Source organism: Loxodonta africana, chromosome 27, assembly GCF_030014295.1.
Source record: "Loxodonta africana isolate mLoxAfr1 chromosome 27, mLoxAfr1.hap2, whole genome shotgun sequence".
NCBI lineage: Eukaryota > Metazoa > Chordata > Mammalia > Proboscidea > Elephantidae > Loxodonta > Loxodonta africana.
In genome coordinates this window covers 17,242,220-17,386,398 of record NC_087368.1, presented here as the reverse complement: position 1 = coordinate 17,386,398, position 144,179 = coordinate 17,242,220, and the positions used below count along the sequence as shown (strand labels likewise).

At 39.0% G+C, this 144,179-nt stretch overlaps 1 pseudogene; it reads left to right on the top strand.

Moving 5' to 3' along the window:
* Window positions 1-86,843: 86,843 nt before the first annotated feature.
* On the top strand, window positions 86,844-87,441 carry LOC100672255 (WASH complex subunit 3-like; annotated as a pseudogene).
* The last annotated feature ends 56,738 nt before the right edge of the window (window positions 87,442-144,179 follow it).

Sequence of the window (144,179 nt, the reverse complement as noted above, 5' to 3'; positions counted from 1 at the left end):
GGCTTATTCAACATCATGATATCCTGTTGAGAAAACGGTACAAACAGAAGCTTCCCTTTTTACCTTAGACCAAAAAAAAAAAAAAAAAAAAGAGCTATAGAGGTCTAAATTACTAACCTGGGGATATATATCGAATGAGCGATGCCTAGACACCTAGATCCTTGTTGAAGGACATTAGCCAAATCAACGCCTGTCTAAATGGAGGTGAATGCAAGTTGTTAAGAAGTTCTGTGCTTTGGACCAATAAGACTAGTACTGAGAAACTACATCAGGAAAGTTTTGAGGAAAAAGTTTGTGTTATTTCAAAATATTCTAAAATATAAGTTATTGACAATTTCTGCAGTATACCAGAACTCACAAGAAACAGAACTTCCCTAGTGAAAGAAGGGTATTATCCTTAGTCCTTTAATTTTGATTCTGAAACTATACAAAATACCTGATCTGCTTGCCAGAATAGTTCAATGAAATCCCACTATATTCTAAAAGAATGTATTCTTGGCATCACATGTAATTCCTTAAGAAATATTCTACCATCTAATAAGCCATAATTATTTAATGAGTAATCTATTACTAATGTCATGGTACTGCCCCCTAAATCTTACGGGTTAAGGATTACTTCTGCTTGTAAAAAAGGAAAAATTATCCTTTTCTTCATTCCCTAGAGAGCATCTGATATTCCCAAGGGAAGTCTGTATTTCAACTTAAGACTTGATCATATGCAGTGCCAATATAACCAAGGGACTCATTGGTTTATATATACAAATGAATTTTCAAGAACCCAAAGTTCTTGTTCTTGCCCCATCTTTGCCCAAACTAAAATCTGTTTCCATTTTCATAAATTCCTCTAAATATTTCCAGGAATCCTCAAAGTACTGATCTTTAGCTGGCCTAATTGGCTGGTGTCTTGCTGTACCAGTAACTGTTGTTGTTGTTTGGTACCATCGAGTCGGTTCTGACTCACAGCGACCCTATGCACAACAGAACGAAACACTGCCCGGTCCTGTGCCATCCTCACAATCGTTGTTAAGCTTGAGTTCATTGTTGCAGCCACTGTGTCAGTTGAGGGTCTTCCTCTTTTCCCATTAGTACCTGTAACCAGTTGCAGTAACATTGATTCTGACTCATGCCAACCCTTGTGTCAGCGTAGAACTTTGCTCCAATGGGTCTTCATGGTTGATTTTTTGGAAGTAGGTCACCAGGCCTTTCTCCCATGGTGCTTCTGGATGGGTGCCAACCTTCAGTCTTTCCATTAGCAACCGAGCATGTTAACCATTTGCATTACCCAGGGGCTTGGATATCATGATGTACAGGTTGTGAAATATTTTACAAATCACCCCTGTATGTGCTGACAAAGTAGGCTAGGTGCTGTGGACAACTATTGTCCTCTGTTCCTTCTCCTACATACTTCCTATTGGGATCTGTCTGTCACTCAAAAAGCTACTCTCAAATTTCACTCATACTGTTGTCATTGGAGCTCATTGTGAAAAAGTCTACCTCCTCTGCTCCCAAAACTGCCAGTCTTTGACGGGTTATGGTGCATTGTGCAAGAGAAGGGAGAATGACTCTTCCTACCTCCATGCCACATTTTGTCATCTTGAACCTGAAGCAGACTTGTTTGGGCTCAGAGCCTGAAAAAACCCTTAATGAAAGTATTTTGTCAGATTGCGGTCCTCATACACCTAATTTGTTCTTGTTAGGTGCCATTGAGTCAGTTCCAACTCATACTGACCCTACGTACAACAGGGGACACACTGCCCGGTCCTGTACAACCCTCACAATCGTTGTTATGCTTGAGCCCATTGTTGCAGCCACTGTGTCAATCCATCTCGTTAAGGGTCTTCCTCTTCTTCTCTGATCCTCTTCTTTACCAAGCATGATGTCCTTCTGCAGGGACTGATCCCTCCAGATAACATGTCTAAAGTATGTGAGACGTAGTCTTGACATCCTTGTTTCCAAGGAGCACTTTGGTTGTACTTCTTCCAAGACAGATTTGTTCATTCTTTTGACAGTCCATGGTATATTCAATATTCTTTGCCAGCAGCACAATTCAAAGGTATCAATTCTTCTTTGGCCTTATTTATTCTCCAACTTTCACATGCATATAACCAAAAAAACTAAGCCCATTGCCTTAGAGTCCATTCTGATTCATAGCGACCCTTTAGGACAGAGCAGAACTGCTCCATAGGGTTTCCAAGGAGTGCCTGGTGGATTCAAACTGCCAACCTTTTGGTTAGCAGCTGAGCTCTTTAACCACTGTGCCACCAGAGTTTCCTCACATGCATATGAGGGGATTGAAAACATCATGGCTTGGGTCAGGTGCACTTTAGTCCTCAAGGTGACATCTTTGCTTTACAATGCTTTAAAGAGGTCTTATGCAGCCAATTTGCCCAATGCAATGCATTGTTTGACTTCTTGATTGCTGCTTCCATAGGCAGATGGATCCAAACCAGGCTAAAGAGCTATGCAAATTCTAGATGCTTCATCATCTGTTCCAGGGTTTTCATTTCCTCTCCACAGTTTGTGAACTCTGCCTCCAACAAATTTCTTCCCTTCTCATCTAGTCACAAAATGGAAGCTCTTGTGCACACCAGTGAAGGCCCCTGATAGTGGCGGTGGGTTAGGAGTGACTGTTCTCACCAGTTGCCACCTGGATTCCAAGTCAAATAAGAAAAATACCCTTTTCCATTTATTACCAAGCATCTTCCCTTGGAGGGATAAAAGTGCACATTAGTATATATAAAAAGACTTGCATAAGTAACAAGGGAGAGTGTGGAGAGGTGGGAAAGCTGAGATGCAGCCATCTGGAGCATTTATATTGAAATAGCTGCTTCTTGGATATTTATTGAAAGCATTGCCTGTTGACAACATAGGTCTTCTATACCTACCAAGAAATGACTTCCTTTTTAATGACTTCTCCTTCTTAATTCCACATAGAAAAAAAATGCACTGGTGTTTTTTATCTTCTTATCTTTAAGTGACAGGAATTTAAATTATAAATGTTCAGATATTCAGAGTAGAGTTACACAAATATCTAACCTTTGATGTTTCCAGTTTTAAAACATGGATTCTGTAAAAGAATGGAAACACAGATGATTGAGCAGCCCCGGTCAGGTGAAAACTTTAATGATGCCAGTCAAATTCTATTCCAAAAAATTCTTTTAAATGATCAAATATGATGTAGTCTTTCAAATCAGTTATGAAACCTCCATCAGTAGAGCTGGAATAGTTCCAAGATTTGAAAATGGTAATAATCTCAAGTTGATTTCACATATTGAATCAATGTATCAACAAAACCGTGTCACCTAATATGACTTTTGCTCTGGTTTTCTGAAGTTAGCATGCTAAAGGAAATAATCAAAAAGTTAAAACATGGCCGTGTAATACAGTAAGTAACCTTGGATTGAGAATTTTCTTCAATATGAACTCATATTGTGATTGCAGCTACAAAATGTATTGTTTTGCAAGCATCAATAATCTTTGGTGTGATTTAAAAATACTAACTTCAATAGTTGCATCTTTAATTACAGTACAATAAAGGTATGGTTCCTCAAAACTTCTCAGTTTTGGATTGAAGACAGACAGTGGTATGGCTTTCACATGTCATTCATCAACTAATTCAAACCTTCCAACAATTGGGCGAGGCAGGTGTTACTTTACAGATAAGAAAATAAAAGATTAAAGAATATATAGGACTCAGGGTCACACAGCCAGGATTAGAACCCAAACCATTTAACTCTAAGTTCAGTTCTCCCCACCATACCATATTTCCCACTGTATCTGAGCAGACCAGGAAGATCTAAGTAGGACAAGGTAGTGAAATTGGTCACCATGCTCTACCTACATTTCAACTATTGAATTAAAAGAGTCAAGGAAGAAGTCACAATGTAAGCATCCTAAACTACTTGCCGGTTGGTGTTAAGTCAGTTCCTACTCACGGTGACTCCATGTGTGTCAGAGTAGAACTGTGCTCCATAGGGTTTCAATGGATGATTTTTTTGGAAGTAGATCATCTACCAGGCCTTTCTTTCGAGACACCTCTGGGTGGACTTGAACTGCCAACCTTCTGGTTAGCAGTCAATCTTGTAAACCTTTTGCACCACCCAAGGATTCCATAAGCATCCTGGTAAGCACTTCTTTTTTTTTTTTTAATTGTCCTTTAGGTGAAGGTTTACAGAAAAAAACTAGCTTCTCATTAAACAATTAGTACACATATTGTTTTGGGACATTGGTTACCAATCGCATGACAATGTCAACACTACCCCCTTCTCGACTTTGGGTTCCCTATTACCAGCTTTCCTGTCTGCTCCTGCCTTCTAGTCCTTGCGCCTGGGCTGGTGTGCCCCTTTAGTCTCATTTTGTTTTATGGGCCTGTCTAATCTTTGGCTGAAGGGTGAACCTCAGTAGTATTATTTTAATGAGTTAAAAGGGTGTCCAGGGGCCATACTCTTGGGGTTTCTCCAGTCTCTGTCAGACCAGTAAATCTGGACATTTTTTGTGAGTTAGAATGTCGTTCTCCATTTTTCTCCAGCTCTGTCCTGAACCCCCTATTGTGGTCCCTATCAGAGCAGTCAGTGGTGGTAGCCGGGCACCAACTAGTTGTACTGGACTCAGTCTGGTGGAGGCCATGGTAGGTCCATTAGTCCTTTGGACTAATCTTTCCCTTGTATCTTTAGTTTTCTTCATTCTTCCTTGTTCCCAAAGGAGTGAAACCAGTGGACTATCTTAGATGGCTGCTCACAGGCTTTTAAGACCCCAGGGGCTACTCACCAAGGTAGAATGTAGAACTTTTTCTTTATGAAATATTTTATGCCAATTGAGCTAGATGTTCCCCAAGACCTGGTCCCTACAGCCTTCAGCCCAGCAATTTGGTCCCTCAGGGAGTTTGGATGTGTCTGTGGTGCTTTCATGACCTTGCCTTGTACAAGCCGTGCTGGCTTCCCCAGTATTGTGTACTGTCTTACCCTTCACCAAAGTTACCACTTATCTATTGTCTATTTAGTGTTTTTTCATCCCCATCCCTCCCCTCCCTCATAACAATCAAATATTGTTTCTTTTTGTATGTAAACTTTTTCATGAGTTTTTACAATAATGGCTTCACAGAATATTTGTCCTATTTTGATTGACTTATTTCACTCAGCATAATGCCCTCCAGATTCACCCATATTATGAGATGCTTCACAGATTCATCATTATTTTTTTATCATTTCTTAATACTCCATTGTGTGTATGTACCATGGTTTGTTTATCCATTCATCTATAGATGGGCATCTAGGTTATTTCTGTCTTCTTGCTATTGTGAACAATGCTGCAGTGAACATGTGTATACATATGTCTATTGGTGTAACAACTCTTATTTCTCCAGGATATATTCCTAGGAGTGGGATTGCTGGATCTTATGGTATTTCTATTTCTAGCTTTCTAAGGAAGTGTCATATTGCTTTCCAAAATGGTTGTATCATTTTGCATTCCCACCAACACTGCATAAGAGTTCCAATCTCCCCCACAGCCTCTCCAACATTTGTTATTTCCTGTTTTTTTGATTCATGCCAGTAATCTTGGGGTGATACGGTAACTCACTGTGGTTTTGATTTGCATTTCTGTAATGGCTAGTGATCACAATTATTTCCTCATGTGTCTATTAGCCACTTGAGTATCTTCTCTGGTGAAGTGTCTGTTCATATGCTTTGCCCATTTTTTAATTAGATTATTTGTCTTTTTGTTGTAGATGTGCTGGATTTTCCTCTACATTTTTAGAGATTAGAACTTTGTCAGATTTGTCATAGACAAAAATTTTTTTCCATCTGTAGGTTGTCTTTTTACTCTTTTGGTGAAGTCTTTTGATGAGCATAAACATTTAATTTTTAGAAGATCCCAGTTATCTAGTTTATCTTCTGGAGTTTGTGTGTTGTTTTTTATGGTTTGTATCCTGTTAATGCCATGTATTAGGGCCTCTAGGGTTGATTCTATTTTTTCTTCTATGAACTTTATAGTTTTGCTTTTATTTATATTTAGGTCGTTGATCCATTTTGAATTAGTTTTTGTATATGATGTGAGGTATGGGTCCTGTTTCATTTTTTTGCAGATGGACATCCAGTTTTGCCAGCACCATTTGTTAAAAGACTGTCTTTTCCCCATTTGATGGACTTTGGGCCCTTGTTAAAGATCAGGGGACCATAGGTGGATGGATTTACATCTAGGTTCTCAATGCTGTTCCATTGGTCAGTGTATCTGTTGTTGTACCAGTACCAGGCTGTTTTGACTACTGTAGCTGTATAGTAGGTTCTGAGGTCAGGTAGTGTGAGTCCTCCTACTTTACTCTTCTTTTTCAATGGTGCTTTACTTATCTGGGGCCTCTTGCCTTTCCATATAAAGTTAATGATTAGTTTTTCCATTTCTTTAAAGAATGCTGTTGGTATTTGGGTCAGGGTTGCATTGTATTTGTAGATTGTTTTGGGTAGAATTGGTGTTTTTACAACATTGAGTCTACCTATCCATGAGGATGGTATGTTTTTCCATTTATGTGGGTCTCTTTTGTTTCTTTCAGTAGTGTTTTGTAGTTTTCTTTGTATAGGTCTTTTACATCCCTGGTTAGATTTTTTCCTAAGTATTTTATTTTTTTAGTGGCTATTGTAAATGGTATTGTTTTTCTGATTTTCTTTTCATTGTTCCCTTTATTGGCGTATAGGTATCCAACTGATTTTTGTATGTTTATCTTATATCCTGCCACTCGGCTGAATCTTTTTATTCATTCCAGTAGTTTTCTCATGGAGTGTTTTGGGTGTTCTATGTAAAGTATCATGTTGTTGTTCTACAGTGCTGTTGAGTTGGTTCTGACTCATAGCAGAACTCAGCAGAACGAAACACTGCCCAGTCCAGCATCATCCTCACAATTGTTGCTATGCTTGAGCCCATTGTTGCAGACACTGCGTCAATCTATTTCACGAGGGTCTTCTTCTTTTTCACTGACCCTCTACTTTACCAAGCATGATATCCTTCTCCAGGGAGTGGAGCTTCCTGATAACATGTCTAAAGTATGTGAGAAGTAGTCTCCCCATCCTTGCTTCTAAGAAGCATTCTGACTGTACTTCTTTCAAGACACATTTGTTCATTCTTTTGGCAGTCCATGGTATATTCAATATTCTTCACCAACACCACTATTCAAAGGCATCGATTCTCTTCAGTCTTCCTTATTCATTGTCCAGCCTTCACATGTGTATGATGCAATTGAAAACACCATGGCCTGGGCCAGGCACACCTTAGTCCTTGAGGTGATATCTTTGTTTTTCAACACTTTAAAGAGATCTTTTGCAGCAGATTTGTCCAGTGCATCTTTTGATTTCTTGACTGTTGCTTCCATGGGTGCTGATTGTAAAAAAATTGTGGATCCTAGTAAAATGAAATCCTTGACACCTTCAATCTTTTCTCCGTTTAACATGATGTTGCTTATTTGTCCAATTGTGAGGACGTTTATTTTCTTTATGCTGAGGTGTAATCCATACTGAAGGCTGTGGTCTTTTATCTTCATTAGTAATTGCTTCAAGTACTCTTCACTTTTACCAAGGAAGATGGTGTCATCTGCATAATGCAGTTTGTTAATGAGTCTTCCTCCAATCCTGATGTCCTGTGCTCCTTCATATAGTCCAGCTTCTCAGGTTATTTGCTCAGCATACAGATTGAGTAGGTATGGTGAAATGAAACAATCCTGACACACACTTTTCCTGACTTTAAACCATGCAGTGTTCCCTTGTTCTGTTTGAATGACTGCCTCTTGATCTACTTACAGATTCCTCATGAGCACAATTAAGTGTTCTGCAATTCCCATTCTCTGCAATGTTATGCATGATTTGTTATGATCGACACAGTCAAATGCTTTTGCACAGTCAATAAAACTTTTATGATGTTCAGAAACATATTCCTCAGCTTTCCCCCACATTATGCTCCTTTTCTTTTGTTCCCTACCTTGGTAAATGGCATTACAACCCACCCTGCTTTCAAGGAAATGCACACACACAAAAAAAAAATAAAAAAAGGAATTACCTTAACTTTATTTCCCTTCATCATCTTCCATATCCATTCAGTCGGTAAGTCTTATTGGCTATGCTCCTGAGATATTTCCTGAACCCATAACTTGCTCTTTATGCACACTACTTCTGATTTACTCAAAGCTTTTGTCATCTGCACAAACATTTCTGCAATCAGGTAAACATCTTTCTGTTAGTCTCTGCTTTCAGCCAGGATCCATCTGACAACAGATGGAGCCCTGGAGGTGCAGCGGTTAAGAGCTATGGTGTGCTATGGCTGCTAACCAAAAGGTCTGCAGTTTGAATCCACTGCAGCTCCTTGAAAACCCTGTGGGGCAGTTTTACTGTGTCCTGTGGGGTCACTATGAGTCGGAATTGACTTAACAGCAGTGGGTACAGTATCATATCATCTGCAGAGTGGGACAGCTTTACTTCTTCATTAACAATTTGGGAGCCCTTTATTTCTTTTTCTTGCCTTATTGATCTAGCTAGGCCTTCCAGCACAATGTTCAATAAGAGTAGTGATAAAGTGATATCCTTGTCTTGATCCCATTCTCAGGGGAGATGTTTTCAGCCTCTCTCCATTAAGAATGATGTTGGGTATTGGTTTTGTATACAAGTGTGAGCACTTATTTTTATATAAATATTTCACAGGGGATTTTTTTTTTTTTTAGTGAATAGATTTATGCTCAGATGAAACTATGATTTTGGGGTAGTAGCTCTCTGAACACTGCTATGAGAAAATTTCTGGGACTGGGAGCAAGCTCAGTGCTGTCTGCAGTGAACCACAGAGAAGGCAAGACAGTATCACTGCTAACTATTTTTGGTACTTGGATTAAATTCTCACTTGATGTGACAGAGACTGTTTACCAAAATCTCCATTCTTTTCTTCTTGGACACACAATTATGTTGTATTTCCCAGATTCCTTTGTAGCTAGGTGTGGACACCTGACCATTCCTAGCCATTAGAATGTGAGTAAAAACCCATATGTGCCAATGTCGGGCCAAAGCTTTTAAAAAATGACTACATTTCTTCCATATTTTCATTGCCTTCCTACAGGCTGAGTGCAGATAATGACAAGATGCTCTTTGTGCTAAAAGATCTCATAGTCTAGGGGACACAGAAAACCTGTAAACAAACAATTACAACACAATGAGATGCAATAATAGAGATCTGTGCTGGATGTTGTAGAAACAAAAAGGGCTCTAACACAGATCTGTGGTAGGGTCTGGAATATATATATATATATATATATAAAATATATATATATATTATATATAATATATATGTAATAAAAATTATGTATGTAATAAAAATTTGACTTTTTTGCATGTAAAATTCAGTGACTTGTTATACTGTCATGTAAAGGCTGTGGAGTTATAGAAGAGTTTTTTTTCTAGTTGTGGTAAGTACGTTTGTAGCAAAACATTTGCCTTTTTTGGCATCCTTCACACGTAAAATTCACTGACATTAATTATGCTCATTTTGTTGTGCAACCATCATTACTATCTGTTTCCAAATTTTTCCATCAGCCTTAACAGTCTGGAAGAGTTTTAAAGGATGAAATAATACAACAAACTTGTGTTTAGAAAAGTTGATCCAGCGACATTGTAGAGGATCGATGGAAGGGCCTTCAAGGAGATGATTGCAGAAGTGTTTGTACAGATGACAAAGGCTTTGAGTAAAGCAGAAGTAGTGTGGATAAAGAGCAAGTTATGGGTTCAGGAAATACCTCCAGAGCAGAGTTGATGAAACTTAGTGATTGAATGGATATGGATAATGATGAAGAGAAATAAATTTAAGATAATTCCTGTTTTGTGTGTGTGTGTGTTTTTCCTTGAAAGCACGGTGGGTTGTAATGCCATTTACCAAGGTAGGGAACAAAAGAAAAGGAGCATAATGTGGGGGAGAGTTGAGGAACATGTTTCTGGACGTCATAATTTAAGATGTTGCAGTTAGAGGCAGTAAAATATATGTATCCAGACTGCAAGAGAAGTCAGAAAAGTGATGGAGATTTGGGGGCCATCATCAGAATTAGAAGTTGAAAGACTGAACATGAATATGGGAATGTATTGCCGAAGAAAAGGCTTGAGAGAAGAGCCTTGATGAACTCAGAGATTTTAGAATCAGGGAGAGTGATACCAATGGTTAAGCACCCAAACTACCCAGAGATGCTACAGAACACAGGCCTGGCAATCTGCTTCTGAAAAGTCACAGCCTACAAAACCCTATGGAGGAGTTCTGCTGTGCACACATGGGGTCACCATGAATCAGAATCAACTCAAAAGCAACTAACAAAGACAATAACAATGGAAACAATGATGTGATGGAAGTTGAGAGAGAATTTCCAGAGAAGAGCAGACATTGCTGTTTTGATTGTCAGGCATCCAATTCTCCTTGGCCCTTTCCTCCATCTGAGAGTGCTGGTGAGAGGTATTGCTTACTTTTCGTGATGAAAGCCAACTGATCTCTCCTCTTTCTGCCCTGGACAGACACAGATCTAGGCTGGGACAATGGGAACACTCAAGTCTATGACTTTCAAATTGAGTATAAACAGCAAGAAGATGGAGAACGGTTAGTGTTAACTCATCACAGTGGCAGTGTGGACAAGACTGGACCCTGAGTGTGAACATAGTGGTCGTTCTTTTATGCAGTTTACCCGAGCTTCCATATCCCACCTGATATTTAGTTTCTTATTCGTTCTTCCAATAAATTTAGTTTTATTGTAGATAGTCAAAAATAGAGTGAAATATGTTATATGTAGAAGGACACACCATTCCCGATATTAATTCTCCCCTTCTCTTTCATGGTAAAAGGACTCCCCCTGACCCTATAATTTTAGCTGGGCACATGGCCACCCAAAATAAATCTTCTTTTGCAGTATTCCTTGCAGCTAAGCCTGACCAATGGGATGTGAGAAGTTGTGAACTTGTCCACCCTCCATATTATGCCCTTGAAAAGAAGGAACATGCCTTTCTTTCCCTTTTTCCCACTGAAATAAATATGAACCATGGTCCATGCTGCTGAAGGCAATAGCTAGGAATAAAGGCAGAATGTGATTGAAGAAGACCCTGACAATTTCATGAATCAGAGCTTAGACTATTATAAGATTAAAAAAAAAAAAAAAAACTCCTGTACTATTAAGTCACTTATTTGGGGTGTTTCTGTTATGAAAGTTGAAACAGCTTCAGCTGATACAACCAGACTGAACCATATTTTCCTTCCTTTTCTCAAGCACCACAAGAAAAATGAAAAGGATTTAAGTTGTTTCCGTCTTCTAAAATGCTGGATAGGCTGAGACTCACATTTAATATCCTCGAACCCCAAATGCAATAAGAATGACATTTAATTTAGCTGGTTAGCAAGGTCAAATTGATGGAGACACACATGTATATAATGCTTCAATTTAGTGGATTGGAGGAAAGCTGGGAGGAAATCTATTTTGGGCAATGTGTTCAAAGTGAGACCTTTATAGTAAAACAGCTTACCAAATAAATAAAGGGGAAAAAATAACCATCTTCTTTTTTATTCAGATTTATTTCTGGAAGGTAAGTGTGTGCAGGTGGGGCAGGGGATGAGCAACAAGAATACTGCACAAACATTTTAACGTATTCTCACAAGTATGAAAACTAGGAATATTCACTCAGGAGCTGGTAGTTCCACCAGGTGGTAAAACGCTGGGTAAAGAATTCAGGAAAGAATTTTTAAGTTTTGTACTTAGCAAACCTTGGAAAACACTATAAACGTTATTCATTCTAATACATGAAAGTCTATAATTCTTCTGAAACACTCAGTTTATGTAAAGATGAATTATAATTCTGTAAGCTTTTCTTTTGGAGGCTGCTTGGTTGGACAATCAATCATGCACTACTTTAAATAAGGACAACGAAGATACTTGATTTTTCCCTAGTTATGGTCCCTCAGTATTTTCAATATAGATGCGCAGTGCCATAAAATCACTTGTCTAAAAATTATACACACTTGGGTATAAATACTGCCTCAGTCATTTGACAGTGTATGAGTTGGGGAAAGTCACCTTTCTGAGTCTCAGTTTCATCACCAGAAATTGAAGATGATCATATTTGATCATATATGATGATTAGAGACTATAATTGTGAAAAGTGCTTAGTACATTAACTAAAAAAAAAAAAAGTACTCAATAAATGGTACGTACTGCTATTTTTTATTATTTTAATTACTAATATTGCTAATGATAGTTTATTTCATTTGTTCAAATTAGTTTTTAATCTCTGGGGTTGTGATGGTGGAATTATGTATGATTCATTTATTCCTGAATTACTTATTAAAAATACTCATGAAAACCCACTCTCCCTGCAAAAAAATTAATAAATCATGATCAGAGTTTTGACTGCATTAAAACCGGGAATTTTGATGAAAGATCTGCAGATGGTGGGAGAAATTTCCAATATTGAAAACTTGGATGCAGTTCTGAGATAGAACGATGAGGCTACTTATGAGAAATCACAATCGTGGGTTTTTATCCACTCATTCCTACCATGTATCCCTACCTCATTGCCATACGGCTTTTGCTGATGAGGGAAGAAAGAAAACCATTCCTCTGTTGTGCACCAGCTGCTTTTTAACATGGCTACTTCAAAATATGTTCATCACAGAATTACAGCTTCCTCAAGCAACCTGTATTGACTGAAGGAAAAAGTGAATCTGGGATGGTATGTTAAATAAGAAATAAGTTGCAAAGTTGACATTGAACAAGATTCATCTAGAAGATCAATGTGATCTGAGAACCACACATTCTGGGAATTATAGTTTCTGATTCACTATTTTACAAAGAAAGAATTACAAATTGCTTTAGATTATTCAGAAATAATTTATAATTAAAACAGTAAGAATAAAACCTCTTCGCAGGTCAGCAGAAAAACACTTAATAAAAGAGTATAAAACAATTAAAATGTGATTAGGGACTCTACATATCAACAAATGAGTAATTTATTAGAAGATAACTCCAACAAACAAATTTGAATAGTATCGGTTTGGATAGGCTTAGTTAGAATTTTATGCCTTTATAGAAAATTATGCCTGTCTTGCAGGTTTTCAAACGTATCTTTTCCCTGATAACTAATGAGGTTGAGTAAATTTTACTACATGTATAGGCTATTTGTATTTCCTCTGTTATTGGAATTTCTGTTTACTTCTTTCCCCAGTTTTCTTTTGGTTCCTTTTTGGCATTTTATGGATTCATAGGAGCTTTTTATATATTCTAGATACCAAGAATTTGTTAGTCAAGGTGTTGAAAGTATTGTATCCAGCTGGTAGCTTATTTTTTAAATCTCTTTAAAAACATACAATTTTAGGTATCTTATCATGTCACCCCTAAGAAAACTTTCCCTTCAACTGATTGGCTGATCTTATCAGATCACATAGTGGCAGGTGATTACACTACTTTACATTGTGGAAGAGCAGTCAGTCCAGTATCTGCTGAACCACTGAGAATCACAGTATCAATGTTTAATATTACATACTATTATTTTTAACAGCTGGTTTTGGCTAATTTCAAATGTTTATTTTATTTTTTGGTTTCTTTTATGGTTATAACTTTGATGTCTTATGTAAGAAATCTTTTCCTACCCTGCAATTGTCTTCCAAAAGACTCAAAGATTTGCCTTTTATGTTTAAGACTTCGATCCATGTGAAATTTATTCTTCCATATCTTATGAGGTAGGAAACAAATCGCAGGGCTTTTTTTTCCATATGTGTACTACTGTCTTAGCATTGTTTATTAAATATTTCATCCTTTTCCACTCATCTACAGTGCCACTCTGTCATCAATCAAGGTTTTATATACTTTTAGATATAGTTGTATATACTTATATTTTTCTGGACTTCCAATTCAGCTCGATTGGCTTATTTGGTTACTCTTGCAGCAATACCACGTTATCTTAATTAGTATAGGTTTATAATGGAGCCCTGGTGGTGCATTTATTAAGTGCTTGGCTGTTAACAAAAAGATCTGCTGTTTGAGTTCATCAGTTGCTCCTTGGAAACCGCACGGGGCTGTTCTACTCTGACCTATTAGAGTCGCTGTGAGTCAAAATTGACTTCGAGGCAACAAGTTTTTTTTTTTTTTTTAATTTATAATTTCATAATAAACTTTGATATCTGTGAGTCCCCTCCTCTCATACTTCTTCTTGGATTTCCTTGACCTTGGTCATTTCACATAAGTTTTTCAATATGAATATTAAATTTCAGTTAAAAATTTAAAAGGTAAACTCTACCTGAATTAGAATAAGGATGAATACTTTCTTTAAAAAGCATATTAAAAATAAATAAATTAAAAATTAAAGCTATAGTAGGCAAATCTCTCTTGGAAGAAGTACAGGCAGAATACTCCTTATAAGCAAGGGTGACGAGACTTCCTGTCATGTATTTTGGACATGTTATTAGGAGGGACCAGTCCCTGGAGAAGGACATATGCCTGGTAAAGTAGAGGGTCATTGAAAAAGAGGAAGACCCTCAACAAGATGGATTGACACATTGGCTGCAACAATGGGCTCAAACATAACAAAAATTGTGAGGATGGTGCAGGACCAGACAGTGTTTTGTTCTGTTATACCTAGGGTTGCTATGAGTCAGAACCAACTCCCTGGCACCTAACAACAACAACGTAACAGGCAAACATGTACAGAAAGGTGTAGAAAATCACAGTATTAATAACAGAGTAGAATTTAAACTAAAAATCATTTTTAACACAAAGAGAAAGATATAAAAAGTGTAAATGCTGATGTGCTATACTGGGAAGTTTAATAGCACAACGGGTAAGTTCATGACTCTTACAGCCAGACTATGTTTGAAGTGCATATCTAACTACTTACTAGTTATGTGAGACTAAAGAAATTATTTAGCCTTTGTAAGTCTTAATCTGTAAAATGGAAAAAAATTTTTTTTTTACTTCCACTTAATTGTAAGAATTAAATAAAATAATGTATGTCAAACCTAATGCCTAGTATTTAGTCAGTATTTAACAAATATTAGGTATCACTAGTGTGAAGTATTACTATTGAAAAACTTTTGCATCAACATACATAGAGCAAAACCTTTTGGAAATACAAGAAATAATACACAAAAGAGTATTTTACTGAATTATTTAATCCACTCAGTCTTTAACAGGTAATATGGATAAATAAGTGTATAGAATCTAATGAATATAAATTCTATATTTGAATAGAGTTAATGTGATATATATGTATCAATTTTTGTGACCTTTCAGAAAATAAATCTGTTTTAAGCAGCTATAGAACGTGTACAAAATTTATATGTCAAAAAGGTTCTCCTCTACTTCTCAAAAGCTAGATTTGTACAGGCTCTGAACTTAAATGCAGAGAAAATGCAAATTAATACTTTAAGCTAAAATTTAAAGGTTTGACTACTCAACAAAATTGAAAAACTCTTAACTGTTGTACCAAAGAAGAAATTAAAACTATAATTACAAAAATATTTAGAAAATAATTGATGACAATGCTATGCAATAAAAACTATGAATTGTGTCCAAAGGTATACTCAGAGGAAAATTCATATACTTTCATTTTTGGATAAGAAAGAATTTTAAATGGCAAAGCAGATGTTTAACTCAGGGCTTGGGTGATTGATGATTTGCCTATAGGAATCAGAGACCCTAAATAGTTTTAATCAGAAAGTATTCACTTTGTGTCCTGTAACAGTTTAGTTTAAGATACATTCAGGTAACGAATGACTCAAAAATAATACTGATTTATAATAACAAAGATTTATTTTGAAATCATTTTATATGCTCATCATGAGTTGGCTGCCTTTCCTCCAGTATTCGGGCTGATGGAGTTGGCCTTTGGGGGCTCACTCAGGGCACAAGGAAAAGAGAGCATGGCAGAACCATAAAATTGTTCTTAAAAATTCCTCTCAGTAGTGACACATGTCTTCTGCTCACATGTTATGACCCAAGCTCAATTCAATAGAGTGAGAATGTATAATTCAACCACAGAGAAGAATAATAAGTATCTTGAATGATACAATCTTACTGCAGTACTGCATCTTGGTCACAAATATTTTCTTTCTTTCCTTTTATATGCAAAATATACTCAGTCCGTCCCTAAAGGAGACAACGCAAAAGTTTGCTCCAATTATGCCATCAGGTTCTAAGAGCTGGAGTTCTTGTGATAATCACTACATCAGGCTTACATGTGGCTCTTTTTGATCTGGAGATGTATGAAATAAAAAGGGATCCATGACAGAATAACCACAACACACACCCTAAGCGGCAAAAGTGTTTAACAAGTTCGGCTGTTAACTGAAAGATTGAAGGTTTGAGTCCACCCAGAGGCACCTCAGAAGAAAGGTCTGATGAGTTACTTTAGGAAAATCAGCCAGTGAAAATCCTATGGAACACAGTTCTACTCTGACACATATGGGATCGCCATAAGCTGGAGTCAAGTCGATGACAACTATTTTTTTTTTTAATCTATTTATTGTGCTGTACTTGAAAGTTCACAGCTCAAGCTAATTTCGCATATAAAAATTCAGATATACATTATTATGTGACCCTAGTTGCAATCCCTGTAACGTGACAGCACATGCCCCCTTTCCACCCCAGGCTTCCTGTGTCCATTCAACCAGATCCTATACCTTTCTGCCTTCTCATCCTGCCTCTGGACAGGAGCTGCCCATTTAGTCTTGTGTATCTACTTGAACTAAGAAGCACACTCTTCATGAGTACTATTTTATGTCTTCTGAGGTTCCTCTAGTCTCACTTAAACCATTAAGTCTGGTCTTTTTATTTGAATTTGAGTTCTGCACCACACTTTTCTACTGCTCCTTCAGGGACTCTCTGTTGTGTTCCCTGTCAGGGTCGTCTTTATGGTAGCCAGGCACCATCTAGTTCTTCTGGTCTCAGGCTGATGGAGTCTCTGGTTCATGTGGCCCTTTTGTCTCTAGGCTCATATTTTCCTTGAGTCTTTGGTGTTCTTCATTCTCCTTTGCTCCAGATTGTTTGGAATGAATTGATGCATCTTAGATGGCCACTTAAGGGCTGATGGCAGCTATTTTTTAAACTAGGTTTTGGAAAGAGAAAAAGTGGGAGGTCCAGAGCAGTCACTGATCTATAACGATGCTGAAAGCTCGCTAGACAGACATGGTCTGAACCATGGCACTCCAAAACATTGCTTGAGTAGATGCTGGTCTGCCCCTGCATGGCTACCCAGTTTGTTATTCTCCACAGCCCTTGGTTACATGCCTGGGAGTTCCTTCCTTTTCCATTCTCCCCACTGTCAGAGATACCTTGTGCAACATATCCTTCTTGGGAATTGAACAGCTTTCTTGAACATCTGTTCCTAGAAAGACGGAGGCCTGATATTAACAAAGTAGGAGTGTATAATCTTCCTGGGGTGGGAATAAAGGAGACAGAAAATACTTTGCACAATAATACAATTTACCACACATAATTTATTTTTATTATTTATTTATTTTTAATTAATTTTTATTAAGCTTCAAGTGAACATTTACCATTCCAATCAGTCTGTCACATGTAGGTTTACATACATCTTACTCCCTTCTCCCACTTGCTCTCCCCCTATTGAGTCAGCCCTTTCAGTCTCTCATTTTGTGCCAATTTTGCCATCTTCCCTCTCTATCTTCCCATCCCCCCTCCAGTCAAGAGTTGCCAACACACTCTCCAGTGTCCACCTAATTTAATTGGCTCACTCTTCATCAGCATCTCTCTCCCCCCCGCTGACCAGTCCTTTTTCATGCCTGATGAGTTGTCTTCGGGGATGGTTCCTGTCCTGTGCCATCAGAAGTTCTGGGGAGCATTGTCTCTGGGATTCCTCTAGTCGCATTCATATCATTAGGTATGGTCTTTTTATGAGAATTTGGGGTCTGTATCCTATTGGCCTCCTGCTCCCTCAGGAGTTGTCTGTTGTGCTCCCTAGCAGGGCAGACATGGATTGTGGCCGGGCACCAACTAGTTCTTCTGGTCCCAGGATAATGTAGGTCTCCGGTTCATGTGGCCCTTTCTGTCTCTTGGGTTCTTAGTTGTCGTGTGACCTTGGTGTTCTTCCTTTGCCTTTGCTCCAGGTGGGTTGAGACCAACTGATGTATCTTAGATGGCCGCTTGTTGGCATTTAGGACCCCAGGCGCCACAATTCAAAGTGGAATGCAGAATGTTTTCATAATAGAATTATTTTGCCCGTTGACTTAGAAGTCTCCTCAAACCATGTTCCCCAGACCCCAGCCCCTGCTCCGCTGACCTTTGAAGCTTTCATTTTATCCCGGAAACCTCTTTGCTTTTAGCCCAGTCCAATTAGGCTGACCTTCCTTGTATTGTGTGTTGTCTTTCCCTTCACCCAAAGTAGTTCTTATCTACTGATTGATCAATAAAAAACCCTCTCCTTCCCTCCCTCCCTCCCCTCTTTGTAACCACAAAAGTGTGTGTTCTTCTCCGTTTTTTCTATTTCTCAAGATCTTATAATAGTGGTCTTATACAATATTTGTCCTTTTGCCTCTGACTCATTTCGCTCAGCATAATGTCTTCCAGATTCCTCCATGTTATGAAATGTTTCAGAGATTCGTCACTGTTCTTTATCGATGCGTAGTATTCCATTGTGTGAATATACCACAATTTATTTACCCATTCATCCGTTGACGGACATCTTGGTTGCTTCCAGCTTTTTGCTATTGTAAACAGAGCTGCAATAAACATGGGTGTGCATATGTCTGTTTGTGTGACGGCTCTTGTATCTCTAGGGTATATTCCGAGGAGTGGGATTTCTGGGTTGTATGGTAGTTCTATTTCTAACTGTTTAAGATAACGCCAGATGGATTTCCAAAGTGGTTGTACCATTTTACAATCCCACCAGCAGTGTATGAGAGTTCCAATCTCTCCGCAGCCTGTCCAACATTTATTATTTTGTGTTTTTTGGATTAATGCCAGTCTAGTTGGTGTGAGATGGAATCTCATCGTAGTTTTAATTTGCATTTCTCTAATGGCTAATGATCGGGAGCATTTTCTCATGTATCTGTTGGCTGCCTGAATATCTTCTTTAGTGAAATGTGTGTTCATATCCTTTGCCCACTTCTTGATTAGGTTGCTTGTCTTTTTGTGGTTGAGTTTTGACAGAATCATGTAGATTTTAGAGATCAGGCGCTGGTCTGAGATGTCATAGCTGAATATTCTTTCCCAGTCTGTAGGTGGTCTTTTTACTCTTTTGGTGAAGTCTTTAGATGAGCATAGGTGTTTGATTTTTAGGAGCTCCCAGTTATCTGGTTTCTCTTCATCATTTTTGGTAATGTTTTGTATTCTGTTTATGCCTTGTATTAGGGCTCCGAGGGTTTTCCCAATTTTTTCTTCCATGATCTTTATCGTTTTAGTCTTTATGTTTAGGTCTTTGATCCACTTGGAGTTAGTTTTTGTGCATGGTGTGAGGTATGGGTCCTGTTTCATTCTTTTGCAAATGGATATCCAGTTATGCCAGCACCATTTGTTAAAAAGGCTATCATTTCCCCAATTGACTGACACTGGTCCTTTGTCAAATATCAGCTGCTCATACGTGGATGGATTTATATCTGGGTTCTCAATTCTGTTCCTTTGGTCTATGTGCCTGTTGTTGTACCAGTACCAGGCTGTTTTGACTACTGTAGCTGTATAATAGGTTCTGAAATCAGGTAGAGTGAGACCTCCCACTTTCTTCTTCTTTTTCAGTAATGCTTTGCTTATCCGGGGGTTCTTTCCCTTCCATATGAAATTAGTGATTTGTTTCTCTATCCCCTTAAAATATGACATTGGTATTTGGATTGGAAGTGCGTTATATGTATAGATGGCTTTTGGTAGAATAGACATTTTTACTATGTGAAGTCTTCCTATCCATGAGCAGGGTATGTTCTTCCACTTAAGTATGTCCTTTTGAATTTCTTGTAGCAGAGTTTTATAGTTTTCTTTGTATAGGTCTTTTACAACCTTGCTAAGATTTATTCCTAAGTATTTTATCTTCTTGGGGGCTACTGTGAATGGTATTGATTTGGTTATTTCCTCTTCGGTGTTCTTTTTGTTGATGTAGAGGAATCCAAGTGATTTTTGTATGTTTATTTTATAACCTGAGACTCTTCCAAACTCTTCTATTAGTTTCAGTAGTTTTCTGGAGGATTCCTTAGGGTTTTCCATGTATACGATCATGTCATCTGCAAATAGTGATAGCTTTACTTCCTCCTTGCCAATCTGGATACCTTTTATTTCTTTGTCTAGCCTAATTGCCCTGGCTAGGACTTCAAGTACGATGTTGAATAAGAGTGGTGATAAAGCACATCCTTGTCTGGTTCCCGTTCTCAAGGGAAATGCTTTCAGGTTCTCTCCATTTAGAGTGATATTGGCTGTTGGCTTTGCATAGATGCCCTTTATTATGTTGAGGAATTTCCTTCAATTCCTATTTTGGTAAGAGTTTTTATCATAAATGGGTGTTGAACTTTGTCAAATGCCTTTTCTGCATCTATTGATAAGATCATGTGGTTTTTATCTTTTGTTTTATTTATGTGATGGATTACATTCATGGTTTTTCTAATTTATTTTTATTTTTATTGAAACCTTTCTGGAAAACCAATCCTACAGACTGGGGATCATATTGGATTTCCCTCAGAACATGTGTTTAAGTTTTATGTTGTTTTTTTTTTTTTCCTTGAGGTCATGGTTGATTTAGAGAAAGGACCTTTGAGTTAACCAGCTTATTCTTTGGTGTGTCCACATGCTTATGGTGGCTTGGAGCTATTAGATCTCAACTGGGCCAGTAGCTCCAAAGAGACCTGGTGGTGCAGTGGCTAAAGCACTTGACTGCTAGCTGAAAAGTTGGCAGTTTGAATCCACCAGCCGCCATTTGGGAGAAAGATGTGGCAGTCTGCTTTGGTAAAAATTTACAGCCTTGGAAACCCTATGGGGTCACTGTGAATCAGAATCAATTCGTCAGCAGCGGTTTTTTTTTTCCCCCCTTTGGCGTGTCAGTAGCTCCTAGGAAATTATTCCCTATCTCTGCATCTACCTCCTAGGCCAGAGGAAAATAATTCAAAATTTGCGTCCTGCTTTCAAATAGAAAATAGAAGCAACTGGATGCCATAATACCAGTGTGGGCACCCATGTATGCAGCAGACCATCTCCAGGCAGCATTGCCTGTATAACCAACAAGTCCAGTTTATCGCCAGCTTATCAACGTTCAGAGGGTTTGCTTTCTTAATACGGGACAGAGACTCGTGCAATATTCTGGGTAAGACCTACCTCATTTCTTTTCCCTGTGAACCTTATTCTCCAGAGCCTAGACTGCAACTGGGTTTTTATGTTTGCTGATAAAACGTCTCCACTCAGTGCTCAATCTTTGAATGACTTAGTCTTTTATTTTCTTTAGTCTAAGTGTTTTCATGAGCTTCTCAATGATTTTACTTCATAGTTATTATCTGCAGATAATTTTCCTTCTTTTTCTGTTTTCACCATTTGTATGTTCATCTTTTATGTTTAAATTTTTCTAAAGTTTTTGTCTAGCATTTCTTACATGTATTTTTTCCTGTACTTCTATGTTTAACCTTACAACTTTGTGTCACTTGGTTTTTGATTTATATCATTGTCCACATAGCATTGGATTTTGCTTTTGACCCAGTATAATCCTTGGCTTATTTAAAAAAAAAAAAAACCAAACCCACTGCCATGGAGTCAATTCTGACTCATAGCAACCCTATAGGACAGAGTAGAACTGCCCCATAGAGTTTCCAAGGAGCGCCTGGTGGATTCAAACTGCTGACCTCTTGGTTAGCAGCCATAGCACTTAACCACTACCCCACAAGGGTTTCCCGGCTTTTAATATAGATTAATTCACATATATTTTTTATTACAATTTAATTCTTTATTTTTTAAATATATCATTTTATCCTGTGCATTCTATGTTATGCTTCCTCAATTTTTTACATTTTTCTGACATTTGCAATAAAAACTATGATTTCATATTTCATCATCTCCAGGGCATAAGAAGATAGATCCTGATTTTAATATAGCCATTGATTATATTTAACAATTTCAAAATAAATCTTTAGTCTACATTTCTCTGATTTTCAACAACCTAACTGAAACAGAAAACCCTGGTGGCATAGTGGTTAAGTGCTACAGCTGCTAACCAAAGGGTCGGCAGTTCGAATCTACCAGGCGCGCCTTGAAAACTCTATGGGGCAGTTCTACTCTGTCCTATAGCATCTCTATGAGTTGGAATCAACTCGACGGCACTGGGTTTGGTTTGGTTTTTTTAACTGAAACAGAAAATTTTGAGTTCCAGTCTCACATAAGTAAAAAGTTCAGTATGCTTTCTACCCTCTATATCACCTCTCAATTTTTCTTAATATAATCTGGAGCTTTAGAAGTGCATTTTATAGTTACTTTTTTTTTTTTTTTTTTACAATTGTATGTCTTTGATTTTGAAACCAGTTCTTTACAATTATAATCATCTACAACTAATTTTGTAATAATATTATAATGCTGTATACTTATTAGTACAGCTAATTGGCAATGTTTAATGCATTTTATAAGGATTCTAGGAGCCCTGGTAGAGCAGTGGTTAAGCACTTGGCTGCTAACCGAAAGGTCAGTGGTTTGAACCCACCAGTCGTACCATAGGAGGAAGATGTGCCAGTCTGCTTCTGTAAAGATCACAGCGTTGGAAGCTCTGTGGGGCAGTTCTACTCTGTCATATAGTGTCGCTATCACCAGAATCAACTTGACAACAACGGCTTTGGTTTTGTTTAAAAGGAGCCCTCGTGGTGCAATGGCAAGCACTAGGCTTTTAACCAGAAGGCCAGTGGTTCAAATCCACCAGCTGCTCCGCAGGAGAAAAGAACTGGTGATCTGCTCCTGTAACGACTGCAGCCTAGGAAACCCTATGGGGCTGTTCTACTCTGTCATCTAGGGTCACTACGAGTCAGAATAGACAATACGACACACAACTAACAACAATGCACTTTATATCCTTTCCTCCTTATTTCTGAGCTTATTTCTCTAATAATTTATTTGGACAATACCATCACTTTGTCCCAAGAAGGTCATGTATGCTATATATTTTAATAATCCTTGAATATCTGAAAATGTCTTAGCTCTGTATAAAATTGAGTCAGAATATTTTCTCAGAATTCTAATAGCTATTCCTCTACCTATATCTGGCATTTAATATTGTAAAAGAGAAGTCTGAGGTTATTTTTATTCTCAATTTATATTTTAGGTACGATGCCTATCATCATCATAAAACAATTTTTGTTATTTTTTCATATAATAATTTTTGCATTTTTTTAAATAAATTTTATAACTCAAAAATGGTGCCAGGGTATATTAGTTATCTCTTGCTGTATAAAATACTACCCCCAAATTTAGCAGCTTAATACAACAAACATTTATTATTATACCATTATTTCCATGACTTAGGAATTCAGTAGAGGTTTAAAAAAACCCACTTGGTTAAGTAATTATGGGTCAGGGTCTCTCAAGAGACTGCAAATAAGTGATGGGTTAGGGCTGCAGTTATCTGAAGGCTTTGCTAGGGCTGGAGGATCTGCTTCTAAAATGATTCAGTCACATGGCTATTGGCTGGAAGTCTCATTTCCTTGCTACTGGTCCTCAAGGTGCTTCAGTTCCTCATCACTTGGACCTCTGCATTGGGCTGCTCCGTTGAATTGCCCCAAAGCAACTGATCCATGAAGGAAAAAGAGAGAGTAAGACAGAAGCAGCAGTGCCCTTTATGTTCCTAAATTATACAGTCATTTTCACCTTATTTTATTGTTAACAGCAAGTTATTAATGCGGCCTGCAATCAAGGTGAGGAGAAATAAGATCCATCTCTTGAAGGAAAGAAGATTAAAAAAAAACAAAAAACAAAAAACTGTGGTCATCTTTTTAAACCACTCAGAATAAGTTCACTTTTGAGTAGATTTCTCTGATTTTTTCCCCTGCAAATTATTAGCTTATTAAATCTGAACTTTCTTTAGTTCAGAAAATTCCTTTTAACATCTTTGATATTTTCTTCTGTTGTATTTATTTTAGCTTTTCCTCATGAATTCCAATTATTCTACATCATATGTTTTAGATATCTGTTCTCCATAGCTTTAATATCTCTCTCATAAGTTTCCTATCTTCGCTGTTTTTACTTTGCAATCTTACAAGGGATCTTGGCTTGTCCTCTACATCTATTTCTCTGACCTTCAATATCATTCTAAATGCTGCTATTACATTGTTAATTTACCTGCATCCTTCCACATCTCATCCACCTCTGTTTTTACCTTACTCTGTTACCTTTTCATGACAACTTGTTGGCTTTCCTTCCTGAATTATTCTCACCATATACGTTTCAGCTCCTTTTCATTGAAGTAACTTTCTCTTGTATCAAAGGAAAATGCCGAAGAGTTTCTTGTAATTTTTTTTTTCTTAACTAGGAGTTGTCAGTTTTCATAGTTAGACTCCCTGTCTGAACGAGATTAGCATTATTTTCTCATAGGTCCACTGGTGCTTTCCTTTCACTTTTGTTATAAATTCAGCATATTCCTATAAACAAGGTGCTTAGGTTCCCCTTGGTTCTGTCTGCTTGTATGGTAGTAAAATTCCTTACTTAGCTTGACAACTAGAGGGCAGGTTGATGAGTTCACTCCAAGTTGATACTCACGTTCTAGAAGACATTCTTCTATTGCAGCTATGCTTTATTGAGATGACACCTTCTACGTCTACTCTCTGGCTTTATGATGAGGTGAAGAGGTGGAATACCTGGAGCACACCACACTTTTTTTTTTTTTTTAATAATTTTTATTGTGCTTTAAGTGAAAGTTTACAAATCAAGTCAGTCTCTCACATAAAAACTTACATACACCTTGCTACATACTCACAGTTGCTCTCCCCCTAATGAGACAGCCTGCTCTCTCCCTCCACTCTCTCTTTTCGTGTCCATTTTGCCAGCTTCTAACCCCCTCCACCCTACCATCTACCCTCCAGGCAGGAGATGCCAAAGTAGTCTCATGTGTCCACCTGATCCAAGAAACCCACTCCTCACCAGCATCCCTCTCCAACCCATTGTCCAGTCCAATCCATGTCTGAAGAGTTGGCTTCGGAAATGCTTCCTGTCCTGGGCCAACAGAAGGTCTGGGGGCCATGATCACTGGGGTCCTTCTAGTCTCAGTCAGACCATTAAGTCTGGTCTTTTTATGAGAATTTGGGGTCTGCATCCCACTGCTCTCCTGCTCCCTCAGTGGTTTTCTGTTGTATTCCCTGTCAGGGCAGTCATCGGTTGTAGCCGGGCACCATCTAGTGCTTCTGGTCTCAGGATGATGTAGTCGCTGGTTCATGTGGCCCTTTCTGTCTCTTGGGCTCATAATTACCTTGTGTCCTTGGTGTTCTTCATTCTCCTTTGATCCAGGTGAGCTGAGACCAATTGATGCATCTTAGATGGCTGGTTGCTAGCGTTTAAGACCCCAGAGGCCACTCTTCCAAGTGGGATGCAGAATGTTTTCTTAATAGATTTTATTATGCCAATTGACTTAGATGTCCCCTGAAGTCATGGTGCCCAAACCCCTGCCCCTGCTACACTGGCCTTCGAAGCATTCAGGAACCAAAAGCAGTTTGTTCAGGAAACTGCTTTTGGTTTAATCCAGTTGTGCTGACCTCCCCTGTATTGAACACACCACACTTTGATACAGGTTTCCCACCATTGTTCCTATTCCTGCCTCTGACAGATTTTGTTTATGGGGCTACAGCTCCTAGGGTGGAAGGTGTCATTTTTTAAAATCAGTTTATAATGACAAGTTAATTGATTTGGAAAAATGCTATCTACTCTGAGTGTTAATATTATATACATTATATATATGGGGTGGGAAGGGACATGAATTTTCAAGTATAAGAGAAATTCCTATGTCTCAATAAGAGCAAAGACATGTGAGAAGCACAGTGTTCTACATTTAATGTAATGCGAGTTAGATATGGATTTACAGCCCTACAAAATAATCAACATATAAATATTATATGTGTGCACACGCAAGCTGTGTGTGTTTATATATTTTTAAAATTCTATAGCTCAGTGGTTCTCAGAGTATGGTCTTGGGACCAGCAGCATTTACATCTCTTGGGAACATGCTAGAAATGCAAACTCTTAAGCCCACCCAGGCTTACCAACTCTCTGTCATCACTTCGCCCTGTGGAAGAGTGCCAGTGCCACTGAACCCTGTCTAACATCATTTGTTGGACCCAGTGCTTGGGAATGAAGATCTTGTGGTAAAGATTGAAGGTACTAGAGCTCAGAGACCCTGAGGCAGGCTAGCTCTTCCTAGTTTCTTTTTCTTCTAGTATGTGGTTGACATGCTAGGAGATGCCTTAGGTCATCTTCCATTTGGGTGGAGGCATCTTCCCAGGGAAGCTGAGGCTGAGCAGATTAGACATATTTGCTGCAGACTTCCTTATGTATGTTTTCCTAGCTAGTGAGCTAGGAATGATGCACATGACTGAGATGAGGGTGTGGGTTTGTATGAAAGGAGCCAACAATGGTTACTTGCCTTAGGCTCCCAGGTTCTGGGAGTCCTTTTCTCCTTAGGTTGCCAGATTTAGTAAAAAGAACACAAGATGAAAATAAAAACAACAATAATAACAATAATAAAAAAAAAACCCAGAGCCCAATTAAAATTGAATTTCAGATAAACAACAAATAAATAACAAGTGCAATATTTGGGACTTACTCAAAAACTCTATGGAGGGCAATTCTACCCGGTAACACATACGGTCATCACAAGTCAAAATCGACTCAACAGCAGCTGGTTATATAGTGTAAGTATATAGTACAAGTTACTTTAGAATAAAACATACAAAATGTTTTATATATAGTATATATTATTTAAGGAGCCCTGGTGTCACAATGATTAAGCACTTGGCTGTTAACCAAAATGTTGGCAGTTTGAACCCAGCCAGTGGCTCCCAGGAAAAAAGACCCAGTGATCTACTCCCATAAAGATTAAACCTGCTCCATCGAGTGGATTCTGACTCAGATTACTGCCTAGAAAACCCTATGGGGTATTTCTATTGTTACAAGAGGTCATGATGAGTCGGAATTGACTTGACATCACCTAACAACAACATACATTATTTTAGTATAATTAAAATTTTATCATAGTTATATGTCTACCTATTGTTCCTCACTAGATTGAAGTTGGGCGGGGGAAGGACATGGTTTATACCTTATACTTCTAGCATACAATATTTGGTACACATTTATACTAAAAAATTATTTGTTGTTTATCTGAAATTTAAATTTAACTGGGTGTCCTGTATTTTATCTGGCAACCCTACTAAGCAAACTTAGTTTACTAGGTGCCTCCATTAGAATTTGTAAGGAACAAAAGCTTTACAATAAAAAGAAGTCTTACAATAAAAAAGAAGGATTTTTCCAGAATGTTCATCCTCCTTCAGGAATCTGGCCTGGTAATAGGTGGCTGGCCAAGAATTTGGGTGTTCGGTGTTCTTGCATGTCAGCGAGCCAAAGACTGTCTCAATAGGACTGACAAAGAGCAGTTACACACGTGTCCAGCTACATGTTGAAGTCACTTTTCCCTTAAATAATTGCTATATCTCTCAAGGATGTAAATGAAGAAGAAGGGGGGTAGAATCTTGCTTCTTTTGTATGACTCATGACAAATATCTTTTCAGAAATATATTTTCCCGGTTCACTAAAGGCAGGAAACCCAATCTTGGTTCTTCTGTACACGATTTCAAAATAGAAGTAAGAGTGTTACTGAATAATGAGTCTATGTCTAGGATGAGCAGCCAAAAGTCAGCCAGGAGCTCAGAAAAGCAGTTGTCAGGGATACTTGATTTTGTACAATTCCTGCCTCAGTGGCAGTTTAGGGAACCAATTTCATTAACGAAAAAAGCATTTTCAATAAAGGGAAAGGGTCATTAAAAAAAAAATCAAACCTAAAGCTCATCAAAAAAGGCTAAAGGAATTTACTTCATGTTTCCCAACATGGCCTATTTGTCAGTCTGGGAGCACATTTCTGTGCGGAGTCTTTGTGTACTGCTGCCTTTCAGCTGGGGAAGATGGGCATGAGCTATCGCGCCTCTCCCAGGTGAGAACAGGTGTACGCCACTTTAAATTTCCCGTGGATCTGATTGCATCATTTATTATATTAGCCAACACAATGACATGAAATACGTAAATAATAAAATGCCAGTTGCCTGCTGAAAATTTAAAGTGGCAGATCCTCTTTCTTCCGTTGGAGAAGCTACTAGCTGTTGATGGAGCTTTCACCGCTGAAAAATGACGGCCAAGCTGAAGGGAGCCACAGGGGAAAACGAACTCCTCTGGCTGATAAAGTGAACACCAAAAGGAACAGCAGGATGTTGCCCCATCCTTGCTCTACACAGTTGCTGTATCTCTCTGCCACCATCATATGCTTGACAAAACAGGTTACATTTAAAGTATGCACTTAAATCACAAGCTGAGGAAGGGAGCCTGGGCAAAGGTCAAAGGCTCTGCTCTGAGGAGAGTGAAAGAAGGGGCAGCATTTTCCACGGTCCTTTTGGTTTTTTAAATATTTATAGTCACTTTTGATTGTTTATTCAAGTGTCAACTTGATAGACAAGTGTTCGTATTGGGTAAATCCACAGCACTAGGAAGGGTACAAACACAGAATAAGTGATTAAAGGATTTCTCATGGATGTGGGACTCAAAGCAAAACTCTTCCAAACTGATTCCATGTCTACTTGTCTTGCCACCTAAGTTCTTTAAAAGCCAAGAAATTTTCTCTAAACTCAGATAACACTGTCAGTGGATTTCTGTTTGCAGCATAAACAATGCGAACCACCATTTTTTAAATTTACGTGGATTCAAAACAGATTTACTAAGTACCCATTCCGGAAGATTTATGTAAAGTACGAGGAATACTGTAGTGAGTAAAAGTCAGTGTCTGCTCCGAAAAGGCTTATGGTCTTGTGGATCATTTTAACACAATTAAGAGTTTCAAGCCTATGATATTCACAATCAAGAGATGAAACACAACAAACTCTACATGAGATGAAAACGCTTCACCTATAAATTTCTTTTTAAGAAAACTGATAGACATCTCATTTAGTATTCTTTAACTGTTAGTACAGAAATGACAATTGAAGACTTAACTCAGCAAATGTCTCTAGATGGTAATACCAGGGCAAGAGTTGAAAGGGATAAATATGCATATGGAATATGTCATTGATTGAATTGTGTTCCTCTGAGACTATGTGTCAACTTGACTAGGCCATGATTCTCAGTGGTTTGGCAGTTATATAATGATGTAATTTGGCAATTAATGTAATGATGTAATCATCTTCCATGATGTGATCTGATGTGATCAGCCAATCAGTTGTAAGAGGATTAGGGTGGGATACAACACTGTTACTCAGGTCGAAGCCCTGATCTGTTGTAAGCGGAGTTTCCCTGGGGTGTGGTTTTCATCACCTTTTGTCTTACAAGAGATGAAAGTAGAGAGAAACCAGCAGGGAGGGAGGGACCTCATTATTATCAAGAAAAAAAGAGCTGGGAGTGAAATGCGTCCTTTGGGTCCAGGGTCCCTACTTTGAGAAACTACTAGACCCAGGGGAAAATTGATGACAAAGACCTTCCCCCCAGAGCTGACAGAAAGAGAAAGACTTCCCCTGGATCTAGAGCCCTGAATTCGGACTTCTAGCCTCCCAAACCGTAAGAGAATAAATTTCTGTTTATTCAAGCCATCCACTTGAGGTATTTTTTATAGTAACACTAGAACTAAGACAGAATATGAGAATAAATCACAATTATCAAATTATCTAAGGAGCCCTGGTAGTTCAAAGCTTAAACACTTGGCTGCTAACTGAAAAGTCAGCAGTCTGAACCCATCCAGCAGCTCCACGTGAGAAAGACCTGGGGATCTCCTCCTTAAAGCATACGACCAAGAAAACTCTATGGGGCAGTTCTACTATGTCATGTGGGGTTGCTATGAGTCAAAAATGGATTTGACAGGAACTCACAGCAACAACGACATCAAGTTCTCTGATGTCCTTCCTAACCAATGTTGTTGGGCTTCTAGTCTTTGGACTGCCAAAGACAAGATAACCCAAATACATTGTGGGAACTCTAGATGAGACATAATCAGTGTGGTGAAGGACTTAACAGGGGATAGACTATGGTGTGTTGGATAAGGGATGGATGCCAGCACTGTACACAGCAATGGGACTTGTCAGCTCAAAGCATTATCTGATAACGAATTAAGAATGCCTTTTGATGGCTAATTTGCCTAGAGGAATGAGAGGGAGAGCTACAGGAATAGAAAATCTCAAGCTGGCGCGACCCTGATGACCTCAATTACATGTCAGTTGTGGTTGTATACGGAGGTGGGAGGAGGAAACGTTATGTATTTATACTGTTACCATTTGGGGCAATGTTTTGGATGGTGTACCATCTGACTAACTCTTCTGACTTAGAACTTGTCATTTGCAGCAAAAGTGAAAATGAGCTTTTGAGATATTTATTCAGAACTATCATGGTGTCTCATGTCTGATTTTTCTGCATATGCATTAGCTTCCCTTCTGGGCTCTGTCTGTACCTTTCCCTTCTCTGTGCTTTCAACTTACTTCCTCTTAGACATGAGAGTGAAAATGCACTGCAGACTAACGTGGTTTTAAACTCTATGTCTGGATTTAATGAAATGTAAATCGTATTTCTCCTAAAAGTGAATAGTTACACAAAGTTCCATTTTAGTAACATGTGTACATATCTTAACTCACTCACTAGATTGGATAGTCTTTGAGGACACGTATTATACTTTACATCTCTATTAAACCCCCATAGTGCCCTGAACACAATAGATGCTCAACAAGCCTTTATTGGCTAAATGAGTGAATGAATACAGCCTAGAAAAACGGGAGAGAATCATTCACAGACCTGTCGCAAGGTGATACATAATATCACGTTTCTCCTACGGATTGGAGATAGGAAAATTAAGGACTAGAGGTATCAATATTTGTGTGCCCATAACAGATAGCACTTCCTCGTTCTAAGTCCGTATAATTTATCATTATTATTACTTTAACATCTCGATCTTGTCACTAACATGGTAGAACATCAAGCCAAATTCATAGAGCATTTTCCTCAAACCCTCATTTCACTTGATTTTGGTCCTTACATTCAAAGTTCACTTCCATGGTATATAACTAGAGATCTGTAAAACTAGTTCTAATATGCTTGACTGTTACAGACCAGATAGAAAATAAAATAGCTAAGCCATGGTATCTGGAGTTAGACGGTCATAGGTTTGTATCTCAGCTCTACTACTTGCCAGAAACTTGGCTTCAGCTCTCACTTCCCTCTTTTGTACAATGAAAGAAACTAGCTGTGAGAATTAAACTAGATAAATGCATATAAACCACGTGGCTTGTGAGTGATAAAGTTATAGAGTACTGGAGAAGATTGTGATCATTCTTTCTGGTAAAAGCTGGAAGTAAATTTTGAGCTAGGTCTGAAAGATGAACAAGGTTTTGTTTTTTAGGCACAGAAACAAGGGAATGACATTCCAGACAGAGACAACAGCATGAGCAAAGGCCACAAAATCAAATCCATTGCCATGGAGTCGGTTCCGACTCATAGTGGCCGTATAGGACAGAGTAGAACTGCCTCATAGGGTTTCCAAGGCTGTAAGGTGAAGCAAACTACCACATCTTTCTCCTGTGGAATGGCTAGTGGGTTTGAACCACTGACCTTTCGGTTCACAGCCGAGCACTTAACCACTGTGCCACTAGGGCTCCTTTGAGCAAAGTCACTGGGGCCATGAAATATATGCTATGTTGAGGGATCACATATGGTCCACAGAGCAAGGGGAAAGGAACACAGAGGACCAGCAGGAGGACAGCCAAAGCCACCATTTTGTTTATAGCACAGGTGATGCTAGAATCAATCTCTTGGCTCTCCGTGAATGAGTTCTCTAACAAATACCAATCATCCTGAAACTAAAATTTCAGCACTTTTTAGTATTTCCAAGGAAGTTTAAATGTAATCTATACAGATTGCTGGGTAGAGGATCTTTATTCCACCCCCTGTAAGCCAAGAGCCTACCTGTTCTGGGTGAATATTAAAGCCTTCTCAGCATGTGTCGACAATGAGGGCAGATGTTGCTGCCAATATTTTTAGACAGAATTCAGAGACCTGCTAAGAATTCTGAGCAGCTGAGCATTTCACTCTCCATATAGGCTATTAGTCATCCTGCAGACATATCTTTAAATGCCTTAGTATGGAGTACGCTCATCTAGATCATGCAATTCCAACATCAGCTGTTTGTGGATGGTTATTTAGTAATTGGGATTTAAAGAAGTGCAATGAGGTCCATTTAGTGTGGACCAAGCTATTTATAGACAGGAAGACCAAAATTACTGTCATGCTTTAGGAAAATTATGGTTCTACTTATAATAATGACTTCTTGCTTTCCATTACATTTGGCTAGGGGGAAATAACTCTAAGTTTTTAACTTTTTTTTTTTTTAATTCACTACATAGGATTGGTAGCGCAGTGGTTAAGTGCTTGGCCGCTAACCAAAAAAGGTTGGCAGTTTGTACCCACCATCCGCTCTGCAGGGGAAAGATGTGGCAGTCTGCTTCCATAAAGATTACAGCTATGGGAAACCCTATGGGGCAGTTCTACTCTGTCCTATAGAGTCGCTATGAGTCGGAATCAACTGGATGGCAAAGGGTCTTTTGTGGCTTACTGTCTAATCTGATTTTTTTTCTTCTACATGATGTTTGCGCCTTTTATATATATATATTTTTTAATAATTTTTATTGTGCTTTAAGTGAAAGTTTACAAATCAAGTCAGTCTCTCACATAAAAACCCATATACACCTTGCTACACACTCCCAGTTACTCTCCCCCTAATGAGACAGCCTGCTGTCTCCCTCCACTCTCTTTTCGTGTCCTCTTCACCAGCTCCTAACCCCCTCCACCCTCTCATCTCCCCTCCAGGCAGGAGATGCCAACATAGTCTCAAGTGTCCACCTGATCCAAGAAACTCACTCCTCACCAGCATCCCTCTCCAACCCATTGTCCAGTCCAATCCATGTCTGAAGAGTTGGCTTCGGAAATGCTTCCTGTCCTGGGCCAACAGAAGGTCTGGGGGCCATGACCCTGGGGTCCTTCCAGTCTCAGTCAGACCATTAAGTCTGGTCTTATGAGAATTTGGGATCTGCATCCCACTGCTCTCCTGCTCCCTCACGGGTTCTCTGTTATGTTCCCTGTCAGGGCAGTCATCGGTTGTAGCTGGGCACCATCTAGTTCTTCTGGTCTCAGGATGATGTAGTCGCTGGTTCATGTGGCCCTTTCTGTCTCTTGGGCTCGTAATTATCTTGTGTTCTTGGTGTTCTTCATTCTCCTTTGATCCAGGTGGGTTGAGACCAATTGATGCATCTTAGATGGCTGCTTGCTAGCATTTAAGACCCCAGAGGCCACCCTTCAAAGTGGGATGCAGAATGTTTTGTTAATAGATTTTATTACGCCAATTGACTTAGATGTCCCCTGAAACCATGGTCCCCAGACCCTTGCCCCTGCTACTCTGGACTTTGAAGCATTCAGTTTATTCAGGAAACTTCTTTGCTTTTGGTTTAGTCCAATTGTGCTGACCTCCCCTGTACTGTGTGCTGTCTTTCCCTTCACCTAAAGTAGTTCTTATCTACTATCTAATTAGTGGATGCCCCCTCCCACTCCCCCTCCCTCCCCCTCTCGTAACCACAAAAGAATGTTTTCTTCTCAGTTTAAACTATTTCTCAAGTGCTTATAATAGTGGTCTTATACAATATTCGTCCTTTTGCAACAGACTAATTTCACTCAGCATAATGCCTTCCGGGTTCCTCCATGTTATGAAATGTTTCACAGATTCCTCACTGTTCTTTATCGATGTGTAGTATTCCATTGTGTGAATATACCATAATTTATTTATCCATTCATCTATTGATGGGCACCTTGGTTGCTTCCATGTTTTTGCTATTGTAAACAGTGCTGCAATAAACATGGGTGTGCATATATCTGTTCGTGTAAAGGCTCTTATTTCTCTAGGATATATTCCAAGAAGTGGGATTGCTGGATCATATGGTAGTTCTATTTCTAGCTTTTTAAGGAAGCGCCAAATCGATTTCCAACGTGGTTGTACCATTTGACATTCCTACCAGCAATGTAGAAGTGTTCCAATCTCCCCACAGCCTCTCCAACATTTATTATTTTGTGTTTTTTGGATTAATGCCAGCCTTGTTGGAGTGAGATGAAATCTCATTAGAGTTTTGATCTGCATTTCTCTAATGGCTAATGATCGTGAACATTTCCTCATATATCTGCTAGCTACCTGAATGTCTTCTTTGGTGAAGTGTCTATTCATATCTTTTGCCCATTTTTTAATTGGGTTATTTGTCTTTTTGCAGATGAGTTTTTGCAGTATTATGTAGATTTTAGAGATCAGGCACTGATTAGAAATGTCATAGCTAAAAACTTTTTCCCAGTCTGTAGGTAGTCCTTTTACTCTTTTGATGAAGTCTTTGGATAAGCATAAGTGTTTGATTTTTAGAAGCTCCCAGTTACCTAGTTTTTCTTCTATTTTCTTTATAATGTTTTCTATACTGTTTATGCCATGTATTAGGGCTCCTAACTTTGTCCCTATTTTTTCTTCCATGATCTTTATCGTTTTAGATTTTATATTTAGGCCTTTGATCCATTTTGAGTTAGTTTTTGTGCATAGAGTGAAATATGGGTCTTGTTTCATTTTTTTGCGATGGATATCCGGTTATGCCAGCACCATTTGTTAAAAAGACTGTCTTTTCCCCATTTAACTGTCTTGGGGCCTTTGTCAAATATCAGCTGCTCCTATGTGGATGGATTTATGTCTGGATTCTCAATTCTGTTCCATTGGTCCATGTATCTGTTGTTGTACCAGTACCAGGCTGTTTTGACTACGTGGTGGTATAATAGGTTCTAAAATCAGGTAAAGTAAGGCCTCCTACTTTGTTCTTCTTTTTCAGTAATGCCTTATTTATCCAGGGCCTCTTTCCCTTCCATATGAAATTGGTGATTTGTTTCTCCATCTCATTAAAGAATGTCGTTGGGATTTGGATCAGAATTGCATTAAATGTATAGATCACTTTTGGTAGAATAGACATTTTTACAATGTTAAGTCTTCCTATCCATGAGCAAGGTATGTTCTTCCATTTATGTAAGTCTCTTTTGGTTTCTTGCAGAAGTGTACTGTAGTTTTCTTTGTATAAGTCTTTTACATCTCTGGTAAGATTTATTCCTAAGTATTTTATCTTCTTGGGGGCTACAGTAAATGGCATTGATTTGGTGATTTTCTCTTCGATGTTCTTTTTGTTGGTGTAGAGGAATCCAACTGATTTTTGTATGTTTATGTTGTATCCCTATACTCTGCTGAACTCTTCTATTAGTTTCAGTAGTTTTCTGGAGGATTTCCTAGGGTTTTCTGTGTATAATATCATGCCATCTGCAAATAGAGATACTTTGACTTCTTCCTTGCCAATCTGGATGCCCTTTATTTCTTTATCTAGCGTAATTGCTCTGGCTAGGACTTCGAGCACAATGTTCAATAAGAGTGGTGATAAAGGGCATCCTTGTCTGGTTCCCGATCTCAATGAGAATGTTTTCAGGCTCTCTCCATTTAGGGTGATGATGGCTGTTGGCTTTGTATAAATGCCCTTCATTATGTTGAGAAATTTTCCTTCTATTCCTATTTTGCTGAGAGTTTTTATCATGAATGAGTGTTGAACTTTGTCAAATGCCTTTTCTGCATTAATTGATAAAATCGTGTGATTCTTGTCTTTTGTTTTATTTATGTGGTGGATTACATTAATTGTTTTTCTAATTTTGAACCATCCCTGCATACCTGGTATGAATCCCACTTGGTCATGGTGAATGACTTTTTTGATATGTTGTTGAATTATATTAGCTAGAATTTTGTTGAGGATTTTCGCATCTACATTCATGAGGGATATAGGTCTATAATTTTCTTTTCTTGTAGTGTCTTTAGCTGGTTTTGGTATCAGGGATATGGTGGCTTCATAGAATGAATTTGGTAGTATTCCATCCTTTTGTGTGCTCTGAAATACCTTTAGCAGTAGTGGTGTTAACTCTTCTCTGAAAGATAGGTAGAACTCTGCAGTGAAGCCATCCAGGCTAGGGCTTTTTTTTTTGTTGTTGGAAGTTTTTTGATTGCCTTTTCAATCTCTTCTTTTGTTATGGGTCTATTTATTTGTTCTACCTCTGTTTGTGTTTGTTTAGGTAGGTAGTGTGTTTCTAGGAATGCATCCATTTCTTCTAGGTTTTCAAATTTGAGTATAGTTTTTCATATTAATCTGATAGGATTCTTTTAATTTCAGTTGGGTCTGTTGTAATATTGCCCATCTCATTTCTTATTTGGGTTATTTGCTTCCTCTCCTGTTTTTCTTTTGTCAGTTTGGCCAATGGTTTATCAATTTTATTGAGTTTTTCAAAAAACCAGCTTTGGGTTTTGTTAATTCTTTCAATTGTTTCTGTTTTCTGCTTCATTTAGTTCAGCTCTAAGTTTTATTATTTGTTTTCTTCTGGTGCCTGTGGGTTTCTTTTTTTGCTTTCTATTTGTTCAAGTTGTAGGGATAGTTCTTTGACTTTGGCCCTTTCTTCTTTTTCATTGTGTACATTTATTGATATAAATTGGGCTCTGAGCACTGCTTTTGCTGTGTCCCAAAGGTTCTCATAGGAAGTGTTTTCATTCTCATTGGATTCTATGAATATCTTTATTCCCTCCTTAATGTCTTCTATAATCCAGTTGTTTTTGAGCAGGGTATTGTTCAGTTTCCAAGCATTTGATTTCTTTTCCCTGCTTTTCCTCTTATTGATTTCTACTTTTATGGCCTTATGGTCAGAGAAGATGCTTTGTAATATTTCAATGTTTTGGATTCTGCTAAGGCTTGCTTTATGACCTAATATGTGGTCTATTCTAGAGAATGTTCCGTGTGCACTAGAAAAGAAAGTACAGTTGGTTGCTGTTGGGTGGAGTGTTCTGTATATGTCCACGAGGTCAAGTTGGTTGATTGTGGCATTTAGATCTTCCATGTCTTTATTGAGCTTCTTTATGGATGTCCTGTCCTTCACTGAAAGTGGTGTGTTGAAGTCTTCTACTATTATTGTGGAGCTGTCTATCTCACTTTTCAATGCTGATAGAGTTTGTTTTATGTATCTTGCAGCCCTGTCATTGGGTGCATAAATATTTAATATGGTTATATCTTCTTGGTGTATTGTCCGTTTAATCATTATATAGTGTCCTTCCTTATCCTTTCTGATGGATTTAACTTTAAAGTCTATTTTGTTAGAAATTAATATTGCCACTCCTGCTCTGTTTTGATTGTTGTTTGCTTGATATATTTTTTTCCATCCTTTGAGTTTTAGTTTGTTCGTGTCTCTAAGTCTAAGGTGTGTCTCTTATAGGCAGCATATAGATGGATCTTGTTTTTAAATCCATTCTACCACTCTATGTCTCTTTATTGGTGCATTTAGTCCATTTACATTCAGGGTAATTATGGATAGGTATGAATTTAGTGCTATCATTTTGATGTCTTTTTTTTGTGTGTTGACAGCTTCTTTTTCCCACTTGATTTTACGTGCTGAGTAGATTTTCTTTATATATTGTCCTTTCCTCATATTTGTTGTTGTTGATTTTGTTTCTGCTGAGTCTGTAAATTTTCCTTGTATTTTATTTTGATGAGTAGAATAGTTTGTCTCCTTTGTGGTTACCTTATTATTTACCCTTATTTTTCTAAATTTGTAACTAACTTTTATTTCTTTGTATCGCCGTATCTTCCTCTCCATGTGGAAGGTGTATGATTACATCTCTTAGTCCCTTGTTATTATTTTAATGTTGTCTTCTTTTATATAATAACATCGCCATTATTCTGTGTTGGGCTTTTTTTTTTTTTTTTTTTTTCTGGATTTCCCTGTCTGGGTTGACTTCTGGTTGCTCTGCCCAGTGTTCGAGTCTTGGGTCGATACCTGATATTGTTGATTTTCTACCAAAGAACTCCCTTCAGTATTTCTTGTAATTTTGGTTTCATTTTTACGAATTCCCTCAACTTGTGTTTATCTGGAAATGTCTTAATTTCACCTTCATATTTAAGAGACAGTTTTGATGGATATATGATTCTTGGCAGGCATTTTTTTTTCCTTCAATTTTTTTAAATATGTCATCCCATTGCCTTCTTGCCTGCATGGTTTCTGCCAAGTAGTCCAAGCTTATTCTTATTGGCTCTCCCTTGTAGGTGACTTTTCTTTTATCCCTCGCTGCTCTTCTAATTGTCTCTTTATCTTTGGTTTTGGCAAGCATGATTATAATATTTCTTGGTGACTTTTAAGATCTACCTTATGCGGAGTTCAATGAGCATCTTGGATAGATATCTTCTCATCTTTCACAATATCAGGGAAGTTTTCTGCTAACAAATCGTCAACAATTTTCTCTGTATTTCCTGTTATTCCCTTCCTGTTCTGGTACTCTAATCAGTTGTAGGTTATTTTTCTTGATACAGTCCCACATGATTCTTAAGGTTTCTTCATTTTTTAAAATTCTTTTATCTGATTTTTCTTCAAATGTATTAGTGCCAAGTGATTTATCTTCGAGTTCAGAAATTCTAGCTTCTACTTGCTCAATTCTGCTCCTCTGACTTTCTGTTGAGTTGTTTAATTCTGTCATTTTATTGTTAATCTTCTGAATTTCTGATTGCTGTCTGTGTAGGGATTTTTCTAGCTTATTAAACTTTTCATTATGTTCCTGAATAATCTTTCTGATTTCTTCAGTTGCTTTATCTGTGTGTTCCTTGGCTTGTTCTGCATATTGCATCATTTCCTTCCTGATGTCTTGAAGAGTTCTGTATATTAAACTTTTGTATTCTGCATCTGGTAATTCCAGGAATGCACTTTCATCTAAAAGATCCCTGGATTCTTCGTTTTGAGAGACTGTTCAGGTGAACATGGCCTGTTTCTTTATGTGACTTGATATTGACTGTTGTCTCCGAGCCATCTATAAGTTATTGTATTAGTTTATGCTTGCTTACTGTGTTGTAGCTGCTTGCTTTGTTTTGTTTTGGTATACCCCTATGGGTTGCTTGAGTAAGCTAGCTTGATTATTTTCGCCTTTGGAGCTCTGGTGTCCTGTCCCCAGCTGGCTAGAGCTGTTATCAGGTATATCTGTCTAGGAGTCCATTCAGTTTTCCTGTATGAATTCAGCTCAGGTTTCCAGGTAGCTGATACCAAATGTGTGGTACAGGCTCTGTCCTACAGTCTTAGAGGGGCAGAGGTGATTGGCGTATATACCCGTATCTGATTGCAGCAGGGGGTCATGCTCTAGACAAGGCAGGGGCCTGAGTACCGACCCCCAAGTGTCTCTGAGGAAAACGTGTCTCTGTTCCCTAGAGCGTGCTGCTGGGTGGGCTCTGCAGAGGGACCATGGGCACCCAAAGATTTTGTTGTAAGGACTGGGAGGTACCAGTTATCCCTGGGCCCCTGTCACAGGTGGCTGGGTGACCCAAGTGGAGCTACCAGTCCTTAGGTCCCTGTTGTGGGTAGGTGAGGACCTTGTTTAAAAGGCAAAGCAATGTCAAACGTCAAACACCTACCTCTCCACCGCACCACTGAAATGGTTGGAGTTTGCCAGCAAGGGTTTATTCTCCCTAAATAGGCCCACACAGGTCCATGCAGAAGGGAAAAGTGCTCAAGGTTTATGCCTGGACAGGAGTCGCTTCTGTCCTGAGCTCCCCCAGTTTATGGAGCTAGCAAATTATCTTTTTGCCTGAGTTGGAAATTTTTTCCTTCCCCAAGTCTGGGAGGATGGCTCTAGGTGCTCACCAGGGTCTATCTCAGGCCCAGGGATTCAGCGACTGAAGCCAGCTTGGGGTTGGCGGGTGGGGGGGGGGGTGGGCTCCATAAAATACACTCAAGTACTTAGCTTTTGCCGAGAGCCCCCTTCTGCTCGGTTCCGGAGGTGTCAATAGGCTGTGTGGCTGGCTGCTTCTCCCTGAGGAAACTGTGACCAGCCAGCCACCGCCGCCACCGCTCAGGGAATGGTGCCTGAGGGCTCCCTGTGATTCAGGTCCAGTAACTCCTCTCCACTTCTGAATGGCCTCTTCCTCCCCCCGCCCCTCAGTTTGTTGTCTAAGCTTGCCTTTGATGCTCAGGGCTTCCAGCTGGTCACAAATATTCTCGTTTCACTTGTTTTTTCGGGTCTTTGTTGTAAAGAGGGCTCGACGGAAGTGCCTGTCTATTCCATCATCTTTGTTCCACCTCCCTCTTATATATTTTTCTAGTATTGAGTCATTTTTTGTTCTGATCTCACCCTCTCTTGCCTGGGAGTCCTGAGAGGCAGGGACTATGCCTTATTCATTTTTGCTTTCTTTAAGCACCTAGCACAATGCCATGCATAATGGAATCCTTTCTTTATAATCCCAGTGTTATTTGTTTAACAGTCACCCTGGAATAATGGTTCCCCCCTAATTTGTGGGCTTAATAAAGTGTAGTTGCTGCAGCAGCCAACTTACTTTATCTCTCCCTCACTCACTGTGTTCTAGTCATGCTGCTGCCTATTGAGTTCCCCCAAAATGCCAGGTTTGTACTGGCTTCTGGGACCATAAATATGTGTATGTATATATATATAATTTTTTAATTTTTTTTTTTTTTTCTGGGACCATGTCCTGTCTGGAATCATTTTTCCTGAGCTCCTCATTCAGGTCTCAGTACCAGAGTCACCATCTCAGAGAGTAATTTCCTGCCCCATCCCCCTGTAAGTTACCCACTTATCCAACATTGGCCCCCATTATAACACCACTGCATGAGATGATCATAGTTTTTACACTTGTTTTGTTTGTCTTTCCCACTACAATAAAAGATCCATGAACACACAGAGCATGTCTGTTATGTTTTCCATTCTATTGCCAATGGCTGGAATAGTGCCTGGCTTGCAGTAGTTGCTCGTTAAATATTCGTGGAATAGCTGAAGTGCCTGCCCCCTCACTCTTCATTGGCAGCCAATGCCCTTGCCAGCCCCCTGTCACCTGCTGCTTCTTCCCCTTGGCCTCCTCCACTGTCTCCTCCTTTATCTCTGGCACACCTTGGCCACTGACCATCACTTAGCCTGGTCATTAAATACCATTTACTGCAATGTCTTTGTGCTATGTTTATCAAAATCAACCAGAAAATTCCTTCTATCTCCCCCATTTTATGACTAAAAATAGAAATTGTAATCTGTAAACAAGAAAGATTTTATTCTCTCAGGGAAGAGAGAAAAATTCTTTAAAATTTTAATGTGATGTTATTGCTAGACGTTACATGATTATAATAATGGGATAGAGTTGAAGGCGTACCGGAAACTTGCCAGTTTATGGAATAAGAGCATGCTAATAATAATTGTTATTATAAGACTTCATTAGCACTGATATTATCTTGGGTTCTATATATAGAAGAAAGAAAAATAAATAGCTCATCATAAGGCGAGGCAAATAAACTAATTTTTAAGAAATAACTATAATCTGATGACATAAGAGAATGGTTTGTGTGTATTATCAGAACAGCTTTTCGTACAATAAGAGACCTTACAGAACTATTGCCCATAGAAAACCCTATTAAATAACTTATATGCAGAAGAATAAGGGAAAGCATATTTAGACATAATTCACCTCTAATTCCAAACTTTTCCTTCAGTTGCCATTGTAGTCATCTGCCTGTTTTCTCTCCAATCCATTTGCCGTCCTTCCCTGCTCTGCTATGTATCACAAGGGGCTGGACAGTCTATCTCCAAGGCTCCTTTGCTAACTGGCTAGGTAGACTCTGCCAATGGAAAGTTCTGGCATGAAATTGGGTGTAGAAGGAGGGGAAAAAGTCAGTGTATTTCTCCCCCTGTTTCTTGCTATTGGCCATGTCGCCAGCAATGACTGCATCTTCTTGGTTCCAACTCTCTGGAAGGAAACTCTGGTTACGTCACGTCTTCTGTTTGTCCCTCTAGCCCGAGAGAAGAGAGAGACTTTCTGCTATTGCAGATATCTGGGCTACCTCACCATCTCCTATTTCTCCTTTTGTTCTTTCAACACCTTTGTAATTATTTCCTAATATAAACTTCCCTCTATTAAAAAATCTGGGGTGAGTTCTCTTGTCTCAGCAGATCATGATTGTTACCGTACCCTAGTAGTCATCAGTTTTGGAAATTTTTATTTCAATTTCTGAACCCGTGGTCTTTCATCTGCCTTAAGAAAGAGAAAATCCATTTCCACTGACTTGGACCACATTCTTTTCAAGCGCTCAGAGCCGTGCTTAATCTCTGCTGAAAAAAGTAATTGAAGTTTAAGAATGATGGATAATTCCTACATAATAATAATAAAACCGTGATTTAAATATAATAATGGGAAACTTCGTTTTTAAAAGACCCATTTACGTATCTAATTAATAAAGGAACAGGGAAGGGTAACGGAAGGCTTTTCAGTACAAAGTGATTCAACCCAGAGCACAAACAAAAATAGCTTTCCTAGAAACCAAGAATGTTTGCCTATTCAAAGAGCATGGACATCTCAAAACTCATTTTACTGATCCATGAGAATAGGCTAAATTCAAAGTCAAATGACAGACAACAAAACATTTTTAGAGAGTTATGTAACTCCAAACAATACGCAGGGAAGATAAGCAAGAAGGGACTCAAAAAGCTGCACTAATGACAAAAACTAGAAGAGTTCCTCACAATACGGAGTAGCAGGGCTGTGTGTTCTGATAGTGGACACAAGCTACAATGGCAGAGAGGAGGGACAATATCGTTAAAAAACTGGAAAGAACCTAGGCAACTCATTCTTTTAAAGTCTAATATGTCCAGACTGAATAGCATAAAACACAGACCTGCATCCCTTTCACAAAGATATGGTCACCTGGGGAGTTTTGACGTAACGTAACCATGGTATTCTCTGCTTCTCAGGCTATGCTATGTCTAGACATGACCAGAATGAATATGCCTCAAACTGAAGTTGATATAAGAAGAGTTTAACCTGGGAAACTCAGCTCTGCATATTTATTCTTCTCCTTTTAGCCCTCCCACTCTTTTAAGTCTTCTTTTTCTTCTCTGGCTTCTGCAGTATAATGCCTGAGATTCATGGTAATGCTTTCTTTTAAGTGACTTCTTTTCTCCTCTCATACCTTTCCATGTCCTCATGGTCTAAACACTTGTCATTAATAGAGGATCCATGGCAAATATGTGTTGAGGAATATGTGCTTGTTAACAGTTCAAAATATCAACTGTTTTGAGGAGAGACTTTAAAGGTATGAAGTATTAAAAAACAAAAAAACACTGATTTTATTTCTAGCTTCAACATTTACCTGTGTGGTATTAGACAAATAACTATTATGTGCCTCAATTTATTTTGCTATTATTAAAAGAAGAATAATACTGATACTATTGTACTGGTCAGGTTTCTTAGTTGCAAATAACAGAATCTACTCTGGCTATTTTAAGGTGAAATGAAATTTATTAAAGGATATTAAGCATTTCATGGAATCATTAGGAGCACTGAAGTAAGAGGCTCAATTCTAAAGCTTTAGGAACAACGAGCAATGCCCTAAGCCATGATGAAGATCTGGAGGAGGAAGCCACCACTGACTACAGCTGCCTCCTGAATCCCTGTTCACAGGAAGTCTACTGCATTCGCCACTGCCGTTCATCTCTGCTGCTAGCAAAATGAAAACCCCTCTTACCTTTCAGATACTCACTTCTGAATGAAGTCTTACACGGCATGGATGGGTCAGTTAGGTTGACTTTATGACACATCTCCACAAAATTTGTTTTTTTTTTTCTCCACCTAGTTGCAAGGGAGCCTGGGCCAAGTGAATGTTTGTGGGTATCTTAAAAAAGGAATTATCAAAACAACTAATGTTCACTGAAGGTACTTACCTCACAGCCTTGGGGGTGCAGCGGTTAAGAGCTCAGGCTGCTAGCCAAAAGGTCAGCAGTTCAAATTCACCAGCTGCTCTTTGGAAACCCTATGGGGCCGTTTTACTCTGTGCTCTAGAGTCACTATGAATCAGAATCGATTTGATGGTGATGGGTTTAGTTTGGAATGCTTAGTAGGTGCTAAAAATTTTTAGTAGCTGTCTGAGCCTGGGTTGTCCAGAGGAGCATAACCTGCAGGTTAGGCGGCAGGCTGAAGTCTTCTGTGATGGGAAGAGAGCAGGGTCAAGAGAGAGTAAGCTTTTCCAGAACATCCATTTATATTCTGGAGGCAGGCCATATCCCCAAGGAAACTCCTCTTTCGACTGATTGGCTGCTCAGATCACATCATGGAAGGCAATTATATTACATTGTGAAGAGCAACCAGTACAGTGTCTGCCAAACCACTGAGAATCACAGCCCAGCCAAGTCGACACATAATATTAACTGTAATAATAGGTGCTCAGCCAATGATACACTCCAAAAAAAGGATAGGTTTTATTAATAGTTGTCATATGAAGCAGCTGGGTATGACCTGGATAACCAAACTGAGTACTAACTAATGGTTTGTCTAAGGAACTTGGTCAACCCCTAAGAGCTGTCATTGACTAACACATTATTTGCTTCAATGTGATCAAGAGCCAGGATTTGACCAGTGAAGATGGAGACCAGAAGCCTAGACAAGGACTTGGAGAGCAGGTGCAGGGACTGCCAATTCATATGACTAGATAAAGGGAGCCCTGAGAAATAGAAGTTTGATCATCTCTGAAGGAACACACATGAGAGAAATTATGAGAGATCTGCTCATAAATAAATCTCAATTTATCAAAGAATTCTTTGTCTTTCGTGACTCTGTTCTGTCTACTTACTTCTAGATGAAAGGTGTTTGTGTTTGTTCTTTGAAAGGTACTTATGTAAAGAGGATATTGGTTTTTAATGGCATTTGTTGGAATATAAAATATAAAGTGTGTAACTAAAGAAACTTAGAAGCCTTATACTACTTTTCCTACCTTGTGCAAACTCTATTTAGAATTATACACCATTGTCTAATAGGGAAAATGTTATTTTTCCACCATAAAATGAGGCAAGTGATGGTTTGCAGGAAAGCTTGGTTGTTGCACAACCGTCCATTTTCCTTAGCTCCTAGAAAAAGTGCTTATATCCTGCTTCCCTTTAGCATGTGACGCACCTTCAGTTTAAAATGCAGATGTTCTTGGTTACAGTTGCTATGTGAAATGTTATGAGATAGAAATTACTGTCATAATTAATAATAGGTAAAGGTTTTACCTTTGATGTGCTGCATTCTACATTTAATTGAGTCTTTTTGATTGTATTTATTGTACATCTCTATCATCCCACTGGTTTTCTGGCTGTTTGTGTGTTTAGCTTGATGTCTGTTTCTATTTAGTCAAGGCTGTTAATGTCTTTCAGACTTATTTTCAACTGCTCTGTAAATCCATATGGTTTAAGTTTAAAGGGATATTTACACCATTACACTTTTGAATATTAAAACCCACTTATGTCTGTCTTCATTTTGCTGTTCTGAAAGACATGCTGTGATTTATTGAGTAGGTGTATATAATTTTGTACTCACGGTAGCCAAAATAAAGAACAAAGACCATCCGGAAACTAGGGTCTACCAAAGCTAAAAATTTTAGTAAAATAAAAATCCCAAATACGTGTTAAAAAAAAAAAAGAACCATTGCTATTGAGTCAATTCTGACTCACAGTGACCCTATAGGACAGAGTAGAACTGCCCCACGGGGTTTCCAAGGAGTGGCTGGTGGATACAAACCACTGACTTTTTGGTTAGCAGCAGAGCTCTTAACCACTACACCGACAGGGCTCCAATACTTAAAAAGTTGTTACAATTTATAAAACCATTTACATACACTAGTGAGCCATTTAATGTAACAGTGATTGGAATAGACACTGGACTTGTCCAGACCTTCTTCCCCTTTCCTCTGGAAATAGCATCCTAATTTTGCTTTGGAAAATACCTCCTCCCCAACTGACTATGCTATTGGTGAGATTGTTAATCAAAGTGACGTGACTTCTCCAGGCAAATGGGTGGGCACACGATTAAGGAGACATTAGCCACCTTCTTCCTGGAATGTGAATGTTGAGTAAATTTCTCAAAGACCAAAAATAGCTGCAGGTCATTCATTCTGACCACGTACTACTGAAGAGATTATCTAGTAATTTCTGCTACCTAGCTATCAAGAACTTTTGTGGTTCTAGTACTTTCCAATGCTTGCTTTTTAACTTTTCCTTCAATTCTACGGTCGATTAATCTCTATTTAGTAAGACTACACATTTTTATTCTGAGGATCTTTTTCTTGCAACCAAAGGACGCTGACATAAAAATTGGAACATGGAATGAGGGGCAGCTACCCCTTAAGGAAAATGGGGGAATAACTGGAATTGTTAATTAGGCAGAAGCACTGAGAAACAGTCGCAGAAAAAATTAATCAAATTATTGCCTCTGGATACCAGGCATTATATTGCCCATTGCGGGGGTGGGGGTGGGGGGGAATTTGGAGTACATGTTTCCACAGAACAGTTTAAGAGGCATGAGAAGTTCTGGGGATGAGGTGAAGTTAGCATCAGCCATCTTTAAGGGGAAGGGATGACAAATTGGAATACTTCAATTCTTGCCTCAGGGCTTCAAATGAATTCAGAGACTGTCCTGACTGTGCTGAAAGATTCTCTTGCCTCATGAAACAAAACCAAAATAAAAAAAAAACATTGCCATTCCAACTCACGGTGGCCCCATGTGTTACAGAGTAAGCACTTTGCTCCACAGGGTTTTCTTGGCTGTAATCTTCACTAAAACAGGTCGACAGCCTTTTTTTTCCCCCCACATTGCTACTGGATGGGTTTGAACACCAGCTTTTAGGCTAGTACTAAAGCACAAACCTTTTGTGCCACCCAGAGACTCTTCTCCCCCAACCTAAGGACCCAAAATTTGAAGGGCCAAGATCACCAAAAAATAAAGCTCAGAGTAAGATTCCCAAGGTTGCTGAATTATACAACAAAAGGTACTGATCTGATTCCTGGCAATAGGAATGGTGACACCTGGGGAGAACTCAGAATGCTTGAAATACCCGGAACCTGCCAGCACCTTCTGAAAAATTCCCATGAAATACGCTTACTTCATAAAATACTTCCTCCATTGCCTTGCAGAAGGAGGCTAATAATAGCTAACCGCTTCATTGTTATAGGTCAATATCCAGAATCTGATCTTAATATGACTGGGATGATAAACTCTTAGTCAACGCAAAGAAAAGAATTGCAGAAATTTGCTAATATATATCATAGAAATATGACTTATTTAGGGCAATGGACTTTGAGAGTACTTGACCAAAAAAAGGATGGGTTGGTTTGAATTATTAATGTTAACGTACCATTTGAATGTTTGCCCTCAGCTGTGGGGACCATGGTCTCAGAGAACATCTAGTTCAATTGGCATAACATAGTTTATAAAGAAAATGTTGTACATTCCACTTTGGTGAGTAGCATCTTGGGTCTTAAAAGCCTGTGAGTGGACACCTAAGATACTCCACTGGTCTCATCCCTTTGGGAGCAAGGGAGAATGAAGAAAACTAAAGACACAAGGGAAAGATTAGTCCAAAAGACTAATGGACCACAACTACCATGGCCTCCACCAGACTGAGTCCAGTACAACTAGTTGGTGCCCGGCTACCACCACTGACTACTCTGACAGGGTTCACAATAGAGGTCCTGGACAGAGCTGGAGAAAAATGTAGAACAAAGTTCTAACTCACAAAAAAAGACCAGACTTACTGGCCTGACAGAAACTGGAGAAACCCTGAGCGTACGGCCCTGGACCCCCTTTAGGTCAATAATGAAGTCACTCCTGAGGTTCACCCTTTAGCCAAAGATTAGACAGGCCTATAAAACAAAATGAGACTAAAGGGGCACACCAGCCCAGGGACAAGGACTAGAAGGCAGGAGGAGACAGGAAAGCTGGTAATAGGGAACCCAAGATTGAGAAGGGAGAGTGCTGACACGTTGTGGGGTTGGGAAAAAAAAAAAAGAATATCTACCGTCAATGTATTAGCTACGACAGTTGCCTGTGGTTCTAAAAACTTTCTAGGCTGGATAATGCGAATGTGGATCTAATGCTTTCCTCACTGCATTAATTTGAAAGACCAGAAATCCTACGGCATAATGGAGAACTGTGGTTTTCGAAGGGTGGTTCCTGGGCCAGCAAATTCAATCTCACCTGGGAACTTGTTAGAAATGGAGACTCCTGCATTACACCCTAGACCTGCTCAGTCAGAAACGTTTTGGGGTGGGACGCAGGAATCTGTGTTTTAGCAAGCCTTCCAGGTGATTCTGATGCATGTTCAAGTTTGAGACCCACAAATGTAGAGGGACAAATTAAAAGACTGGGAGACTGAGATGCTGGTTTGTTTCTATTAGGTACCACATACTCCCTTCTAGAGGGCCCAGAAGATTAACTCCTTCAGGACCATAGAAAGGACTCTCATGGCTATTCTCTCCAAGATGGGAACACATGTGGAAAGCACTATAATAGACTTTAGTGGCTGTAATCTCAAGTGTCAAGAGAGACCAGATGTAAAGGACAGTATGACAGTCATAATAGGCATCAAAGTAGGTGAGATAACCAAATTTTTGAGGCTACTCTGACTCACAGATACCTCTGGTTGTGTTTAATTAAGCATGGGCTTGCAAGGATTAAAATTAATAAGAAATTTCCTCAATTCTTTCTTCATTCACTTAATAAACAAACAAACCTCTCCAGATCTGGTGAATAAAGGTCCAACTTGAGTCATCACATTAGAGGCCCACAACCCCTTACTAGATGCCAGACCTAGTTTATAGACTCAGGATTCCAAGAATCAAAGAAAAGTAGAACCCCTGAAAGAGCAAACATACTGCTACATTAGTGGTGCTTATTATATTCCTTCTATTGCAGCTCTACACAAAAGTGACCTGCAAACATGTATCGAGGTAACTGTGCACTGGGGAAAGGAACAATTCAGGGAAAGTTTGATTCTAATCCACCTTTTTTTTTTATGGCAGATCCAATAAGATCTTGAATAGATCCAAGAATGATTTACCTGGACTTTTAATATACAAGTAGAATAGATGTCTCACAACTCGGAATTTCTTCTAGAACTGATGCTGTTCCCGCTTCATATCAAAGTAGCAAATCGAAAGCAAATGAGCATCTCTGAAGGAAGTGTAGCAATCTGAGGATCTGTAAAAGGCTAGATAGATGAAGGAAGAGTGTACCATTCACTTACCATCCACTAAAACTAAATGTTGGATTAGAGTGTTGATGCTGAATGAGGTCCATCCTCACATATTTTGGCATTAGCATAGTGGTCAAGAGCATGGACCCTGGCACCAGACTGCCTGGGATTGATCCTGGCTCTGCCACTTGCTAGCTTTGTGACCTTAAAAACCCAAAAAGCAAACCCTCTGCCGTCAAGTCGATTCTGACTCATAGAGACTCTATAGGACAGAGTAGAACTGCCCCATAGAGTTTCCAAGGAGCATCTGGCAGATTTGAACTGCTGACCTCTTGGTTAGTAGCCATAGCACTTAACCACTATGCCACCAGGGTTTCCTTTGTGACCATAGGTGTCACTTAATTTCTCTGTGTCTAAATGTTCCCCTGTGTAAAATGGGCATGATAATAATAATACTTAATGAATAGGATTCTTAAGAGGACTGAATAAGTTAACATTTGCAAAGCACTTATATCAGTATCTAGCACAGAGTAAATGCTATATATATAAAATCAGAGAAATTAAAAATCTATACCTAGTTAACTTTTGTTATTCATACTCAAAAGCTTTATTTGGCCTGTAGGCCATTGTGTCAAGGGTTTAAGTTGGTTCAAATCAAGTATATTTGTTTGTTTTTTCTTTTAACTGTACTTTAGATGAAGGTTTATAGAAGAAACAAGCTTCTCATTAAACAATTAGTACACATATTGTTTTGTGGCATTGGTTGCCAATTCCACAACCTGTCAAAATTCTCGCCTTCTTGGCCTTGGTTTCCCTATTACCACTTTCTTGTCCCCTCCTGCCTACTCATCCTTTCCCTCTGGGCTGGTGTGCTCATTTAGTCTAGTTTTGTTTTATGGGCGAACCTCAGGAGTGACTTCATTACTGAGTTAAAAGGGTGTCCAGGAGCCATGCTGTCAGGGTTTCTTCAGTCTCTGTCAGACCAGTAAGTCTGGTTTTTTTTTTTTTTTTTTAAATGTGAGTTAGAATTTTGCTCTACATTTTCCTCCAGCTTTATCTGGGACCTGCTGTTGTGATCCCTGTCAGAACAGTTGGTGGTTGTAGCCAGTTGCCATCTAGTTGTGCTGGACTCAGTCTGGTGGAGGCTGTAGTACTTGTGGTCCATCAGTCATTTGGACTAGTCTTTCCCTTGTATCTTTTGTTTTCTTCATTCTCCCTTGCTCCAGGTGGGGTGAGACCAGTGGAGTATCCACCAGATGGCCACTCACAAGTGTTTAACACCCCAGATGCTACTCACCAAAGTAGAATGTAAAACATTTTCTTTATAATCTGTGTTATGCCCTGTCATGGATTGAATTATGTCCCCCAAAAATGAGTGTATCAACTTGGTTAGGCCATGGTTCCCAGTATTCTGTGGTGGTCCTCCATTTTGTGATTGTAATTTAATGTTAGAAGGATTAGGGTGGGATTGTAACACCCTCACCAGGTCACATCCCTGATTCAGTGTAAAGGGAATTTCCCTGGGGTGTGGCCTGTACCACCTTTTATCTCTCGAGAGATAAAAAGAAAGGGAAGCAAGCAGAGAGTTGGGGACCTCATACCACCAAGAACTCAGCACCGGGAGCAGAGTGCATCCTTTGGACCTGAGGTTCCTGTGCTGAGATGCTCTCAGACCAAGGGAAGACTGATGACAAGGACATTCCTCCGGAGCTGACAGAGAGAGAAAGCCTTCCCCTGGAGCTGACACCCTGAATTTGGACTTGTAACCTACTAGACTGTGAGAGAATAAACTTCTCTTTGTTAAAGCCATCCATTTGTGGTGCTTCTGTTATAGCAGCACTAGATGACTAAGACATGCCCATTGAGCTAGATGTACCCCAAGACCATGGTCCCTACAACCCTTAGCCCAGTAATATGGTCCCTCAAGGAGTTTGGATGTGTCTATGGAACTTTAATGACCTTACCTTGGTTAAGTTTTCCTGGTTTCCCCAGTATTGTGTACTGTCTTACCCTTCACCAAAGTTACCACTTATCTATTGCCTATTTAGTGTTTTTCCATCCACACACTTCCCCTCCCTTGTAACCATCAAAGATTATTTCTTTTTGTGTGTAAACATTTTCATGAGCTTTTATAGTAGCGGTCTCATACAATGTTTGTCCTTTTGTGATTGACTTACTTTACTCAGCATAATGCCCCCCAGATTCACCCATGCTGTGAGATGCTTCGAAGATTCATCATTGTTCTTCATCCTTGTGTAATACTCCATTGTGTGTATGTACCATAGTTTATCAGTTCATCTGTTGGTGGGCACTGAGGTTGTTTATACCTTTTTGCTACTGTGAATAAGGCTGCAATGAACATGGGTGTGCATATGTGTATTCATGTGACAGCTATATTCCTAGGAGTAGAATTGCTGGATCATATGGTAATTCTAGCTTTTTTAAGGAAACACCATGTCATTTCCCAAAATGGATGTACCATTTTGCATTCCCACCAGCAGTGCGTAAGAGTCCCAGTCTCCCAACAGCTTCTCCAACATTTGTTATTTTCTGGTTTTTTGATTTATGCCAGTAATGTTGGGGTGAGATGGTGTCTCATTGTGGTTTTGTTTTGCATTTCTTTAATGGCTAGTGATCACGATTATTTCCTCATGTGTCTATGAGCAACTTGTTCATTTCTTTTACCAATTTTTTAATTGGATTGTTTGTCTTTTTTTTTTTTTTTTTGTAGAGGTGTTGGATTTTCTTGTAGATTTTAGAGATTAGACCTTTGTCTGATTTGCCATAGCCAAAAATGTTTTCCCAGTCTGTAGATTCTCTTTTTACTCTTTGGCGAAGTCTTCTGATTAGCATAAGTGTTTAATTTTTAGAAGATCCCAGTTATCTAGCTTATCTTCTGGAGTCTGTGTGTTGTTAGTTATGATTTGTATTCTGTTAATGCCGTGTTTCAGGGCCTTTAGCATTGATCCTATTTTTTCTTCTATGATCTTGATAGTTTTTGGTTTTATATTTAGGTCTTTGATCCATTTTAAATTAGTTTTTGTGTATGGTGTGAGGTGTAGGTCCTGTTTCATCTTTCTGCAGATGGACACTCAGTTTTGCCAGCATCATTAAGTCAAATATATTTGATATGTTTATCTGGACAATGGATGGCCTGTACAGTGCATTTCGAAGTAAACTTTAATGCTATAGATAGGTCTGTGTTCTTCATTTTGCCAAAGATCTTACCACTCTGTATTGCCCTACGTCTAACTTCTGGCTTGCTTTATTCATTACAGACCTGTTTTCCCTGCGATCGAGACTGTGAATATTAATTGATAATTGGATCAGAAAAAGAGAAACAATTTTATAAAAATGTCATACTCAAACCTATAACATATTCCACATGCCTAGAAACTGCCATGTGTCTATGTGTGAATGCCATAGAGAATACTAGGGTTTGAATTTTAATTTAAAAACAAACCAACAAAACACAAGCTTTGGAGTCAGATTTGTCTGGGGTCAGGTTCTTGCTGTATTACTCACAGATTTTGAGTCTAAGCTCAGCTTGTTTCATCATCTATAAAATGAGTTTCGTCACATAGAATTGATCTGGCAATTACATAGAATCAAATGTGAAGCGGCTAGTATAGTTCCTGGAACATAGTTCCTGGAACATAGTAGGCTCTCAAAAAATGGTAGCTGAGGAGCCGTAGCTGTAGTAAGACTCTTAGTAGTAATATTGCTGTTGTTGTTAGGTGCCATCCAGTAGGTTCCGACACATAGCGACCCTGCGTACAACAGAATGAACACGGCCAGGTCCTGTGCCATCCTTACAATTGTTCGTATGCTTGAACCCATTGTTGCAGCCACTATGTGGCTGTTATTCTTAAGTTATTTATATCAATTTGGGCAAGGATGTTCTTTAGTCATGTATTCAGCTTTTCTTTTATAACATTTATTGCTCGCATAAACTTATTCATCTTTTTTACTGATTGCATATTTAATTTGACATTGTTTTCTAGGAAAGCAAAGCCTTCGTGCTTATGTGTCCTTACACCATAGGCTCTTGCCTGCTCTTGGCACAGATTGACCCTGCCTTTATCCAGCGACACTAGTGTATCATTTGAAAATTAATCCCATGTATTTTTTATATTCAACCACAGCTTCTGTATGCTCTTCGCATTCAGATTTCATGTATCCTTGGGTTGTGTTTGCATTATTTGCTCACCCCTAGAGGAGAAAGCCAAAGAAAGATTAATTCATAAAAAATGAATGGTTGTTGAAACTCTTCAAAGCCTTGATTTACTGCATAATTAGTAGACAACACTAGGAAACAGAATATCTTTCTCTCTGTGAATTAAGTAAATTGATTAATTCATTAATTACGTATGATAACTCCATAGATAGCAAAACCATAATTGTATCACTGGTTAACAAAACACAGCAAAAGAATTAAGCATGTTTTCAACATGGTCAAAAATTTAATTTACAATATTGGGCTCCTCTCTTAGAATCCTAATTAAAGATCTCAGGAAAGCCAAATGCAGTCCAAACACATGTCTGGAAGGCAGGTTGTATTACCTATAATGCAAACCACAATAAGCATGAATCCTTCCCCCCCCCCCAGAATTTTATCTCAAAGAAAAATCACTCATTCATTCATTTATTCATTAAATAAATATTGCAAAGCATCTTCCATATTTCAGGCACTTTTTAGGCATTGGAGATACCGCAGATAAATTAGACAAAGATTCCTGTCCTTGTGGAACATACATTCAAGAACTGTTCTGTTCATTACAGTAGCCACATATGGCTATGTACAGATTATTCAGTTCCCCCATCACATTAACCACATTTCAAATGACCAATTACCATATGTAATTACCATATTGGACAGTTGTAGAAGAAGATTTTCAACACCACAGAAAGTTCTCTTAGTACTTATTCTAGAGAGTAGAGACAGAAAACAATGAAAAATTAAATACGGAACGTACTTAGAGGTTCTGATTAAAAAAAACTCTGAGGGAAATAAACAGGGGAATATACTAGAGGCCATTTTGGGACTGGGACAGCCACGTTCTACAATGTGGTCTGGACAGACATCCCTGATGAGAACAGCCTTAAAGAATTCAGCTGTGTGAAAAGGTGTCAAAGCAGGGGGATTAGCCATGTGTGTAGGTCCTAAGTTGTGAATGAACTAGGTGCCTGTGAGGAAAATAAAAGAAGTCAGTTGAACTGAAGCATTGTGAGAGAGGAGGTAAAGGTCACAAAATGGGGTAGGGGAGGAAACCACAGTAAGGAGTAGAATTTTATACTAAGTTTCATGGGAAGTCACTGAGACATTCGCCCTCAAGTTGACGCTCACTTAGGGTGACCCCTTATGTGTCAGAGTTGAACTGTATTCTATTAGGTTTTCAAACGTTAATTTTCTTTAGAGGAGCCTCTGAATGGACTCAAACTTCCAGCCTTTCAGTTAGCAGTTAAGTGCATTAATCATTTGTACCACCCAAGGGCTCCGGGAAGTCACTTAAAGAATTTAAGAGAAGTGACATGTTCTGATTAATGTTTTTAAAATACAGGCTGCTGGGTGGAGAATAGATTGAATGGGGGCAAGAGTGGCAGGTGAGATGCCTGTTCAAAGGAAAGATATTGAAGTAAAGAAAACTAGAATTGTGACAATGGAATTGGTAATTAGGATGAAATTGAAATACAATTTGGAGGTAGACATGACTAGGCTTGCTATTATTGGGGTTGAGAAAAAATGGAAGAATCAATGATGACTCCTGAATTTCTGCACTGAGCAGCTTGATGGGGATGGTGGTACCATCTACTGAGACTGGGAAGATTACTAAAGGGTTACTTTGAGATAAATATACAAGATTTTTATTTTGGCCATGTTAAGTTTAAAATGCCAGTTAGATCCCTGAATTGAGATATTGAGTAGGCAGTTGGGTAAAAAAATCTGGAGCCTATAGAAAAATTAAGGTCAGATATATGAATTTGAGGGTGATGGTCAAATAGGTGGCATTTAATGCCATAAGACTGGATGAAATCATCAAAGATGAATAGGTAGAGAGAAAATAAAAGAGGGCCTGGGACCAATCCCTGGGACGTTCCAACATTTAAAAGTGGGATAGCAGGAGAGGAGGTAGCAGAGGGGACTGAGAAGGAGCAGTCAGGGAGAAAGGAGGAAAAGCAAGACAGTGTGGCAGCATGGAAGCAAATTAAGGAGTAGAAAAGCTGTTGAGCAGTAAAGTAGGATGTGAGCAGGTAGAATTCCCTGGGAGCTACCTACAGGAGGTCACTGTGGAACTTGTCAAAATAGTTGCATTTGAATCGTGGGGGCATAACCAGAATGGAATTGGTAGAATCATAAATGAGAACTGAAGCAATGCAGTTGATGGAGTGCAGAATCTTCTCCGAAATGGGGCAGAGACTGCAATGGGAAATTGTCTCAAGAGAGGACCTCTTTTGGAATGGGAGGAAGTGGAGCATGCTTGCATGCCTTGGAAGCTGATGTGGGAGAGATGAAAAAAGTGATGGAGCTATTAAAGAGATCCAAATTTTGGAATAGGCACATTTATGGATCTCGTCCCGTAGGTTGGCAAGGTAGCTATCTTCTGAATTTGTTGGCATAGACGAGTGAACACTTCCAGCCATGCATCTATTTGTTCTAACATCTCAGTTGGTATTCTATTAATTCCTGGAGCCTTGTTTTTCACCAATACCTTCAGTGCAGCTTAGTCATCTTCCTTTACTACCACCAGTTTGATCATACGCTACCTCCTAAATGGTTGAACGTCAACCAATTCTTTTTGATACTGTGATTCTGTATATTCTTTTCATCTTCTTTTCATCTTTCCAGCATCGTTCAATATTTTGCCCATAGAATACTTCAATATTGCAACTCCGCACTTGAATTTCTTCAGTTCTTTCAGCTTGAGAAATGCTGAACTTGTTCTTTCCTTTTGGTTTTCTAACTCCAGATTTTTATACATTTCATTATAATACTTTACTCTGTCTTCCTGAGCTGCCCTTTGAAATGATCTCTTCAGTTCTTTTACTTTATCATTTCTTCCATTTGCTTTAGCTACTCTTTGTTCAAGAGCAAGTTTCAGAGTCTCTTCTGACATTCATTTGGTCTTTTCTTTTTAATGACCTTTTGCTTTCTTTATGTATGATGTCCTTGGTGTCATCCCACTTCTAGCCTGGTCTTCGGTTGTTAGTGTTTAATGTTTCAAATCTATTCTTGAGATGGTCTCAAAATTCAGGTAGGATATACTCAAGGTTGTACTTTGGCTCTTGTGGGCTTGTTTTAATTTTCTTCAGCTTCAACTTGAACTTGCATATGAGCAAATGATGCTCTGTTCCATAGTCGGCCCCTGGCTGTGTTCTGACTGACACTATTGAGCTTCTCTGTTGCCTCTTTCCACGGATGTAGTCAGTTCGATTCCTGTGTATTCCATCTTGTGAGACCCACGTGTGTAGTTGCCATTTGTGTTGTTGAAAAAAGGTATTTTCAATGGCTTCATCTCGGTTACTTTGCACATATTATCAGAAAGGACCAATCCCTGGAGAAGGACATCATGCTTGGTAGAGAGTCAGGGAGAAAGAGGAAGGCCCTCAATAAGATGGATTCACACAGTGGCTGCAGCGATGAGTTCAAACATAGCAACGATTGTGAGGATAATGTAGGACCGGGCAGTGTTTCATTCTGTTGTACGTAGGGTCACTATGAGTTGGAACTGACTCAAAGGCACCTAAGAACAACAGGAGAAGACTTTAAGAAGGTAACACAAGAGGAACACAGAGCATAAACAGGGGAGTTTGTTTTAGTAGGAGGAAAAGCAGAAAATATGGGTAGAGATACAGACAAATTTGTAGATTAAGTGGCTGAGTGTATTTTTCATCACACTGGTCTGTGAGAAAAAAACAAAACAAAATATTTGAATCCTCTGGTGTCATTATCTGAAGACTATACAGGACAGGGCTTTGATGGTAGACTTGCTATCAAAACCTGGCTCCATCAGTTCTGAGCTAGGTGACTTTGAGCAAGTTGTTTAAATTCTCTGAGCCTCTGCCTCTTTATCTGTAAAATGGCAATTACCACACACTTTGCCTATTAAGGTCCTGGATAATATATACACAGCATATATACATACGAAGTATTTTTTAAAAACAAGCCAAGGAAACATAAAAGCAGCAATCAGAGATTGCAATCAGAGAGAAGAACAAGAGGGGCATAGTAGCGTGAATGCCAAGGGAGGAGAGAATTACAAGAATTAGAAGTGGGCCACAGACTCACAGGATACAGAAAGATGAAAGGAGATAAGAACTGAGAGAAGGTCACTGGATTTGCTCATGAAAAAGCCACTGGTGATTTTCAACCTTCAACATTGTGCTTTCTATGAAATGGTAAGCCCCCAAATCAGAATGAATCAGATATAAGGGAGCACAGAGGAAACAAAGGCAGGTGTTGTGTAGTAATTTTTCATGAGTTTCAGCTATTAAGTAAGGAGAAATAAATACTAGTAATAAAAAAGTATAGTTGGAGCAAGAGCAGGCCCTTTTAGCATGAGGGAAATAGAGTTATGTTGCAGGCAGATGGGAAAGAATTATGCCGTGGGAGAGAAGATACAGGAAAGAGTACCTGAGCAAACGAGCAAAATACAACCACGCCTAGGTGGAGCTGGAATTTTGGGAATAACAGAGAAATTTCTGTGTTTATAAACAGGAGGAGAGGAGGGAATGGAAGCTGAAAAAACCGGTCGGTGGGTGGTGTGACTCCTAAGAAAAGAAGAAGCAGAGGAGTGAATGTCAACCGTGAATCAGAGCTACTAGGAAATCTGAGAAATTGAGAAATGGAACCAGCATGTTTGATAACATCAGACTTGAGCAGACCAAGAAGTCTTCAAAATTATGATGTACCTATCTAGAAGATGGATTTTTCCAATGGCCTAATGGCGGTTGTCCTTCTTGGCTTCCAAGAAACAGAAATGCCAACTTACGGTTCTTTGGATATCTTTTTTCCCATTATATAGTCTCCAAACATGACACAGTATGCCGGATCAGATTTCTCCTTCCTAGACTACAAATGAATTTGTGATCCATTTTTCTGCGATGTCTCCCAAGTTCCTCTAATTGAGATTTCTTTAGGTATTCACAAACCGTGAGTCACAAACTTGTAGATATTCCTGTAGTCAGTAATCCAATCTACGGGGTGTGGAATTTGTTCACTTAATTCTTAGCAGAAGACCTTAGCTCCCTTATATATGGGTTCTTGGGTAGCACTTCAATGTTGCCTCCAGGAAGACCAGAAACGGGATGTAGCTAAAACTCAGCCAATTCAGACCAATTAACAGGTGTTTATGCTGGAATCAGCTGCCCATCAGAGTCAGAGTCAGTTTATCTCTCTCTCTTTCTCTACTGTTTGGATCCACAGAAGGCCTGAGCTGCAGAATGGAAATTATCATAAGTCAAGTTACCTCCATCACAGCCTCCAAGACCATACACCACTTCATTAATCAGCTGGCACTGCCCAAACCTCCAGGTTGTAAAAAGAGTCTATTTATGAAATATCTGGCTATGGTGTATAATAAACAATGCCAGAGTGAACTAAAAACAGACTAATTTAATAAGCAATTCCCTTCTCCTACACTGTTTAAATTTACATAATCAACTGGCTATAATATTTAGCATACTTTTAATGTTTCTCATCTGTTTACACCACAATTCTATGCTTTAGACTTCTCCATTCACCAAAATATTGATTGGCCTACAAAGGGTACAAAACAGCAAACATGCCATTGGCAATCGTTACATGAATGTGGAGGATCTATCATATTTTTCTTGTTAATTACAAACCCAATTTTTGATTAAAATATATGAGATGACAAAAATCTCAACAAACTCTTTGAAGTTATTACTAGCAGATAAAGTATTCTACCAAAGTATTAATACTAATATTAAAAAACCTAGTGCTGTTGAGTTTCCAAGGAGCAGCAGGTGGATTCGAACTGCCGACCCTTTGGTTAGCAGCTGTAGGACTTAACCGCTACACCACCAGGGTTTCCAGTATTAATATTAGCATCATTAAAACGGTTTTATCATGTGCACATTTATCTCCAGATTGGAAACAATAGCAGCCCGAAGGAGAGAAAAGCCCTTGAGTATTGTGGTATGAAAACCGTCAGCCGTTTTAGAGCCGCATAAAGTCTTCTTGTGGCTTCACAACTAAAAGGGGGGGGGGAGGACATTCTCGAAGCCACGGCTCTAAGACGTAATAGAGGAAATGAGTCTATTTTTCATCACCCTGGGCTCTGAGAAGAAAACATCTCAGAGTTATCTTGATAAGGAAAGAGCTCAGATATTAAAATGCATTAACTTTACTTTAATTGATTTAAACAGATCCAGAGCTTTCGAAAATGCACATAATGTTATTTCTGCATTAATGGACAAAATAGATCTGCTTTAGATTGCAACGCTACATCTCTGTACCTCTGTCTTGTATGAAGAGAAAAACCTTTTCATTTCTCAGTCTCTCTTAAAAAAGAAGAAGAAAAAAAACCAGGAAGCCATATACATTTGCATGCACTAGCTAAATAATTTCTTTCTTTATCCTTCCCTCACAATGTCTCAGAATGTTATCCTCAGGAAACAATGACAACAGTAACATTGATTGAATTTTTACTCTGTGCTAAGCACTGTAGCCAGTGCTGTGTATTTGTTACTTAGTTTAATCCTCAAATGATCCATTTATACAGATGGGCAAACTGAGGCACAGAGAGTTTGAGCAACTTGCCCAGCCAGTAAGATGGTGCGACATCTTAGGAAGCCAGCAGTCAGGCTCTGGGCCACTTGTTCTTTACCAACCTCCTATGAGGTGAAAAAAAAAAAAAATTTTTTTTTTTTTTATGAGGTAGCCTCTCAAGAAGACGAAGTTAAATTGAAAGCTACAGTCAAATTTTATTCTCTTTACCATAAAAATAAAAGCTTTATATCAACCTCTCCAAATCTCCAACCTTAAATGGTTACCTTCAGCAGTTTTCTCTTCTCTGTCATTCTTGCTTGTTTTTGTAGCGTGCTAAAAAAAATCAGAGATGAACCAGGTATGAATCACCAAAAGGTAGAAACAGAAAGGCTCACCAGACATCCCAGCCCATCTCCCAGTCACAGATGAGGAAACTGAAGCTCAAAGAGGGGAAGTAACTTATCACAGAACTTGTATCTAGATCTCCTTTATGCTATTAGCAACACTCCTACGGTGTCCAAGAGGGGAAAAAAAAAAAAGATTGCAAAGCCTAAATATAGGCTTCCATTTCAACGAACTCTTTTTTAATTTAGAATATTTCAGTTTTTCTTCAAAACCCTGCAATGAACCCCTGTTCTGATATGAGAAGAATGGGGGAATTTTATAGATGTTTCTTTGGCCTTTGAATTCAATGATGAAGCTTCCTTTTTGTCTCTTGGTTTGTATAAAACCTTTTCTACTAAGCATATTGGAGGCCTGCTTTTAATCTTAGGTTCAATAAGCACCAGTTAAGACCATAAAAAATGTTAAAAACACATGCTGATTCTCAGGAAGGTGACGTCCAACATGATGAAGAAATATGTTGCTGTCACCCCTACTTTTGAGGCATCACTCCACATGCGGGGATCAGCGAATGAAAGAATCCATGTTAGCAAACAGTGTGGAAGCCAAAACTCTGCATTTCTTTAATAATCCTAAAACAAATGCGACTGAGTGGACCACTTTAAGTACTTTGTTTATTTTAGGGAAATATTTCCAAAGGAAGCTTTCCTATGTGGGGCCTTGAAAAGCCTTTTATAAAAGGATATTAATTATATGTTGAAAGTTACAAGTATCATTGAGCGAGAATACTGCCGGATAAAATACCAATATACCATCTCACAGATCTACTAATTTAGGCTAGTCCTGATCCTAGATTTCCCGCTGAGAACTGGAATTATTTAGCAATTATTTAGCTGAGCATAAATATTTAGAGACAGTTTTTGCTAACAAATCTTGCCTCTAGGAGCCAGGCCCATAACAATATTCTTGGCGCTGCTTTTCCGTACATAAATCAAGCATCTAACTTCACACCTTCTCTATTTCATTTTTACTATTTTGTATGATACCATTGCTCCTTTTTATTCCTGGCCTCTTTTCGCACCACGCTGTGAAATGGAAAACTGGCCAACCTCTCCTGACTCTACTGAGAGTTTGACAAAGTGCTCAAGACAAACAGGTTAAGTTAGTCTTGAGTATTCCATTTTGGATATGTAAAGTTTATGAGAGTCTGGGATTTTCCAGGCCTGGGATATTGCTTTTATCAAACGTGCTTCCGGTTAAACGTTCTTTCTTTCTCTGGTTTTGTGTATGTGCACATGTGCACACATGTGTGCATGCCTGACCTGTAACGTGGAAAAAAAAAAAAACTAGTTTTAACGTGAAAGACTACCAAAAACCCTAGGATATTTCTCAGCCAGCAAGAGGCCCTCTTTTTGAAAAACTGAGCAATTGCGATTATGAAATAAAGCATTGAATGCAAAGCAATATGTATCTTTTGGTGGAGTGGGGTTGACTTTACTGTATCTTGTGGGTTTTGAGCCCCATGACACCTGTTAACTTTTATCCTTTGAAAATGCACTGCCTCTCAGGAGAGTTCACTGATTTTCCAACCCTCTGCGAACATTTCAGTAGAAGCGTCCTAGACAACAGCACTCCAGCTGAGTTCTCTATAGATGGTAAATAAATCATGTGAACAACAGTCCCAATTTCACATTAATTGTTTGGAAATCTCCACAACATCAAACATTTTGTTAAAAGTCTAGAAAAAAATAAGTGTAGCTCTTTGTTATTGTTGTCGTTGTTTTGCTTCAGAGTGATTTGTTCTAAATACAGCTTAACAGGCAGATGACTGGTTTGTGACTAGAGTATCTTTTCTGAGATGAAAAAGCAATACAAATGCTTCCCCCAAAGGATGCCAACCAGGCACAAAACAACATGGGGACCATGGAATGGATGCACCTGGGAAAATCCTTATCACAAACTGGATTGACAGGGAGGGCTCTGTGTCTTCCCCAGCACACATGCCGCTGAAAAGCTGAAAGGGAATCACAATGCTTTAGGAAAGAGATCTGGGAATTGCCTAAATATGAGAGTTGCAAATTGCTCAGGCATTAAGAGAATAAAAACATGAATGCAAATATTGCAGGAATAAAGGGGGAGAAGATATGGCACACAACTCATAATCATTGAGAGATGGAAGCAGATTCGGAGCCATGCACTGAGATTGGATTTGGGGATGCTACTGGTTTCTTATGGCAGGCACCTCAATTTCATCCCTCCCCTTCACAGCTGACTTCTGTCCATCACACCTGGACAGAAATGGAAGACAGGGGTTCCTTCAGAACTCAGCTGAGCATGCAGAGGAAAAATCTGTTTAGATCCTTGTTGGGCAGGATCTTCCCCCTGGTGAAAAAAATGGCCGAACTAAAGAGATAAGTAAAAATTAGGCTATATTTGTCTGCAAGAATCACTGTAATGGTTAGAAATTAAGAGCTTTATGGTTTTTTTTTTTTTTTCATGAGTTGCCCTCTTGGTCTCCTAGAAATTTAAGATGCCAGCATCTCTATTACCACAAGGGTTTAAGCAGCATGAAGATAAAACAATGAGCTTCATTCCATAAAACTCACCCAGAAACATGGTCTGAATTCTTTAGGGTTCTCTTGTGTTGAGTTTCCAACTCAGACTCTTCCTTGGAGGTAAGATCATGGCAAATTATACTCATGTTTTTTTTATTTTTATAAGATGGACTCCAAAAGCCATGCCTTAAATGGTTTCCATTCAATCAACCCCCCTAATAAAATAATCATTTTTATCATTTTTATGATGAGCTCACTCTTCCAAGGTATGAGCATGTGCACTAAGTTGTTGATTTTCAAAGTTATATGAACGCTTAGGTATTAGCTCATTGGTAGTTCGGTGGTAGAACTCTGACTTCCATGCAGACCTGGGTCTAATTCCCAGCCAATGCTCCTTAGGAGGAGCCACTATCCATCTGTCAGTGAAGGCTAGGGTGTTGCTATGATGATGAATAGGCTTCAGGGGAGTTCCCAGACTAGCAGAGAGTAGGAAGAAAGGCCTGATGATTAACTTCTGAAAAGCAGTTAATGAAGACCCTAAGGATCACAACAGTCAGATCCGTAACCCATTGTGGGGATGGAGCAGGACCGGACAGTGCTTCACTTCATGTGCAAGTGATAGCCATGAGTTGGGTCTGACTCAAAGGCAACTAGCAAGAACAACAGATATTATTTCACACAAAGACGTCTGAAGATGAGAACAGTGAGCTCCACTGAGGTGCAGGCACTGACTAAAAACTCTATGGCAGCGCTAAGCGACAGAAACAGAAGCCTGGATTGTTTCTATGTTACTTGCTCCGCTCCATTCTCTTAGGGATGAAGAAGACCTGGGATATTTGCATAAATAAGTCTCAACGGAAGCTTAACTTTGGGGTATCAAGGTCAAAGAAATCAGTCATGTTGATTCTTCTCAAAAGAAAACAAGAGGAGCTTGTTCACAAAATGAACAATGTAAGATCATGGGCTTTCTCCCTGAAATATTAGTGCCTATATTTTCTCTTTCTCCCTTCTAGATAACATATTAAATATTCTTCAGCAGAGGCAAAGTGTTCCTTTCACAGACTTGTGATTGATTCACAGATTAGCACAAGATAGTGGGAGGCAGGAGAACCGGATCAGGACGTTAAACTCTGCCCATGGCTCTTCAGACCCACGGGCTGCCTCATTACCCTTCATCAAGATCCAGATCACTGCTTTCTACAGGGAGAGCAAGCTCACCCACTGTACTGCTGACATGACTTCCCACAGAACTCTCATGAAGGGGCTCTTTATGTACATAATGTATACAGTGTCTTCTGGACTAACATGCTACGTAGAAAAAAGGAAGTATACTGTTCTTATTCAGAGGGAGGTTTCGGCACTAGTTAGACCTGAGTCAGATCTTGAGCACGTTGATGAAACTCTCTAAGCCTCGGTTTCCTCATCTGTAACACAGACATAACACTGGTCTCTCAAGAGTAATTAGGAATATTGAATAAGAGAGTGTGTATAGCATAAACAGCAAAATTCTGGCACATAGTAAACATACACTAACATTTGCTTTGGGTATCATTATTCTTCAAAGTTGTGTAAAAATATTTCTGGAATAGGTACATGACTAGGCAAAGGCCTTTGCCCTCAAAACTGAAGTGCTTTTCTTTAAAAGGTTGACCCACATTTCCCTCTGTGGTTCCGTAAACATTTGTGTATCCCCTAGGGTTCTAATGTTCTACATGCAGCTGGCCCTGAAGTGAGATGGGCTGTTACCCTGGAATTCTTTGTCTTTTTTTTTCCCCAGAAGCTAAAAACGAAAAGGCTCAGCTATGCTAGTGATCTCTGGAAGAGCAAAGCAAAAACAGTAATACTAATTAGTAGCTACCAGAGTTGTTCAGCATGGCAATAAGCTGTGAATTTATGGTTTTGTTAAGAGTCAGGATCCATTTGAAATCTTTTATATAATATTAGATATGAAAATACACACCATCTGGACCTCTTGCTGGTAGCTTCAAAATGTCTACATCTCCCAGGAATCAAACCTATTTTACCTGCTAGGGAATAAAACACCTGTTTCACATATTACTTCACACTGGGTGATGAACATTTCCACCATCTCCAGCCAGAAAGAAAAAATGAAAACAGTGGCTTCACATTGTTTAGTAGATTTTAAAAAGCTAGCAGTGTTGGGGGGCTGTTTTACAATCTGGTAGGAGGACGGCTCTGCAAACTGTCCCTGTAACAACCCCTAATAATTTGGGGGAGTTCTCTGCAGCCCTGTTTAGTATCAATAAAAATGCATTTGCCTCTCATTATAAATCTGCTTATGAAAACACTCAGTGAGATGAGCCAACGGCATCTTGGCTGCTGGTTACATCTTGTAATGGATGGTCCCAAAGTGGGTAGAAGGCTGTAATTCACTAGAGGAACTCTACTGATGACATAAAATGGTTGAACAGTTTATGAATAGCTCCAGCATCTTGAGAGAGAATAAGGCTTTGCATTTTTTCCTAGGACATCTGTTGTTAGTCTATAGATATCCTTCTGCAAACTTGGGGCAGGGGGCGGGGGGAGCTCCTAGGGGAATCAGGTTGTATTTTTTAAAAATATAATCACAATACCATTATCTTCCTGAAAATATAAACAATAATTCCTCAATGCCTTCAAATATCCAGTCAGTGTTCAAATTTCCGATTGTCTCAGGGTTTTTTCAGGATCCGAATAGAATCGATAGATTGCTATTTCCTTGCAATTTGTTTACTTGCCATCTATTTCTTGCACAATTATTAGTCTTACAGTAGTTCTCATAGTCTGAATTTTGCTGATTTCATCCCTGTGGTGTCATTTAACATGTTCTTATGTCCTCCCCTGTATTTTTCGGATATTAGTAGTGGAACCTAGAGGCTAGAATAGATTTAGGTTTGGTTTCTTTGGCCAGACAACTTCTTTGGTGGTATTGTCTGCCATCAGGAGATGCATAAGATCTAGTTGCTTTTCTTTTTGTCATGTCAGCAGTCATTAAACATCAATATTGAGTTTTAATAATTTATTCCTTAAAAGAGTGCTATTCCATCACACCTTCCTCATGTCTGAGCTGTAATCACTCGATAAAGAGAAAATGTCCCCTGATCTACTTCTGATTATTTAGTGATTCAGTTTGTATGGAAGAGGCTGGTTAAATGCAGATTCTTCCCTTTATATATTGTTTTTCAAAATAGTGAGATTGTTTTCTAGCATGTTCCAAATAGTGACCAATTTAGTCTTTTAAAAAATGTCATCAGAAATTTATCGATTTAAACATATTTGAAAAGCATCACTCGATTGAAATTTTATACATTTTGACGTCTTTCGGTGCAGCATAGGCTCTTGGGGTTTGGCTGCTGAGTCCTTTTGTCATGGCCTCAGTAGTCCTACTAGCATCCTTGCTAAGTGGTATAAGACCTTCCAGGCTCACTTTGTACATTTCCTGCCTCAAACATGAAATCAGCCATTTTTTAAAGGTGCACAGGATCCTTTTAGTGGGAAATGTTTGGATACTACAACCTGGACATTAGGATTGATGGTTGTTACTAGGTTGGCAAATTTTTCCCGGCCATTTCAGGGAATAGAGCTAGGATACACACACACACACACACAGGAGTATCTCTCTCTCTATGTATCTATACAAACGTGTGCGTGTGTATTTCCAATTCAAATTTAGGGCCACAGAGTTTTTACATAAATTCCTAAATCTCAAGTCTGCATATCCTTTTTTTTCTTGCTGAGAATCACAGCTCTTAACACCACCAGGAATAATAGAATTGGAATATTCCATAATTATTCACTTGCTTTATCCCACACTGTATTCACAGCAAGGTCAGAATAGCAATAATACAGTGACTTAAAATGGTTTATTATTTTTTTTTCTTTTTACTTCTTTTTGTGTATAGAGTATGTCTGACTCGCCAGTTATTGATTCAATTCCGACTCATGGCAATCCATGTGTATCAGAGTAGAGCTGTGCTCCACATGGTTTTCAAAGTCTGATTTCTTGGAAGTGGATAGCTAGTCCTTTCTTTCAACGCACTCTCAGTAGACTTGGACCTCCAACCTTTCAGCTAGCTGCCAAGCTCATTAATCATTTGCACCACCCATAGACTCCTATGGGCACTGTAGTTGTAAACATCTCGAGCCCCCTCAGTTACATCTTACAAGCCTGCAGCTGATCAGAATATCTTTTGAGATATTCATAATTCCTGCTAGCCTATTAAGACCTCTGAGAAGTTCTACAGAAAAGAAAGCTGTTTAGCTTTGTCTTATTCAAACTTTCCCAGGTTCTTTGACTATGAAACCCTTGTTTCATATTCACGTACGGAACTTAGGCACCATGGCTCTCTTTGGGAAACCCCCCTGAAGCAAACCAATGATGGAAATTAGATGAGAGTATTCAATTAGATGAATGGGGTCTCTTGAAGCACACAAATGCAGAACTATTGACTCAGGACAACTGGAGCAAACAAAACAAGGTCATAAAACAATGCCTGTCAAATACACAAATTTATGATTAAAGATCAATATTTCCACCAGATCATCATGTTAGCTCTGCTGCTAACCAAAAGATTGGCAGTTCGAATCCACCAGCTACTCCTGGGAAATCCTACGGGGCAGTTCTACTCTGTCCTGTAGGGTCGCTATGAGTTGGAGTCAACTTGACTGCAAAGGGTCTTTTTTGAGCATGAATTTATAATTTGTACAAGTCCACTGATTTGCGTGCTTGAATGCTGCCACTACAAAAGTTTCTAAAAGCTTACTTTTAATTTCCGCATTTATCTCATTGTGGGATGGTAATAAACAGCTCATGAACTGGGACCATCCATGGCACATACTTTAAGTAGTACTGCCATGAAAGATAATAACCTGAAGATAAAAGTCAGATGCATCATTTTGTTTAACGAGGACTATTTTCGAGCAACAGGGGCAGTGGTGGTTTGGTGGTGGAAATTTCATCTTCTATGTGGGTGACCCAGGGTCAATTCCTGGCCGGTGCACCTCGTGTGCAGCCACTACCCATCTGGCAATGGAGGCCTGTGTATTGCCGTGATGCTGAACAGGTGTCAGCAGAGCTTACAGACTAAAACAGACTAGAAGAAAAGCCTGGCGATCTACTTCCGGAAAATCAGCCAGTGAAAACCCTGTGGATTACAATGACCCAATCCTGTTGTGTACAGGGTTGTGATGAGTCGAGGGCCAACTAGACAGCAGCTAACAACAACAACATTTTCAAGCAAGGTTACATCTCCTTTCCTGGAGTAGTGATTGACCAATGGTTGGGGTAAAAGAACCAGGCCCCCTTTGCCTCAATTAGGGACAACTTCAAAGAGCCATCCAGCCCTAGAGCTCCCTGTGAGGACTCCGTTGCAAAAGCTTTGGTCTTTATACATCCTAGAACAACTTCTGTTCTCTCCAATCATGTTTTCTTCGCTCCCTTGCAGATCTTATTCATGAACGCATTCCTCAATAATTCTCCTGCGCGCAAATCTCCGTATCACAGTCTGGTTCCTAGTTTACCTGGCCTAAAACACCATATTTTCACGTTTATGTGTCATATCTGTTTCCTTTTATGGAATATTTCTGTTCATATCTTTTTGCCTTTTTTATAGACCCGGTTGATTTTTTTCTTATTGATTTGTGAAGATTCTTTATATATTCTGGAGATTAATTTTTTATTAATTTTGTTGCACGTATCTACTTTCAATTTATGGCTTGTCTTTTCTGGCTTTATCTTTGTGGCTTTGTCTTTATGGTGACTCTTGATAAGCAGGTGGTCTCATTTTTATGGTAGTTCATTTGTTAATACTTTCTTACATAGTTAATGCATTTTGTGTTTTATTTAAGAAAGATTCCCATACTTTGAGGTCAAAAATATATACTTCATATTTAATTATAAATGTCATATTTTGTCTTTCATATGAGACTTTAATCTACAGAGAATTAATTTTTGTAGGGACTATTAGGTAGGGATTCTATTGTATTTTTTCTACAAGGATCTTATATCTATCCACCTTGTTAAACTCTTATTATTTCTAATAATTGGTAATTTTAGAGGGGGGGGGTTTCTGTATTGAAACCACATCCTCTTTGAGGAATGACAATTTTATATCCCTCTGGCCTTTATATTTTTTAAATTCTTTTTCTTGTCTTGGAGCCTTGATGGTGCAGTGGGGAATTCAAATACCAACAAAACAAAACAAGAAACAACCTTTGCCATCCAGTTGACTCTGACTCATGACAACCTCATGTGTTACAGAGTAGAACTGATCCATAGGGTTTTCTTGATTGTTGTTGTTGTTAGGTGCCTTTGAGTCAGTTCTGACTAATATTGACCCTACACACAGCAGAATGTAACAGTGCCTGGGCCTGCGCCATCCTTACATTCATTGTTATGCTTGACCCTACTGTTGCAGCCACTGTGTCAATCCATCTTGTTGAGGATCTTCCTCTTTTTTGCTGACCCTCTGCTTTTCCAAGCATGATGTTCTTCTCCAGGGACTGGTCCCTCCAGATAACATGTTCAAAGTGCATGAGATGGAGTCTTACCACCTTTCCTTCTAAGGAGCATTCTGGCTGTACTTCTTCCAAGACGGATTTGTTCATTCTTCTGCCAGTCGACGGTATATTCAATATTCTTCACCAACAGCATAATTCAAAGGTATTACTTATTCTTCGGTCTTCCGTATTTATTGTCCAGCTTTCATGTGCATACGAGGCTATTGAAAATACCATGGCTTGCATCAGGTGCACCTTAGTCCTTAAAGTAACACCTTTGGTTTTTAACACTTTAAAGAGGTCTTGCAGCAGATTTGCCCAATACAATGCATCATTTGATTTCTTTACTGCTGCTTCTGTGGGCATTGATTGTGGATTCAAGTAAACTGAAATCCTTGACAACATCAATATTTTCTCCGTTTATCATGATATTGCTTATTGGTCCAATCGTGAGGATTTTTGTTTTCTTTATGTTGAGGTGTAATCCATACTGAAGGCTGTGGTCTTCGATCTTCACAGTAAGTGCTTCAAGTCCTCTTCACTTTCAGCAAGCAAGGTTGTGTCATCTGCACATCTCAGGTTGTTCCATATAGTCCAACTTCTTAGATTATTTGCTCAGCATACAGATTGAATAAGTATGGTGAAAGGATACAACCCTGATGCAGACCTTTCCTGATTTTAAACCATGCAGTATCCTCTTGTTCTGTTTGAATGATTGCCTCTTGGTCTATTTACAGGTTTCTCATGCGCACAGTTAAGTGCTCTGGAATTCCCATTCTTTACAATCTTATCCATTATTTGGTGTGGTCCACACAGTCAAATGCCCTTGCATAGTCAATAAAACAAAGATAAACATCTTTCTGGTATTCTTTGCTTTCATCCAAGATCCATCTGACATAACATCCCTCATTCCACATCCTCTTTTGGATATGGCTTGAATTTCTGCCCGTTCCCTGTTGATGTACTGTTGCAATCATTTTTGAATGATCTTCAGCAAAATTTTACTTGTATGTGATATTAGTGATATTGTTGGATAATTTCCACTTTCTGTTGGATCACCTTTTTTTGGAATGGTCACAAATATGGATCTCTTCCAATCAGTAAGCCAAGTAGCTCTTTCAAATTTCTTGACATAGACCAGTGAGCACATCCATCCTCATCTGTTTGTTGAAATATCTCAATCGATATTCCATCATTTCCTGAAGCCTTGTTTTTCACCAATGCCTTCAGTGCAGCTTGGATTTCTTGGTTCAGTACCATTGGTACTTGATCATATGCTACCTCCTGAAATAGCTGAATGTCGACCAATTGTTTTGGGTACAGTAACTCTTTGTATTCCTTCCATTTTCTTTTGATGCTTCTTGCATTCTTTTTCTAACTACTGATCCTTCTTCTTTGGTTCCAACTTTTGCATTCCAATCACCAGTAATTATCAATGTATCTTGATTCCATGTTTGATCAATTTCAGACTGCAGAAGTTGGTAAAAATCTTCAATCTCCTTGTTTTTGGCATTAGTGGTTGGTGCATAAATTTGAATAATAGTTGTGTTAACTGGTCTTCCTTGTAGGCCTATGGATATTATCCTATCTTTGACAGTGCTGTACTTCAGAATAGATCTTTAATTGTTCTTTTTGGTAATGAACGTGATGATGTTCATCTTCAATTTTTCGCTCCAGTCATGGATTTCTTGGCTGTAATCTTTACAAAAGCAGATTTACCAGACCTTTCTTTCTTGGTGTTGCTGGGTGTGTTCAAATTGCCAACTTTTGGGTTAGTAATGGAGTGAGCATTCTTGTCTTGTCCCTGAGGAACAAGGAGTATATTTGCTTTACATTTTTGGTAATATTCTTTATTAGGTCATAGAAGGACATTTCTAGTCTAATGTTTATAAGGGATTTTTGAAATCATTTTTGGATACTAAAATTTATCAGATGCCTATTTTGCATATATCAGGGAGATTATATGCTTTTCTAACTTTATCTATTAATGGAATAATTAATATTTGTAGATATGTCTAATTATATACTTTCATTATATAAGTGTGATAAATTCAACTTTGTTGTGCTATCTTTTTTATACTCTTCTTGAACCATTTTGCCTAAATTTTGTTCTAAAAGTTTGTATCTATGTTCACATAAAATAACGACACATCTTATGCTCTCCTTTTTCTGGCTTTGATATTAAATTTTTTACTGGATACGTAATATGAGTTGGAAAATGTTTCTCTTTTCTATACTCTGGAAAGTTCTGGGCCAATTTAAGATGATTTATTCTTTAAAAGCTTTGTAGAATTCTCCTAAAAAACCATTTTGGACTGATGTTTTCTTTGTAGGAAGACTGTTAACTACTGATTAATGTCTTTAGAGGTTATAGGGTTATGCAGGCTTTTTGATTTTTCTTGTGAAAGTTTGGTAAGAGATTTTTCTAGGAATTCTTCCATTTGTCTAATGTCTAAATTTATTGCTAAGTTCTTTGTAATACTGTCTTATTTTTTAAATATCTGCTCACTATGTGTTTTATTTCCTTTTTTATTTTTAACATGATTTTCAGTGTCATCTCTTTTTCTTTATCATTCTGGAGAGATTTATTTATTTTAATATTCTTTTCAGTAAGCCAATTTTTGGCTTACTTGATACTCTATTGCGTCTTGCCTTCTATTTCTTTGCTTTCTACTTTCTTTTTTATCCTGTTGGCCTTTTTCTAACTTCTTAAGTTGAAAACATTCATTTCCAACTTTTCTTCTTTTTAACTTAAGCATTTTAGAATAAAATCTCCCACTAAATACCATGTTGGCTGAATCCTACAAGTTTTGTTCTTTAGTATTTCATTATTGGTTAATTCTGAATATATTTTACAATCCATATAAGTTCATCTTTGACTCACTTATTTGAATTTATGTTATTTTGTTTCCAAATGCATGCAAATTTTTTGTTTTTTTCTTTTGTTATTGATTTCTAGTTTAATTGCATTTACAGAAAATGTGATCTTTATGATATAGTTTCTTTGAAATTTGTTAAATTACTTATTTTGTGACCTAGTACATAATGTCATGTTTGTTTGAAAAGAATGTGTATTCTCTGATTGTAATACTCATAAATGTCCAGTACCACCAGCTTGTCAATTGTGCTTTTAAAATAATCTGGCTTTACTAATTTTTTGATAATTTGAAAAAGATACTAAAAAAAAGTCCCACTATAATCATGGATGTGTGATTTTCTCCCTGAATTTTACCAAATTCTGAGTTATTTATTTGAGGATATTTTAGTGGTTATATAAACATTTAGAGTTTTATATTTTCCAGGTAAATTGAAACTTTTAGTGCAAAATTAGACACCCCCTCCCTTCTTGGTCTTTTTCTGACTTCTTAAGTTGAACTCATTAATTTCCAGCCTTTTTTCTTTTTGACACAAACATTTAAGAGTAAGATATCCCTCTAAGTATCACCTTGGCTGAATCCTACTGCATCCAATGACTGTAGTGCCCTTTGTACTAGGCAGAATTCTAAAATGTCCCCCACGATTTCCTGCACCTTGCTGTACACACCTTGCATAGTCCCCAGAACTGTGCATTTGATGGCTTTTACCCTCATGATTGTTATGGCACAGCTCACTTTAAGAAAAGGGGATTATCTGGGTAGTCCTAATCTAATCCCATGAACCTTTTAAAATCAGGTTTTTTTTTTTCTGGTTTTAAGCAGAGATATTAAAAGCATGAGAGGAGGTTCTCCATTATGGAAATGGAAGTACCATAAGGCAAGGACCTGAGAGCTGAAAATGGTCACTAGCCAATAGCTAGGAAGACAGGGACCCCAGTCCTACAGCCACTAAGGAATAAATTCTGCCAACAAATTCAAGTTCCTTGGAAGTAAATGTCTCCCCAGTAAACCTCCAAATGGAACACAGCCGGGTAACACCTTGACTCTATCCTTATTAAACCCTGAACACAGAACTGAGCCACACTGTGACAGACTTCTGACCCACAAAAACTGTGAGATACCTTAGTGTGTGATAATTTGTTTCATAGCAATAGAAAATTAATACACCCTTCATATCATTAAGAATGCTTTTGTCTTAACATTTGTCTTGTTTTTTATTATTATAGTTATATCAGCTCCTTTTGTTAGTATTCCAGGTAGTATATGTTTTCCATCCTTTATTTTCAGCCTTTCCATATTTTTATACTTTTGGTACTATTTTGTAAGCAGCATATACTGAATTTTAAAAATCCAAACTGAAAATCTCCATCTTTTAACTTAAGAATATGGTCCAAATATATTTATTGTAATCACTAGTGTGTTTGAATTTGAGTAATTCCACCATTTCTGTGATTTTTCTATGCTTTTTTCCCCCCTCTTTTCGCATCTTTAAAAAATGGTTTGGCATTTCCTTTTTTTTGTTTACTTACTGTATGTTTTTGTTGTTTTTCTCAGCCATTGAGTCAACTCAGACTCGTTGTGACCTTATGTACAACAGAATGAAATGTTACACAGTCATGTGTCATCCTTATAATCACCAGCTTATTCGACTCCATCATTTCAGCTACTGTGTCAATCCATGTCACCAAGTGTCTCCCTTAACCTTGCTAGCCCTCTACTTTACCAAGCATGATTTCCGTCTCTAACGTTTGATCCCTCTTGATGATGTGTCCAAAGCAAGCAATTCATACCATGTTCTGTTGTGATCCATAATGTTTTCATTGGCTAATTTTTGGAAGCAGATCGCCAAGCTTTTACTCCTAGTCCATCTTAGTCTGGAAGCTCTGCTGAAACCTATCCACTGTGAGTGACCCTGCTGGTATTTGAAATACTGGTGACATAGCTTCCAGCATCACAGCAACATGCAAGCCACCACAGTATGACAAACCAACAGTTAAGTGGTAGTATTAATGCGTAGTTCCTCCTTTATTGGTTTGGAAGTTATATTTTTTAATTCTATTTTTTTAGTTGTTACCCTTGAAAATTATATTAGGCATATGTAATAAAGACGTAAGTTATCATGAATTTGCATGTCATTCTTGTTCATGGACTCATGCATTTTTTCCTATATTGTTTAAATTTGGTATATGTATAACCGAAGTAGGAAGTTTCTATAATTTTTTGCCTTCTCACTTTAGTCTCTCTGAAAAAAGAGAGCTGGAATGTCTTCCCACTCTTCCCCCCTTTACTTTGTCCACACTGATGTCATCCTAAGCAACAAGGTTCAGATTTCAGAATTCCATGTTAATTTGTTATATACCCTTATTCTCTTTGAGTTTTACTTTGCTCGTCTATAAAATGGGGAGAGCAAAACCAAGCTTACTGAGCTTTTTGTAAGGAGTAAATAAAATAATATATGTATAGCACTTTTTTTTAGGTAAATGCCTAACCAAAAAAAAAAAACAAACCTGGCTCATAGTAAATGCCTAGAACTCAATAAAACCTTTATTTTTATATGGTATTGGTTTTCTCTTTTTATATCATAATTTCTTTTGTTTAAATAGTTTCACTTTTTAAGAGTACTTCTATATTTATGTGTGTCTATTTTCACGTCATATTCCATTTTGTCTCATTCTGAATTATATCCTCAAATTAGACAAAGTAGTCTGTTAAAGGTTCTTATGTATAGGGTTTAGAGTGTGAAGGCTATCTTAGTCAAGTGGAAAGTGGCCCCTGGGAAGCACCATTCTGTACGTTTTTATAACACTTTTCAATGTAACATGCTATGGAATGAGTGAACAGCAATAAATGATAACCTTAAGAAAAATACAACCAGTGTTAACAGCCAAGAAGGACAGGGCAACTTTAGAGAGCTTATATAAATTGGATGCAATACAATTTTTAACCTATGTATTTGATCTTAAGTAAAAGTCAAATGGAGAACATTGCTTTAAATAGGCTTTCAAAACGGTTCATGAGACTTTAGTAGCTTTCTAAATTTGACCATGGGTGCTTATACCTTTTAATTTACTGGACTTGAAATGCTTGGCTTCCAAGTAGCATGTTGTAAGAAGGTTATTTCTGGACCTTCTCCGCATGTAATGTACAAAATTAGCATCCTTCTTTGGCAACTAAACCTGTTCATTTCAAAGCAAACCCAACTCATCAGATGGTTATAAGTGAAGACTAATTAAATGTTCTTCTGCTTTAAGTTTAAACTCTTTATTGGCACAGATACCTCGAGGTCAAATTTGAATAGTATGAGTCAAATAAATGATCAGTAGTATTACAATTACACCAGAGCCCATAAAGTTAAAAAAACAAAAACAGATTTACTGCTTTATGATTGCATTACATCCACAACGTAATTGTAATCATCTATCCTCAAAGGTTTAACCCAAGTATAAAAAGAAGGAAGTCTACTTGAAGGCTGTCTCATAATTCATATATTTTTTTTTTCCTTTTCTGAAGTTGAGTAGCCGCAATGGAAGCAGCCCAAAAGTCTGGCTACCACAAGAACAATGAAAAACACCCCTAACATTGCCAAGACAGCTATAACCCATGTGGGTGGAGAGGCCAATGCTGTTAAAAAAGCATGCAAAACGTTGCTAAACAACGGCATAAAGAGACTTGTCTGAGACCTCCACTGCCAGGGGCAGGTAGGAGAGTTCTTTGAAGGCTGAAAGACACACAGTAAAACCATGATGTTTTCATTTTTCAAGGAACTGGGAACATTACAGGCAGGAAAATGTTGAATGAGGGAATAGACAAGCAATATAACAAGGTTTCATTGTATTTCTCCTTACAAAAAAGTCTTACCAGAAAGAGAAAATTGAATCATTTTGCAACATGACCTCATAAAAAAAAAAAACCTATGGGGTGGATGAGGAGGAGAGGTGCGTGGAGCTGCTGTGCTTGTTTTGTTTTAAAATCTATATATTGCAGGTATTTTTGCTCCAAGGCACTTTGAATTATTAATTTTATTTAATTATTCTTCCCAGCAGTCTTTTGAGTAAAATTATTTCACAGATAAGGAAATGAAGGTAAGGAAGATTTAATAAATAATAACCTTACTATTTCTATCATTTATCAGGTATCAGTGATGCACCAGGCATTGAATTAGGAGAATTATAATATATTATCTTATTAAATATTGACAACAAACACAAGAGTTGGTCACGTGATACCAATGTTGCAGATTAGAAATGGAGGCTCAGAGAAGTATAATTTCCCCAAGGTCAATTAGCAAGGGAATGGCAGAGTCAGAATTTGACCCCAAGTCTATTGTACTCCAAAGCCTTGTGCTGTTCTGAGTTCTCTGATACAAAGTCTCTTCTCATGCACTATTCTGTTGATATGTCCAGGAAACTCCAAGGGTGACAAGAAGAGCACAACAAAAACAGTGCTATGGACTTCACATGAATTGTGGAGCTATGATTCAGATACATCCCGAGGCTGGAGGACTCCACTGCTTGCAGAAACTGACAGCTTAATCATGAGCTACCATCACTGTTGTTGGCCTGGTGTCAAAGCAAAGACTGAGATAGGCCCATCATATCCTCTCTTGATGGCTGCTGTGTCTGGTGCTGGAGCCCATGAATGGGTCCGCCATGGTGGATTTCAGAACCCTGCCTTGGCTGCTGGAGCCCTGGTAGTACAGTAGTTAAGAGCTCAGCTGCTAACCAAAAGTTGGCAGTTTGCACCCACCAACTGTTCCTTGGAAACCCTGTGAGGCAGTTCTACTTTGTTTTATAGGGTCCCTATGAGTCGAAATCAAATCAATTTATGAGTCGGAATCAAATCAATGGCAACAGGCTTTGGTTCTTGCTGCAACCACTGGTGTAGATCTGTATCCAGCCCTTTGTGGCTCTTTCAAGATGTGAGGGAGGACAATCCCCAGATTACAACATTTGCCAGGCACTCATTCACATTGCTCTTTCCCCAAAGTATAAGCCTGCCTTTGGCATGGCTGGTTAACACAGCCTGTGGGGACAATTCTCCTTGAACCACTCAACCCAGCCCCAGCTCTTCCTACCCTTGTGATGATTTATCTCAGAGACCTTCTTGCCTGACTCTGAATCTTCAAGCCATTAGTTTCTCTAACTCAATGATTTTCTGAGAAATATACCTGCGGTGGTGGTAGTTGTTTTCTGCTACTGAATTATTAGGGGGAAAAAAAATGCTGCACCTCCCTTCTTTCATAATCCTTCTGTCTCCACTACCCAGTCTCCAGAAGGTAGCTGGAGTCAGCGTACCTTTCTTATTAGTCCTTGAAGCACACAACTTCATCCAGTTCCCCTTTATGGTAATGTGGCTAAAACACCTTGATAGACCTTCTCTTTATTTTATTGAATGAATACCACGTACATTAATTGTGGGTCAGAATGTGTTCCAAACACTCAACACGCTTTAACTCATGTAATCCTCACAATTATCCTATGAGGTTGTTGTTAGATGCCATTGAGTTGGTACGTTTGTAAAGATTGGACTTTCACTGAGATGGTGTTAAGGCTGTTGATAATAGTGTTTTGTATTTTAGAGTAAGTAGAGAATTTGAATCCCAACTCCACCACTCTTTGACTTTGTGCAAGTTATTGAAACTCTCTATTCTGCCATTTTTTTTTCATATGTTAAATGGAGATACAATAGTACCCACCTCATAGGATACAGCACTTGTCTGTCAGTTTATCATACTGTGGTGGCTTGAGTGTTGATGTGACGCTGGAAGCTATGCTACTGATATTCAAATACCAGCAGGGTCACCTATGGTGGAAAGATTTCAGTAGAGCTTCCAGACTAAGACAGACTAGGAAGAAGGATCTGGTGGTCTGCTTCTGAAAAAATTGTCCAGTGAGACCTTATGAATAGCAGCAGAGTGCTTCTTTTGTTCTATTGTACAAAGTGTCTCTATGAGTCAGAACCAACTGGACAGCACCTAACAACAACAACCTTATAGGATAATTGTGAGGATTAAGTGAGTTAACGCATGTACGGTGCTTGGAATAGGTTCTGACCCTCACTAAGTGTTATGTGGTATTCATTCAATAAAATAAAGAGAAGGTCTAGTAAGGTGTTTTAGCCACATTGCTGTAATGGGAAATGGGATGAGGTTGTGTACTTCAAGGACAATATTAAAGGTAGGCTGACTCCAGCTATATTCTGGAGACTAGGAAATGGAGACGGAGGGATTTTGAATTCTATTGGTAATAGAGACGAGTTTGCCATGTGAACACAGCACCCACACATGAGGTTGGCTGCAAGATACCTAGGAGGCTGGGGCTTCAGGTACCTTGATCTTAAAGGTTCCAGAGACTAAGCTTGGTACTGGGGGTGGGGGAGTAGAATGCCACCAGAGCTGGAACTTTAAATACCTAGTCCATGCAGGACAGAGTAGAGTAGAACCTCCCCATAGAGTTTCCAAGGAGTGCCTGGAGGATTCAAACTGCTGACCCCTTGGTTAGCAGCCGTAGCACTTTACCACTATGCCACCAGGGTTCAGAATCGACTCGACCGCACTGGGTTTTTTTTTTTTTTTTTTGGTTTAGGCCCTGCAGGGAAATCCTAGTGCCGTTGTGGTTAAGAGCTACAGCTGCTACCCAAAAGGTCGGCAGTTCGAATCCACCAGGCACTCCACATGCAGACCACAAAATTTTTTTTAGTGGCCAGAATACCTAGAAGAACATGATATTTTTGCACTCCGATCTATCAGTTACATTCACCTTTTTTATTCTTCTTTAATCTGGCTGCTTTTTACATTTGAATTAGATTGCCAAACAGTACAAAATTTTATCATGGATTGTGGGCAGCAGGAAGCATCCAAGCACTATGGGACTATGCCCTTCATTAAGAAGAGAGCTGCCATTTATATCCATGTTTACCTTTCTAATAATACAAAAAGTAGCAGGATATCCACTGCCTGCCTACTGTCCTTTGATGACCATGATGTTTAATTTTTGAAATACTTATTTTTATTTTACTTTGAAGATATATGCATCAAAACATGCCCGTATTCAGCAATTTCTACACATACTGTTCAGTGACATTGGTTACATCTTTTACATTGTATCAACATTCTCTTTACTTCTGCTCTAGTTGTTTCACCCCTTTGATTTAGACATACTGACCCCTAAATTTCTCATCTATGGTTTAGAGATATTGGTGTCCCTTTGGTCTCATATACTTTTTTTTTTTTTTTAAAGGCACAATATTATGAAAACATTCTGCATCCCACTTTGAAGTGTGGCGTCTGGGGTCTTAAATGCTAACAAGCAGCCATCTAAGATGCATCAATTGGTCTCAACCCACCTGGATCAAAGGAGAATGAAGAACACCAAGGTCACATGACAACTATGAGCCCAAGAGACAGAAAGGGCCACATGAACCAGAGACTTACATCATCCTGAGACCAGAAGAACTAGATGGTGTCTGGCCACAACCGATGACTGCCCTGACAGGGAGCACAACAGAGAACCCCTGAGGGAGCAGGAGATCAGTGAGATGCAGACCCCAAATTCTCATAAAAAGACCAGACTTAATGGTCTGACTGAGACTAGAGGAATCCCGGCGGTCATGGTCCCCAAACCTTCTGTTGGCCCAGGACAGGAACCATTCCCGAAGACAACTCATCAGACATGGAAGGGACTAAGCAATGGGTTGGAGAGAGATGCTGATGAAGAGTGAGCTACTTGTATCAGGTGGACACTTGAGACTGTGTTGGCATCTCCTGTCTAGAGGGGAGATGGGAGGGTAGAGAGGGTTAGAAACTGACAAAATTGTCACGAAAGGAGAAACTGGAAGGGCTGACTCACTAGGGGGAGAGTAAGTGGGATACAGAGTAAGGTGTGTATAAGCTTATATATGACAGACTGACTTGATTTGTAAACGTTCACTTAAAGCTCAATAAAAATTATTAAAAAAAAAAAGCACAATACTAAATGATGACACTCTTTACTTTTTGAGCTCAACTGTTTTTTGTTTGTTTAATCACGACTCCAGGGAATAGTTTCATTTCAAGGTCTGAAGAGTATTCCAGCACAATAGTCTTGGGAACTTCCTCAGTGGGTCCGGTAAATCTGGATTCTTTGGGAATTTGAAGTTCTGTTCCACATTTTTTCCCTTTCTATCAGGATCCACCTATTGTGTCCCTGATGGAAATGTTTAGTAACGGTAGCCATGCACCATCCAGTTCTTCTGGTCTCGTGTTAGAGGAAGCAGTGGTTCATGGAGGCTATTTGTCTTGCTGTCCAGTCGCTTCTCTGATTCTTGGGTTTCCCCCTTCCTTTGTTGCTCCAGGTGAATAGAGACCAATTGTATATAGGAACCCTAGGGGAGCAACGGTTAAACGTTCAGCTGCTAACAGAAAGGTTGGCAGTTCAAACCCACCCAGTGGCTCTGTGGGAGAAAAACTTGGAGATCTGCTCCTTTGGATTACAGGCTGGAAAACCCTATATGGCTGTTTTACTTTGTCGCATGCTATCACTGTACATTGAAATTGACTCAACGGTACCTAGGCACCTAACAAAAACTATATCTATGTCTATATCTATATATACACATACATGTTCTGTTACTGGTTCTGTTTTTCCAGAGAACCCTGACTAAAACAATGACATAAAAAAGAATCCCTATAAAGGTCAAGAGCCAGTTGGTAGGGGTCTCTTCCCCTTCTGAAAGGATATTTCTAGAGCTTTAAAGCATTGAATTTGACTTCTTCCAAATATATCCAATATGATGGTTGCTGGGTGGTGAAGCTTGGTACCCATATCAGCTTCTTGAGAGATCAAGCTAAGAGTCCTCTCAGAGACCGTTGTTTTGCCCTTTCCCTGGGGACTCATTGCAGACCTTGGAGGGGGTGAGAAATCTCCATTTCAAGGCTCAATTAACCTAGGTTTGACTGCTTCAGTTATCTGAAAGAATGTATTTGATTCTCTTAAAATACCATAGTGTTCAAAGTCCAGGCACTGGAACCAAAGTATGGAGTTCAAATCCTGACTCTGTCACCTACTGGCTGTGAGGCCTAGAGCAAGTTGCTTAACTTCTGTGTACCTATTTCCTCCCTTATTAAAAAACAGCCACTTAATCACCGTGAGGATTAAACATGCTAATTCATAGAATGGAGGATGTGTAACTAGTCTGGTCCATGGTAAGACACAATTAATATCAACTTATCATTATTTTTACTAATACTATTTTCCTTCTACCTTGGAAAATTCCTGATGCAGTTATTTGTAGTTATTCAAATATGCATACCACTGCCCAGACCGTGGAGTCCTATGGCCTCTGGGTTGTCCTCGCTTGAGTTTAAGCTCTGTGTACTGTGTGTGTGTGTTTTTTACTACAGTGACCAGAAAAGCCTAGACCTCTATACAATCTTAGTGGCTTGTGGTGTAGACTATCGGGGGTCTATTATATCATAAGATAGAAGAGCTTCCTGGAAGTTCAGTGAGGCATAAACTCACCCTGGGGAAAGAGGCCATCAGGTAAAAAGCCATCAGTTGATGAACAGTGGCTCATTTGTTGGAGAGGAGGTGAAGGGTGTTTCCGAATACATCAAGGGGCCTCTTCTGCTCTTCCCGCCCTAAAAACAAACAAAAAAAAACCTTTTGCCATCGAGTTGATTTCAACTCATGGTGACCCTACAGGACGGGGTAGGACCACCCCATAGGGTTTCTGAGGCTGTAGTCTTTATAGAAGCAGACTGCCACATCTTTCACCCTCAAAGCGGCTGATGGGTTCAAACTGAGAGCATTTAGGTTAGCAGCCAAGTGCTTAACCACTGCACTACCACGGCTTCTTTATTAATGAATCCTCCAAAAATGAGTGGCTATGAGAAAAACAGGAAGCACTATTTTCATGGGAACCTAATGGAATGGTTTTCACTTCCCCCAGGAATAAAAAAGAGGATACTAAAGGATTGTGACCAATGCTCCTAAGCAAAGGAGGCCTGGGAAATTTCAATCAGATTCCTAACAGCTGCCCAAGGGGGGATCTGAATGTTTTTACTGTGGCCAGGAAACTTCCATTCCTTTCATTTTTTAATGAAGGGAGTCTGGGAGGCTGGTGAGGACTCAAAGAAAGCTGGTTCATTGTGCTTATCCTGGGTAGTCAAATACATTGAGCAAACTCTTTGCTTCAAAGCTTGTAGGCTTAATGATTTTTCAGAAGGACTGGCCTGGTTGACCTGCATTCCTATTTCAAAACTCTGACCCATTGGTGGAATCTTTTCCCCTTTCCCTTCCCGTTTCCTCACGTGGGGCATCTTTGCCTCTGGCCCAAGAAAAGGATGATACCAGAGTCCTCTGAAGACAAGTACTTTGCCACTTGCTTTTGGCCTGTATTTCCAATAGGTCCTTACTTCTAGGAGAACCACTCACGGTTGAATGCTCCCCTCCGCCTGCACGCAAACTTCTATTCTGCTCCACACTCCCACTTTTGCCCTCTCCTGGAAAGAGGTGAAGTTTTGTTCACAAAACTCTGGTTAAGATGGAGACATTAATCTTAAGGATAATACACTCCACCCCTCAAGGGAGAAGGGGGCAAAGTGACAGTTGTTCAGAGAATAAGACTAGGAAGCTGATGGTACTCACCATATCTGTTCCAGCCGTGGGATCAGGCTTCCACTGAACTCTGGCCTGTTTTTGCATTGTGACCAGCCCAGGAACCAGAAACCAAAGGCCAGGGTGCAATTTGAATAGAGTGCAGCATAGATCATTTACAGAAGATTAGCTCACAATACCCCTGGCAATAAAGAACTCTAATAGGGTTGGGGTCAGAAAGCCTTCACCTTGGTTACCCTCTAGGGTTTCTGGCTTTGTCCCAGGCATATTCCGTGATTGTTACTTTTCTAAAAATCCTCCAAAACCTCTTGTTCTAATGACTTACTGATGAATTTCTCTACAGGCCACCTTCCCGGGAGCTTTTGAGAACTTCCACATATCAAAGCTGTTGAATTATACATCTCTTAAATAGAATGCTTCAACTGATCGGTGAATGCCTTGACAGTTACCCTATTTATCTGATAATGCTAATCTGACTTAATCTAGCTGAACCAAAAAAAAAAAAAAAAAAGTGGCACCACAAAATGCAAGGGAACACTCGTCCCTTCTAACTGCAAAGCTTGCCGCTTAATTAGACAAATATTTGTGGGTTTGGTGAAGGTGAGTGCTAATTTGTTGTTTTTGTATAAAGCTGGGAAGGTTAGGAGAGTGTAAAGAAAACAGGACCTGCACCCACGTGATGCATTAAATTCTTGGGAGAAGCTGAGGTTGCACAGTGAGGGCTCTGCAAGTAGACGCTTGCAGAAAATTTGAAAGGGATTTTTTGTGTGTGTGTGTGGTTATCAGGAACACAGAAGGAAAAAGAAAAACAGGTGAGAACCCTCCCAAGAAAAGGCCTTTTTTTTCTTCTTTCCTCCGCGTAGATGCGCATTCATTGGTTTGCTCACTGCCTTTGGTTTTTACTTTCCAAATTGGTTTAGGGATTATAAGGGTTGGAATAAGGTTTCAGTCTGGAAGGTAGAATACTTAACAATGAGAAATAATCAAATAATTAAAATTTGCAAATATGCCTCTCTCTCTGCATCTCTAAAATAGGTGTAGTGTCCCCTTAGGAAGACGAATTGGTTAATAACTGGGAATCACTTCGAGAACCTGAGGTGAAAGCTGTATTGTTTTGCCGGATTTATTTATTGCTCTGTGGCTTGAGGCAGTGCTTCTCAAACTTTAAAGTGCATAGCAATTCCCTGAGGTCTTCTTGGAGTCCCCGGATGATGCAAATGGGTAAGTGCTAAGCTGTTAACCAAAATGTTGAAGTTTCGGGTCCACCCAGAAAAAAAAAAAAAATTTTTTTTTTTTTTTCAAAAGAAAGCCCCGGTGATCTACTTCCAAAAAACCAGCCATAGGAAACTCTATGGAGCACAGTTCTAATCTGACACACATGGGGTCACCCTGAGTTGGAATCGACTCAATGGTTAAAACTGGAACCCGAACTGGGGATGTTCTTTAAAATGTAAATTCTGACTCAGTAGGTTTGGAGTATAGCTCAAGATTCTGCATTTGTGACAAGCTCCAGTTGAGGTCAAGGCTGCTGGTTCACCCACACCTTAAACAGCAAGGGACTAAAGTTCTGCTCCTCAAAATGCTGGTCAGTCCCTAGAGTGAATAATGACCTGCCCTGGGGACAAAAGGTCTTGGTTTGTGTTGTCAGCAAATAAGTTGATATTGAAGTGATAGATCGAATGACCCTGTCCAGGTCAAGCACATGGGGATATATTATTAGTTTTTTTTTCTTCTTTTTTTTAAACGGTTGCACTGAAGCATAATTTACATTTCGTAAAATTTGCCAGCTCTAAGTGTACATAATTCAGTGGCTTTTAGTAATCAAGAGTTACACAACCATTTATAGAGTTGTTCCACAATCTAGTTTTAGAACATTTTCATCACACCCAAAAACTTTTCACATGCATGTTTTCAGCTAACCCCACACCCACCCCCAATTCTAGGCAACCACTGATTCGGTTTCTGATTGTATAAATTTGCCTTTTCTAGACTTTTCATGTAAGCCACGTCATGCAAGATGTATAATCTTTTACTTCTGGCATCATTCACTTCGCCTGTTTTTGGAGGCGGATCCATATTGTAGCCAGTATCAGTGCTTCATTTCTTTCTAACACTCAGTAGTATTCCATTGGGTGGATATACCCCATTTTGCTTATATATTCACCAGGTGGTAGGCATTTAATCATTTCCAATTGTGGGTTATTACGAATAATGCTGCTATGAACAATTGTGTACATGTCTTTGTTCGGGCATAAGTTTTTATTTATCTTTTGTCGACTCCAAGAAGGGGAATTGCTGTGTCAAATAGAATGTTTGCTTAATTTTTTAAGAAGTTGCTACACTGCTCCCAGAGAGGATGGAACATTTTACATTCCCATCAGCAACGCACGAAGGTTGCAGTTCCTCCACGTCCTCCTCAACATTTGGTATCGTCTTTTAGATTATGACCATTCTATTGGATACATAATGGTATCTCGCTGTGATTCTAATCTGCATTTCCCTAATGACTAATGATGTTAAGCTTCTTTTTATGTGCTTATTAGCCATTCATATATTTTTCTTGGGGAAAGGTCTACTCAGATCTTTTTTTCCATTTTATGACTGGGTTGTTTGTCTTCTAATTATTGAGTTGAAATAGTTCTTTATATATTCTGAATATAAGATTTTTATCAGGTTTATGATTTGCAAGTATTTTCTCTCAGTCTATAGCTTGTTTTTTCATATTTTTAATAGTGCTTTTTTGAAGCACAAATGTTTTTAAGTTTGAAGTTCAATTTATCAGTTTTTTTCTTTTATGAGTCATGCTTTTGGTGTGATATTAATAACTCTGTCCAATCCAAGATCAAAAAGATTTTCTCCTATGCTTTTCTTTTAGAAGTTTTATAGTTTTAGCTCTTATAATTAGATCCACAGTCATTTTTGTGAGGTAAGAGTTTAAAGTCATTTTTTTTGCATGTGTATATTTTTCATCCTTCAACACTTACATAAGGAATGAAGAAGCAAGGCTGTGTTTCTCGGGGTTACACAGATTCTAATATCTTTTTTCATTTTGAACGTATCTTTGGGGGTCAAGCAGAATAGAATTCCTGAAATTTGAGTCCTACAGGACAATCATGCTTTTGGTGCAGAAGGTGGTTTCTTTGTGCAACTTTGATGTAAATGCCAGAGAGGAAAGAGCTGGACTGGGATATGCCAATCAGAATGTGCTCGATGCAGTAACAAGCAGAACTGGCCATCTGTTTTCAGCGCAAAAATGAACAACTGCTATTTAAATCTACTGTCTCTATGCTCTGGGCATTGCCTAGTATGTCTACATGCTCAATAAATAAAAATCAGTCATAAATTCCATTTATTCTCACACGCTTCTGCTCATTTGATTATGAGAGTGGTTTGGGCACAGGTAGGCAGGGATGAGAGGACAAGATGATAAACTGGGATAAAGCTGACTCAAGGGGCAAAATCATTTAGATTCGTTCATCGCGGGAACTGAGGATTTTGTGTTAGGCCTACTATAACATAGACAATTTCAAGAATGCCAGAATGTTCCAAAACACTCTCCTTCCCCAGGCATCAGCCACTTTAATCACGCTTTAGCCAACAGACTCACTGTCTTTCTCAAACTAAAGCAGCCATAGTTTTCATATCCTTCTCGATTATAGAAGGAACATTCATAAACAACCACCTCAGGGCTAATAAATTACACCTTAATGAAAGGTAAACAAATAGTGATGATCAGAATGATAAAGGAAAGGTAATGAGCTTGGAGGATGGCTCTGTGCAAATGCCAGATGGAGTGGGAAGAAAAGGATGTGCCCATCCAGGCCAAAAGGGAGCGAGGATCATGCTGCACTTTCTTTCAGAGCAACCCGCCTTGTTTCCAAAGAGCCAAGTCAGTGCAGGACTAAGTACCGATATCATGCATTAGTGTCTGAAAATTAATTTTAAATAAAAACTAATGCATTAACACATAATCCTTCACAGACAACTGGAACGTTGGCATTTCAAAACCAATGCAAGGGGCACACGGTACAGGTCCTCAACCACTTTGCTACAGTTTGTGAGGAGAAACTGGCAGACCTTTCTCTTTGTGTCCAACAAATTGAAACAACTGTTAATATTTTAGATGCAAAACTGTCACCTATTCCAGGACTAGATGATGTCATATTTGAAGTAGCTCCTGTATCACTAGTGTCACCAATGGGCCACAATCTGAAGCCACTTCAGAGCAGTCACAGCAGATCAGTACACAAGACCCTGGACCACAGGAAAGTGAAGTAGCAGCAGAAAGTATCTTAACTGTAGCCAAGATCCAAGATATTCCAGATATCTCAGAATGATCCAGGTGGGTGTTCCAGTCATGGCAATAATAAATGAAAGGATATCTGAAGCCCTAGACCCAGGTCTTCTTGAGCGACCAGGTGCTCCAGGGCCTGGTGGAGAAGGTGAAAAACATGCCGAAGTAAGTTCAGATAGTGAGTCTTCTTTTAGTGACTGAGCTTAATTTTTATAAGGATTTCATATACATGTGGTGTTCGTATACATTTACACCCTGTAAGAGAGAGAAACTAAACTTAACCTCTTACTCATAAAAACATCAAAAAAGTAAAACATTATAACCTGGCAGTATGTCTTGTTACCAAGATAAATGGCCCTAAAATGAAAAATAAAGTATGCTAAATTAATGCTGAAAACAAAAAACAAAAATAAGAATGCCATTTGTAAAGTCCCCACAAGCACCGCAGCCTCCCCTCCCCCTTCTCAGAGATAACCCTGGTTAAGTGTTTGTCATGACATCTTCCAGAATTTTTTCACTGCATTTATATACATACTCAAGTCCCCATAAAATATGGACGTGTTTGGGGTTTTCTTACAGAGATGCTGGTAGATCATACAACTCATTCCACAACTTGCTTTTTTCCTTTAATAATACCTCTGGGAGATCTTTCCACGCTAGGATATAGAGACCACCCTATTCTCGCGGGCCAGATGTGTTATCCTGAAGTGGTTGAATGCGTCTTCTGCAGCTGGACTACGTGGGTCCACGTCTCATCTTTGCCCCTTAACAGCCGGGTGATCTTGGGCAAGTTGCTTAAACTTTCTGTGCCTCAGTATCTATATCTCTAAAATGAGAATAAGGATGTTACCTACATCAGAGAGTTCTTATGACTACTAAAGAGTTAATATATACAAAGCACTTAGAACAGGGTCTAGTGCACTGTAAGTATCCAAGAAATGTTATCTATTGTTATTCATTTTAATGGTTATATTGTATGTCTATACTATAGCTTATTTCCCTATTGATGCACATTTAGGATGTCAATAATTTTTTGTTGCTATTATTAACCATAAACACTGCAGTGAACACCCCTAAACAGGCTCCCTTTGAATCTGTGTAGGGTAGTTACTAAAGTGGAATTCCAGAGACATTGGGACTAACGGGTACTGCCAAATTGGCCCTCAATTTATATTCTTGTCCATGAGCAAGGGTACCCATTTTTCCACACTCTTACCATCAATTAATGTTTTAAATGTTCATTCCTCTAAAGAATGAGAAATTATATTGCTTTAATGTTTTAATTTGAATTTCTCTAATTACAAATGGGAATAAAAATGGTTTCATATGCTCATTGATCGTTGAGGCTTCCTCCTAGGTGAATTCCCTCCCCATAATCTTTGGCCATTTTTATATTGAGTTGTTTGATTTGTAGTGCTTCTTTGTTCCGTATGCTAATACTTGGCTTGTTTACATATGCACTAGGTATGTTTTCCTCAGTTTAGGTACTAACTTCTTAATGTACTCTAAGGATACCTTAGCCGGTCCCCAACTAGTCCTGGAGTCAGTGGGACCTCAGAAGAATTAAGCCAACAGAGGCCACTGCAACTGTGCTAAGACTACAGCTTAACAGCTGACAAGGATGAGCAAGGGGCAATGGGTGCAGCTCAGAAAATACCTGGTGTACCAGACACCCTTTAGCTACCACTTGTTCAGACACGCATGATTCTAAGAGCTTCAGGATGTTAATCTGATTATTTTCATGCCTGCCCTGAACTGCGGCTACCCCTGAAATATGGTTCCAGGTTAGGAGATGAGGACCTGCAAGCCCTTGGGAAGAAGCACAAATAGCTCTGGCATGATAGACAAGAGAGATGGGGTATTAGAATAAACTAGCATGAAATTCCTCTGTGACCTCGCCACTCAAAGTAGCAGAAGTATCGCTGGGAGTGCGTTAGAAATGCAGAACCTTGGCCTCCACCCCAGGCCTACTGAATCTGCACGCTAGCAACAATCCCCAGGGGATTTGTGGGCACATTAAAGTTTGAGAAGTACTGCTCTAGACCTGGGTAACAGGCCAGGACTACCTGCTCAGTGGACCTATGATTGGCTTCACAGATGGAGGAACTGGGTGTGCAGTGCCCTAGAAAAGGCACTATCTGGTTTATTTTCTGGATAATAGAACATTTTAGGGGAATAAATAGGTCACGAGATAGCGCCTTGCTCTCAGGGGTCTTGCTCCCTCTATCAGCGCCTCCTGCAAGTTCTTCTGCTTCACAGGGTCAAGCGAGGCCTCCCCAGGCTTTCAGCAGTTGGCACTCCTGCAGGGCTCACACCCTGGGTGGAGCACAAAGCTCTCCCTGCCTTTAAATAGATGTGGGAAGCAGTCGAGTACAGAAGGAGAGAGGTTGGCTGATGAGACAAACCCCATTATCCTTCCTTGTGTGAAACTCAAGTGTTTTTACTAATGGGCTCTGTAGAGGCAGTTTGCCCTGGTGAAATTAAAAGAAAAAATGAATTTGAAAAAGTGTTTCTTTCTTTATCACTCATTAGTGACTCAGAGCAGTTAAGCCCATAGTTCCTAGTTTACACTGTGTTTAAGCAGAGTTTGTGGCTTTATTGAATCATAGAGTAAAAGAATCACCATCTTCCTGATCAGGGTTGCTTCTCCCTCCCTCAGGCTTTCCTGAAATGGACCAAAAAATCCGAACCAAACCCATTGCTCTCGAGTCAATTCCGACTCATAGCGACCCTATAGGACAGGGTAGAACTGCCCCATTGGTTTGCAAGGAGCGGCTGATGGATTCAAACTGCCAATCTTTTGGTTAGCAGCCAAACGCTTAACCACTGTGCCACCAGGGCTTCCAGAAATGGACACTACCTGGGAATCAAGTTATGTTCTTGCCACTGACACCTCTTCCCTTAGGGTTTATCCCTATACATTAGTAAATAAAGTGTTCTTTGTCCTAAACACATCATTTAGAATGATGCCCCCAATTCTCTTCAGAAAAGAATTTAATAATAATAAGCCCAAGGAAACCCACTGCCCTCGAGTCAATTCTGACCCATAGCAAACCTGTAGGACAGAATAGAACTGTCCTATAGAGTTTCCAGGGCTGTAAATCTTTAGGGAAGCAGACTGCCATATCTTTCTCCCACAGAGCGACTGGCTGGCTTGAACCACTGACTTTTCGGTTAGCAGCTGGTTGCTTTAACCACCACACCTCCAGGGCTCTGAATGAATGTTTTTTGAATAATTGAATGTGCCAAGCCCAGGGATCACAATTTACACATGTTGTCATTGTTGTTAGGTGCCGTCGAGTTGGTTCTGACTCATAGCTGCCCTATGTACCACAGAAAGAAACACTGCCCGGTCCTGAGCCATCTTTACAATCCTTGTGATGCTTGAGCTCATTGAGGGTCTTTCTCTTTTCCACTGACCCTGTACTCTGCCAAGCATGATGTCTTTCTCCAGGGACTGATCCCTCCTGACAACATGTCCGAAGTATGTTAGACGCAGTCTCACCATCCTTGCCTCTAAGGAACATTCTGGCCACACTTCTTCTAAGACAGATTTGTTCATTCTTTTGGCAGTCCATGGTATAGTCAATATTCTTCGCCAACACCACAATTCAAAGACATCAATTCTTTTTCGGTCTTCCTTATTCATTGTCCAGCTTTCACATGCATATGATGCAATTGAAAATACCATGGCTTGGATCAGGTGCGCCTTAGTCTTCAGGGTGACATCTTTGCTCCTCAACACTTTGAAGAGGTCCTTTGCAGCAGATTTGCCCAGTGCAATGCATCTTTTGATTTCTTGACTGCTGCTTCCATGGCTGTTGATTGTGGATCCAAGTAAAATGAAATCCTTGACAACTTCACTCTTTTCTCCCTTTATCATGATGTTGCTCATTGGTCCAGTGGTGAGGATTTTTGTTTTCTTTATGTTGAGGTGCATTCCATACTGAAGGCTGTGGTCTTTGATCTCCATTAGTAAGTGCTTCAAGTCCTTTTCAGTTTCAGCAAGCAAGGTTGTGTCATCTGCATAACGCAGGTTGTTAATGAGTCTTCCTCCAATCCTAATGCCCCGTTATTCTTCATATAGTCCAGCTTCTTGGAGTATTTGCTCAGCATACAGATTGAATAGATATGGTGACAGAATATAACCCTGAAGCACACCTTTTCTGACTTTAAACCAATCAGTGTCCCCTTGTTCTCTCTGAACAACTGCCTCTCAATCTATGTAAAGGTTCATCATAAGCACAATTAAAAAAAAAGGAATTCCCATGCTTTGCAATGTTATCCATAATTTGTTATGATCCACACAGTTGAATGCCTTTGCATAGCCAATAAAACACAGGTAAACATCCTTCTGGTATTCTCTGCTTTCAGCCGGGATCCATCTGACATCAGCAATGATAACCCTGGTTCCACGTCCTCTTCTGAAACCAGCCTGAATTTCTGGCAGTTCCCTGTTGATATACTGCTGCAGCTGTTTTTGAATGGTCTTCAGGAAAGTTTTGCTTGTGTGTGACATTAATGATATTGTTCTATAATTTCCAGATTCGGTTAGATCACCTGTCTTGGTAATAGGCATAAATATAGATCTCTTCCGGTCAGTTGGCCAGGAAGCTGTCTTCTATATTTCTTGGCATAGATGAGTGAACACCTCCAGTGCTACATCTGTTTGTTGAAACATCTCAACTGATATTCCATCAATTCCTGGAGCCTTGTTTCTCGCCAATGCCTTCAGACAGCTTGGACTTCTTCCTTCAGTACCATTGGTTCCTGATCATATGTGAACTCTTGAAATGGTTGAACATTGACTAATTCTTTTTGGTATAATGACTCTGTGTATTCCTTCCGTCTTCTTTTGATGCTTCCTGCATCGTTTAATATTTTCCCCATAGAATCCTTCACTATTGCAACTCGAGGCTTGAATGTTTTCTTCAGTTCTTTCAGCTTGAGAAACGCCGAGCGTGTTCTTCCCTTTTGGTTTTCCATTTCTAGCTCTTTCTGCAAGTCATTATAATACTTTGTCTTCTTAAGCCGCCCTTTGAAAACTTCTGTTCAGTTCTTTTACTTCATCAATCCTTCCTTTTGCTTTAGCTGTTCGACGTTTGAGAGCAAGTTTCAGAGTCTCCTCTGACATCCATCTTGGTCTTTTCTTTCTGTCTTGTCTTTTCAATGACCTCTTGCTTTCTTCATGGATGATGTCTTTGATGTCATTCCACAACTCATCTGGCCTTCAGTCACTAGTGTTCAAGGTGTCAAATCTATTCTCCAGAAGGTCTCTAAATTCAGGTGGGATGTACTCAAGCTCATATTTTGGCTCTTGCAGACTTGCTCTGATTTTCTTCAGTTTCGGCTTGAACTGGCATATGAGCGATTGGTGGTCTGTTCCACAGTTGGCCCCTGGCCTTGTTCTAACTGATGATATTGAGCTTTTCCATTGTCTCTTTCCACAGATGTAGTCAACTTGCTTTCTGTGTGTTCCATATGGTGAGGTCCATGTGTACCCAGTACCCAGGGCAGTTGAGTCAATATCCATGTGTATAGTCACTGTTTATATTGGTGAAAGAAGGTATTTGCATTGAAGAAGCTGTTGGTCTTGCAAAATTCTGTCATTCGATCTCTGGCATTGTTTCTATCACCAAGACCGTACTTTCCAACTGCTGACCCTTCTTCTTTTTTTCCAACTTTCGCATTCCAATTGCCAGTAATTATCATGCATCTTGATTGCATGTTAGACCAATTTCAGACTGCAGCAGCTGATAAAAATTCTTCTATTTCTTCATTTTTGGCCCCAGTGGTTGATGCATAAATTTGAATAATAATCATATTAACTGGTCTTCCTTGTATGTGTATGGGTATTATCCTATCACAGTGTTGTACTTCAGGATAGATCTTGAAACGTTGTTCTTTTTGACGGTGAATGCAACAACATTCCTCTTTAAGTTGTCATTCCCAGGATAGTAGATATGTGATTGTCTGATTCAAAATGGCCAATACCAGTCTATTTCAGCTCACTAATGCCTAGGATATCGATGTTTATGTGTTCCATTTCATTTTTGACAATTTCCAATTTTCCTAGATTCATACTTCATACATGCCAGGTTCTGATTATTAATGGATGTTTGCAGCTGTTTCTTCTCATTTTGAGTCATGCCGCATCAGCAAATGAAGGTCCCAAAAGTTTTACTCCACCCATGTCATTAAGGTCGACTCTACTTTGAGGAGGCAGCTCTTCTGCAGTCATCATCTGAGTGCCTTCCAACCTGGTGGGCTCATCTTCCAGCACTATATCAGACAATGTTCTGCTGCTATTCATAAGGTTTTCACTGGCTAATGCTTTTCAGAAGTAGACTGCCGGGTCCTTCTTCCTAGTCTGTCTTAGTCTGGAAGCTCAGCTGAAAACTGTCCTCCATGGGTGACCCTGATGGTATCTGAATACCTGTGGCATAGCTTCCAGTATCACAGCAACATGCAAGCCCCCACAGTACAACAAACTGACAGACACTTGGGGGACTCTACACATAGACTGTCACAGTTCAACTTCATTACCATTTGAGGCAGGTGATATGATTATCTCCATTATACAGCTGAGGAAACTGAGGCGCAGAGGTTTTAACTCAATTGTCCATACACAGCTAGTAAAGTGGGAGGCCCACCTATGACACATATTACTTCTAAAGCATCTTTTGTCACAGGCAGCACCTCCTAGCACTAGGTGGAGGCAGTAATGGAGGAGAGATGAAAAGGGATCATGGGCTTTTGTTCTGCCGACAGCTGGATACAAAGGCTAAATCCAACTGAAGACATTGAATGAGTTCTATATATTAGGTTCTTCAAGCTCAAGTGCCTCCAGAAAGGAAGCAATACAGTATAGAGCAGGGTTCTCAAACTTGAGTGAGCATCAGGAACATGGTAACTTGTTAAACACGGATTGCTGGGCCCCACCCCAAAGCGTTCCTGAGTCAGTAGGTCTGGGGTAGGGCCTGAGAATTTGCCTTAGAATTCTAAGTTCTCAGGTGATGCTGATATTGTTTCTGGGAACTACACTTTGAGAATCACTGGCTAGTCCTTAAGAGCACAGTCTCTGAAGCCAAAACCAGCACATTTGAGTCCCAGCTCTGCCATTGACCAGCTGAGTGACCTTGGGCAAGCTCTTTTTGTCTCCTCTGTACTTCTTTTTTCTATAGTATAAAATGGGGCTAAAAAGTGTACCTTATCCCTTAAGTTACTGTGAAGTGTGGACAAGATCATGCAGATAAAAAATTTAACACAGGACCTGGTACCTGCTAAGCATTCAACAAATGCTACCATTGTCATCATCATCATCATCATCATACTTTATTCTTATACTCCTCCTCTCACCTCCAACACACCAGAGTTCTTTGTGCTTTCTGTGCGAAAAATTGATCTTAATAATAGGTCCTCTATCAAAAGTTTGTCTTGAGGATTAAATGAGTTACTCTTTATAAGGAATTTAGCACCATGCCTGGTACATAGTCACAGTGTATTGTTATCATTTCCTTTCCTTACTATCAACCATGCATTGTTCTAATCATTTTCTAACATTATCTTATTTAATCCTTACAAGCACCTTGCAAGGTAGAAAATGTTATAATCATTTTACAATAACGAAACTAAAGCATCAGAAATTAAGTTACTTGCTCAAGATCACTCAGTAGTTGAGCTGAGATTTAAATGTAGATCTTCTTAACGTGATAAACAATGCCAGGGTGAATTGTGGTCTTCCAGTTTGGACGTTGGGAGTGCTAAGAGAAAGGAAAGGTTTTTGTTTTGGAATGGAAGAGTTAGAAAAACAGCTTCATTTATTGGCCCATGACATGGATCAAGGCTCATTGCAATCACTTTTTAGACAATTCAAGGTCATCTCCAGCTTGTACAGGAGCCCTGGTGGTGATTAACTGCTAACCGAAACTACCAGCAGCCCCAAGGGATAAAGATGTGGCAGTCTGCTTCCACAGAGGTTTACAGCCTTGGAAACCCTATGGGGTCGCTGTGAGTTGGTTTTACCAGAATTCACTAAGAAAGAAAACAGAACAGCCATGAGCTAGGCTCATACATATTTTCTGCAGGATCGATTGAATAGCATTCATCTTGCTCCAGGATCTATACTTTGTTCCCTTGCTGGGTCACTGTCTATCCACAGAACCATACATGGAAATGTCGAAATGATAGTTAAAATAATTTGAAATGGGCAAATGCAATGCCACAATGTTAGACTTTGGTTTCCCTGAAGGAAGGGGTATTTATTTTTTTTTTAGGCACCAGCTTCAAATCCACCCAAATTAGCTACAAGATGAAAATGATTTTTCTCTCTGTAATTACGGAGGTGGTCCCCAAAGATGGTTATGATGTTAAACTGGCACCAAGTCTCAAGGAATGTTTGCAGGTAACTTTCTAGGTTATAGGGGAGGACCAGGCATTTACAAAGGAGGAAACCATAGGCTTGACCTAGACATGGAACGTGGTTAGTGTTTGTAGGAAGGAGAAGCCTCCAGCAGTAGAAGATAAAATTTCCATTTACCCAGGGGCAAAGAACAATCATAAACAGGTGCTGTTGCCTGTTCAACCATGCTATCTGACATCTCAACCAAGCATCTTCTCAGCTGCCTCAGGTTTCACCAAGGAAAAGGCAATTTTAATTCACCTCTCTCTCTCTTTTAAATCTCTGACTGCTTTAAAAATAAAATAAAATAAAATCTTTTAGGATAACAGAACATGTGTACAGAATGTTCTTGTAGCCAGAAGTTATCCCATAGCTCTGGCCTGTGACCAGTTTGCCTGGGAGGATTTATTTTAAGCTATTCTTATCAGAATCCGTCTGGCTGTGCCAGCATGGGAGCTAATTCTCTGACAATAAGCCTGCCAGGGTGTGTTTGGGTCTCTGTTTGTTTGTTTGTTTTGATGTGTACAAAGACTGCAAAATGGATAGCAGCATCACACTTCTCTATAAATGAGTGGCACGGCTGGCACAACGGGGGAGGCTTGATGATATTTGGAAATCTGGGTAGTGAACAAACAAGTACTTAAGGGAAATTGTAGGTAGGTACATTCTCTCCTTGCAGGGAGACCCAGAAGCATAGGGTCTCTTGAGATGAATAGGACTAGCAGAATTCAAAATGGCAGCCTTTCAAGATCACCGAGAGGAGACATTCAAGAGACTCTGTAGGACCAAGAAACTGAGCTTCAGTGTGGACCTCCGAGTGAAGCTGCTTACATGCTCCACTCACACCATTCACACATCCAGCTAATGGGTGCCCTTGCTCAACAAATCTCACCTGTCAACATTGATGACTACTTAAACCTCTGGCTTCAGTTTCATGACATCCTCAGTTTTACATTCTCCAATCTCTGCCTCACCTCATGTTGGCTGTGAACCTTAAACAAGATCTCTCAGAACTGTCCCACTGTTGAAACGTCTCACTGAAATCCTACCCTGCTCTTGCCGCCTGACATCCACTGAGCACACCATCTTTTTCCTTGTCATTTCTTTTCCTACTGTCACCATAGTTCTGACATAAGTTCTTTTCAATCCAGCCTGGACCACATATCTGGTTCCACTAGCTATTATCTCTGATCTTCTTGCTCCCTTGATATTCCCAAACCCCATTCTTGGAAACACTTTGTGGTGTATCAAATCCTGAAAGAAGCTAGCTAAGACACTGATATTGACCCAAGGGGGTCTACCACCAAGCCATGCTGTTTAGCCTTGGGTAAGCCGTTAGCCTATGCCAACATATTTTGTTTTGCTCTTAGTTAACTCTGCCAAATTCCCCACAATGCTTGTTCCAAACCTTTTGTCTCTCCGCAATATTCCAACCTCAGCCCCTGGCTCTTCTTTGGAGATAAATAACCTGACTGCTTAGTTCACCAAGAAGACTGAGAGCATACACTATAAGAATCCCCAGCTTCTCTCCTTTTCACCTCAAAATCACTCTACCTTCAGCTCCCCTTTGCCCTTACTTCAGAAGAGATATTTCTCTTCTTCGCCAAGGCTCACTCAACCTTATCTTATGACTTGATCTTATCCCTCATATCTGCAGCCATTAGTAATCTCATCATCCGTCCTTTTCCCGATGGATCAAACTCTTTTTGCTAATGTGCACACTCAGATTCTTCCTACAGCTAAAAATTAAAAACCTTTACTTGTTTCTGTAACCTTCTCAAGTTACCAACTTACTCTGGTCCATCTTAAGAATCAAATTCTTTGAAAAAATTTCTCAACACATACATACTCCCTAACTTTTTTTTTCTTCTTTTTAAAATTTGGATTCTATTTCTCTCTAAACTAAAGCTGTTTGCTTCAAGATTACCAATGAAAATGGCAAACCCAATGGACATTGTTCTCTTGACTTGTCTGATGCTGCACCATCCAGGTTCTTCTCTGTCTTCTTAACTGGTTTCTCTTGCATCTTCTAAACTCTGAGTATAGTTTTACTCAAGGTCCTAATCTCCTGCTGCGCCCTGCTCTCTCGATGCTCTCTGTTAACAATCTTATCTACTTTCCTGGTTCCATATTCCATCACTATGCAGAAAACTCCTCAGACAAGCTCTGTTGCGGATTGAATTGTGTCCCCCCAAAAATGTATGTTGACTTGGCTAGGCCATGATTCCCAGTATTGTGTGACTGGCCACCATTTTGTCATCTGATGTGATTTTCCTGTGTGTTGTAAGTCCTACCTCTATGATGTTAACGAGGCAGGATTAGAGGCAGTAATGTTAATGAGTCAGGACTCAATCTACAAGATTGGGTTGTATCTTGAGTCAATTTCTTTTGAGATATACTTTTATATATTTTCTCTCTTTAAGGAAATCAGCAGAGAGGCAGGGGGATCTCATTACCACCAAGCAAGAAGAGCCAGAAATGCACACATCCTTTGCATTTGGGGTCCCTGCACTGAGATGCTCCTAGAGCAGGGGAAGATTAATGACAAGGACCTCCCCTCGGAGCTGACAGAGAAAGAGAGAAAGGCTTCCCCTGAAGCTGGCACCTGAATTCAGACTTTTAGCCTCCTAGACTGTGAAAGAATAAAGTTCTCTTTGTTAAAGCCGTTCACTTGAGGTTTTCTGTTATAGCAGCCCTAGATAACTGAGACAAGCTCTAACCTCTCTTCCAAGCTCCACCCTGTAAATCCAACTTTCCACTGGCTCTTAGACAAATAAGTAATCATAATAACAGCTATAATTTATTCATACCTACTATGTTCCAGGCACAATTGTAGGGTATTTATTCATATTATATTATTTAATTTCCTCCACAAGCCTGTGAGTAGGCATCATTATACAAGATAAATAGATAGATGCATATCAAAGCTAGAGAGGTTGAATAACTTGCTCAAGATCATATATTTAATAAGGCACAAAGCAGGTACTTGAATCCTGATCTTGGAAAGAGTGTTGAACTAAGAATAAGAAGATCTGAAATCTAGTTCCAGCTTTGACATTAACTGAGCCTCACTGGGCCATTGTTTGGTCATCTAAAAAATGGGGGTAAAATATCCCTCCCGCGTCACTCAACTCTAAATATCCAAGTTTTCATGCTTCTATGATTTTGAGATGTCTCTTTGGCAGCTGAAATCCAATAACATTAAAAACAAACATGTACTTGATCATACCTTCTGAAACCTATCGCACTTAAAGTGAACTTAATCATTTCAGAATTACTGACAAGTGCCTGTACAAGAATTTCTTGTCTTGATGGGTGTAGGATTTGCTGCCCTAATGAAAAGTCGTAAGGTTTTCTTTTTTAAACTGCCCCCATTACATCTAGTGTAGTAATTTGCATTCAATATTTACTACAAAATGCTGTTGCCAAATGCAGTAGTATGAACTAATCATATAATTAAGTGAAATCAATAATGGGTTTATCCAGATATTCAAAATCTGAAGTAAATCTCAATCAGCAATTATTACCAAGTACTTATATACAAGACCATCATTACAATAAAAATAGAAAGAACACCTAATTGTTTTTCTTTACTGGTAGTTCAATACACCAATCATTTGAAAATAGTAAATTTGGAACATTTTAATAAAATATTTGAGGGTGGTTCATGAGTGCTTTATAAAAATTCATTCCAAAAAAAATGTGAGGTTTGAAAAAATTTTACCGCCAAATCTGTCTGTGAGATGTCCTAGAAGATAAAATGATGACAAAAATACATAAAATCAAGTGGAACAAATCACTCCATCATCAATCAGGGCCTATTAAATCAAGCGTTTGCTATTTTTTAAATAACTTCTATCTTTTCACATCACAAAAAAATACAATCTTAGTATTAAAAAAAGTCAAAGCTATAGAAAAGTAAAATAATATTATCTATAAGCCTACATCTTGGACATGTTGTTGTTGTTATTGGGTGCCATTAAGTCAATTCCAACTTATAGCAATCCCGTGTGACAGAGTAGAACTGCCCCATAGGGTTTTCTTGGCTATAATCTTTACCTAAGCAGATCACTAGGCCTTTCTCTCACAGAACCTCTAGGTAGGTTCAAACCATCAACCTTTCAGTTAGCAGCCAAATGTTTAAAACCACTGCACCACCAGGGCTCCTTTGTCCAGATATATCCATTATTAACATTTTCGTGTATAATTTTCTAGTTTTTTTTTATGCATGCTTTTAAAAAAGTAGGATTCTACTCAAAAACTGTTTTTAGTCTGATTTTTAAGTTTAAAACATAGTTGGACACCTTTCTGTGGTGTACAACTTTCCTTCAATCTCTTTCTTAAATGGTACATAATAGTCTGGATTCAGGATGTACCGTAATGTCAATCTCCTAATGTTGGCTATTTAGGTTATTTCCAATTTTCACTCTTCTAAACAATAACTGACCCTGTAGCTAAACTTTTGCACAAATCCCTGAAGATTTGGCTTGAAGAATTCCTAAATATGAGATTATAACGTCAATGGATGTGCAAGTTTTCAAAATCTTTGATGTCATTATTACCAAACTGTGTCCAAAAAGGTTGCCCTAATACATCATTCCACCACCAGTGTAGGGGAGTTCCTGTGTTCATGACCTTCACCAGTGTTTCATGCTATTAATCATTTCAATTTTTGCCAAATTGGAAGTTGTTTTAATTTGTATGTGCCAAATACTATGTCCAAATTTATATCGTGATAAATATTCTAGTGTATTCTCCAGGGCAAGAAAAACATCTCAGGAAAAGAAAAGGAAAATGACCTCAAAGAGTTAGCAAAACTGTTAAGGATATGGGGTAAAGTTTATTTCTTGAGGCAGTAGATATAAAAATAATGTGCCAGGGCTTGTTGTACAAAATCGAAGGAAGGTATAGATCAAAAAACAAACAAAAGCCTGAAGAAGTAAACAGAAAAACAAAAAACAAACACCAGAAAAGACTGCATTGACCACAGGAGAAGCTATTACTTCCCAGGAAAAATATTTCCTTACAATTCTGTGTGAAATAGAAAGGTAATCACATTACACAATATATAATAATAGTTAATGGAGAGAAGCTTGCCACACAGGAGGCGAGAACTGGTCCACACATTATGCTGGGAAGTTGACTAAAGCTTTTCCTAAGTTCTTTCGAGGCTTATGCAAGAGAACTTTCCTGTGTTCCAAGAGAACTCTTGGTTTCATCTTTGGAGAATAGCCAGCAGCCCGGTTAATCGAATGGCAAACTCATCTATCATTTCATCCTAAATTGCCAAAAGATTTATATGTTGATAATCTTAGCCCTCACTATAAAGCAGACAGAATAACTCATTGTTGTGGAGTCTATACCAACTCATAGGGAGCCTATAGGACAGAGCAGAACTACCCCATAGGGTTTCCAAATCTTTACAGAAGCAGACTTCCCCATCTTTCACCCACAGAGAAGCTGGTGGGTTCAAACCACTGACCTTTCAAATAGCAGCTGAGAGTTTAACCACTGAGCAACCAGGGTCTAAAAGGTTTCTAAGGCTTGGATTTGAATCCTGACATTGTCATTAACTAGCTCTGTGTCCCTATATTAAGTAACTTAAATGTTCAGAGCCTCAGTTTCCCTTCCTATAAAATAGAGATAACTTGATCCTAAGACAATCACAGAATTCTCATAAGGCCCAAATATGATAATAAATGTGAAAAAGGTCTTTATATACAGTTGGGATTGAAGGGTCAGAAATTAAATATGGTGGAATATTAAAGTCTATAAGCCCCACCCAGCCAATTTAAAAATTATCTGTTTATCTATATTCCCCAAGTGTAAAACATTAGTCAACTTCTTAAACCCCAAAGTCTAGATGAGCCTATTTTTGCAAAATATTTTAATAACTATCTAGACCAAATGTGCTCATGTCTTCTTGCTGTCTGGGAAGCCAGACTTTCTTAATCTTGCCTTGGCAAATCCACATTACAATTTTGAAAATGTGTTGTCTTCAAATCTACCTGAATCCATCCCCAGAGTATACAATATCCTACATGTTACCAAATGTTTGTCCTAAACTCCAGAGTCCCCTCATATTTGTCACCTCCATCTTCTCCCAATCTATGTAATTGACTAAGAGGAAAAAAATCCTTTCACAAAACTATATATGATGCTGTTAAAATTTCATCATAAAAATCATTAAATTAAGCATGGAGTCTTCCAAAACTAGAGTTAAAATAATATCATAGCTTAAAGAGGTATCTTCAAGAGCTATTTTGTTGTTGTCATTGTTCTGAATAATAATTCACCATAGGACTTTTTTACTATTTTGCAAACCACAAAAATAACTTCCAGTGTGACTTATCTTCTCTTGTACTCAAATTAATGCTGAAATACACATTGGTTGATTGAAATTGTCTAGCTCCTTCTCATCGGTTGTCAGTTTTTCCTGCCCTGGGGCTGAAACTCAATTATCAGGTCTCCTGCTCACCTTGAAAACTTGAACAAGTACATAAGACCACTTGCGGAGGGCTATTTCCTGTAGCTCCTCAGTAGTTGATGCTTCTTTGTTGAGTGGCTGTGCTATTAAAACACTGTCTGTGACTCTTTGGTCTAAGGGAGTTGTTCCATGCAAGACAAAAAAGAAACCAAATTCATTTATGTATCCAGTAGTTCCTGTGTGCCAGATACTGGCACAGGCACTGAATGGAGTATTGAGTGAAACAGACAAGGCTTCTTGCTCACATGGTCCTTGCATTCTAGTAAAGAAGACTTACTATAAACAAATCAGTGACTGTATAATCCCATGGAGTGGTGAGTGCTATGAGGGAAGTGAATCACGTTAAATGGGGAGATAATGTGGAAATTGTATACTCACAGTTTGGTGAGCCTGTCAAGGAAGGGTTCCCTGAGGAAATTAAATTTCAATAGTGAAGGAGTAAACCAGGCTAAGAAACAGTGATAGGACTTTCCAGGCTAAAGGAATAGCGAGTGCAATGGTCTTAAGATGGGACAAATCTTAGCATATTTGAAGAAGAACAAAAAAGTGACACTGGTTAGAGCAGAGTAAATGAGAAGAGTGATAGGCAATGAGTTTAGAGAAATGGGCAGGGGAAAATCATGGAGGGTTTTGTAGATCGTACATGCTATGGGAAACCACTGGAAGATGCTGAGCAGGGGCACAATATACTCTGATAAACACTACAAAACTGTTGCCACTCCAACTGCTGCATGGATAATTGACTAATAGTGAGCAATGGTAGAAGCAGGAGACCATTCCTGGCCAGCTGTGAGACAATGGTGGCTTGGATGAGAGTAGAAGGAAAGGAGGTGTTGAGAAGTAGTCACAATGGGGATATATTTTAAAGCTAGAGCGGATATCACCATACTTTTCCATCTCTTTAATAGGGTGCGTAGAAAAAAAAAAATCAAGGATAATGCCTGAATTTGTAGCCAAAGGAGCTCAGCAAACACTGGTGCCATTAAAGAGTGGGAGAAGCCTAAGTTGCTTGAGTTCGGGAGTTACAGGGAAACCAAGGATTCAATTGTGGGTACGATGCATTTGAGAGACTTACTAGATACGCAAACGGAGATGTCATCTAAGCAATTGGGTAACTTGAAGAATTGCTGAACTTCAAATATTTTTGTGAGTTTAAATCTCACAACTCCATTTTGCTTATGGACTTCAACTTTCCACCTGTGATCAGCATGTTGATATGGTGTCTATCAGCTGCTCTCAATCATGCTCTCAATAGTCTCAGTCTAATAGTATGTTTATTTAAAGATGGGTGCTCGCCTCGTTACCTGTTCAAATATTGCAACAGATAGTTTAGGAAAAGTGATAAATTGTAATTATAATTACTTTTTCCTAACGCCAATGTCTTAAGGAGTGTCATATATCCTTTTGATGTGATAAAAGCTCTTGATAGGTGCAATTACTAAAAAATTGTTACTAGGTAAAAAGGGGAGAAGCAGTGTCTATTAACTTGTCAATCACTGAGGGATACTAGGTAATGTACATTGTTACTCCTAAGCAGATGATTCTGACATCTCCATAAAGAGATATTGGTCCCAGATTCTAGGCAAATGTGATCATAATTAATTCAAAAGATGATATATTGCTAAGGTGTTACCCAAATGTTAGTTTCAGTCATATGGTCATACGCTGGAACCAGCTTATCTGGAGTAATACATTCTCCTACAAATATTGGTTCCAAAGAAATTTTTCATAAAGCAAGCTGCCTATGTAATTGACAAAAGTTTCAAGATCAAGAAAAAGGTGAGCTGTACCATGAAAAATCACCATAAATTATCCTTTATGCACTCTTAGGAAACAGGCCCTCTATTAAGCCTTTCTGCTTCTTTCTTGCCTACTCTGGACAAAGGACCATAATCTGAGCTTGTCGCATGAGACCCAGCCAATTCCATCACACTTTGCAGGAGTCCAGATCCACTCTCACTGCCGACGCCTTTGGAGCCACAAAGTGATAGTCAGCCCGGCAGTTATGGATGCCCAACACATGGCAGACCTGAAAATAAATGTTATGAAAAAGGCCACAGGGCCGTAATAGAGTTGTTATTAGAGCCGAGCTGAGTGCTGCAGAACAACTGAACATCCACTATCCAGAGAGGAACAGAGATTTCAGAGACTGTTTGGGGGTAGACGACGGATGGAGCTTGCTGGTTCCAACTTCCATTTCTGCAACTGACACACAGAAGCCGAAAAAGCAGAATGTATTCAAATGCCTTTTTAAAAAATGGAAATCCAAACAAACTATGAATGGGTCTAGTCTCCAATCAGCAACGTGTGAAGAAGAACTGATTTGGAATGTTTTCCTGTTGTGTTTTGTCTTTTCTCTAAAGAAGTGGGAGCTTATTACGCCCAGAAATCTGAGTGCCAGGTAAGAGAGAGATCTTGCCTCAACTGCTCTGACAAAGAGGAAGAAATTGTGGGCACCCCAAGTTTCAGGACTCAGATCCTGTGAAAAATCATCACTATTCATCTATTCAGCTCCCTTTTCTTTATGAGTGCTAATTTTGAAGGGAACATGTGGGTTGACATTTTTCTTTAAGAATGACTTTACTCTGTCGTATGGAGGAAAACGATTTTAGCCAAAATCCTATTCTCTGCCATTATGGCTTTCTTAATTCAGTATAATTTGCCCTTGAAGCATAGACAGTTTTGTTAGCTGCTCATATTGATAATTCAGGATCCAGTCTCTAAAATCAGATAAAGCCACAATGGTGATCATCACACATTTTACCAAAAGTCTAGAGAAATGTCTCAGTGACCCCAAAGTTACGAAAAGTTAACTTTCTGACCATTCTTCCAGTGTCATTCTTAATTCTGTCACTTTGACATCACTTTGACTCCTTCAGGAAGCAGCGTTCTGAAGAGTAGAAAAATGTCAACAGGCGACGTTGGGGTGAATGTACTACTCTGACAGCATTAAACTTTCATGGAGATGTTTATGTATTATACATGGGTAAGTCAGCAAGTTTGTATTAGAAATAATCTACAGAAGCAATAAATTAATGCTGTAGTATTAATATTTCTTTACCTGTTCAGTGAATGGTTCCAATCTTTGTGGCCGAAATCCCACACATCACCAGCTACCAAACGCCATTACGCCCTGGTGTCCAGCCTTCACTAGGCTGAGGCTCTGATGTGCCCTTTTCAGTTCGGAAAATCTCAGTTTGCATAATGACTCTCAGCCTACTAAATTATCTTTGTTTCTGTGTGGAATTGTAAAGGTTGAGTGGTGAGGGCTTAAAGAATCCTCTTAAATAATTAACTGGAGTAAACAAAGTAACATCTTGAAGAGTGGTATTTTTTTCCCTTCCCCTTGGGGAAAAAATAGCAAACTCCTTAAGATAATAAATTAGATAGAAAGGGGCAGGCACTCTTAAAGGATGGAATAAGGGTGGGAGGAGGGTTGAAGAAGCAATAGAGGATTTTGGTTAGTTGTATCTGGTGCCAGAAATGGTTTCTTGTAAACCCAAGCCAGTGGACATTTGGCTACTAAGGTCTTCTTTATCAACAATAATAATGTTTATGAAAAGTGAGGATTAAAAAAAATGGCAGGCCCGCTTTAAAAGATACTAAAGATACTCCATTAATGAAAAGAGTGTGTGAATATTTGCACGTGTGTATGTACACATAGAAGACAATGGAATTACCCTCCTCAAAAGTGTTTGATAAGAGGAAAAGGAATCTAAGGCATAAAGGATTTTCTGATGTTATCAAGCTATTCTGCTCACCAACTGATGAAGGTTATAGACATGATCCACCCCTCCAAAACGAAATTTAACAATAACAAGTGAAAATGTGAACATTTCTGATGCCATTGATGACTTAATGAAAATGTGAAAAAGCTAACGTGGGGCAGAATTTCATTTTGCAAAGCATGAAGGGGAAAATGTGGACTGCAGAGCAAACTCATGTTTGCCATTAGAAGCTACAGCTGATTGAGACAGCCTCAAATGAAACCGAGAGCCAAAGGCTTTCTTCACTCCTTTCCAGTGTGTTCATAACTCTCTCAGGAATTGTGAGTTTGTGACACAATTGGAGAGCATTTGGAAGTCCAAGATTCAGGGCACACCCATGAAGCCCTAGTGGTGCAGTGCTTAAGAGCTCAGCTGCTACCCAAAAGGTCGGCAGTGTGGATCCACCAACCACTCCTTGGAAAGCCTGTGGGCAGTTCTACTCTGTCCTATAGGGTTGCTATGGGTTTGGTTTTTTTTGGTTTGGTTTAGGGCATAGCCAGATGCCCCATGGTGTCAGAAGTTCCTTGTCATAGCTAAATTCCTTTGTATAGTGACTTCAAACTGTCTTCCAATTCTCCTCTCTGTTATTTGGCTGCCCTTACTTCCTGTTTGAAGCCCTGGTGGCTCAGTGACTAAGAGCTCAGCTGCTATCCTAAAGGTCAGTAGTTCGAATCTACCAGCCTCTCCTTGGAAACCCTATGGGGCAGTTCTACTCCATCCTATAGGGTAATTATGAGTCAGGATCAATTCGATGGCAACTGCTTTTTTAATTTCCTGTTTGGAACCCTGGTGGCAAAGTGGTTAAGCGTTCAGCTGTTAAACAGAAGGTTGGCAGTTTGAGCCAACCAGCCACTTCGTGGGAGAAAGATGTGGTAGTCTGCTTCTGTAAAGACTCGAAAAACAAAACACAAACCCGTTGCTGTGGAGTTGATTCCAACTCATAGTGACCCTACAGGACAGAGTAGAACTGCCCCATAGGGCATCAGGGAGCGGATCATGGATTACTAACTGCTGACCTTTTGGTTAGCAGCTGTAGCTCTAAACCACTGCATTGCCAGGGCTCGCTGTAAAGATTACAGCCTTGGAAACTCTATGGGGCAGTTCTACTCTGTCCTATAGGGTTGCTGTGAGTTAGAATCGGCTCGATGGCAGTGGGTTTGGTTTTTTGTTTATTTCCTATTTACCTGAAAGTCAGACCTTAGCCAAACAAAATAAAATACCACCCTCCACACACATCTTGTTTACTTTCTCATTTTCCCATGGAAATATATCTTCTTATTCCAAACATTATATTCCTCTTAAATATTCTGCTTAAAACTCCTCACTTCTATAAACCCCAGTCAGTTTGTTTTCATTTACTGTAGTATCCCTACAGCATTCATTCACAAAATATTTTTTTGAGCACTTACTGTATACAAGGCAAAAGATAGGATGGCAGGATCACAGAGACTAACAAGTTGAATTCTCTACTCTCAAGGCAGTCCACTCCAATTGGGTAGATGGACGATATATTGCGGTGACTATAATGAGACTCATGGGAACAGGAGTCCAACTAAGTGCCAGCGGGTAAGCTAAAGTGGAAGTTTCTGGAAAGACATAAGTGTCTAAGGTGAGACTTAAAAGATTAGAAGTTACTAAGATCGTGCCTCCCAGGCATGGAGATCAGCATCGAGCCTGGAAGCAGCATGATGGAAATTTCACCCATCATTGTAGGTTCTTTTACATAAGTGTTTCATAACAGTCTGTCTTGTCTCCCCCTTTACACTGACTCGCCCTTCAGACCATATGCTATCTGAGGGAGGAATTACATGAGGTAATGTGCCTCCCACGAAGTAGCAGTAGATAGCTACCAGAATTCTTATTACTCAACCTAGTTCACTGTTTCTCTTGTATATTCCTGAAGTACCTTTAAAAAAAAAAAAATTTAAAAGTGCTCTTTAAATGAGTATTCAAATTTTGTTCACTTGCTCATTCCTCTCTTGTCTCCCTGGTGGATAGCAGGGTAGGAGATGGCTACTGAGGCTAGAATGAGGACTCAAGGGGGAAGTGAGAGAGTCATGGAATGAAACCAGGGTTCCCAAACTTCCTGTTAGGATCCTCTCTTAAGGTCACCAGGGGAGTAGAGTGTTGACAGTAACTATCCTGGGAGATGAGGCTGGGGAGGGGGTGGTAGTAGACTGTAGGAAGCCACAGCAGCTGGCTTCATTACTCCCTAACAAAGCGTCTCTATAAATCACAGACAAGAGGGAATCCTAGGTTGGGTGGGGGAGGGAAGTTCAGGAAAGTGCTCTTTGGTAAGTGGTTTGGAACTCAATAGGGCTTTGCTATCTTCTGATGAATCACCATTTACTGATTTAGGGGCTCTGAACAAAATCTTTTACTCCTTTTCTAAGCGTTCCTACCGCTGAACACAGCTTTTGTTTTCTGGCTTAAACATGAAGCAAAAAGACACATGGTATGACTTTAAGTAATAGGTTCTTGAAGCCTCTATTTCATTTTAAGCAATTGGATCATCACCAAAATCGCATCATTAAAATCGGTGGTAAGAGATATGTACATAATTTTTAATATACATCTCTGCTTCCCCATCAATTTCCCACATCGCCTGCACATTTATATCATATCTCAGAAGCCCACTGAAAATTAGCAAGAAAAGAAGTGTGAAAAGACAGAAATAGTATCCAATCCTTGCAGAATGTCTCATTTTGTAGAGTGGAGAAGTGAAAGGAAAGAAATAATTGTAATGTTTTTTCTATGTGGCCCTGCTACTTTTTCAAATTATATTGCACCTTTCTTTTAGTGGTGACCTCCCAGTTGTTTTTGACAGACGGAAAAACGGAGGCAGGTAGCAGCCACTCAAGTGAACCTCTGAAGTTCAGTCCTTGCTTTTTTCTGCCAAGTCACCGTGCTTTCCTCACAATGAATGAAAGTCTTTAATCACACCTGAAAATAGCCAGCACATTCCTCACTCCAGCTCTGTGACCAACGTCAGGTGCCCAGAAAAGATCTAGACAGAAGTCATGAATTCCAGCGTCCGCTGGGACCGAGGAGATGATGTAAATGGGGAAGGTAGACAGGGTGGTAGACATGAAGCAAATGGGAACCCAAAAGAAGCATACCCTGCCTAGGGGCACTGCTGTGCCTGAGTGGCTTTGCAGGGGGCTCCAGAGATCTAACTGTGCACATCTCTTCCCAAATTCCCTTTCGGTGTTCTCTCCTGCGTAGCTTGAAATTGGCCATTTACACCAGGGTAATTGGCAAACCCAGGAGTCCCTGGGTGGTACAGTTAACGTGCATGGCTACTAACTGAAAGATTGGAGGTTTAAGTCTACCTAGAGGTACATCAAAAGAAAGCCCTGGAGACCTGCTTCCGAAAAATCAGCCGTTGAAAACCCTGTGGAGCACAGTTCTACTTTGACACACGTGGGGTCGCTATGAGTTGGAGTCAACCTGATGGCAGGTATTTATTTAAATGACAAACCTGCCTCCCGTCTGTCAGTTTGTTGTACTCTGGTGGCTTCCCTGTTGCTATGATGCTGGAAGCTATGCCACTGGATTTTCAAACACTAACAGGGTCACCCATCTCGGACAGGTTTCAGCAAAGCTTCCAGACTGACAGACTCGGACAAAGGCCTGGTGATCTACTTCTGAAAATTAGCCAATAAAAACCCTACGAATCACAGTAAAACGTTGTCCAGTATAGTGCTGGAACATTAGCCCCCTGGGTAGGAAGGCACTCAAAACACACAATGGCTACCAAGGAACTTGGACATACGAACTACGGTGAAGACGACACTCAGAGCTAGGCAACGTTTCACTCTGTGGTATGTTAGGTCTTCATGAGTTGGAGCCTACTCGAGGGCAACCAACAACAACTGGTAAACACTATAAAGCAGGGCTTCTTTCCTAGACCAATCCTCCCCACCCCATACCAAGATTTGATTGTTAAACATTCACCTACATACTACTGCCCAAGAGCATTCAGATTAAATCTTTGTTAATGGTGTATGTAGCCAAGAAAAACTCATCTGTGCCTGTATCCAGCCCTGAGGCTCCAAGTTTGACACCCCTGCTTTGGGCAGGGGGTGAAGGGGTAGGGGTAAGCTGTCATCGGTATCATGTCAAAATTTTAGTTCTTGTTAGCTCTCATCACCTTTTCCACCTTATTCCTCCTTTCCCCGTCCCTTTCTCTCTGACATCTAAAGGAAAAGACCAATAAGGTGGCAGCACAACATTTTTATAAAAGAAACAGAAAAAAGAATACAACTTGCCAACAGGTGTTTGAGTAACTCCAGTCTCAGAGTTACCTTCTCTGGGTTGAAATGCTTCAGCCCACCTCTATTGTCAACACCTGCGAAATTGTTCAATAAAACAATCCCACAAGCCCTGTTCTGTCTCTCAAACGTGTAGTCTGTTACATTTCTTGTCAGTGAGGCAGTGTATAACTCATTTAGAGGGCCACGTGAAATGTTCGTGAATGACAAATTAAGATTTAGTTCAAACATTCCTGATGAGGTCTTGGTGCACTTACCAGGTTTATGGATCGGTTTCCCGGGAACGCACTTTACAAAGTTGTGTTTGTGACTCATTTGTACAGTGAATAAAAGTATCCATTATATTTTTGTCACTGCTGTACACAGGAATGGAAGGGAGGAAAATAATTGCTGGCAAAAACTATTTTAGATTTTTGCAAGTTGAAGTACTGTGTTAAAAAAACGGAATAATAGTGTTAGACATTTTGTTGGATAAATAAAATGATCACAAATATCACTGTAATTTTTTTCATGAAATAATTTCCAGCCAATATTGGAAAAGCTTGATGAATACAACCTATGGGCTGCTAAAATAGGTTCCTAAGCTGTTCACAGACCCTAAAAGTGTTGTGGAGAGGATTCAGAATGTCTGTGAACTTGAATGTGAAAAACAATTACATTATTTCCACTAACCTCCAAATAAAATTTAACATATCCTTCAATTATGAATATAGGCAACAACCTATAGTACTGTTAACAGTACCTGCCTCTTTATCACTAAAAGAAATCACAGATATTTTCCTATCAAATTACAGTTGTTGAGATATCGAGAAACATTGTTTATAGTCATCACTTCTTCAAAATTATAGTAATTATTAGCTCCACTGCTAGATTTTGTTATTTAAAAGTACATCTACTATTATATCACACATTTTGACTTTTATATATTTTGATAGCTATAATTCCATATAATTGGTTTCCTTTGTAATCCCCATATATTTTATTTTATGCATTCAAAAATATCATCCTGAGAGAGGGTCCATTGTCTTTACCAGATGGTCAAAAGAAGCCCTGTCACCAAAAATTTTAAGACCCTCTGTTCTAAAATTGACCCCAAATTTTATTTATTTATTCATTCAACAACAATCAACAATATACAATATGTTGCTATGAGTCAAAATCAACTCAACTGCAGTGAGTTTCTGGTTTTGGTATATTCCAGAGCGTGTTCTAGATGCTGGAAATGACACAAAATTCCTTCTTTCAAGGATTTTTTATTCAAGAGAAACGATTTAATGTATTCTTCCAGGTACAGTAATTTCTTAAACTTTCACCCTCAAAAGCAACCAGATTAGAAATCTCCAAGTAGTATAGACCATTGCTACTCAAAGTGTGGGCCACAAAACAGGGTCATGGACATGACTAGCATCATGGACATCACCTCAGAACCTATTAAAAAGGCAGAATGTCAGGACCAGTGGACTACAAAGTTGGAGCAGCGCTGCCTTCGATTTTAGTCCCTGATATGAGCGGCCACCACCCGTCTGTCAATGCAGGCTTGTGTGTTGCTATGATGTTGAACGGGTCTTAGCACAGCTTCCAGACTAAGATGGACTAGGAAGAAAGGCTTGGTGATCTACTTCCAGAAAACAGCCAATAAAAACCCTTTGGATCACAAGGGTCTGATCTGCAAATGTTCTTGGCGACAGTGCAGGACAGGGCAGCGTTTCATTCCATTGTGCCCAAGGTTGCCATGATTCAGGGCTGATTTTGACATGGCAGCTGGCAATAGCAACAACACACCATCCTTCCTATTTCCTCCTTCCCGCTTGGCCTGAACAATGATCTGAAACAGTGATGAAGGCCTTAAGGAATCAATCAGGTGGCCACTGATAAAGTCAAGTCTAGACCAAACTGACTTTTCCTAGGCTCATAAAGGAGAATGTGGTTCTGGAGAATTCTATTTCTGGCAGCAGCAGGGAAGAGTAAAATTCCAAACTGGGGGGGAAAAATTATGATTGAAAATCTCATCACACTTTCTCATGCTTAATTTGGTCATTTCTTTGTATGAAATAAAACAAGCTCATCTTGTTTAGCATTACCTCAATGAAGTGAAATTGGCTACACCATTCTTTCACTCAAAACACTATTCATAGATTTCTATTCTTAAGCCTGTTATTTATATTCAGCCTAAAAGTAGGTTTCACAGTTATTTAGAAGCACGCAGCACTAACAGTGTACTTCTTTAATTTTGACTTGAAGAGTGAAACACATTTTAATTTCCTAATGTAATATTTGGGGAGAACCCCAAAGTGTGAAGACCAAGAGGAGAAAAATAAAACGTAAGAAAAGATATTAGGACCCAGTGACTGCTTAAGAGCTTAAAGTTGATCAAATTCTGTGTTTGGGGGGAGTTTCTGAAATCATATGTAAATGGCGAGAATGTGGTTGGATAACTTACATGTTCGTACTGGTCTTGGGGAAGAGTTCTCGGCAATCTCTGATCCTGCTTTTATTTAAAATCCTGATAGTTTGTTCATCACAAATGTTTTTCTGTATCAATTTTTATTTTCTAAAATATTACACTAAAACATTGATCGCTGAGTTTTGGGGCACTGCTTACGTTTTGTACCCAACGTTCTAGTTCTGACCTTGCTGGACATATAAGATCAGAGATGAGGAAACAATTGATTAGAGTAATACTACTGTGAATTAAATTCTAGAAATAATCAAAAGTGTTTACTTTTGCCAAGCAATGGTCTTAATCTTATAATGTTATTGAGAGCATCAGGGTCATTTTTAAAACAATCATAATACTTGTGTCATGTCGCACATATATACAACTCATAAGCATAATTAAGATCTCTTGTTTTCAGCATATTTTTACAGTCAAGAAACTCTTCCACTTAATAGGTAAACTGAGGCTTGGATCATTAACTCAAAGACTCTTGGTTTCTCTCAACTGCTCCTGAATGAAATGTTTACCAAAAGATAACTCCATTGTAATGTAAGAAGCAGAGTTTTATGTCCCTACGTTGTGTAAAGTGCTATTGTCATCAAAGTTAATCACCAAGAAAGCTAAGGCTAATAAATGGCTTAGATGAATTGGAAAATTTGATCTTTGCTTGGATTTAAATTAATGAAATTATACAGAATGAAAGACAGCACCTCACTAGGGCAGTTTAGTGTTAACAACTTTCATAATAGTCTCAAAGGGCATTGTTAAGAGGAACTCTCTGGATTGCCTGAAGAAAAATTGCATCATACCAGTATTTTTGCAAGCAAAATCTAACGCCAAATAGGGGTACATCTGTAGCAAAATAAAGTTAAGCCCTATCATCCCCTCAAGCACAAACAATCCCAGAGTAACTCCAGTGGCACATAGTTGAATAAAAATATCTGGTGCCATACCAAATAATTTCTCAAAAGACAGAAAATAAGTAAATAAAACACTGTGACCAACCCTCCCGCTTGCTGTTGAATTCAGCTTTGTTTGGTCTTAAGAAGCAGAGCCCAGTTCAAGCTGGTCCAAGTTAAGAGGTTTATTTTAAGGATGAATAGGAAGGAAAAAGGCAAATAATGCCTAATGGAAATGTGGCAAATCCCAGTCCAGATGTATTATAAGTTGTGAAATACACGTTGGATTTTGAAGAGTTAGTATTAAAAAAAAGAATATAAAATATCTCATTAATAATTTTCATATTGATTATATGTTGATATGGTAAAATTTTAGATACATTGGGTTAAATAAAATACATTAAAATTAATTTCACCTGTTTCTTTTTTACCATTTTTTTTTTTTTTTTTTTTAACGTGGCTACTAGAACATGTAAACATGTATATATGGCTTGCATTTGTGGCTCAGTTTATATTTCTATTGGACAGTACAGCTCTAGAGATAGTGGTATTGGAATGCATTATGGATTGAATTGTGCACCCCCCCCCAAAATATGTTTTGGAATCCTAACCCATATACCTGTGGGTCTGGAAAGGTTTTCTTTGTTATGTTAATGAGGCCCTATGAGTATAGGGTACATCCTAAACCTAATCACTTCTGAGCTGTAAGAAGCCGCAGAGACACAGAGGAACCCTGGTGTCACAGTGATTAAGAGCTCAGCTGCTAACCAAAAGGTTGAGAGTTCAAATCCACCTGCCTATCCTTAGAACCCTATGCGGCAGTTCTACTCTGTCCTGTACGGTCACTATGAGTTGGAATCTACACGACAGCCATGGGTTTGGTTTTATAGACACAGACGCAAGTGGGTACGTATGAGGGAAGACAGACACTATCTGAGGATGATGGACGCAGATGAATCTACAAACCCAGGAACTCCAAGGATTGTCTGCTGCTGGGAGTTGAAATAGACAAAAGAAAGGGCCAACTCCTAGAGCCACATACTGAATTATGACTTCTAGCCTCCTTAACTGTGAGAAGTTAAATTTCTGGTTTTTAAAGCCATCCACTTGTGACATTTCTGTTACAGCAGCACTAGGTAACTAAGACAGGCTGCATGCTAGTGGCGGGGATTCTCACTGTACAAAACAGGGAAGGAGGTAGGGCTTGTGTCTGAAACAGGTTCCTTTAGAAGGATGTGTAGGCCTGACAAGGTTTAATTTACTGCTGACTCACTAACCAGTGAGAGGAACCAACAAGGAAAGAGGCCCTCTAGATACCACCAGTCCGGAATAGAAAGTACTCTCCACCCGTCTTCCTTCCCTTCCCCTCTCCCTCCTTCCATCTTTGCCCTTTTATACCCCTTCTCCCTCCCTTTCTCCTTCCTTCCCTCTTCCTTTCCTACTTTTCTCAGAAAAGAGAAGAAATCTTGATTATTTTGAGTGGAAAACTAGAAAGCCAGTAATAATTAACCATTTCTGATAGAATATTTTCCAGAAAATCTAGGGGTGAAAGACATAAAATTTTTAAAATTAAACATTTATTAAGATAAAAATGGAAGAGGAGTTACTAATTACATCCTAGAAATGGCAACACCTTGCTTGCTGTGGGGAGCCTGTTGCCCAGGACTTAGCCACTTGTTCTTCCTGATCAGCTTCCCAGTGTTAGAGGTGATTCTTAAAGGTTTGTGGAGACCATTGTTTATGTGTGTGTCAAACAGATTGCATGTGTAACATTTAATGCCCACGATAACAATAATAAAACATGCTGGCGTGTGCTCTCTATGTAAACACTTTCTTCTGAAGATAGAGCCAGTGAAATGTTTTAGGAACTTTGACATTTATAGCTGTATTTATCATCTTTTTTGGATCATTTCCTCACAGAGTCACATGTTTGTATATTTAAAATTCTCTGGAGAAATAAAAATGTTTAAACATAATATAATGATGTGATATGCATTTTATGAGCTTTTGCTCACCATCTAAGCATGAGCAAAGAGAATTGTAGGTGAACCCTGAGAGGGCTTTCTATGTAAATGTCGAAGTTTCTAAATATATGCCACAATGCCAAGGTGATTAGAAAGAAAAGGGGGAAGCACACATTCAACTCAAGAATTTTTTCTTTCCTTGAAACCAGACAACACTAAACGTTGAAACTAGAAATTTACTGAGTTGGGAATAGGCATGGTGGAGTTCCCTGGAGAGATACAAGCACTTTTTGTACTTTCTAAGAAGGTGAAGGAGACTCAGGAGTTTTATTGCCCCTTTATACTCACACACGATAGGAATTAAAAAAAAAAAAAAAAAAGATTGTCTTTGAGTCGATTCCAAGAAGTGGCGCCCCCCTGTGTGTCAGAGTAAAATTGTGCTGCATAGGGTTTCCAGTGCATTTGATCTTTTGGAGGCACCTCTGGGTGGGCTCAAACCTCCAGCCTTTAGGTTAGCAGCCTAGCGCATTAATGTGTTATCCATTTGCACCACCCAGGGAACTGCTATAAGAATTTACCTATTGTTTATGTCTTCAAATAAATAGCAGCACAAGATGTATCCATTCTGGTCATGTTAAAGATTAATATTATGATTAGTCAGGCACACAAACTTTTATTTTTAACTAAAGAAATTGAGTTAACATTTACTGAATACTCAATTCAATATTTGCAGAGTATCTTACATGTGTTATTAAATTCTTAGAAGTCTAAACAGTAAGTGGCCAAGACGGTACTGAAATCTGGTGTTGCCTCACATCAAAAGCTGTTCCTGCTCCCATACACCATCCTGGAGTGAGACAGTATGGTGGTTTTAAAAAAATGTCTCAAATTATTTGACATTCCTCCCAATGAGAAGCAGGGAATATATCCACTCCCTTTGAATCTGGGCTAATTCTTGAGATTATTTGATCGAAAGTATGATGGCAGCAACTCTATGTGGTTTTAGAGGTTAAGTCATAGAAATCCATTTAGCTTCCACCTAGATCATTTGGGACACATATTTTTGGAGTCCGGAACTGCCAGGTAATAAATATTTGGGCTGTCAAGTTGTTGGAACCTCTGATTAGATGGACAGGCCACGTATGGATGTTCCAACCAACTGCCAGCATCAACGGAGGTCCTAGCCAACAACCAGTGTCAACCACCAGACATGAAGTAAAGAAGTCCTCGAAGTGATTCCAGCCTGAGCCACTATCTGAAGTACAACCATTTGAGAGATCCCAAGCAAGAACAACCTGGCTTTACCCTAGTTAAACCCCAGAACCATCAGAGATAATAATAATAAAATGATTGTTGCTGTTTTAAGTCACCAAGTATTGGGGTGATTTTTTTATGCAACTGGAATAGAGGGTTTTAAGTTGAACTGAGGATTAGAGGTCCAGTTAATATGAAGCCTTATCTCATATTATTGATGAATGTTTAAAAGACTAAGTCTTATATTTGTTCCATTAAAAATTTTTTTTTTATACATGAGTAATTATTAGGGCTAGTGCTTACTTAGCACTTACTGTATGCCAGACTTTGGTCTGAGGATTTTGAAAGGTATTAAAGGTATTAAATCGTCACAATAGCCCTACGAGGTAGACATTGTCATTGTATCTAATTTTATATACACAGAAATTGAGACACAGAGAAGCTAAGCATCCACGGTAGGTTAGCAGCTAAATGGAAGCCAGGGCCTTCTGGCTCCGCCCCTTTTATTGCCATGAATAAATTTTTAAATTAAAAATCTAAATGGTATGAAATAAGCATTTCCCCTGCCTCGTGGTTTTTACATATGGTCACAAATCCTTTGCCACCAGGGTTTTCTCCCATTGAGAGGTGGGATCTATATTTTCTCTCCTTGAATTTGAGTTGGCGTGTGAATGCGTAAACCAATAGGGTACAGTGGAAGTGATGTTACACAACTGCCAAGGCTGGGTGATAAAAAACCATGAAGCTTCCACTTTGTTCATTGAACATTCATTCTTGAAGCCCTAAACGGCCATGTAAGAAGAACAACCACCCTGCGGCTACCATGGGGGGACAGATTAACCAGTAAGCACTGTATGCACTGGCTTTAGCAAGGTATGCACGGGCTTAATTGCATTTACTTGCTGATCTGAGCTATTTCAGGTGGGTTTCACTACATCTTTGATGTGATGGAGGACAGGTGACACTGTGCACTGTAGATCGGTGGGAAGGCACATTTGGACCCACGTGTACCTTGCTTATTGAGTAATCTGGCCCTGCCACCATGGGGAAGTCACATGTAGGTGCTCCAGTCAATAGCTTCAGCTGAGCAGTCATTGAGCACTGACACCTGGGTGAGAAGTCTCCAGATGCTCCCAGCCCCCAGCCTTTTGAGTTGCCCTCACTCCTTTGAGTCTGCCCAGGTGAGGCTTCAGATATCACAGAGCAGACGCAAGCCATCTCAGCTGTGTCCTCTCCTTACAGAATCTGTGGCAATAATAAGTTGGATGTTTTATGCCACTGAGTTAGAGTGGTTTGTTACACGGAAATAGATAACTGGGATATCCTCCTTCACCTCCAACTTCCATACCTACCCTAGAAGCAAGCACTGAAAATAGTTGTTCCATTTTTCAGTTCCTTTTCTTTCCTTTTAAACATAGGTACAGATGCAGTTTTAAACAGTAACAGGACCATCACATTCAAATTTTCCCTAAACTTGCTTTTTTTTACACTCATTGATTCTAGAGATTTTAATTGAGAACCTTCTACATGCCAGATATTGTTTTAGGTGATGGGAGTACAGGGTGAACAAAACAAAATTCTGATGCTCATAGACTCTATGCTTCTATGACAATGACTTACATGTCCGTACATTAAGGCCTATGTGACTCCTTTTTTTCCTGCCACTATAAAAAAAAAAAAAAATAGTACTCCATAAACCAAAAACCAAACCCAGTGCCATCGAGTTGATTCCAACTCATAGCCACCCTGTCGAGTAGAACTGCCCCATAGAGTTTCCAAGGAGCCCCGGGCGGATTCGAACTGCTGTCCTGTAGCACTTAACCACTACGCTACCAGGGTTTCCATAGTATTCCATAGGTGGTGTATTATTATAGGTCATTCTTATTGACAGATACATAGGTTGTTTCCAATATTTTGTAACTGGAAATAATATACAAATGTGTGAGCATCCATCCTCTTAGTTAGAAGCCCAAGAAGTGGATTGGGGGAAGTCGCATTTTTAGCTCTGATATTGCCCAATTGTCTTTGCCAATTTACATTTCCACCAGCAGCCTGTGACAACGCCCGTATCCTAGTCATTACCAACACTCAAGTTCAAGTTTCTGAGGAGCAAAACTCTCCCATTTTAATTCACATTTCTCCATTTACTAATGAGGTTGAACATATTTAGGGGCCAATTCTAATTCTTTTTCAGTTAATCATTCTTATCCATTGTTCATTTGAAATTCTTTTTCCTTGTTTTTCCCTTACCTATTTAAAGGTGCCCCTTCTTATGCTAATTATGAATGCTTTGGCTATTAAACATGTTGCAAAAACTGTTTTAGTCTATACCCATCTTTAAGATTTATGCTACTTTTTATCACACAAGATTCTGATTTTTATGTGGGCAAATCTGTCCATCTGTTACTTTATGCCTTTTGGATTTTATATTTTGCTTGTGAAGGCCTTCTTCATGCCAAAGTTATAAAAATATTTTTTCCTCTATATTTTTAATTTTTTTTTTTAAAAGTCACCGTTCTTTACTGCGTAAGGAATTTTAGTGAGCTGGATATGGTAGGCATATAGACTTCCTTTTCATTTTTGTCCATCAATTGATTCTTGGATCCTGACTAATACAGGACACTTTTAGTTACTATATATTATAGTTTGGTTTGATGTTGACAAGGCACGTTCCCCCTCGTTGTTCTTCTTTTTCAAAATGTCTTGGCTTTTCTTTCTTTTTCTCTTCTAAAGTTTGGAATTGGCTTGGTGAGTCCCCCCCCCCCAAAAAAAATCCTACAGGATTTAATTGAATTTATAGATAAGTTACAGGAAAGTAATATCTTTATATTCCAGGAGTATGGTCTTTGTTTACTCAGGTTTCATTAAGTTTTATAATATTTTTCCCAGTTGCCATTGAGTCAACTCCAATTTATGCAGACCACATGTGTGTCAAAATAGAACTGTGCTCCATAGGGTATTCAATGGCTGTTTTTTTCTTTTTTGAAGTAAATCAGCAGGTCTTTCTTTTGAGGAACCTCACACATCTGTTAGTTTGCTCTACTGTGGGACCAGACATATTGCTGTGATGCTGGACGCTATGCCCCAGTATTCAAATACCAGCACAGGAGGTTCACCTGTGGTGGACAGGTTTTGGCTGAGCTTCCAGACTAAGACAGACTAGGAAGAAGGACCTGGGAGTCTACCTCTGAAAAGAATTAGCCAGTGAAAACCTTATGAACAGCAGCAGAACGTTGTCTGATATAGTGCCTGAAGATGAGCCCTTTAGGTTGCAAAAAAAAAAAAAAAAAGGTTGCAAGGCACTCAAAATATGACTGGGGAAGAACTGCCTCCTCAAAGTAGAGTTGACCTTAATGACATGGATGGAGTCAAGCTTTCGGGACCTTCATTTACTGATGTAGCACTACTCAAAATGAGAACAAACAGCTGCAAGCCTCCATTAATAATAAGACAGTGGATTGTATGAAGGATGAATCTAGGTAAATTGGAAATCATCAAAAATGAAATGGAATGGAATGCATAAACATCAATATCCTAGGCATTAGTGAGCTGAAATGAACTAGTATTGGCCATTTTGAATCTTACAATTATATGGTCTACTATGCTGGGAATGACAGCTTGAAGACGGATGGTGTTGCATTCATCTTCAAAAAGAACATCCCAAGATCCATCCTGAAATACAGCGCTGATAGGATGATATTTATATGCCTACACGGAAGACCAGTTAATATGACTATTATTTAAATTTACACACCAGCCACTAAGGCCAAAGATGAAGAAATTGAAGATTTTTACCAACTTCCACGGTCTGAAATTGATCAAGCATGCAATCAGAATGCATTGGTAATTACTGGTGATTGGAAGAGAAAAGTGGGAAACAAAGATGAAGAATCGGTAGTTGGAAAATATGGCCTTACTGATAGAAACAATGCCAGAGATCGCATGATAGAATTTTTCAAGACCAGTGACTTCTTCATTGCAAATACCTTCTTTCAATAACATAAATGGCGACTATTCATGGGGACCTTGCCAGATGGAATATACAGGAATCAAGATGACTACATCTGTGGCAAGAGACGATGGAAAAGCTCAATATTATCAGTCAGAACAAGGCCAGGGGCCTACTTTGGAACAGACTATCAATTGCTCATATGCCAGTTCAAGCTGAAACAGAAGAAAATTAGAACAAGTTGAAGAGAGCCAAAGTACGACCTTGAGTAAATCCCACCTGAATTTAGAGACCATCTCAAGAACAGATTTGATGCATGAACACTAATGACCAAAGACCAAATGAGTTGTGGAATGACATCAAGGATATCATACATGAAGAAAGCAAGAGGCCATTAAAAAGACAGGAAAGAAAGAAAAGACCAAAATGGATGTCAGAAGAGACTCTGAAGCTTCTCTTGAATGTCGAGTAGCTAAAGCAAATGGAAGAAATGATGAAGTAAAAGAGCTGAACAGAAGATTGCATAGAGTGGCTCGAGAAGACAAAGTAAAGTATTATAATGACACATGCAAAGACCTGGAGTTAGAACACCAAAAGGGAAGAACATGCTCAGCATTTTTCAAGCTGAAAGAATGGAAGAAGAAATTCAAGCCTCGAGTTCCAATATCAAAGGACTGTACTGGGAAAATATTAAATGATGCAGAAAGCATCAAAAGAAGTTGGAAGGAATACAGAGAGTCATTATACCAAAAGAATTGGTCAACGTTCAACCACTTCAGGAGGTAGCGTATGATCCAGAACTGACAGTACTGAAGGTAGAGGTCCAAGTTGCACAAAGGCATTGGCAAAAAATGAGCCTCCAGGAATTGATGGAATACCAATTGAGATGTTTCAACAAATGGATGCAGTGCCAGAAGTGCTCACTTGTCTATGCCAAGAAATTTGTAAGACAGTTATTTGGCCAACTGACTCTAAGAGAACCATATTTATGCCCATTCCAAAGAAAGGTGACCCAACCAAATACAGAAATTATTAAACAATATCATTACTATCACACAAAAGTAAAATTTTGCTGAAGATCATTCAAAAGTGGTTGCTGGAGTACATCGACAGGGAACTGGCAGACATCCAAGCCAGATTCAGAAGAAGCCATGCAGCCAGCGATGTCATTGCTGATATCAGATGGATCCTGGCTGAAAGCAGAGAGTACCAGAAAGATGTTTACCTGTGTCTTATTGCCTATGCAAAGTCATTTGACCGTGTGGATCATAACAAATTATGGACAACATTGTGAAAAATGGGAATTCCAGAACACTTAATTGTGCTCATGAGGAAACTGTACATAGACCAAGAGGCAGTTGTTTGAACAGAACAAGGTGATACTGCATGATTTAAAGTCAGATGACACAACCTTCTGAAGAATATTGAATGGATTGCCAAAAGAATGATCCGACTTGGAAGAAGTACAGCCAGAATGCTCCTCACAAGCGAGGATGGTAAGACTATGTCTCTCATACTTTGGACATGTTACCAAGAGGCAGCAGTCCCTAGAGAAGGACATACTTGGTAAAGTAGAGGATCATGGAAAAAGAGGAAGACCCTCAACAAGATAGATTGACAAAGTGGCTGCAACAATGGGCTCAAGCAGAACAATGATTGTGAGGATGGCACAGGACTGAGCACTGTTTCGTTCTCTTGTGCAGAACTGACTCGACAGCAACTAAGCACGATAACTGGGTGGATTCAAACTTCCAACTTCTCTGTTAGCAGCCAAGGGATTTCTATTTTTCCATATAAGTCTTGCATATTTTTTTCTGTTTCATTCCTAAGAACTCAATTGTTTTGTGGCAGTTGTGAATGGGGCTATTATTAAAATTTTATATAGTTCCTGCTGTCATTCTAACGGAAACCCTGGTGATGCAGTGGTTAAGTGCTACGGCTGCTAACCAAAGGATCAGCAGTTCGAAACCGCCAGGTGCTCCTTGGAAACTCTATGGGGCAGTTCTACTCTGTCCTATAGGGTCACTATGAGTCGGAATTGACTTGACGGCACTGGGTTTGGTTTTGGTTTGTCATTCTAACAGACCAAAGGGATACTGCATGGTTTAAAATAAGGAAAGGTGTGCATCAGGGTTGTATCCTTTCACCATACTTATTCAATCTGTATGCTGAGCAAATAATCTGAGAAGCTGGACTACAGGAAGAACATGGCATCAGAATTGAAGGAAGAGTCATTAACAGCCTTTGGTATGCAGATGACACAACCTTGCTTGCTGGTAGCAAAGAGGACTTGAAGCACTTCCTGCTGAAGATCAAAGACTATATCCTTCAGTGTGGATTACACCTCAACATAAAGAAAACAATAGAAATCATAGTTGTATTTTTTCTATTTTTAAAGTGAATGTTCCTAGGGCTTTTTCATTAGGTATCATATATTGATGGTCTCTAAATTCAGGCGGGATATACTCAAGGTCATATTTTGTCTCTCGTGGACTTGCTATCATTTTCTTCAGTTTCAGCTTCAACTTGCATATGAGGAATTGATGGTCTGTTCCACAGTTGGCCCCTGGCCTTGTTCTGACTGATGATATTGAGCTTTTCCAACATCTCTTTCCACAGATGTAGTCAACTTGATTTCTGTGTGTTCCATCTGGCGAGGTCCATGTGCCTTTTATGTTGGTGAAAGAAGGTATTTGCAATGAAGAAGTCATTGGTCTTGCAAAATTCTATCATTCAATCTCCGGCATTGTTTCTATCACCAAGGCCATATTTTCCAACTACTGATGCTTCTTCTTTGTTTCCAACTTTCGCATTCCAATTGCCAGTAATTATCAATGCATCTTGATTACACGTTAGATCAATTTCAGACTGCAGCAGCTGATAAAAATTTTCTATTTCTTCATCTTTGGCCCCAGTGGTTGGTGAATAAATTTGAATAATAGTCATATTAACTGGTCTTTCTTGTAGGCGTATGGATATTATCCTATCACTGACAGCATTGTACTTCAGGATAGATCTTGAAACGTTCTTTTGACAATGAATGCAACATCATTCCTCTTCGAGTTGCCATTCCCAGCATAGTAGACTATATGATTGGCCAATTCAAAATGGCCAATACCAGTCCATTTCAGCTCACTAATGCCTAGGATATTGATGTTTATGCATTCCATTTCATTTTTGATGATTTCCAATTTTCCTAGATTCATACTTCGTACATTCCAGGTTCTGATTATTAATGGATGTTTGCAGGTATTTCTTCTCATTTTGAGTCATGCCACATAGGCAAATGAAAGTCCCGAAGGCTTTACTCCAACCACATCGTTAAGGTCGACTCTACTTTGAGGGGGCAGCTCTTCCTCAGTCATCTTTTGAGTGCCTTCCAACCTGGGGGGCTCATCTTCCAGCACTATATCAGACAATGTTCCGCTACTATTCATAAGGTTTTCACTGGCTAATGCTTTTCAGAAGTAGACTGCCGGGTCCTTCTTCCTAGTCTGTCTTAGTCTGGAAGCTCAGCTGAAACCTGTCCCCCATGGGTGACCCTGCTGGTATCTGAATACTGGTGGTGCAGCTTCCAGCATCACAGCAACACACAAGCCCCCACAGTACGACAAACTGACAGACACGTGGGGATTTGACGCATTGAACACTAGTGACCGAAGACCAGATGAGTTATGGAATGACATCAAGGATGTCATCCATGAAGAAAGCGAGAGGTCACTGAAAATACAGGGAAGAAAGAAAAGACAGGAAAGAAAGAAAAGACCAAGATGGATGTCAGAGGAGACTCTGAAACTTGCTCTTGAGCTTCGAGCAGCTAAAGCAAAAGGAAGAATTGATGAAGTAAAAGAACTGAACAGAAGATTTCAAAAGGCCTCTCGAGAAGACAAAGTAAAGTGTTATAATGACATGTGCAAAGAGCTAGAAATGGAAAACCAAAAGGGAAGAACACGCTCGGCGTTTCTCAAGCTGAAAGAACTGAAGAAAAAACTCAAGCCTCGAGTTGCAATAGTGAAGGATTCCATGGGGAAAATATTAAATGATGTAGGAAGCATCAAAAGAAGACAGAAGGAATACACAGAGTCATTATACCAAAAATAATTAGTCAATATTCAACCATTTCAAAAGGTGGCATATGATCAGCAACTGATGGCACTGAAGGAAGAAGTCCAAGCTGCTCTGAAGGCATTGGCGAAAAACAAGGCTCCAGGAATTGATGGAATATCAACTGAAGTGTTTCAATAAACAGATGCAGCGCTGGAGGTGCTCACTCATCTATGCCAGGAAATATGAAAGACAGCTTCCTGGCCAACTGACTGGTAGAGATCTATATTTATGCCTATTTCCTACATCCAACTGAATGTGGAAATTATAGAACAATATCATTAATACCACATGCAAGCAAAACTTTCCTGAAGACCATTCAAAAACAGCTGCAGCAGTATAAAATATCAACAAGGAACTGCCAGAAATTCAGGCTGGTTTCAGAAGAGGACGTGGAACCAGGGATATCATTGCTGATGTTAGATGGATCCTGGCTGAAAGCAGAGAATACCAGAAGGATGTTTACCTGTGTTTTATTGACTATGCAAAGGCGTTCGACTGTGTGGATCATAACAAACTATGGATAATACCGTGAAGAATGGGAATTCCAGAACACTTAATTGTGCTCATGAGGAACCTTTACATACTTCAAGAGGCAGTTGTTCGGACAGAACAAAGGGATACTGATTGGTTTAAAGTCAGAAAAGGTGTGCGTCAGGGTTGTATTCTTTCACCATACCTATTCAATCTGTATGCTGAGCAGATAATACGAGAAGCTGGACTACATGAAGAAGAACGGGGCATCAGGATTGGAGGAAGACTCATTAACAACCTGTGTTATGCAAATGACACAACCTCGCTTGCTGAAAATGAAGAAGACTTGAAGCACTTACTAATGAAAATCAAAGACCACAGCCTTCAGTATGGATTACACCTCAACATAAAGAAAACAAAAATCCTCACAACTGGACCAATGAGCAACATCAAGATAAAGGGAGAAAAGATTGAAGTTGTCAAGGATTTCATTTTACTTGGATCCACAATCAACAGCCATGGAAGCAGCAGTCAAGAAATCAAAAGATGCATTGCATTGGGCAAATCTGCTGCAAAGGACCTCTTTAAAGTGTTGAAGAGCAAAGATGGCACCCTGAAGACTAAGGTGCGCCTGACCCAAGCCATGGTATTTTCAATCGCATCATATGCATGTGAAAGCTGGACAAAGAATAAGGAAGACTGAAGAAGAGTTGATGCCTTTGAATTGTGGTGTTGGCAAAGAATATTGACTATACCATGGACTGCCAAAAGAATGAACAAATCTGTCTTAGAAGTGTGGCCAGAATGCTCCTTAGAGCCAAGGATGGGGAGACTGCTTCTTACATACTTTGGACATGTTGTCAGGAGGGATGAGTCCCTGGAGAAGGACATCATGCTTGGCAGAGTACAGGGTCAGCAGAAAAGAGGAAGACCCTCAACAAGGTGGACTGACACAGTGGCTGCAACAATGAGCTCAAGCATAGCAAGGATTTTAAGGATGGTGCAGGACCGGGCAGTGTTTCGTTCTTTTGTGCATATGGTCGCTATGAGTGAGAACTGACTCAACGGCACCTAACAACAACAACAACATCATATACTGAAATAAATCATTTTTACCAATTTGGGAAAGAAGGCTTTATTTCTATTCTGGTTGTAGTTACCAGGTGTTTTTATTAGAAATGGACGTTCCATTTTTCTCAAATTAATTTTTGATATTCTTTGGAACGATCACTTCATTTTTCTTCCATGTCACATGATGTGAAAAATTATATCAATGAATTCATAATATAGAATTATTTTTGCATGCTTTAAACAAAACCTACTAAGGACTTTGAAATTATTTCAGAAACAGGTGGATAAATTTATTATTGCATTTTTTATTTTGGCATCTATATTTGTGAGAAGGCTTTGTCATTGTCCTTTTTATGCTAGTTTTCAACTTTTGGTGTGGAGGTTTTTCTCATATTTGAACTGGGATTTTTTTTTCACATATTTTAATGACCTGAAACAGTAAACAAAGTCAGAAAATTATCTGCTTTTAAAATTTGAAATACTTGTCTTTTCAATCTTCTGAACAGGTAAATCTTAAATGTTTTTTTTTTTTCCATTTTCTTCTTAAGATGTGTTCTGCTTGTTTGCCAGTTAATATTCATGTTTGGTATGAATGAGAATGGTTCATTATATCAAGACTTTCAAATGTTTTAGTATCTGAGATGATACCTCTTTCTTATCCCTAATTTTTTTCTTTTATTTTTTCTTTGATTAGGATAAATGGAGAAGGTTTGTCTATTTTATTCTTTTTGTTTGTTCTATTTATTGTTTACTTTTTTCCCAAGAGCCACTCTAAGATTTATTTATCCATTCTATTCCTTTTTGTTTACTAAATTTTAATTTCCGCTTCCATCTGCAATAATTTCTTCTCCTTTTTCCCTTAGGCTTGTCTTGCTTTGCTCTTAGCTTCTCAGGTTAATAGCTTAATTCATTTGTTCCTTTTATTATTTAAAAATAATGAAAGTGTATTTTTTAAAATTTGCCCCGATTATAGCTTTGACTAAATACCATAGCTTTGAATATATAGTGTTTTTATAAGAATTTTCTTAGTATTTTGTAGTTACACTTGTTATCTCCTATATGACCCCGAATTACATACGTCACCATCAATAGCTTGGATTTTTTTTTATTACTACTATTGTTGTCCAACTATTAGTTTTGTTGCATTTTTGCTCAAAGAATATGATCTGTATAAATCTGCATTTTGGGGAATTCTGAGGTTTTCTTTGTGATTCAATATATATTTATATAATTTTAAGAGTTTCATAAATATTTAAAAAGAAAACAATCTATTTGAGGTGTTGAATTTCTATGTATATTTCAAAGTCTACTTAATTGATTATGTTATCAGATCCTCTGTTTCATTGTTTATTGCCTACTTTAACTCTCGAGAACAGAAAGAAGCTTAATTTTCATACTATACATCTCTTTAGGTTCATTTCTTCTTCTAACAGTTTTTACTTTATGCTGAGTATATACTCTGTTATTGGCACATGAAAGTTAAATACTGATACATATATATTTGGGATCTTCCTCCTAACAATAAAAGAAAAATCATCTCTGAGACTTTTTTTTAACTTGAAAATCTACTTCATCTTATGTCATTGCAATTCCAGTTTTTTTGGGGGGAAGAGGGCATAGCTCTGACATATTTTAATGCAATCTTATACTTTTAATTATCCTGAATTGCTCTTTTTAGGTTCCTTTGGTAGCCAGCTATTACTGGTTATGACCTAATCTTTGTCACATAATATAATAAAATCGTGCTTGTCATAAGTGAAAACCCTGGTGGTGTACTGGTTAAGCGCTATGGCTGCTAACCAGGAGGTCGGCAGTTCAAATCCACCAGGCGCTCCTTGGGAACTCTACGGGACAGTTCTACTTTGTCCGGTAGGGTCACTATGAGTCAGAATTGACTTGGTGGCAGCGGATTTGGTTTTTGGTTTTGTCATAAATTACATAGTTTCGCTTACTCAAATTGACTTATGTTTTGTGGTACTTCATTTGCTACGTCCTTTGACATTTATCCTTTGATATTTATCCTCTATCATATGTGTTTTCTTTTTCTTTGTCTCTCTTCTATTGCAAAGGCATACATTCTGCCTAAAATTCTGTTAAAAATTGCTTAAAAAACAAACAAACAAAACAACTCTATTTCTCGGTCATGTCAAGGGGAAAGAATCGGGATCTACCAATGCCCCCTATGCACAATGAGGACATTGGCACGGTATGACTGCCTACTACAGCCTCTTCTTCCACTGCCTGGGAATTCAGACCCAGCTTCTTAGTTGTCGAACATTATTATTTTACATTCTGTATCTTCTCTTCTAAGGAGCCCTGATGGCACAATGGTGAAGTGCTCTCGACTGTTAACTGAAAAGTCAGCACTTCAAACCCGCTCAGCTGCCTCACGGGAGTAAAGACCTGGCAATCTGCTCCTGTAAAGATCGCAACCTAGAAACCCCTTTGGGGCAATTCTACTCTGTTCTATAAGGTTGCTATGAGGTGGAATTGACTCTTTGGCAATCAACAACTACCATCTCCTCTTTTTAAAAGTTACTGGTAAGTTTTTCAATCTTGGTTGTAGCCATTGTATTTGTAACACTTCAGGCTTGATCCTGCATTGAAAACGTTTCAGCACTTACCACCTGTCCTTTCATAGTGCACCTTCCTTGTACACGAGGGTTTTTACTTTTATTTTTATTTGTTTTTTATTGTGGATAAGTATACACATAGTTGCCATTTTGATATTTTTTACATGTACAATTCAGTTTGGTTTCTTACTGGCCTCACTTCATGGTTGTCTGGCAAACTTCGATTTTTTTTTTTTTTCCATGAAAAGCACCTGATTGATTTACCCTCTGACCCTTTGTATCAGAGAATGCTTTTTTTCATTGACTTCACATGTGAATGGCAACATGTCCAGATACAGCATCCTGAGATCTTACTCTTTTCCCCAAATTGGGCCTTTCAAGCCATTGCTCAAGGCACACTTCTGGGCCTTACTGTTTTAAAATATCAAGGCCACCCTGATATTAATTCCTTTGTAGCTAACTTGTGTTTGTTTTAATTTTCTTCTGTTTGAGGGCTTTCAGGATTCTTTTTTAAAATGTAAAGTTCTGGCTCCCATAGAAACTGTTCTCTATATTATTTTTGTCTGGTACTCATCAAGCTTTTTGATGTATACTTGTTACCTAAAGTTCAGGAAAAGTGTTTTCAGCATAAACGCTATGATCATTGTTATTTTCCTACTTACCCTGGTGTCTTTGGGGAAAATAGTCTTCCCTGTGGCGAATTTCCATTCTCTGCCCTTTAAATCTACCATCTCTTCTCTCAACGTTTTTATCTCATTTACCTTTATTTTTGGAGAAGCACCTCAAATTTGTTCTCTATATGACTGATTTAAGGATTCACAATTAAGTGCTTTATTGCTTCTAATATATTTTCCAATTTTGTTATTCCATATATAGTTTTAGAACACTCTTTCCTTCTTTCATCATACTTTCTTTATATTCTAATTTCTCAACCAGTGTATTTTGTACTTCAGTATGTTTTGTTATCTCATTTTTCATCTCTTGCTTCATGGGGTCCTTGAATGTTATTTAGATCACAGAGCATCTGCTGTTTAAAATTTATTCCTATTTCTTGTAGTAAATCTTCTTCAAAAGTATGATCTTCCTCTGCCTCTTGAGTGCTGTATTTTCATTTCTCAAAGTTACAAAATTTTTCATATGTCTCATAATGAGATTTTATTTTGCCTGTTTATTCATCCTTGAATGATGACTATTTTATCTGGCCTGCAAAACAGAGTGAGCAGATTTCTCCTGGATCCCTCGTATTTTATTTGGTTGTTGTTCAAATCCTTTCTTAGATCGTGTGCTTTGTGCTATTTTGTCCATTTAGTGATTCAACAAACTGATGATAGATTTGCTCTCACTTTACATGAGCTGAGGTCATAGATTTTTCTGCATATGGCAGTCATTGAGCCAGGTCTGGAATGGGCTGGCCTGGTTCTTTTTTGCTACCATAAAACAGATTTAAGAAGAGTCTTTCTACTAGGAGGAGAATCCTCACACCAGAACTCTACTTCGGCCCCAAGTGCATAGCCTCAAGTTCATGCCTGCCCTTAGGTTCTATAAGACCTTCAAGGGAGAAATTCATTGCTAGTCTCACAACATGTCTTGTCTTCCAGCCATGTGGGGTGTTATTAAAATACCTGCAGGATCCCCTCCACTTATTTTCCTTTTAAGACCATATCACCTTCTCAGTGAGTCTTTAGCGTCTTCCATAAATAGGGTCCCATCTGCAAAAACTTACTCAATGTTTCTGCATATGAATGGTGTTCTTCTCTAACTTGCAGTGTTGATACAAATTCCCCGATTTTTATATTCCCTTAGACATACAATTGGAATCTGAGAGCTCCTGTGTTCAACACACCATCTTTACCTGGAAGTAAGGCAGGAATGGAGCCCTGGTGGTGCAGTGGTTAAGAACTTGGCCGCGAACTAAAAGAATAGCAGTTTGAATCTACCAGCTGCTTCTTGGAAACCCTATGGGACAGTTCTACTCTGTCCTATAGGGTCATTATAAGTCGAAATGACTAGATGGCAATGAGTTTGGTGTTTTGGTTTTAAGGCAGGAATATCTAAGTAAACAGAAAATGTCTCAGGGGTTATAGCAATCTCTCTGGTGGGACTTAGAATTTGGGTGCTAATGCAGATCCATAATCCACAGGGCCAGTCATAACTGATGGACTCCCACATGGATCCAGAGGTGTTTTTGCTGCCAGTGCAAGGCAGTTTCCTGGATTGTCACTGAGTTCCAATGATTCGTTTTCCACTTTCCAAGTTGGCCTGTCCACGCATATATCTCAACTCTGCCCTGGTTCTTAGATTTTTTTTTCAGCTCAATTATATATAAGCACCTATGAGATGCCAAGAATTTTACTCATAATATTTCATTGAATCTTCACAAAATGCTTATTACATAGATACTGTTATAATCCCCAGTCCACAAATGAGAAAAATTGAAGCCTAGAAAAGAACTCAAATAATGTAAGGTCACTCAGCTAGCAAGTGGAAGAATCAGTAATTATTGGTCTGTCTTTCTCCAAAGTCCAGGTTTTTAACCAGTGTTTCAATAGTTTCCCCTAGCTAGAGAATTTTTGTCAAAAAATAGATTTCCCTTCTTACTCATGAGTGTTGATAGCCATCTGTATTCCCTGCCCTTGTACTGTATCTTCTCCCCATTACCCAGTGGCCTAATAAATACATGCTTATAGCAATCTTATTCTTCTCTTTCATCTCAGAATAAGTGATATATTTCTTCCTTCCAGGGCAGCTACCTCCCTATGTGCTGAAGATTCCCTCCTCTTTCTTTTCCTTCCATTATTCTCCCTCCTCCATGTTCCATTTTCCCTCTCTACTTGTTCTGCCATCTCAGCATGTAAACGTGTTCAAATCTCTCCCATCTCTTCTCAACATCACTTTGACCTCTAACCACTACTCTTTATTTTCCCTTCACTGTCAAGCTTCATGGAAAAATAGTCTTCACCAACTTTTTTGACTTCCATTTTGTTCGTTAATCCACCCCAATTTTCATCCTTTACCGTTTCATAAAACACCCAAGCAGATATGATCTGTGGCCTCCCAATTATGATATAACGTAAACACGTTTCCCTGCCATTTTAACTTTCTGCTACATTTGATACCATTGATCACTTCCTTTATAAAATTTTCTTCTGCCTTGGTTTCCATGACTCCACTCTCTTCTGTCCTCTTCTGTCCTCCCTTGACCTTATTTTTCCAAGTACTTTCCATCGACATTTTCCTCTTTGCCCTTTTACCCAAATGTTAGGGGAAAAGGACTTAGAATTCCATCCCTGGCCTCTTTTGTATTTTTATTTTTCAATCATAAAACCGTTTCATTCATATCCAAAGCTCCAACTAACACCTTTATCCTGATTCTTTCCAAATCCATCTCCACAGCCTGGTCCATTCTTTTATTCTCTAAAATTATACTTCTGGTGTTGGTAGAACAGCCCTATGAAAATATTCCATGGGTACCTCAATGATTTTTATCTATCCTTTTTTTTTTGTAATCAAGATTGGGGGTAGTAGTAACACCATCTTCAGAATTCTCCTCTTCTATCCTCTTTCTCTCAATCCCTACATCCAACCAATCACCAAGTTCTGCACTTTCTACCATTCTATCACATTTTGAGTTAATAACTTTTCTCCATCCCTGCTTAGTTTAGGCCTGCACCCTCCTTACCTAAATTAATTTCATGGCTTCCCAATTGGGGTTTCCACCTCCTCCATAATTCTAAAAGGCTGGTTATGCTTAAATGTAAATATGATAATCACTCCTTTCCTTAGACCCCTATTGTCTTCGGGATAAAGTCTACACTCCTTAAAACTCATAATGAACTTCCTAAAATAGTCAGAATACCCACATATTCCCTCTTACCTGGCCTTTGTACATGCTGTTCCTTAATCCTAGAATTTATCTTCCTTCCCTTGCCATCTTGTCTTTCTGAGAAATTTCTGGTCATTCATCAATATTCATATAAAATATCACATCCATTTTTAATTTTGTCCCTACTTCCCAGAAAACTTTGGTACCTCTGTTACAGTATTCACCATACTGCTTTCTAGTGCTTTGTTCACTTCTCTGTATTCCATATAGGACTATAAGCTCTTTGAAGGCCATGACACTGGTTTTCAATGGCCCACATACTTTTCCAGGGTTTGCATCTGGGCCAGTTATCTCATCTATCCTGCCTTGCTGTGCAGATTTTGAGCTACATATTAACTTCTTCCCCTGCAATGTGTTGCTGTGAATAATTCGTAATGATCTGTGCCTACGTCCAAGTAATGCCACAGCCAACTATTGAAGGAAGAGAACAGAAACCCTGCTGTCATGTGGGACTTGATCATTAACTCAAAAGGGATAACTTGCTCTTTCTCAAAATTGTGAACACTCTTGCTGTGCATAAGACAGAAGGCAAAGGCAACCTTCGGTGTCATCGGAAACCAAAGTCTTTTAATATGGACACTTTATAGGACATAAATCACTAGCTTTCCAATTTGCCTTATAGGTAGGAGAGTGGGGCAAATTTAACTTGTTAAAGAGTGCTGTCTAATGAAGTCAAACGTAATTTTACCTCATGCCAGCAAAATGTTGACATTTGATTGAATCTGGGGGCCTCCATGGGGAATGGGTTTTCGTTGAATTCTAAATCTGTAATGGAGAGTTGTCTCCATTTTTTTAGGGTGTTTGTTCTTGGTGCTATGTATCTGTCTTCTTGTTTGTACCCATCTATTTGTATTAGCATCCTTGGTTACATTTATCTCTCTGGGTTCTGGATTTAATATTTAATCAATTCTAAGCCAAACACAAAGGAGCCCTGGTGGAGCAATGGTTAAGCACTCAGCTATTAATTGAAAGGATGGCAGTTTAAACCCATAGAGGCTCTGTGGGAGAAAGACTTGGTGATCTGTTCTCATAAAGATTATAGCCTAGAAAGTCCCATGGGGCAGTTCTACTCTGCCACACAGCATTGCTCTGAGCTGAAATTGACTCAATGGCACTTAACAAAAACAGCGAGCCAAGCACTTGTTCATATTTCGACCTCTCTGAAATTGGAGTATGTTGTACAATTAATAGCATCTGCTAATCATTGATTGGCCAGAGACCATTCGTGACTTTGTTATCATTGTCTGTGCAAACTTGGTTGTTATTCCTCATGGGTTGACTAGATAACTGCAACTGTGGCTATTCTTAATCTAAGGCAGGGTTTCTCAACCTTGGCACTATTGACATTTAAAAAAACAGGGCTGGATAGTTCTTTGTTTTAGGGAAGCAGGGGCTATCCTGTACATTGTAGGATATTTAGCAGCATCCCTGGCCTCTACCCACTGTATTCCAGCAGCATTCTTGCCCTCTGCTCAGGTTGTGGTGACAAAAACTTCTTCAGACAATGCCAAATGGCCTCGGTGGTTGAGAACCACTGGTCTACGGGGAAAGAACAAAAACTTAAACCTTTCACAAAGTTTCACTGTGGGTAGTCCCCAATTCCTTGATTTGCTTCCCCTCAGAGATAGAAAGTCCTTCTAATGTCTTCCTATTGTAACTCTTTATCCTCTTCTAGGAACACTGCATTTCTTATCCACAGGGGTTTACATTATGGTTAAGTGGCCCTCGTCCTTCTCTTCACAAGGTGGGTGGAATAATGTAACACCCAATTTATATTTCCCAAAATCTGAATTATTTGGTCTTTTGTGGTACATTACCAGTTTCTCTTTATTCATGCTCCAACTTCCAGATTATGCTTACAGGCCTGTTGGTATATACGGGTCTCTTTAAGCAACAAAAGTATTTAGCACTCTTTAGCTATACACAAAGTCTTTAAAATGATATCTTTTTTCACATTGTATAAAATCATATTTTTAGAAAGGGTAGCCACTACAACCCTAAGTGGAAAGTGACCAAAATAAAGTAGCATTATCTGGAATAATATTGTCTTATCATCTTATCCAGAATTGGGAATTGGGTGGGAGGTTGGAAGATTGTTATTTCAGTTACCCTGTCCCTGGATTAGTGATTGCTCTTCTGAGGTAGTGCCCAGAAGATTACATGGACATTCTAGAGCACCAGCTTACAGCGATACTTATGGATAATGAGAAAGAGCAGAAGTTTGTTTATAAACATCATTGGTTTGGTTCATCATTACAACAATTTAGCTGAGGTTACAAATTTAAGGGAAAGAACTCTTGGTCAAATAACAAATGAAACTGAAAGCTAATCCCCTTTCCCATTTCAGAGATAAAAAGTCCTACATTTCGCTTATAATTTGAACACTCTACCATATTATGACGATCATATATTTCAGAGAACAAAATCATGTTGTAATGCCACTTTTAGGCTTATGAAAAGAACTAATTGATATTATTGTTCACAACCTGGTACAGTGGAAAAGATACTAGATTTGAAATTAGGAGACTTACATTTAGACAATTCTTTGACATTAGCCAAATGCATCTCATTTAATCTCTCTGGCCTCAGTTTTCTCATTTATAATAAGACGGAAAGAGATGAGATGACCTTTATGTTTATTTTCTAGTCCCTTAATTCTGTGATCCAAAGATCCCCTTCCATGGATAAGATAAAAAATGCTTCCACTAAGCACGGATGGCGTTAGTCACTGTCATTATTCAAAGAGAAGTTGACTCATTGTGGTAAAACCAAATAAATCTTTGTCAGTGGCTTTGGTGCAAGACTTACCCAAATCCACTTTCATTTAGACAATGCAATGACATGAATATCCAGATAGTAAACAAAACCTGGCCAATTCTCTCCTTCTTAGGCTGATTCATTCATGAAGAGATTGATACAGTACAGTGTTTTCCTTCACATAAGCTGTTTGGGTTTTGGTGGTAAAAATAAAAGATGATGAGCTGAAGCAGTAATCTAACATTTTAGAGGAATACACTCTATTCCAAATCAGTGAGAAATCTTTATTATAAAGTATCCTCTTTTGATATGAATTAGAGCTGATCAATATATAAACATTGAGATTTCTTTCATAAGTTGTGGATTTCACAGAAATAATTGGTATATGCCTAAGCAGTATTTATTACTCTAGCTCATAATCACTCCATTTCCCTAGTCTCTCTTCATCAGTTTCATAGTTTTTTTTTCCTCTTTTCAGATCCCTATATACAGAAAGAGTTACAGCAAATTTGTGAAAACAACTTTACTAAAGGGAATGATTATATTTTCAACCACCGACAAAGAACTAAACAAAGGACTTGAGTGCTGGAAGAGCCACCACGTATCACTAATTCAGTATCTGCTTGCCAATTATTTCTTAAAATTGAGAATGACCTTTAAATTTTTTGCCATCTCCCTGGCTCTTCTTTAAGTAGTAGAAGTGCCTAATCTGTGTAGTTATTCCATATATGCCATAAAGTTATTTACAGTTAAACAATTCTGTACCCATTGATCAGATCTTAGAGACTAGGAGTACCCAGAAGTAGCTGTCCTGTTTATATGTAATAATACTAAATTGCAATAACTTTTGGCTGAGATTCTGTTATGGGTTGAATTACATCCCCCCAAATATGTGTTTTAAATCCTAACTTCCATGCTTGTGGTTATAATTCCATTTGGAAATGCATTGTCTTTGTTATGTTAATGAGGCAGGGTTAGTGTAGAGCGTATCTTGAGTCAATCTCTTCTGAGATATAAAAGAGATTAAACAAGCAAGCAGAGATGGTGGAAGAGAGATGTCAAGACATATGGAGATCTCCAAAGAACTAGGAAGCAGAAGCTGAAGAGACAAGGACCTTCCTCTAGATCTGACAGAGAGAGGAGGGCTTCGCCTAAAGCCGGTGCTCTGAATTCAGGCTCCTAGCCTCCTAAACTGTGAGAAAATAAATTTCTGTTTGTTAAAGCCATCCACTTGTTGTATTTCTGTTATAGCAGCACTAGATAACTAAGACAGGTCCTAAGATAATAGAGGTCACATCCCAAATGAAGGTGTGAGACATCTATGCAGGATGTGTAAAGGAATGCTTGATAACCAATTTTGCAATCCATAGTTGGCCACCCACTTTTATCCCATGAAAAAGCTTGGAGATGATAATGGGGAGAAAAAAAAATTAGATGAAAAGAGAATATTTTGGAGGGAGCTGTTGGTGTCTTATGAATCCCACTCTGCCCTTAAAGTGGATGCAATGTGTGGCAGGGAAAGGCTTTAGAGAAACCACTTACAGAGCTCAACATACATCCTTTGAGCCTGGGTGTCACAATGGCTTGGCATCTTCTTCACTCCTGAAAACTCTAAGATACGAAAGCTTGGCTGGTGATAGAACAAAGAAAGGTGAGTGTGTTGGAATTAGCCTGCATGTCCAGAGTTTTTTGTCACTTAGGATTTGTGAGTTTCTATGAAGCTGAAATGGGCTTCTTTGCAGAGGACAGAGCTAGAGTTGGGTCATCTTAGATACTTCTCAAGAACATTCTGGAGGGGCAGAGTTACTTTAACAGAAAGAAGATGGCAGTACACTATGGATGCCAAGAGACTGAAGAAGTAGTAAGGGATCATCTGCGAGAATGTATTTACTCATGTCAAGGGAACAGTAGGTGGGAGATTCCTAGAGGTGGTGTGTCTTTGTATGGGTTTTCCCTAGGAAGCAGAGTGTAGAGGTTTGCATTAAAAAAAAAAAAAAGAAATGCCAACAAGCGGCCATCTAAGATACATCAATTGGTCTCAACCCACCTGGAGCAAAGGCAAAGGAAGAACACCAAGGCCACATGACAACTAAGAACCCAAGAGACAGAAAGGGCCACATGAACCAGAGACCTACATTATCCTGAGAACAGAAGAACTAGTTAGTGCCCGACCACAATCGATGTCTGCCCTGCTAGGGAGCACAACAGATAACTCCTGAGGGAGCAGGAGGCCAATTGGATACAGACCCCAAATTCTCATAAAAAGACCATACTTAATGATATGAATGCGACTAGAGGAATCCCAGAGACAATGCTCCCCAGAACTTCTGATGGCACAGGACAGGAACCATCCCCGAAGACAACTCATCAGGCATGAAAAGGACTGGTCAGCAGGGGGGAGAGAGATGCTGATGAAGAGTGAGCCAATTAAATTAGGTGGACACTGGAGAGTGTGTTGGCAACTCTTGACTGGAGAGGGGATGGGAAGATAGAGAGAGAGGGAAGATGGCCAAATTGGCATGAAACGAGAGACTGAAAGGGCTGACTCAATAGGGGGAGAGCAAGTGGGAGAAGGGAGTATGATGTATGTAAACCTACATGTGACAGACTGTTTGGAATGGTAAATGTTCACTTGAAGCTTAATAAAAATTAATTAAAAAAAAAAAAAGAACCCATTGCCGTTGAATTGATTCCGACTCATAGCGACCCTATAGGACAGAGTAGAACTGCCCCATAGGGTTTCCAAGGAGCATTTGGTGGATTTGAACTGCCCGGCCTTTTGGTTAGCAACTGTAGCTCTTACCCACTATGCCACCAGGGTTTCCAAGAAGTTTGGATAGAGGTAGCTTAATTTGGAAAGTGAATGAAGAGTGGGAGAACAGGAAGAAAGGACAGGGAAGAAGGAAAACTTCTGCGTTTTGTTGAAATGGACTGTGGGCAACTGGGACACAGGCTACCATGACCTCCTGGAATTAGGATAAAAGTGCCTCAGCATTGCCCACGTGGGGGAAAGAAAAACAGCTAGGTAGCACAAACTATTTGCATTAGACTACTAACCTAAATGTTGAAGGTTTGAACACAGCCATTGGTACTTTGGAAGAAAGGCCTGGCGATTTGCCTCTGTAAAGATTACAGCCAAGAAAACCCTATGGAGCAATTCTATTCTGTAACACATCAGGTCATCATGAGTCAGAATAGACTTGACAGCAATGGGGTCTTTTTTTTTTAATCCTTGGGGCATCAAATCCCTCACACTTGTATGTAAGTTTCAAGTGGGTTCCCACCAGAAAATTCCCAGTGTAAAAAAAACAAGAAATGCAAGGTGAAAATGAGGTGAAAGGCACCAGACTGCACCTGCACTTTTTGGTGGCCACTGCAAGGACTCATCTCCCCATTACTGCTTCCAAATTATTTCTTCCCCTTCTTCCTGCAAGAACAGGCATCATTTTGAAGCTCTTACTATTGTATTGTTCCATTCTCTTCCCTCATGGTCTCTGTTACCTCTTGGTCACACCCCCTAATACATGGAACTTTTATCATTTTGATGACTTCACTATCCATGTATATGACCCTGGCTATTTAGTTCCTTGACCTTTTCACCTCAACTTTTTCTTAAACATTCATGGTCATACATCCTATAGAGTGGTGGTTAATATTATATGTCAACTTGGCTAAGCCATGACTCTCAGTATTATGTAATTATTCCCCATTTTGTGATCTGATGTAAGGGGAGTTTTCCTTGGGGATGTGGTCTGCATCCAATGTATATGGATGTTCCGGCAAAGCTTACTCTCTCTGGATTCTGCATCCAACTCGTCATCTTCTGACCTTCAGTTCTTGGGATGTGAGCCACCAGCCTACCGTATAACCTGAATTCACTACTTCCTGAAGCCCTGTGAGCCAGCAGCCTGGCATCTGACATGCAAATTTTGGGCTCGTCAGCCCCTGAAACCATGTGAGTCAGGAGAAGCCTCCAGCCTTCCAGTCTCCACAGCTCTCTCTCGCTCTCTCTCTATAGATATATATATACACTTCACTGGTTTTGCTTCTCCAGAAAACCCAGCCTAGGACACATACTTTCTCATCACTAAAAATTTTGCCAATTCTGATATTGAAATATTATATTTTTAGATTTCTATCTTTCCTGTCCACTTACTTTATCTCCTGATCTCCTGCAATTTGTCAACCACAATGAGTCCTCCAATGGATTAACCCATTATGCACATGAGGCAATTGAAAAGACTATGGTTTGGGTCAAGTGCACCTTAGAGCATCTATAAATAAAAGAAATTAAAGTTTAAAAAATCTAAACTTAATATTCAGCAATATTAGACTGATTACCTGATCATGTTACTTCTGTATATTGGAATATTATAAGCCAGTCTAAATCATATTGTGGAAGCTCTTTATTCACTTAAGAAAATAATTATAGTATATTGTCAAATTTTAAAGCATAATAAAATAGTATATGCTAGATTTCTACCTTGCACAACTCTAGTGGGGCAGAGGCTACTGGTTATACATACTACATGAAAACATTTTGCTAAGAAGAATACCTAATGGGCCTAGAAAGAGGCAGCCTTAGACATTTGAATTTTGAGTGACTTTATTTTCTTTGGATTTTTGTGGGCTTTTCAGGGGGGGAAAAAAAAAGACATAACCAATACCTCCCAGACTTTCAAAGATTTCTGCATTGAATATGAACTATTTCATAATAAGAAAAAATATTTTTATAAATAAGCAAATATTTACTCTTCCATATAAAAAATTTTTTTTTATAAAAACAATGACAATACATTAAAAGTGATTGATTGACTTCAATAAAATGGGGAAACAGTTTATTCTTATCCAACAACTTTTTAAAAATGCCTATGATGTTAGAAATGGAGTTTAACTGAAATTTTCTTATTTCAGAGGGATATTATGGCATCCTGGAGTGTAGGTGGGGCCCTCGTGGCTCAGTGGTTAAAAGGTCTGCTGCTAACCAAAAGGTCAGCAGTTCGAATCCACCAGCAGCTCCTTGGAAACCCTATGGGGCAGTTCTACTCTGTCCTATAGGGCTGCTATGTGTAGGCAGCACACATGCATGGTTTTGGTGCCTGGTGGTACATACATATCTTTATCCATACATTTATACTAAACACACACACACGCATATTAAGCATACATCAAATTTTTTATTTGTAAAGAACTTATTTATTTTTTTTTTATGAAATAATTTTACTCCTAAAACCATTGCTGAATCATAGTTTTTAGGTTTAAGGCACAAGTTAGTCATCGTAAGTCAAAAATAGGAAGAGGAATCCTTTTCTAACACCATTGATTGCCCACCCATATAGCCATTCTCCCCTTCTTCCTCACTAACAGAATCCTATTTCTGTTGAAGTATTAGGCAGCCTCATGCTTCAGGACAGGGCGGGCCCATCATTAGCCCCAAAGGATGAGTACTGGTTAATCTAACCAAATCATGGTGCTTTATCCCCTTTGCCAGTTATTGGTTTAAGAATGAACACGACAAAAATCCTGGCCAGAGACACATGAATGTAGTCTACTGAGGGAGAATCTGAGAAAGTTTTCTTGTTCTCTTCCCCTCCTCTAGTCTTTTACTGTTGCTGCCTATTGTGGTGACAGCTCTTCTGTGGCCACGTAAAGTATGGCTGATGTATTGAGCATGACGTAATGGAAAGACGAAAGTCAGCTAGGTCCTTCATTATTGAACCGTTGAATCAGTCAGCCTTGGAACTTTCCTACCTCAGTACTTCTTGCTAATTGAGAAAACATGTTTTCATTACTGTTTAAGCCACTTTGAGTTATTACTTGCAGTTGAGAGCATTCTGACTGATATAGCTTTTAACACCACCTGTTCCTCACTTAAAAACTTCAAATTTTCCTAAAACTCCACGGCCAGTGTGGAGGCATTTAAACGAAATGGTACTTCCATTAATTTTAATGGAAAAAATTATGATGTATTCCATCCCAACCCATACTGTACCCATTGCTGTCAAGTTGATTATGACTCTTAGCAACCCTATAGGGTTTCCATCCCAACCCAAGGTGCCTAAATAATTTCACAGATTGAAAAATATATCAATTAAGCAATGAAAACAAGTTTATATAAGTAATAAATAGCAATATAAAAGTAAATAAATATAGTTTATACATAAAGTATAAGATAATGAAGGATCATTGTATACTCATGAAAGACAATAGTTGGTGGTGCTTGTTGGTATAGGAATGAAAAGCTGTTGCAGGTTGGGTTTCTTCCTCTGGAAAGAGATTCTGAAATAGATTGGCTTGCAGAAAGTGTATTGGAGAATCAATGCATTGCAGAAGGGAAGGAAAAAAAAGCAGGATTGGGCAGAGAAGTCTCAACAAAGTCCTCAAGCAACTTCATTGGGAGCTCAGGAGCTGAGCTCATTGAAATGACCCTTTAGAATTGCCCTGAGCTGGAATGAAGGGTCAGGAGATTACATTGGATTCTGGCATTGGACTCAGGCTGCAATACCTTGGGCAAGATGGCTGTCTTCAATAGAGGGCAATTGAGAGGGTTGTGAGTTGAAGGCTGTCAGTAGGCTCGACCCAGTTAGGGTAATAAAACTTTAAGTACGGAAGGAAAATGTGGGCTGTGCATCACAGAATCAAAAAGGGAGTCTTTCTTTGGAAGATGGTGGTTAAGCCAGGTGACTTACTTTCAGGCAAACATTTAATATCAGCATCATGCAAGCTTGTCTTGATGATAATTTTTTTTCATTGAAACTTTAAGGAAAAAATGTGAAGTTGAGCTTTCAGCACATGGAAATAGCATCATAGAAAATGTGTTTTCACTTGACTTATGTACACAAAGGAAAACTTTTGGGGTTCATCCACTCATGGCATGAAATTCAAATTTGTTCCACATGATTCTTTTACTAGAAACTATTGTATTTTTTTTTTTTTTTTGGTTTATTGTATTGAGTAAATTAGTATGTCTTTGCCTGAAATCCTAATGTCAAAATACCACTCATAGCATGTTTATTTAGTGGACTTGGGGTATGAAAACTTGTCATATATTAAAAAAAAAGTAAAACTTTGCAAGCACTGCTGTGGTAAAAACTCATTAACTGAACCAATGTTATGTCTGATAAGTTTGTATATATGTCCTGGCCATGCACTCACAAAATACATCTTCCAATTTTAAGATAAGTCTTTTGACTTATATTTTGGACCCAAACTAAAACCAAACCCAGTGCCATCGAGTTGATTCCGACTCATAGCGACCCTATAGGACAGAATAGAACTGCCCCATAGAGTTTCCAGGAAGCGCCTGGTGGATTCAAACTGCCAACCCTTTGGTTAGCAGCTGTAGCACTTAACCACTACACCACCAGGGTTTCCTAGATTTTGGACAGCTGTCCTTAAATCAGAGCCCCAGTAGCACAGTGGTGAAGAGCTTGGCTGTTAACCAAAAGGTTGGCAGTTCAAACCCACCAGCCACTCCTTGGAAACCCTGTGGGGCAGTTCTACTCTGTCCTATAGGGCTGCTGTGAGTCAGAACCAACTCAGCGGCAAAGGGTTTTTTTTTTTTTTTTTTGGTCCATAAATCATCATTCGTTTCCATGCTGAAGTTCAGAGTCAAGCACTACTTTGAAAATGGTTATTTTAGTTGACCATTTAGAAAGTTGTCAGTCTGTGAGAATTTTAAGCAACAAAAAATACACTCAGATACACCATAATTAGGTTCAGTCTGTGACAAGCCCAGTTTCTTTAGATTATATTATCTTGATACTGAACATGGCAAACCTGCAACTTATCCAAAAAGTGTACCATGCAAAGCACTTATCTGACATGCCCCAGTCACCCACCCTCTCCGCTCTCAACTGAAATGGAAGCAGAGATTAGGAAGTGAGATCTAATGCAGATTAAGTGTTATAACGGACCAAGATGAATGAACAAAGAATGAAATTAAAAGAAAGAGCTTCCTGGCATCATGAACTCAAGCTCTCATTGCACTGCTCTAACCAAAATGTTTCTCAGAGACAGAGCCTTCTGGTGCCCCCTCCCCTTGATATTAGATGGTAACTACCCTCTAGAAAAGGTTAACTGAGACAAGGCTATGAAAACCGGAGTCTAGACACCAACACTGTAAAGGAAGAATGAAAAAAAGAGAGAGTGTAAATAACAGTCCTGCACCCAAAAGGTCATGTCATCCTTTCACAAGACTTAGCCAAGCTCATTACGGAAGCAACCACCAGCAGCTAATTGGTATTGCAGTGCCTTTGAGCTGTGACCTAAAAATGGGAGGTGATGTAAAAGCCAAATAAAGTGGCATAAAGAAACCCCCATCCTGGTCCTAGGGGTGTCTGGTGAGCTGTTCCTATACTGTATATACATCAACAGCTCTTCTTGGGTGGTGGTTTAGTGTCGCTATACCTTCCACTGCAATTACGTTGAATAGGGCCGCCACAAATCTTTGTAATGCCAATCTCATCTTTCCACCTCATTGACAGCTCAGGAAACGCATCTGAAATTCATAGTAGCCTCATAGCCTATGGCAAGAGAAATCCATGCTGCTAAAATTTTATTTTAGAATTCAAGCTGGTTTTCCTCAGTTTAGGATGCTCCATTTTTTAATCTTTTGCTGCCTACCACACTGTATCGAAATAACCAGCCAATATTGTTCAACTGTCAGGGGCCTCAGCTGCCTCTGAATTTTATCAGTACAAATAAATACTGGAACA